Source organism: Xiphophorus hellerii, chromosome 13, assembly GCF_003331165.1.
Source record: "Xiphophorus hellerii strain 12219 chromosome 13, Xiphophorus_hellerii-4.1, whole genome shotgun sequence".
Lineage (NCBI taxonomy): Eukaryota > Metazoa > Chordata > Actinopteri > Cyprinodontiformes > Poeciliidae > Xiphophorus > Xiphophorus hellerii.
In genome coordinates this window covers 17279446-17415608 of record NC_045684.1, presented here as the reverse complement: position 1 = coordinate 17415608, position 136163 = coordinate 17279446, and the positions used below count along the sequence as shown (strand labels likewise).

At 39.9% G+C, this 136163-nt stretch overlaps 8 protein-coding genes across 16 annotated transcripts; 3 read left to right on the top strand and 5 right to left on the bottom strand.

The window, feature by feature from the left end:
* Nucleotides 1-5453: 5453 nt before the first annotated feature.
* Nucleotides 5454-34498, bottom strand: pum1 (pumilio RNA-binding family member 1). 2 transcript variants are annotated; one of them, XM_032580676.1, is made up of 23 exons: nucleotides 34368-34498; nucleotides 27840-28012; nucleotides 25425-25547; nucleotides 24437-24505; nucleotides 23705-23810; nucleotides 22068-22261; nucleotides 21797-21969; nucleotides 21444-21708; nucleotides 21272-21365; nucleotides 19697-19795; nucleotides 19423-19565; nucleotides 18951-19089; nucleotides 18645-18779; nucleotides 18028-18327; nucleotides 16183-16425; nucleotides 14978-15248; nucleotides 13566-13695; nucleotides 12363-12497; nucleotides 11670-11807; nucleotides 9755-9880; nucleotides 9455-9576; nucleotides 8493-8685; nucleotides 5454-7127 (listed from the first exon to the last, which is right to left on the bottom strand). In XM_032580676.1, the coding sequence occupies exons 2-23, from the start codon at nucleotides 27999-28001 to the stop codon at nucleotides 6996-6998; spliced, it is 3492 nt and encodes a 1163-aa protein (XP_032436567.1). In that variant the 5' UTR covers nucleotides 28002-28012; nucleotides 34368-34498; the 3' UTR covers nucleotides 5454-6995. The 2 variants fall into 2 exon arrangements, with proteins under 2 accessions (XP_032436567.1, XP_032436568.1); XM_032580677.1 differs by having other exon boundaries at nucleotides 21797-21963.
* A 7368-nt stretch (nucleotides 34499-41866) lies between these two features.
* On the bottom strand, nucleotides 41867-50849 carry nkain1 (sodium/potassium transporting ATPase interacting 1). Of its 2 annotated transcripts, XM_032581155.1 has the most exons (8): nucleotides 50751-50849; nucleotides 50031-50432; nucleotides 46982-47119; nucleotides 46802-46882; nucleotides 45440-45637; nucleotides 45258-45318; nucleotides 43971-44052; nucleotides 41867-43271 (listed from the first exon to the last, which is right to left on the bottom strand). In XM_032581155.1, exons 2-8 carry the CDS (start codon nucleotides 50082-50084, stop codon nucleotides 43262-43264), a joined length of 624 nt encoding a protein of 207 aa, XP_032437046.1. In that variant the 5' UTR covers nucleotides 50085-50432; nucleotides 50751-50849; the 3' UTR covers nucleotides 41867-43261. The 2 variants fall into 2 exon arrangements, with proteins under 2 accessions (XP_032437046.1, XP_032437047.1); XM_032581156.1 differs by lacking the exon at nucleotides 50751-50849 and having other exon boundaries at nucleotides 50031-50734.
* A 3647-nt stretch (nucleotides 50850-54496) lies between these two features.
* snrnp40 (small nuclear ribonucleoprotein 40 (U5)) lies at nucleotides 54497-59982 on the bottom strand. The gene is made up of 10 exons (XM_032581551.1): nucleotides 59736-59982; nucleotides 59014-59143; nucleotides 58812-58905; nucleotides 58498-58663; nucleotides 58242-58364; nucleotides 56308-56428; nucleotides 56152-56234; nucleotides 55860-55921; nucleotides 54948-55051; nucleotides 54497-54774 (listed from the first exon to the last, which is right to left on the bottom strand). The coding sequence occupies exons 1-10, from the start codon at nucleotides 59844-59846 to the stop codon at nucleotides 54725-54727; spliced, it is 1044 nt and encodes a 347-aa protein (XP_032437442.1). The 5' UTR covers nucleotides 59847-59982; the 3' UTR covers nucleotides 54497-54724.
* Nucleotides 59983-60018: 36 nt separating this feature from the next.
* On the top strand, nucleotides 60019-64777 carry zcchc17 (zinc finger, CCHC domain containing 17). 2 transcript variants are annotated; one of them, XM_032581552.1, is made up of 7 exons: nucleotides 60019-60108; nucleotides 61492-61671; nucleotides 62528-62628; nucleotides 62722-62813; nucleotides 62895-62995; nucleotides 63121-63260; nucleotides 63930-64777. In XM_032581552.1, the coding sequence occupies exons 2-7, from the start codon at nucleotides 61533-61535 to the stop codon at nucleotides 64089-64091; spliced, it is 735 nt and encodes a 244-aa protein (XP_032437443.1). In that variant the 5' UTR covers nucleotides 60019-60108; nucleotides 61492-61532; the 3' UTR covers nucleotides 64092-64777. The 2 variants fall into 2 exon arrangements, with proteins under 2 accessions (XP_032437443.1, XP_032437444.1); XM_032581553.1 differs by lacking the exon at nucleotides 60019-60108 and adding an exon at nucleotides 60177-60198.
* A 5764-nt stretch (nucleotides 64778-70541) lies between these two features.
* Nucleotides 70542-75028, bottom strand: fabp3 (fatty acid binding protein 3, muscle and heart). The gene is made up of 4 exons (XM_032581599.1): nucleotides 74849-75028; nucleotides 72621-72793; nucleotides 70937-71038; nucleotides 70542-70855 (listed from the first exon to the last, which is right to left on the bottom strand). Exons 1-4 carry the CDS (start codon nucleotides 74919-74921, stop codon nucleotides 70802-70804), a joined length of 402 nt encoding a protein of 133 aa, XP_032437490.1. The 5' UTR covers nucleotides 74922-75028; the 3' UTR covers nucleotides 70542-70801.
* Nucleotides 75029-86346: 11318 nt separating this feature from the next.
* dclk3 (doublecortin-like kinase 3) lies at nucleotides 86347-94901 on the top strand. The gene is made up of 7 exons (XM_032581489.1): nucleotides 86347-86401; nucleotides 87514-87716; nucleotides 89168-89299; nucleotides 89647-90855; nucleotides 91630-91762; nucleotides 91840-92007; nucleotides 92989-94901. The coding sequence occupies exons 1-7, from the start codon at nucleotides 86347-86349 to the stop codon at nucleotides 93546-93548; spliced, it is 2460 nt and encodes an 819-aa protein (XP_032437380.1). The 3' UTR covers nucleotides 93549-94901.
* Nucleotides 94902-97250: 2349 nt separating this feature from the next.
* Nucleotides 97251-110279, top strand: zftraf1 (zinc finger TRAF-type containing 1). 3 transcript variants are annotated; one of them, XM_032580692.1, is made up of 7 exons: nucleotides 97251-97732; nucleotides 97986-98281; nucleotides 99738-99832; nucleotides 101155-101298; nucleotides 104586-104797; nucleotides 104886-105064; nucleotides 108523-110279. In XM_032580692.1, the coding sequence occupies exons 2-7, from the start codon at nucleotides 97994-97996 to the stop codon at nucleotides 108733-108735; spliced, it is 1131 nt and encodes a 376-aa protein (XP_032436583.1). In that variant the 5' UTR covers nucleotides 97251-97732; nucleotides 97986-97993; the 3' UTR covers nucleotides 108736-110279. The 3 variants fall into 3 exon arrangements, with proteins under 3 accessions (XP_032436583.1, XP_032436582.1, XP_032436581.1); XM_032580691.1 differs by having other exon boundaries at nucleotides 97982-98281; XM_032580690.1 differs by having other exon boundaries at nucleotides 97251-98281.
* A 1780-nt stretch (nucleotides 110280-112059) lies between these two features.
* Nucleotides 112060-125559, bottom strand: arpp21 (cAMP-regulated phosphoprotein, 21). Of its 4 annotated transcripts, none has more exons than XM_032580688.1 (20): nucleotides 125399-125558; nucleotides 119919-120080; nucleotides 119659-119809; nucleotides 119503-119541; nucleotides 119337-119402; nucleotides 119137-119248; nucleotides 118873-119011; nucleotides 118446-118583; nucleotides 118261-118357; nucleotides 118072-118167; nucleotides 117907-117944; nucleotides 117761-117817; nucleotides 116189-116376; nucleotides 115566-115703; nucleotides 115381-115478; nucleotides 114364-114438; nucleotides 114136-114285; nucleotides 113958-114051; nucleotides 112665-112768; nucleotides 112060-112570 (listed from the first exon to the last, which is right to left on the bottom strand). In XM_032580688.1, the coding sequence occupies exons 3-20, from the start codon at nucleotides 119803-119805 to the stop codon at nucleotides 112427-112429; spliced, it is 1920 nt and encodes a 639-aa protein (XP_032436579.1). In that variant the 5' UTR covers nucleotides 119806-119809; nucleotides 119919-120080; nucleotides 125399-125558; the 3' UTR covers nucleotides 112060-112426. The 4 variants fall into 4 exon arrangements, with proteins under 4 accessions (XP_032436579.1, XP_032436578.1, XP_032436577.1 ...); XM_032580687.1 differs by having other exon boundaries at nucleotides 112665-112771; nucleotides 119659-119836; nucleotides 125399-125557; XM_032580686.1 differs by having other exon boundaries at nucleotides 112665-112771; nucleotides 125399-125556.
* Nucleotides 125560-136163: the final 10604 nt, after the last annotated feature.

Below are 136163 nucleotides of genomic sequence, written 5' to 3'. Positions count from 1 at the left end.
GATTGTTCGCCACTTTTATGTTTTGACCTTCTGGAAACCCTTCGGGAGATTTTTTTTCCTCTTTAGTTACCTTGAGGATACTTCTTCAGAAGTACTCCCTAAAGGCTACTGTGCGAAAGGTTGCAGCTTTTACAATGTCATCCTCAGAAAAGATTAAGGGAATGCCTCCTAAAGGTCTGAGAGTTGAAACCTGTTGTATTTTTCTCCGTAGGACCTCAAAGTGTGAAGCAGCTTTTACGAGGTAACGTTTAGAAAATCTTCTCGAAACTTTGCTGCAAGCCTTCACTTTGGGAACCTGGGAAGCATTGACTAACGGTACAATGTGTATTCAGGAAGGATTTTGGTGACTGTTCCTGAAAATCTTGAGCAACCTTCACACTGTGACATGAAGAGAACTGAAATGTTCCCAGCTGTGTCCCGAGAGACTCTGGGAAATGTTCCATGAAGGTACCTGGAGAAACCATAGCAACCTTCAAAATTTCCCTTGCACGCAACTTTGCTAAATGTTGACCAGTTGCACCTCGACAGCTCGTGGCGGCTTTCAATGTGTAACATGCATGAAACCTTAAGAAATTTTCTTTAAAATGTTTCCTAAAAATTTGTTGCAACCGTTTGCATCTACCAGACGGAAAACCTGGGAAATCCTGCCGATGTTTACCTTGAATACATATAGTGAACAATTGGTAGAATATTCTCTAAATGCAGCAAATGTCCCAATATGACATGTAACTAATCATAACCTGTTGTAACCTGCACAATGCGACATACAGGAAACGTTTGGAAAATATTTAATGACGGTTTCTCTAAAGGTTTGCAGTAGTATTCCCAATAAAACAGGCCGGAACCTTTTGACAGACCTTTGACTAAAAGTTTCCATAAAAATCAGGTGAAATAGTTATGCACTAATGGAAAGTTTTCAAAAAAAAAAGTTCCACCTACAGATTACAGCTTATAACCTTTAGAGATCCTTTGGGGAACATATCCAGAGGATTCACTGAAGATTAGAAAGTCTGTAGCTCCAGTAAAGTTATTATTTATTTACTTTTTTCTGAAGGTGCAACTTTTAGGGAAACGGTTTCCTGCTGGCTGGGGTTTGTCTGCCAGTCAGAGAAACGTTTAGCCGTATTTCCGATGAAATGCAATGAAAATGCAAATGTCACAAAGAAACAAAAGCAGACAGTTTCTCAGATTTTTTTGTAAGGGCTCGGGATAATAAATAACAAATGGCTGCTCAACATGATAATGTTTTGACATGTTTTATGACTGATGACTCGTTTAAACGTTCATTTTTAACAGTTTCTTCACGTGTTTCGAATATTCTTGTTAGGAAACTGTGTCACAAATTACTAAACCAAACTATTAAACCAGTGAGGTCAGCTTCTTAATTTTTGACAACTATGAACTAAGAGATCAACATTTAACTCTTAGTTTCAGACTCACAGCTCAGACGACAGCGTTATTAGAAAGGAACTGGGAGCATGTGACTGGCAGGTATTTGTTGATGCTCCAGGTGTGTCATTTTCCACCGATCGTTCAAACAATAAATCATCCTTAATGTCTACTCCCCGTAGCGTTGCGCCTGTTCATATTGCATTTATACTTGGATGTGTCATAAGGGGGGGGAAACAAGCAACTGAATGTCCTGAAGGAAAAAAAGAAACCACAGAACAGAGACACGAGAAAGAGAGATCCAGTGAGTAATCAGCAGGAAACAACAGAAACATTGTGAGAGCTTTAAAAAAAACCAACATCTGTTTGTGACATCTGCAGCAACCTCCAGAGGGCAGGGGGTGAAGATGTCACAATCTGCTGGGGCCACACCAGAAGAAGCACGCCACTAATTAGCAAGAGGAACATGAAGGCCAGAGTGTAATTATCCAAAACGTACAGAGGCGAGGCTCAGAAATGAGGTGGCAAAGTTTTATGGATGCGATGAACCTTTACTAAAGTCACGGAAAGCTTGGAGAAAAAACAAACTCAAACACAAAAGGGAGGAAGCATCATGGTTTGGGCTTGTGTTTCTGCTTCTGTAGTGTGTTCATTCATTTTAACCGATTGGCAGCAGCTGCGATAACAGAAAAACAACTTTGACACTTTCAAAAAAAAAAAAAAAAAAAAAAAGGATGCAACCAATACAGTCGGTGATGTGGAGTTAGAATTTTATCGCAGTATTTTGCAGTACTATTGTGCTACCAATAAGAGTGGTGATTAAAAACAATTTATTCTTTCCTTTTTAGGTAACTATATGGCTGTGAGGTGCATGGCGCGACATTCATAGCGTCACAAACACAAATAAAGTGTTCTTGAGAAACATTCCCATTTGAAATGGGCTTTTTCAGGGTGAAAATTGCTTCAGTGTGTGTTATTTATACCAGCACACTGCAAACAGAAGCTGTGTTGAAGTGATATTTTCAAATGTGCTGATATTCACAGATGCTCTTGGAACAAAAAGTGGAGGAAAAAAAGTAATAAAAATAAACTGTTTTCGATAATACTGATAATACTGTGGGTTTTGTTTAACATCGGCAATTGAAATTTGGCGAGACGATAAATTCAAATTATTATTAGGATAAGAAGTTTTTCACAATAAATAATAGAGGGAGATCCTTCATCATGCAGGAGGATACTAACTCAAAACACTCTGCAGACCTTATAGAGCATTTTATCTGCTGAGGAGGAGATTGAAGGGACTAACACTCCAAAACAACAAATAAACAAACTAACAACAAAATAAAATGGCAAGAAAAGGCCTAATTTAACAGTTTAAACCTAAACCAGCTGTTGGCTCTAATTTATTGCAGTTTAGTTGATCTTTTCAGGAAACTTAACTCATCCCTGACTGGAACAACAGAGTCATCCCCCAGCTTTACGTTCAGGATAACATCCGGATTGTTTCGGGAGCAGCGCTGCTCTCAACAAAAGCCAGACAGGTCGGAGCAGGTTTATGCCGAACGACCACAGGAGGGATGATGTGTTTAGACACATACCTTTAAAACGCCGCAGCCTAAATGTTTACTGTCACACTTCCTGCAGCCCATTAGTCAGATCCAAAGTCCAACCAGAGCCAGCATGAGTCATCTCAGCCCTCATGTCACCGTTATCCCTCCGGTTATGATCATTGAATTATCTGGACGATCTGCCACGGAGTAGAAATAATGGGCTCTGTTGGTGGTGCACCAGTTAAGTGATTGTTTAGTGGGGGGGGGACGCTCGCAGTAGGCGTTCAGATTGGCTGCCTGTCAGGGAGGGCCGGAGCAGGGCGCAGGGCTCATTAATCAGCTGGAGCAACGTGGTCGAGCAACCCTGGCCCTCCGGGTCACGATGCTGCAGGCAGGGCAGAGGGGGTCAGAAGTCTTCACACACACCCATCATGGTGGCACTTTATTTGAAGGGATGTGCGTAAGGCTGACATGACACTGTCATAAACATGACACTCGTGTCAGTCGGTAAATAATTAATGCAAAGTCGACTCTTTTAATTGACTTTTGATGTGAGTTTTAATGGAACTTTGCATTAAAACGTCGTTATTTACCAAATAATGCTAAGTTGACACTTTTAATAGACTCTTAATGCAACTTTTAATGCAAATTTGCATTAAAAGTGCCATTATTTACCGAAAGACACTTTGTGACAACCGTCATAAACATTCATGAAGACTCTTTCATGTTCATAACAGGCGCTATGTCATGTTTATGACAGTGTCCTGTCAGTCTTATGCACACCCCGTCAAATAAAGCGTTGCCCTCATCATCAGTATCATTCTCTTTTTTAAGAATTTATTTTAGGTGCTCTGTTTTATGATGGTTTTTAAGGGGTTTTAAAACAATAACTCAGCGCACAAGTTTCGTGTCATTGTGGATTTACTGATATCAATGAATGATGAAAACTATACATCTATACATTTATACACATGTACATATAGTAATAATTAAGGTGCATAGGAACCGCAAACTTTATTGTAGCCATGAACTAACTTCTTGTTTAGTTTTGACTGGAAATGGGACCAGTCTTCGCATCAAAAATGATAGTAAACTGTTTGGTTTTCTGGATTTTTTCTTCTTTTTTTTTCACATCGTAGAGATTTTCTACAGGGTTGAGATTGAGGATTTTCCACTAACTGAATTGAATTTTAGTGTGTTTAATGCTTTTACAACCAGCTCTGATGTGTTTTTGTTTGTAGTTAATTTAAATAAGAAATGAAAATATTGTTTTTATGCAGGTTAGCCACAAAGGTCCAATACTGATAAGTCATTTTCGTCATGGTTTATGTAAATGTAATGTCTTAAAAATTTACATTTTAATGTTTTTCTTTTATGAAATGTTTAATTATTACCATTATTGTTTAATGTCTTGTATTTTTTTAATATAGTTCTCCATCTGTGTTCCTTTATTTTCTTGTAAACAATGATTATTGCTCTTTCTGAATGTTGCATCCATATTTCAACCATCTATCTTCATGATTCCATCCGCTTTGTGCAATACACCAGCAGTGAAAGGAACCCACAGCATGAGGTTGCCACCACAATGCTTGAAAATATGTCACGGTTTCTCCAAACTAACTTTACGTGATTGTGGTCAAACACTTAATTCTTTGTCTCATTTTTCCAGAAGACTTTTCGGCTTTCCCACGGGGGCCGCTGCAGATTTCAGCTGCAGGTCTGGGAGCAGGAACCGTTTTCCTTGGTTGGCATTTATCTCAGCTGATAATAAACTTGCTTCACTCCTCCTTGTGAAGGAGGAGTGGGCGAGCTCCTTCACAATCACCTGAGTCAAAATGAGTAAGACTCAGGTATGGGGAGGAGTTTAAAGGGAAAGCAAAGTGTTTGAGACGCATTTTATCCCGTCATTAACAGCTGATGATGTGAAACGACACAGAAGTGACAAAGGTCCTGAAATTGTTAATAGTCTGTTGAGCCTGCAGAGTATAGCTCAACAATTAATCTACAGAATATCTGTAAACTCAATAAAGTAAATAAAACCTTATCAAATCATTTGCAAAGCAAAAGTAAAAGCAAAAACTTCTGCTCTACACTTATTTTTGTCTCTGCACCAAACCGATTTTGTAACATCAGTCACGTTTGAAGGAGACGTCCGTGGTTCTCGCCGGTGGATCGTCCAGGGTTCACCCTGCAGGACGGCGCCGCCACGCCTAACCCGGGCCCCAATTTTCCTGCTGAGGGACAAATGGTGCAAAACCACAGTTTCTGCAGCCTCTGTCTGATAGCAGATCTGAGCAAAAGTGGTTCTTTAATGTGATAACCAATTTCCTTCTCTCTAAGAGTCAGACGTTTGAAATTAGAACAGGGTGTACAAACAGATCCAAAATACAGTACACATTAAAACACACACACACATTTCCAACATTTCTACCAAATCACGACTTAATGTAAACCTCTTAAAATAGACGCACACAAACATTCGCAAGTATTTACAATGAAGCACACGTGAGACGGTTAAATTTTCAAAGTTTTTTTTGTTTTGTTTGGTTTCAAAATAAAGATCACACAATTGTTTAGAGACAATCTACAACAGGAGTTACAAAAAATAGTTGCCCAGGCAATAAGCATACACAGGTTCTGTTAACTATACACATATGGTTACAGGTGTGCTCGTAGTAAATATACACAAGGCTGCTCCAAATGTACACCGCCGCCGTGGCGGGCCGCCTCGCTCACCCAAAAGGACATGTATGATACAGCACTTACAGCACTAGAGAAAAGAAATGCCAAAAAACACAAGAATCTCCTCTGTACAATCCATGGATTTACCCCCAGAAACCGGTTGTGGTATCAACTCAGGAGCTGAGTGGGTTTCAATCGGTACAATTTCAAATCGCCACGCCAACCGGCTTACCTGTACACAAACGTTTCGTGGGGTAAAGCGCTCCTATAAAAAGATCTTTTTTTTTCCTTCTTTCGTTTAATAAAAAAAAAAAAAAAAAAGACAAAAAGAACCTTCAACGTAAGCCTGAAGACACCACTAAGTCAAACAGAACGTGTCCAATTGGGAGTCAGTGGGAGACCAATGTCTTTTTAAGTTAAGCAGTGACATGATAAAGATAAAACCAAGCGTGGCGAATCTTTGTACAAGTACTACGCTGTATAGAAAGGGCTTTTCAAAACAAAAATTTGATATTACAATTTACAATATACAACAAACTCATATGTCACAACCAATGAGGTGAGAATATACACTGAAATGCACAGATTCTTTTTTTTTTCTAGAGATTTTTTTCTTTTCTTCTCATACCAAAAAAGGGTGGTAAAGCACTTTTACATTACAAGGGTTTACAAATGTACAATTATACAGTCAGAAGTATGTGGTCACTACTAGGATACATTATAGATACAGATTCAACATCAAAAACCAGAAAAACTACAAAGTTTTATATATATATATTTATATATATATGCAAAGGTCTACATCAAGTATACACGTTATATTTATAGAAGCAAGACCAGAAAACGAATCTCCCATGCTAAATGATCTGTCTGCTGGTTAAGCCGATGGCGTGTGTGGATTTGTCTATGATTCGGTGACGTTGGACAAATTAAATACTCCGTCTCATAGTGGTAAATATCTTCACTGGGGCGAGGCGGAGGAGGACGGGGGAACTGGGATTGTGTGCAGCAGTAGCAAAAAAAAAGTTAAATGATTTCAGTTCATCAGAAACAACAAAAAAGTGAGGTTTAAAAGGAGAAAAAAAAAAGAAGAGTAGATCAGGTAACGCCTCTTTATCGCCACCCCTGTCTGTCTGCGCTGCGTCCTCCACTTCAGCAGGTTGGGACTCGATGGGGGAGGGGTGACAGAAAAAAAAAAGAATCCAAGGCCGCCTGCCGTCTTCAGAGGCTGGAGGTGGGGATGTTTTCTGAAGGATCTGACAAGGGGCAGCTGAGGTGGAGCGACAGCTGGATAAAGGTGAGCTGAGAGGCGGGGCAGGGAGGGGAGGGAGTGGACATGATTTCGGGTTTGGTGTGGAGGAAGGAAGGTGGCTCTCACATGATGCCGTTAGGAGGACCACAGATCGGGCCGAGGTCGACGCCGTTCTTCATGTAGTACTTCTCCAGCTTGGCGAGGATGTGTTTGCCGTACGTGTACTTCCTCAGGGTCTGGATGTGGGGCCGGATCTGGGCCGACAGGGAGAGACACGCCCGTTAGTCACACCGGGTTTCTGCCGCGAAACGATTCAATGTAGTAAGGAGGTCAGACTCAAACCAGGACCTGCCACAAAGAAACTGGCTTTTCTTTTTGTTCCTTTGTGTCGGACCAAAAAAGGGTGGTAAAAGTTTTATGAAAATAACACTGAGGATTCTCCAGCTGCTATTAAACCACCATTAGAACGAAACATCAGCCAGCTGAAGCCAATAACCCTTGCACATTGACAGAATCAATAACAGTGATCCCACCACTTGTCCAAATGTAACTTTCTAGATTTTTCTGGTGGTTTTTGAACAGCATTTTGAAAGTGTTGGTAAAAAATAAATAAATACATACATATACAGTATATATATATGTAACTGTGTTTTATTATCTGTAAATTCAGAGGGGAAAAAAATCACAAACTGTTGATGCTGAAATTAGTTCAGGGATGTTACCTGTTTTGGTGGAAGGCTTCAACTTCGACAAATAAAGATCAGAAAAATTTCCTATAATGCATTAAATTAAGATACTTTGCAGCACTTGTGACATCTGATCACAAATAAAAAATAAAGTGCCAATGTTTTCAAGGTTTTAAGCTTCATATGACACTCTTAAACTAAAAGGGTAAAAGAAGTATTGTGTTTTTATTATTATTTTTGAAAACAATGTGGATTAATCAATGTTTTCTGTCAGCAACTCAAAACCCAAACTAATCAGTAGGACAAAAATCAAAATTTGTATGTGGAAAGTTGATGACTAATTATCTAATAATAAGTAAATAAAAAAAATCATAAAACTTACAGTTTTCAAACAATCATTACTGATTGTTTCAGTAATGACAAAGTCTGGAAATTAAAATCTTTTCCCACAATCATTTCCTGCTTTTTTATATATATCTTGTCAGACTAAAAAATAAAAATTGAGAAAATAAAATTTTATTCCACACTGTATAGGAGATTTGGTTGGCTTACTACACCGTTACAAGTCCAAACCCTTTTAAAACAATTACCTAGTAGCACTTTGGGAATTTAGGAAAAAATTATAAAAATAGAGGGCAGAAAAGACAAAAATGCTTTCTACAAGATTATTTTGTAAGCGCCTTCAGACTAACTGTTGGCTCCTTGTGATGTAAGCCACTGAAAATAACTTAAGCTTTCTAGTTACATTTTTACCACATTTAAATGCAAAATGCATCATTTGCACACATTTAAAAATGCAAAATTTCAACACGAAATAGAGTGAGGAAAAGAGTAGAAATAAATGTTTTATACAGCCGTTGCAGGAAGGCTTTAGAGGAAATATATCATAAATACCTCAGACTAAATGACACACGCACACATCCTTTCACCAACCTTATGCATGACGATTTTGCGCTGTGTGGGTTCGGCCACGTCGATCATCTTCTGCACCACGTAGTTGGCATACTGGTCCTTCATCATGGTGTATAAGGCACTGTGGGGACCCTCAGTCAGGCTGCACACCTCGTCTATCAGCAGCGCACGTTCTGCCCGAGACGCGTGGGTCACACACTTCTCTACCACGTTGCTGAGGGAAACAGAGTGACAGGGCGACCCGTCAGGATGAGACTCACGACTTGAGAGAAGCGTTTGTCTTCAAATTGGCCAGTAGAAGAAAAAATGACAAGAATATACTGGGAATATTTGTTTATTTCGGTATTTTCACATGAACTCTTTTAGCAGAGAAGCACAAAGGAGTTGAATTCTTCAACAAACGTGTGCACTTATTTTTAAAACCACAGTTCCTCCTTCCATTTAACTTTCCATCACTATGTCTGGACATACTGTAGAATTCAATAAACTATTAAATGTTGAAAATCATACAAGAAGACATTGTGACTAATGACTAAAAAGCATTTCTCTATTAAAATCTCTTTAAAAATGTTCTTATTTATTATTCTAATACTCTGAAAGACTAGACTTAAGGTTTTCCTCTGTTGCAAGCCGTAATGATAAACTTACTTTTGTGTTTTAGTCTTCTAATTTAATATCCTGTACATGCATGCTGAGTTCATGCCAAAGGAAACATCCAGTCATGTGCAGACACACACTAAGACACTAAAAGCCACTGACTCAATGTGCTACTTGTGCTGCAGAGGATCTACTGCGTGTGGATGTTTGATTCAGAGTAACAGGCCCCAGCAGAGCAACATAACACCCTGCAGGCCAAATAAAAAAAAACACACTGGTGAAACGAGAACTCATTTTCAGGTGTGGCTGCCATTATAGAGAAAAGAAAGGAGAAAAAAAAACCTTCTGGAATAATGTGCAGAAAACGAGCTGGGAGTGGAATTTACCTTGCAAACTTGTGCTGGCTGAGTCCCAGGACGTTGCCTCTTATTTCAGCCACGATCTTGCTCTTATCCTCGGCCCGGCCGTGCTCCAGAACGTGCTGGATGACGTAGTTCCCATACTGGTCCTGAATCAAACCAAACCGCACATACTTTCAACCAAAATGCGAGGCGGACAGCTGGGGGATCCGACGTCACATCGGACGCTGCCAGATTCTGAAAATCCGGAGGCTCAGCGCGAGGAGAGGAGTCACCCTGAACAGCGTTTGTTGTTTGTATATGTGTGTGTGTGCGTGTGTGTTTTACCTGCACTAGCTGCTCTGTGTGCTGATGGAGCTCCTCCAGTATAGGCAGCGTCTGTTCGGGAAGGCAGTGTTCAAGAATACGCTGGATGACTCGGCAGCCATATGGGTGAGTAGAGAGGGCGAAGACCTGCGACGGGAGTAATTATTCACCGTTAGTCATTTCCCGTACACACACACACACACACCCCCACACACACACACACACACCCCCACGATAAAGCTGAGGTGAGTGAGCGCCGCACTAATGTTCCCTTTCTAAAAATATTTTCACGTGGTGCAGAAAGGAGCTGCAGCAACAGATTTATCTGAGTCTGTTCCCTCACATACCGAGCCTGGCCCTGCACAGGGCAAGGTGAAAGCAAATTCCTTCGCCGCTTCCAGCTACGTAAACAAATCTCAGCAACCAAGCAGAAAATATGCAGTTACACAACACACACATACAACAGACACCACACCCATCAGTGACATTTACTGTCATGACCGAAAGCTTTCATATAAACTCAGTCAGTTCCTGATCATCTTCTGCACCGTGTAGTTGACATACTGGTCCAAAAGTATTCACAGCCCTTAGATTTATGCACATTTTGACAGGTTATAGCTACAGATTGTTATACATATAATTGGGATCAAAAATGACACATGGTTAAGCCTGTCGCAATAGCCAATTAACCAATTAACCAATTAATTGCCTGATAAATTGATTTCCTTTATGATCATTAATATTCTTTAGGAGCAATTTTGTTTAAAGACTTCATAATGTTTTTTATTAATGGTTCCGGTTGTGCGAGTGTTTTTTTTTTCATGTTATTTATTGCTTTTGGTTATGTTTCTTTTTTTTGGTTATTTAAAATATCTCCCAGTTCCTGTATTAGGTGTTCTTCGCAAAATGTAAGTTTATTGATCTTTGAGAGGGAGAACTTGCATTATTATCCAATTATCAATATTTTTATGAAAATGGTCTCAAAACAACAACATTATATTTTATCGCAATAATTTCTGGAACAATTTAACGTATTGGAGAGCATCTGTAAGCAAAAGTCAAATTTTCAAGCCTTCCCACAATTACCTCGTATTCATCTTTTATCTTTGACTGCACCATTCTTAAACTTTCTAATTTTAGGGTAATTCAGGCGGTCCTGGTTGTGTTGTGTTAAGATGGTTCCAGTTTCCCTATGTCTGAATAAAAGCCTCCCCTACAACATGACACCGCCGCTACCGTGTTTCACCATGGGCAGGGTGTGTTCAGGGTCATGTCTAGTGTTGATTTTAAGCTGTAAACGTTCAGAGAACCTTCTTCCACACATTTGATGCGTTATCCTCTAGACGGTTTGTGGCAAACTGTAAATGAGATGTTTTATAATTTGACTATTTCTTCCTTACACTCCTCTGTAAACTTTAGATTTGAGGAGGGTCAAACTAACAGCTTCTCCCACCTGAGCTGCAGGTTCCTGTAAAACTAACAGTTGCTCTCGGCCTCTTCACTGCTTCTCTGATTAATTACATCCTTGCCTGTAAGTTTTGGTGGATGGAAACATCTTGGTAGATTGTATTTCAGGGTAATGTTCTGCAAGCTACTCTTACTTTCCCCCTGTTCTCTAATCTTCTTCAATAAACCTCAAATGAACAGAGCAGCTGCATCTACTCTGAGATTCAATCACATATCGGGGTTTTTATTTCCAAATTAAGCGACTTCTCAAATCAGTTTTATTTAAGGGTTGCAGGAAATCCAACAGTCTCTAATAAAACAACAATTAACGTCTTGAAATTTGTTTTGACAGACAATATAACAGCAACAACGAGCGAATGTGTGTGTATGTGTGTGTGTGTGTGTGTGTGCTTGGATGACAGCCAAACCCCGGCAGACTTTAGTGACTGAATGAGGAAGGACTTTGAGGTGGAGCGCAGCAGGAACCCACCTGTCCCTTAAAGGCTTCAATGATGAAGTGCAGCGCGTGAGGCTGGACGCATTCGATGCACTTCTGCACGACGTGGTTCCCGTTCTGGTCCTTCACGCACTTCAGCACGTGGCCGTCCAGCTCGCGCACCATGTCGCTCTGCAGGGGGCGGAGAGAAGAATGTGAGGGGAGGGACGTGTAATTGTTAGTAATCAAATATTTCCTGGAGGCATTTCGCAAACTCTTTCAGTGTGGCTCAGTGCCCAACAAATAACCCTGGACTTTTAACACATGCCCTACTGGGAAATCTATTGGGGTCCATTAAGGAAAGATTGATAGTTGCTTTCCCCCCCCCCCCTCCTCACACACACTTTTCTAAAAACACAAGATTTGAGCAAATGCCTGGACATCCTGTCTGGACTTATTTATCTTCCTACCTGCAGTTCTGCATTTGCATATAAACAGAGCCATTATTTGTGTGAATGCAGGGAGCCTGCTGTTCCACCAACAAGAACCCCACACTGAAGATGAAGCACGCTTTCAAAGCGAGAGACGCACCTCTTCATCGTTTTAACAGATCTACGAGGAACCCTCGCAACTTTATGGCAGCGTTGCGAAGCAGCGCGGGGATGATGGGTACTCTGGCGCACCAGGAAATTAATCATTACCCCCCGTTTCAGTGTAACACAGTGAGACGAGCGGGACTGTACTTACAATGACCTGCTGCTCCGAGGGGATGAACTCCAGGGCTTTCTGGATGACCCTGCAGCCGTACATCTGCAGGGCCAGAGACAGAACGTGACCCCGGATTCTTTCGGCCAGAGCCAGCTTCTGGTCCAGGCTCCCAAACTGAAACGAAAACAAACCCGTGACTTTTCTTTATCGTAAACAAGGTTCGTTCTCTTTTACCACAGCAAAAGAAGCATTTTCAAGGTACGTTTTCGAAAAGGGCTAAAACGATTAATCGGATGAATCGATTGTTGAAACAATTGTCAACTGATTTTGTATTTGATTAATTGTTAAGTCAAAAAAGTCAATTTCCTGCAGGAAAAACAACATTCTGCACAAAAATAGATACATTCTGCATTTGCAACTACCAAGAACTCCTCAAATGGTGACCGTTTCAAATTCTATAAAAACAAAATCTCTTTAGCGTCTTTACCTATCCAAATAATAATCAAAATACCAGCCCTGCGCTGTGTTGATGCTAAGCCCAGCAAAAACGACAGAGCTTTTCACATTTTGATGTAAGGATTTTTAAAAAAAAATGCAGATTCACTTTTGCTACAAATGAGATCAAGCATACACTAAAGGAAGACTATGGCATTGTATTTTAGGCAAGACAATGTTTATTTTCTTATTTTAAAAAGGAAATGATTTGTTTGCTTGAATCTTTTAATGCATATCTAGTAGTGAATAAAAGAGGCTTAAATGAAAAATATGCAGAATGTGCCAATTTTAAAAATCTGATTGTCAGAATAATCGATAGATTGCTAGTAAACTAAAATGTGACATTTTTTTGAAGTCTCACAAATTTAACACAAAAAAATCCCAATTTTAATAACCAACTTATAAAAAATAAAACCACTTTTATTTCAGTTACACAGAGCAAAAACTCACTGAGCAATTTGTGTTCATTTAAATGACCTTCCTGTTCAAATTAAATCCTTAAAGCGTTTAAATTATCACTTCACTTTCTGAAAAAAGTCTTTTCTCATAAAAGTCTATTACAACTTCATTACAAAGCTGTGCAAATGGAATATAAAGCACTTTCCAGGACTTTATACAGAAATCAAGTACTTTCCAGACCCTGGAAACACCTTATTGAAGCATTTTCAAACATTTCAAGCACCCTTACAAACCCCGAGTGAAGAACTGAAGGAGTCTGACTTTCACACCAACTCAATCTCTGCATACCTCAAAGAACTTCTGGATGACGTAGTTTCCAAACACGTCCACCATGAGCTGATAGGCCGCCTGCAGGATCTCGCTGAAGACGAGCTGGCGCTCGGCTGAACTGGCTCGCTCCAATTTTAACTGGATAAACCTTTAAAAGTGGGGGGGAAAAAAGAAGAAGGAAATGAACACAGATGTACTTGTTGTCTTCCTCAATATTTAATTCTCCATTTGCCTTCGGAAGATGGAAAAAGACAGATGTCTGAAAATCCACCCGGTGCATCGAGAGGATTTACAAAAGTTTGCTTGGCAGCGAAAACAAATAAACCGGCAGAGCAATAAAGTGAGACAGAAATGGCTCCTATATCTTTAACCTGAGGGAGCAGCCAGACAATATGAGATGAATTTCAGAGTGGAAAGAGCGCATAAAGAGAGAGATGAAGAAACTGAGCAGCAGGCTGGGAGGTGAAATGATGGATACCAGGCAAGGATGGAAAAACAGACAGCGATCCAGAGGAGAGAAAAGGTTCTGGAATGAGAGGCCTGGACGCTTTGGGTTATAAATAGTTCATCTCAGTAGAAAGCTCAGCCTCACTGGTTAAAATTGACCCTAAAACAAGGAGGGTGGTTTCCACGGCGACAAACTATAAACAACCCTCACATTGAACAGAGAGGACACCAGATAATTCAGCTGTTGATTGTATTATAGACTTTATGACGGCATAAACTGAATGCATCTGAAATATGTCCACCGGTGTTACAGTCTTATTCGTTTCTAATTAGTTGTAAACGAGTAGTTTAAAAGTACAAAGCGTTTTAGATTAGTTACATCTTCTTGGTTTAACCGGTTGGTCAGGAAATGAACGTTTTATACCAGATCAAAGCTCTCAGAGTTCATTTCTATCTGCTGTCCCTGACATATTAAACTCTCACTGCATTAGGAAAAACAGCAGCGTGTTTTTTCAAATATAGAGAAAAGGGAATATTTCATTAAGAAAGTTGATGCTAAAAACATCTATTTATAAAAACTTTAAATGTTAAAAGTATGCTGTTCGAATGCATTTGCTTGTTTTGAAACACAAACAATAAATGTCTTTCAGAATTTTTATTTATTTTAATTCTGTGTCAAACGATAAACGATTGCACAAGTTAGATTGTATATTCAGTTATAATTTCATTGCTTAAAATCTGTTTTCATTTTCACTGGATTCATTTAAAATTGATCACAGAATCAGCTTTTACTAACGTTTCGGGCGTCAATTTCAGTCTGTAAGACATGAAATAGCAGCTTCCTTTTGTCCAAGGAACAAACAGCGATTTAGTGGCTCATATAAATATTTGTAATAAGAATAAATTCAATGTTTTTTGTTATGGTGACTCACAGGGTCCAGTGATTACCTAAGATTAGGACTGAGGTGTTAAACGGTGAGTACCTGCTGCCGTGCTGGTCCTGGCTGAACTCCATGATGTGCCCGGCGATGTCTCGGAGCTGCAGGTTAGGGTAGCGGTTGTTCCTGAAGTCCTCCAGCAGGCGGCTCCTGCCCGAAGGCATCACGTCAGACATGCCGTAGCGTAGCCGTGACGACGGGAACAGCTGGCTGCTGGGCGAGAAGAGGGAAGAGCCGGAGCTGGCTGCGCTGCGGTACTTGGCCTCTGCTCCCGGAGCCGCCGAGATGAAGCGGCCGCTGCCGTTAGTCAGGCCTCCTGTGGGTCAGACGCAGTCAAGGTCGTCATGGTTTCAACAACAGGCTTCTTGCAAGCCGGGAAATTGTTATTTATATCTACAGGAACGTAAAATCTTCCATGAAAACAAGAAAAGGGCAAAGAAAGGGCTCTTAGAATGAACTTTCGACTTTATGCAGTAAGATTCGGATAAAATTAATTTCTTTAATCTAATTTTATTGCTGTGTTGGACGTTATACCATAAAAATTAAAACTGAGCTCTGCAGCACTGAAACAGGGCACTGGATGGCAGCACAACCTTAAACATGCCTTGACTGGGGAAGAAAAATCTTCATAAAAAGAGGATTTCCAGTGTTCTTATCTGCTTCAAAACCAAGGATATCATAACAAAACACACCAAAAGTCTCTCATACAGCCCTGCTGATTAAACCAGTTCATCTGTAGATTAACTGTACTCTCCCTTACTGTACAAACATTTATGTGACTACACTGGACTGTGTACACAAATCTACATCTACGTGTAAACATTCAGAAACATCTGCACCACATGTTTAAGGTGTGGTTCAAGCTTGGAAATGAGTAACACCCAAAACATAGGCCTATTTGTTTCCTGCAAAACATGACCTTTAATGATGCTAAATGGCTGCTACGCAGCAGCGGCGAACACTTGAGAAATGATGAAGTTAGGTAATCAATCAGGGTGATAATTAAACCATAATGAGGCTGTCAGTTCGGCTGGCATTTCACCAGAGTGTAGATGACTGAGTTCTGTTTTAATTTGTCAGACGTCAATCAGACCAAAACGAGTCTCAGTGGTGAGTAGCTCCTAACATCACAGAAGAAAAGACGGCCATGTTTTTATTAGTTGGTTTGGAAGAGATTGTTAACCGAGTCAAAGATCATTTAGAGGCTCGCTTTTAAATGCTTTAAGATAAATAAAATCAAAGGCACTTACCGAGATTGAGGTTGGATGAGGAGCTGTGATTGGACAGCGAGGGTGGGGGTGTGAGGGAGTGGGACGGCCCCTGGTTGGGGAGCGGCATGCCCACCGGGCCGGGGGATGGGCTGAAGCCCAGGGTGCCGTTGTAGAAGCCCCCGTGACCAATGGGAGTGAGACTGGATGGGGTGCGCTTGTACAGCTCGCTGTTGCCCGTCAGGGAGTCCCGCCTGGAGCCACTGCCACCACTAGAGTTGGCCACTAGAGGGAGACAATATCTATCGTTACCATCTGAGCTGGGATCATCAATCAGCTGTGTGGTTTGTTCACAGCTGCAAGGGAAGTAAGCCTGGCAGAGTTAATGCAATAACTCAAGTAATTACATTTACTTAAGTTACTTTTTTGAAAGAAAAAAAAAACTTTAAGGAGTATTTTTACTAGGCAGTACTTTTTACTTGAGTGATATTATTATAAAGTATTGCTACTCTTACTTGAGTAAAACTTCTGGATTTCCTACCCACTAAATGAAAAACCATTATGTTTTAAAATTCACCAGGCACAGACATGCAGTTTTTGTTTAAGTTTCATAAGCTTTTTTATTGAAAGAAACTGATTTTCAATTTTTTTTTTTTGCCTGATTTTGTTACTTGTATGAATTGTCATTTTCATCCTTAAAATACCCAAATTTCCACTTCAATTTATATTTTGTTCCATCTGATTATGTAATTTGTAAATATTAAATGGTACTTGCGTAGACTTTTTAACAAATACTTTTTTAATCTTACTTGATTAATTTCTTGGATGGCCACTTTTACTTGAGTAAAAACATGTTGAAGTAGTGACACTAACTTTAGTACAATTTTTGGGTACCTTTGAATCCTGGACACTCCTGTGTGACCTATGACACTTACTTCTTCTTAAAAACACAATAAAATATGTTCATTAGGAAAATTGGTCAAAACTTTTTTGATTTCTGATAGCTTTTTCTTCATTTCATATTGAGTAATTAAAATTTAAACAAAAACTGTTTTCTATTTCTAAAAATAACCCCATTCTGTTGCATAAGTGTGCACACCTCTTGAACTTTTCTGCATTTCGCGTTACAACCACTTTTGTTTTAAGTTTAAGATTTTATGTGATAGACCAACACAAAGCAATGCATAGTTTTAACATGGAGAAAAATTATACAGTTTTCATAATTTTTTATTCACATATAAAATGCTTAAAAGCGCGTTTTAAATTTAACTTTGACTGAGCCATCGTAACACATAAACGTCCTTCATTTCAAACCACTGCAGCTCTGACTGAATGTTTTGTTTTTCCTGCAGGAAGGTCAGTTTTTTGCACCATAAAAAAAGATTTTCTTCCAGGATTGTGTCCTTATCTAGTAAGGAAAAGCATTCCCACAGCACAGTGCTACCAACACCATGCTCAGAATTATATGAAATGTTAGCTTTATTGTGCAGATCAGAGTGCTTTCTTATGTTTGTTTGCTGAGTTTTCTACAGTTTTAAAGTTTAAACTGAATTTCTGATGGATACTATGCTGAGTTTAACTTAAAAGCAACATAACGTTATTTACTAATTAGATGACTTTCAAAAGCAATTGGTAGCCAGGAGGATTTTATTTAGGAACGTAAAGGTCATTAAATAAATGTTTGTCTCACTTTTCCCATTTTCCATGTGGAAAAAAACATGAAAACCAGGAATGTTTTCCCCTTAAACCCAAGTTAGTCACTACTTTGTGTTAGTTTTTTTTGCAGAAAAACTTAAAATACGATGACGTTTGTGGCAGAATGTGGAAAAAGGTTCAAAGTGCAGCAATACATGTGGAAGACTGTAAATGTGGACAATTTATCCTCACCTGCGGTGCCAAAACCTCCCAGCGTGGCTCCCAGAGTGGCGCCGAGCGAGGAAGAGGCCTGCTGGCTGAAGCCCAGCGAGGCCGACCCGGGTCCCGGCTGGCCTGAGCCTTGTGAGAACAGAGACGAGCTCTGGGAGGAGGAGCTGAGGGACGAGGAGCCGTAGAAGGAGCTTCCTCCCAGCGTGCCGCCAGGGCCGCCCTGCTGCTGAGGCTGCTGGGATGTCATGGCACGAAACGGACCGTTCGCTCCGCCGCCCAAACCACCGTTGGCACCTCCGGCTGAAGCTGCTGCAGCTGCGACTGGAAGAGAAGCGACACAGGGTAGATAAAGAATGGATTTAACGATAAATTAAAAGCTTATATGCGTACCCATGAGGTTCATTTGTGTAGCTGGTGCATCAAAACACAAACCAAATCACGTTGTGACTGAGCAGAACTGACTTATGGGGGAAAGAAAATCTACTAACGCAGCAGAAGATAAAATCTCATAATCCCTTAATTGCAACCTCAGGTTGAGTTTGACGTTCACAACGTGTTTATGATCACAAAGGGCGATCTGCTGTTTTGTGTTTGAGCTGAGCTCATTTTCATGCGCTTACAGTCAAACTCCGCGCTACCTGCTTGTGCTGCAGAGGGGGAGATGATGACAGAGGCAGGGGCCATGAGGCGGACAGGTCCGCTCCTGGCTCCGGTGTTGACCACCAGCGCCCCCGTCTGGTCGTAGTAGGCCGCAGGTGCCAGGACAGGGTATCCTGAGAAACGGAGAACAGACCCAGCATGGCTCCTTCGTTATATGAAGTGAAAAACTCCTCGTTTGAATATCCCTAATCACTGCATTTGCATAACAGTATTGTAAGGGCGAATACATTTGCAGAAACTCGCTTCCACAGCAATAAAAGCCATTTGAGAAATGTTGTACTAACCGGGGACGCCTGCTGCTAACCCCTGCCCGAAGGCAAGCGCTGAGTTTACCGCTGCCGCGGCAACCAGCTGATCATTCTGCTGACCCTGCTGACCCTGGCTGGGGGTCAACGGACGCTGGCTTCCTCCAGCTCGCATCACCTTCACAAAAATCACACACAAAATGTTACCAGAAAAAAAGCTAGATCTGGACTCAAGAAGTAAATAAAACACTAAAAGCTCAGAAAAGCTGCATGCTACTCTATAAAGATGCGTAAATGTCTATAAAATTGAAATATGTTGATAAGTATAAATCTGTAAGTTAAATAATTAAGGGAGAATGAAGCTGGAACTGAAAAAAATGTAAAATGTCTTTTAAATATTTAAATAAAAATACAAATTTTTCATCTCGTGAAGCATTTTAATCACTAAACAGGAGCTGTGAGAGAATCACTTGCAGCCGGGTGTATTTTCTCTGCCTGGTGGAAAACTGACCTGCTGCTGGTTCTGCTGACCCTGTCCTGCCGCCTGCTGATTGGCCGAACTGTTGGCTGCAGCAGCCTGCTGCTGGAAGAGGTTGGCAGGATAGACCCCCCACGGGGTCACACCGTAGTACTGTGGAGGCATCACTGCAGGACCTGCAGGAAACGCGAGAGCAGAGAGGTTAGCGGTGGCTCTGCTTATGAAGCTGGACAAACAGAAATTAAAACAAACATTTAGCACTAAAGGGATTCTTGGTTAAAGATCGGTGCAGCGAGCCGCATCTGACCGAGAGTAGCTGCTGCTGCCAGTCCCGCTGCGTAGGGGTCCGTCCCTGGAGGACCGGCGCTGATGATGTAAGGATTGGGTACAAATGCTGGGGCGAGACCTAAAACAGGAAAATGAAACGGTGAGTATGAAGCAGTTCGGACTTTAAAGAAATCGGCACCAGCCAGTAAAAGTCTTATTGGTAGCGTTTCCCTTGCATCCCTATATTGATTTGACTGTTGGTGCAAATATATTCATCACAATCCATGTTTTGCAACTCAAAGTGTTCAGCACAATGTTCAAGCTTCATGCATAGAGAGGTTATTAAGCTAACGCAAAGTAATAAAACACAGTTGGAAGCAAAGGCTGAAGAATTAAAATTAGTTTTACTAAATTTCTTAGGATAAAATAACATTCTCTCAGGAGGTGAAACTGATTGGTCACTTGAACTTTGTAGTTATTTTGAACATGCAACATCTGTACATTTATTATATTAATCTCCTGTAAGATATCCATACAGCTATATTCACCTTCACCAAAACCTTTTTTTATTCCATATGATCTATTACAAATAAACAAATTGGTTTCGCCTCGTCTTAGCTTTGCAAAAAAAGTAGAATATATGAATGATTTTAAGAATAACTGTAAAATAGTCCTTCAATTGTTTGTTTTTTTGTTCTTTTTTAAGAAAACTCCCAACCTTTTCACCAAGCATTATGCCATCAACATTTTATAACTAACTGTGCAGACGATGTTGGAACAGCTTCATCGAAGACGACCAGAACGAAGTGTAACGTTGCTGTGTATTTGTTGCTTGGTACTACACGTTGTCAAACCGGAAAAGCCAGATTATTTATTGTCAAACTGAATTCTGTCAGGCGAGGCGCTATCTAGATACTATCAGCATGTGTCTGGAAAAGTAAGAGTAGGCGATTATTATGAGAAACAGACATGAAACGTGGTGAGTCGAGCTGAAACACTATTGAATCAATATTTGAGTGGCAGAGGACTTCCTATTTCTCAAGCTTTCAGACAAAACCAGTCGCTAAAGAGTTCTGGAGGAATTGTTTTAAAAATTGTTTGTGTAACATTATTTTGGGAACTTGTTAGGAAAAACCCCCCCAAAAAACTAAAACAACCATCGGTGGAGTGACAGACAAGACACAAAGCAACGTGAGAGCAGCACAATTAGCTGCTAATGATGAGCAAGTTGCCGTCTGCTTCTGGGTGTATCGCCACTGTGTTAAAGGGACAGGTCACAGTTTCATTCAGCTGGGACCGCCGTTAGGCCTGTGTAGCTCAAAATCTCAATGACTTGGGAGATCAAGCTGAACAAAGATTTCTTTAAACACATTTTATATTAACTGAACATTCATCCTCCTTATACGCTTGATTGTTTCAGCGCTAGTAAAGTATTTTAAAAGGTAAAGCTGTATTTTATTAAAGAGAATCTCCATTGATTTAAGTGCCTTTTAAAAAAAATCGGAGGTCTTGGATAAACTGCATTTATTTCTTTTATATAAACACCAAAATAAACAGTAAAAAACAGTGGTAAAATCGGTGCAGCTTCAGTGTGAACAGGTGAAATGAGACTTACCAATGTGAGGCTGCTGTGCAGCTGCCAGCGCGTACTGTTGCTGCTGAGCGGCCGTTAACTGCTGCACAGCCAGAGCGTTGTTTCTCTGAAAAAGCTGAGAACATCATCGCAGTTTAACGTCAACTGAGGCGCCTGGAGAAGCCATCGTGCTCTCTCTGCCCGCAGCCATTACCTGCTGCTGGTTAGTGTAGTCAAACAGGCCCACAGTGGGCGCAGAGTCCATGGGCATCTGAGAGTTGTAGTCGAACTGAAGCGGCTCCATCACCGACTCCATGGGGTCCATGGTTACGCCTCCTTGGTCCACCCCGGAGAAGTCGTCAGGGGGTTTGGGGCCTCCACCACCCCCTAGCGGTGTCAAGCCTTCGGGCCCGACCCCTCCCGGACCCCCCAGCAGGTCGCCCTCGGGGCCAGGAGGAGGCATGTTGCCAGGGGGACGACTGCGGGGACAAGAGAACGCCGTTGGGTCAGTTTTCCCGTCTGACTAGCGAGCGCTGCTCCAACAAGACCGATCGCCGCGTCTCTCACCCGAACTCCTTCACGTCGACGTCCAGGCCGTTCTGTACGGGCAGCCCGTTCGGGTTGATGACGTCGTTGATCACGTCGCTTTCACTTTCCGTTAACTCTTTCAGCTTCTCTGCCTCGAACGTCGTCTTCGGCTTCTCCCTCTTCTCTTCCTCCACCTCTCCGTCTCTCTGTCCCTGCGTCATGGAACGCGGACGAGAAAATAATAAACACAATATAGAATATCCAAGCAAGATTTGTGAGAGTGTTTACGTAATTAAGCTGAAGGGCTCACATATGGTCCTTTCCTGAGGCAGGGGTCCAGCTTATCAGCCGGTGAGGACGACAGGACGTACTCCACCATGCTCACCCCCAGGCCACCACTTTCAGAACGCGGGGACATCACCGATCCCACCCCAACTTCACCCCCGCCGTGGAAGCCCTGCCCCGGCCGACGGGACACCATGATGGGCTGAGACACAGAGTGATCTGCCGTAAAAGGGACAGAGACGCAGGATTAATGCAAGGCTGTCTCGATAACTTCTGCTGGATGATAAATTGTCCCAGAAATTATTGCGATAAATGATAATATTGCTTCAAACCATTTTCAATTAATATGACAATAACGACATATTGATGGAAGTACACTCTCAAAGATAAAAAAAAAAAGACTTTAACTTCTAAAGAACATTTAACAGTGGAACTGGAAAACATTTGAAATATCCAAAATAAACAAATGACCAAAACAGGAATAATTAAAATGGATTATGACATTACTGTATCCAAAATGGGCTGCACAGTGGCGCAGTTGGTGACACTGTTGCCTTGCAGCAAGAAGGTCCTGGGTTTGATTCCCAGCCTGGGGTCTTTCTGCACGGAGTTTGCGTGTTCTGTGCATGCGTGGGTTCTCTCCGGGTAGTCCGGCTTCCTCCCACAGTCCAAAAACATGATTGTTAGGTAAATTGGTCTCTCCAAATTCTCCCTAGATATGAGTGTGTGTGCATGGTTGTTTGTCTTGTCTGTCTCTGTGCTGCCCTGCGACAGACTGGCAACCTGGACAGGTTCCGTTCTCGCCCGGAACGTTAGCCGGAGATAGGCCCCAGCACCCCTGCTGACCCCACTAGGAACAAGGGTGTACAGAAAATGGATGGATGGATGGCTGTATCCAAAATTGCATTTCAAAAAATAACTGTTCAGCTTAGACAGGGAAAACAGGCAAAAGTGACAGGAAGTGCAAACTAACTACTTCATACTGAGTACCAAATGTTTGAAGGGTTTCTTCAAACGGCGGCTTTTCAATGCTATTAAAGGGGAGCATCTCTTTAACAACCCTTGTCCATCTCTTTATTGCACTCATTGTAATCGATCGTAAAATTAATTGATTTGCTTATTGTGACAACGGGATGCAGAAGGAAACGAGCCTCCATAGCACTCCAACTGCTTCCCAAGGATTCCAAAGACAGACAGCGCAACTCAGAGAAGCACTTTTAATCATGCGCTTTTATTAGGACATAGAATCATTTTAATAGAAATTAATATATGCATGATTTTTTTTTCCTTTCTGTTTTCAAAACATGAACATCCTGTAAAATATCTTCAGAGGACTTTCAAAAATGTGCCCAGCCTCATGTTAAAACCTGCAGAAACATCTACAGTGAGGATGTTTTCTGGTGTGGCGCCACAGAGCTTCAAAGAAAGCAGAAAAATCTTTAGTCATGTCTACAGAAATAACTACGCTGAGCTGAAGTGAGGCAGCAGGATTTAGCTTGATTTTTACTTTGATGTCATCTTTTGATTCAGACAGGGATCTAAAAATAAAACCCTGTCAGAGGTGGTTTCTGGATGTCTTTAAAGACAGTTCCTCTGCTTTAATTTCGATGGTTTTGTTCTTCACTGTATCAAAAAAAACAAAACAACCAGACCGCTTAATACCTGAGGCACCCCACGCACTATCCCTCCACTGGTCCAAGAAGATCCCTTTTGGTCCATCCTTCCCAGAATCATCCACTTCCCAAAATTTCTTCCCAGTTAGGAGCTGCTGTAGAGACACAAGGAAAAAAGCGTTACGCAGAGTCAAAAATAAAGGAACATTTGAGCAGAAAGGTAAAAGAAAAAGCCCATGATATTACAATTTTTATTGTAAAAAGAGGGTAAAGTCTGCCTGAAAGGCTGTAAGAGTCAAAGAAATCCAGGTTGATCTTCCTGGATTTTCCATATTATGGGAAAAATGACTTTTTTTTTTTTTAAAAACCAGTATTTTGGTTTTGGCATCTTACCAGCAGCCTAGATATATTCTAAGTTATTAAATCTTTGCTACATTTCAGTTACACGAGAAAAAACTTTTTGACAAACTCTGTGACCTGTATATGTGAAACATGTTCTGTTTAAAGGAGAACAAATGTTGTTTGTAGACAATAAAAGTGCTTTTTTACAGTTTGCAACATTTTAAACAACAAATGATATAAAAATTCATCCTGATAGAAACACTTCAAATTTATGAATGATTTTTATTTTATTGACTTTTACTTGTAAGATTTTCAGTTTGACTGGGTGTGTAAATCACATGAGCCACAATTCTGTTTAGAGAATCTTTCCGAAATCAAAAGGTGCACAGACAGTTTTCGATTGCCTGAAGACAGGTACAGAAACCTGGATCTAACTCACCTCTCCCATCGCTCGTCCTTCTAAAGCCAGAGCCTGAAAGTCCTGATTCAGCTCGTACATGGACCGCACCTGAACATCAAAACAATAAATAAATTTTAAAAATACAGAGTCATAAAAACAACGGAAATGTGTACTTCCCAATGAGCCTCTTAAAAAGTTACTCTCTGCCTAAAGCATGAAATCATATGAAAAGTTCCCGGTTTGCAGCTCTCTTCTGCCACACTGAACGTTGATTTTGTTTTGTCTGGAGAATCATGAAGTGCTTCTGATAGAAGAGACCATTTAGGACACAGGTGTCAAACTCCAGTCCTCGAGGGCCGCTGTCCTGCAGTTTTTAGATGTGCCACTGGTACAAAGCACTGGAATGAAATGGCTTAATTACCTCCTCCTTGTGTAGATCAGTTCTCCAGAGCCTTGCTAATGACCTAATTATTCTGTTCAGGTGTGGTGCAGCAGAGGCACATCTAAAAGTTGCAGGACTGCGGCCCTCGAGGACTGGAGTTTGACACCCCTGATTTAGGAGATAAATTGCATTCCTAAAAACAACTTTCTTTTTTTTTTTTTTTTTTATATATTATATGTTTTTGGCTGGCTATGGTGACCTTTTCCCATTTTTCTGGCAGTAGGTAGACAGGAAGGGAGCAGAAAGAAGAGGAGGAAGACAACCATGACTAAGACCCACTGAGTCAAGCGTTGCTCCAAAAAAGCAACTTTCTTCTGATGCAATTATCCAGGCAAGCTACAGATGCCACATAAACACTTTTTGGTCAGAAAACTAGTATTTTCTTCATAATGTTCCTCAAGTCATTTTGTTGTGAAACCAGAGAAGTGATTGGTTTATTTTCTGGCTGTTTGAAGCACACATTAAAACACTGCTTGCTCCTCCACCGACTGTTGCTGTGCACTGCTGGTCAGCTAGACACAAAAAAGCCTCTTTTTTTTTTCTTGGTTACAAAAAAAAGACAAATTCAATCAAATATGTACACACCTGACTGTCATGGATGTTGTCTCCAGTGGGCCAGCGATGTTTGCCGGGCTGCTCGCCATGCTGCCGCTGGAAGAAATAATCTACCATGGCATCGTCCTGGGAACGTCCAGCGCCCGCCACACCCTTCGGTTAAAACACAGACAGAGATTATTACCGCCATATTGTGATAAAATCGGCAGAAATCGGCACTTCTGTGAGCGCAAACATGTGGAATATGTCTCCAGAGAAAATAAATTTAGTAAAATTCAAATCCTACATGCATTATATTTATTTATTTAAAAATTCTCTATAACTATGGGACAAAGCGGACAAAAAATATTTACCGGTCAATAACCAGTTCAGGTTTTCATCAATTACAAAACACACATTTCGTGGTGTAAACTTTGTGCTCATTGAACAATTGAGTGCAACAAATGTCGACCATAGATGGTTCCTCGACCTAGGCAGAAATTTTGAAAACGACACAAAGGAGGAATTAAAGGTTTATTTCCACTTATGCATCAAAACATATGACCTTAACCTTCCTCTGATTTACTGAAGCTAAAATAAAGAACAGAAAAGGGTTTCATTGTGTTCTCCAGGCCTACAAATTGAGACTGTTTGGTTTTGATGCTTTTATTGAACAACCTGTCCCCCAGATTTCTCATTACTTGACTTGCGATCATCAGTCAGGGTCAACAGAGGAAAAAATCATCCACAGACTGACATTTTCTGGGCTTGCATCATCTAAACCCGCAATGATCCGACCAGGGCTGCATGTTGATGCGCAAGAGTTAGATACATACTAACAGAAAGGAGTACTTTTCCAAATAACAGGAAAGATGACTTCTCCGCTTACTCATTCTGAGTGTAAACACTGAATTCCCCTGAAAAACATGTCTGCCACCACAAGTGGTCAACCAGCTCTGAAAACAGATGGACTTAATCATCCTCTTACACACAAGGAATGCTATCCAAATTTGACTTACGGTGACAGCTGTTTAATATTATTATTTTTAAAAAAAGAAAGTAGGTTCCTTCTTATGAGATATCCTAAAAGTATTAAACCAGATAATATGGCATTTAGCACAGGACTGACGCAACAAGAATCAGATCTGGTAACCACTTCTGCTTACACAGCAGCACCTCAACCAACCTGGGAAAAACAACTAAATGTTTATAATCTATGAATTACTTTCTCCATTTGTGAAGTAATACTAACAGTTTCTACGGGTCATTATATAGACAGTGGAGAATATTAATTACACTTTTGGTACTTTTTCTACAAACTGACTGTGAAAAAGTCTCTAAAAGATGTTTTTATTTAATTGCTGATTGCACTACAGAAGATGCAAGTGGTTTGTAAAGATAAGACGCATCTTAAAATGACAGACACACAGAACGGATTAGGTTTACAAAAAAAAAAAGAAGAAGTGAAGCACATTTGTTGCAATATAATTTTTCAGTTCCATTAGAGAAAACCTTAATGTATTTGGCTTTTAATCAAGTGGCATAGTGTGGTATAATTCATTTTCAGGTTTAGTAATCATAAAAACCTGCATTTATTGCTACATCTTACTGCTTGATGAAGGATCTGTAATGCTGTGGGACTGTTTTCTCTCTCAAGGTCCAAGAAACCTTGCGTGAGCATTCGGCTTCACGAACATTTGAAGAACACAATTACTTGCATGATAAATTAAAAGGATCTCGATAATTTCCATTCTGATGATTAATAATTTGTTTTATTTATGGTTAAATTTTTTATTCTTCCATGTGGGTCTCAACTGCTACGAAAAACAGCCCAAGTATTACAAAAACCCCAAAAAAACAAAAAAAAAAACCCACTTTGTCTAGATAATGAGCTATTTTAAAAACTTGACTAAATGTTGAGTCAAATTGATGCGCAGTACGCTGTTACCTAGCAACCCCAGCAGAGCTCCAGCACTTTTGGCTGCTGGAAAAGACGAATTGTCTGGATGTTGTCTTAACCATTCAGAAACCACTTGCTGAGTCCTTGTTGGTTGTGCAGGAGGCCCTACTAATGCTTTTCAAAGATGTACAGTTGTATAATTGTACATCTGTTTTCAGCCATTTTCACCTGCGAGTGTAAACGTTGAGTTGGTGGACGTGGCCGGCAGCAGCTTATTTGGGTTTAAAGTGACAAGAGGTCCAAAAACAGCTCATTCTAATAGCTCATTTTAGATGATTTTATGCAAAACATGTAAAGAGAATGTTTTGTTTAGCCCATAGACCTATCCTAACCTGTTCAGGGAAGCATAATAGGTCACCTTTAAGTCCTAAACTGGACTCTGAATAAATATGTAAATGCATAGGGAAGTAAATAAGCTCAACTTTCCCGCTTTCTTTTTAATCAGATGCATCCATTGATTTATGAATGAGCCAGAAGCAGAGAGGAATCAGAGTGGTAGGCATTACCTGCTGACTGGGGGGTGTGGCCTGAGGGGTCTGTCCAGTTGGGAGGGCATGTCCTCCGCTACTCAGCACCACAGGCATGCTGGGAGATGTACTTCTATGGTGGGGGCTGAATGAATCCTGCCAGAGCACTGCTTTCCTCTTCAACACACACACACTGCTCATTCCACCACAGCCTGTTCAGAGAGAGACACACACACAGACACACACGTGTTAGAAGACGACTATTGCAGACTGGTTCAATAGGCTGTAGAAAAGACACATTTGATTTGTCCAGAGAAGTTTAAGATGATTCCTGCTGATTTATAGGCTGCTACAAAGGAGAAACCGGAAATTCAGAGAAGCTGAACAAATAACAGTTGTAGTATTTCAACCCAAAGTGAAACTATTAAAATTTTATTTAGCAATTCTGTGTTTCATTAGAGAAACTGAGATTAAAGGCAGTTTATCAATATCAGTCTATATATTTTCAATCAATATCACTTTAAAACAAATGTCTTAGTATACAAATACTGGCAAAGCCCTTTACAACGCAGACTGGCATTTCCGACCTCAGATCAATATTCATAAACAGACTATAAATGGGAATTAGGGATGCCGGTGCACAGGAGTCGACTAATTTTGTACCTGGATTTGAAAGCTGCATTCATAAATTCAGGGAAAAGCAGTTTTCTGTGCTTTACTGGACAAAAATAGCCGCATGGCAGGTTGCATTAAAACAAACAGCACAGAGGAAAGAAGCTCATTATGTTACAGTGTTAAAACTGCATTTTTTTTATCTTCAATTAGTCAGACTAAAATTGAAAATCACACAGATTTGCAACATGATGCTGGCAACATTTTTATTTGTCGTTGGTCAATATGAGTCTGCCTCCAGCTCTAAATGAGGCTTAATCGCTGCTTCAGGGCTGGAGCCAGACCTGGAACTGCAGCGATGAAAAATAAATAAATAAAGTGTGGGGTGCTTTCAGCTCCACAAATTTTAGCTATGGCTTGAAAGCGCTGTTTGAAAGATACAGTAGTCAGCTGGAAAGACATATCAGCAATTTCACAAGTTTAGTTATATAAAAGGGTGTAGAGCAGACCCCCAACTATTAGTAGTTCGGTATTATTTCTGTGGACCGTAACTCCAAATTAATTGTATATTATTAGTTATTTGTGAAAATTCAGACTTTTCAGTTACAGGGTGACGTGTACAAAGCAGCCAGTCAAAAGCAATATACATCTCAATAGACACATGATCAATATCAATAGGTAATACATCCGACAGAATATTTAATAATTTCACTGAACTCTGATCCAGAATCGCACAGCATTCTGGGGGATGTAGGCAGAGGAAAAGGCTTTAGCTTCTCAACTTCTCGCGGTGGCATCAACTAATTCGCTCACTCTTTGGTTACCTCGCAACAACCTGAAGAGTAACTTGTGGTTACCTAGCAACTACCTGTTGAGTAAGTTGTGTAGCAGCAGCTTAAGGTTTCACCACCGTGCCTCATAACTGCTTAAGAATAAAAACAGCAGCACAGAGTGGAAACTGTGATTAAAACAGGAAAGGTTACGTCACTAGTTTGGAGGTATTCAAGTATCTCCAGGTTTCCCCCGGTGTATTATTAAGCCTGGCAGGCCACCATGCTTTACTTGGGCCCCCGCCAGGCTAAGCACTGTTTATTTATTTTGCTGGGGTTTTTTAATGTCTGCATTTTCTATAAAATTTATATTTGAAGTTTGTCATCATTTGTTTTTAGTTTAGTTTTGATATTGCTGAAATTGTTTGTGAGGTAATGTATTTTGCTATGTTTTTCATAATGTTTGTGAGATGCTATAACTGTTGAAGCGGTTGATTTGAATTTTGTGTTTAATTTAATTTTGTTTTGTCTTTGTGCGATGTCTGTAAGCAATGATTTAATTGTAATGTTTGGTGTGGACCCCAGGAAGAATTGAGGATCCTTAAATAAACAAATATCGGTATTGGTAATAAAATAGTGGATCGGTGCATCCCTACAAATCAACAGTGATGTTTCTCCATCCAGTGCAGGCTTTACCAGATGGACATTTTCATGGATGTGGTCACTTATAGTTTGCACTCATTAAACAATGTGCTAGTGCTGGACAATAAAACTATTTAAATAATTTATCGATAAAATAGGTAAATCCCGGTGGATTGAGAATAAAAGTCTTGTTTACCATTGTCACATATGAATGCATCACAAATCTCAAAGTGTTTGTTAAAGACTCTCTCTGCGTGTAACGTAATTCACAATCCGGATTGGTCAGGCCGAGTTATTTTGATTAGAAGGTGGAGAGGATTAAATACGGTTGAGGTGACTTAAAACAGTCAAACTCTTGTTTGGTTTAGTTTAGATTAGAAGCTACAAATCAGATAAAAACTGATGATGTACATCAGGACTGGAACATGAACAACAGAAATAATGGGATGAATATTACAGCTCGACAACACCATAAATACAAGATGCCCTGGGGGTTTTAGTTGGAAAAAAGACCACACAGAGAAATAAAGGAATAAATTAACGTTTAAAGAGACCAATGGGTTTTTTAAGCCACTTTATACCATCTACAAGTGGGGAAGGAAAAAAGTAATGTTTTCCATATAAGATTCATTCTTTGAAATGTGCCCCAATGAGAGCAAATGAAAGAATAATATGATAATGAAAAGGTTAGACACATAAAACTGAGAACTTTACTATCATAATCACTGTGTGACCAACATTTTTCCAGACCAGAGGAAGATCTGGGCAAATGTGAACCAGATTAGCCAACCCCTATAAAAGCCATTATTTTTAGAGGTTTTCATTTAAGTGTCAAATTTGCTCTTAATTCATGATTTAGGATTTGTCCACGTGTGATGAAAAAAAATTATACTGAGGGGGAACCAAAATTAAGAAATAACTAATTTTATTGGGCTCCAGATGCACAGTCGATTTAAAAGGTGTTTGCATAAAAGCATAGCCAAAAATAATTTTACTCGTACATCTGCACAATAATGAAAGACAGAGGAGGCCCACCCTGGACATGGACTCTACCACTAACACAAACATCGGTTATGGCAGTTATGCAGGTCTTTAGGAACCCAGATGCAACAATAATCATTTAGCATCTGGGTTAGAAAAAGAGCAGATGTAGAATGTAAAGTCTCTATATAAAAAGGAAACTGTCCCCAAAACCAAACTGGCAGGAACAACTGCCACCAGGCATGGAAGTGAGAGTCCGCAGTCCGACTCTTCTTTACAGAACGGTTTTAATCCATCCACAATGAGGGTTTTAGAGAATAAGCAGTCTTGTTTAATGTCCTGTAACAGCATCTTAGATGGATTTTAGGTCCAAACTTTGACTAGGCCACTCCAAAACCTTCCTTTTTGAGCCGTTAAGAGGTGAACTTGTGTGGATTGGATCGTTCCCCTGCTGCATGAATAAAGTGCGTTTGAGTTAGATAATGAACCAAAAGCCAAAATTCTCGTTTATGCTTTAGAGATGATGGTTTAATTAATAAAGGCCAAATCATCGAGGTCCCAGACCATAACACTGCCACCACCATTTTTCACTGTGAGTATGCTGCTCCTTTTCTGGCATTCTAGTTTTATTCCAGAAAAACTAACACCAAAACTAACACATTCTTGTCTCAGCAGCTGACAGAAAATTCTCCCAAAAGTTCTTGAAGGCCTCAAGATGCTTATAGAAATATGTTTTTCTTTGGCCTTTGAATGTTTTGACATATTTTGTCTACACTTTGATCAATAATGTACTTTCAAAACAAATAAAAGTCAAAGGTTTCTCAAAGAAGTCCAGTTAATATCAAAGTTAGCTTAACGTTAGCGTCACAGGATGATAAATCAAATGATTAAAGGGATCGACCTGCTATTGAAGATTAATTTTAGCCAAAAGATGACAAAAACTCATTTAAAAAGGTCACAGTAGGTACATAATCCCTTAACTACATCGAATCTAAAACTCTTGACTTAAGACAACAGATTGAGTCTACAGTTATACAATTATTTACATATTACAGCAATTATTTGCTTCATGCACAATATGCCCCAAGTCACTCATTAGTTTTCTTTTTTCTGGTCCTCATAGTGCTGTCAGCTGAAAAGCTTTAGCTATGAAACTAATCCGAAGAACAGTTTGTGGTGAGAAATAGCTGGAGATCAATATTAGCAACCATTTCAGATATTTTGTTTTTTAGTGCCATCACAAGAGTAATCACATGTCAGATTACAACACTTCTTTTGTTGTTTGTTTAAAAAACAATTTTTCCGTCTTTGGTTTTTCTGTTTACTTCTTTCTGCACGGGAATAACAGGAAAAACAAAGGTCAGTGCCTCCAAAGTACAACGAACAGCTCTCTCAAGCAGAATAACTGTTAAATCTGTTCACCTTATCTATTTGTACCAAATAAAACTCGCCACTCAGCATATTGCGCAAATGAAACTATTTGGGAAAAAAATAACGCTATCTAAGAATGTGTGCACACAAGAGGGAGACTACTCGCTTTATTTGCAAGATATGGAGCCAAACTGGTGGCTGTCATTTTGAAAAGGTCAGAGGTGGCCTGGTTACTTAATCAGGGGAAAGAGTGAAGGCCGTGTGGTGATTAAAAGCAGTTTTAAACCTGAAGAAACACGTGTGGGATATGGCTGCAGGTACAGTGACGTGCACCGTTTTTGTACGTCTAGAACCCTTTTCGGATTTTGTTACATTATATCCACAAAATGTAATGGATTTTAGTTGAATTTTTATGTGACTGACCAACACAAAGTAGAAGGTAACTGAAGTAGAAGGAAAAATTACACCTGATTTCCACGAACTTAAAACATAGAGCCGGAGTTACAACGTAGTGGCTTTGATCAAACCCACACTCATATCCAATTAAAAATTTATGGTGAGATTGGAAAATTCGTCTTCACAGAGACTCTCCACTCTGACTGAGCTGGAGGTATTTTTGAGTGGGATAGTGGTCAAACATTTTTAAGCTGGTCAAAACAAACCCCAGAAAACTGCTTTGACACAGTATGGCTACACAACTTACACAACTGTAAATAATATTTTGTTATCGCAAGTGAAGAACTGCCAGAACCACAGTAAATGTTCGCTAATTGTTTAAGTGCCAAGCGTCCAGGCTGTCTGTGATTGCAATGGTGACATTTATTATGTGTTTATTCTAAGTGATGTCATTATTGCATATTGCTTGTTTCCCTAATATCGTTTAGCCCCTACTGTACAAGCAAGATACATCATTCACAATTTTTAAGTGCATGTTTTAAGTCAACTTCACAGTTATGCACTACTTTGAGTCGGTCTAACATATAAAATCCCAATAAAATATTATAAAGTTGAGATTTGAACTGTAACAAAATGTGAAAAAGATAAAGCAGTATGGCTACTCTTGCAAGGTGCTGTACAGGTCATGACAGCATTAGCGGTGTCCAGCAGTAGGAGAATAATTTGTGTTTTACAACCTCTCCCTATCCAACAGGCTCTAATCTCACATTAGTGTCCCTACAGGCCAAGAAGAAGTGACAAGCAGTCCTTTTTACACTCATCCATATATAGTAATTACCTTTGTGTGAGGATGTCTGACTCTTTGGGTCCTCTAAACACACACAGCCTGGACAACTATAACCACCCTCAAACATATAGCCACAAACCAGCCGGCTAAACACCTCCAGCAGCTAAAAACAAACCAGCCTGCCAACTGGTCATTCACAAACCGAGTGCAGCCTTTGTTTTCCTGTTGCACTCTTCCATTCAGTAACAAGGAAATGCTAGCTCTTCATCAGAGTTCTCTAAACACCCGGAAATCCAGCGCACACTGCTCGGTGTGCTCTCAGTTCAACCTCGGCACCCGGAAACGGGCAGAGGCTCCCAGTCCAGCGGGGTTAATCATTCGATAACCGGGCTCAATCCACCGCATTCCGGGCACAGACAGGGGTGTGACAATCCCAACCTGCGGCTAACAACAGATACTGTTTGGTGCCTCCACACACAGGCCACCCCGGCACACACACCGACCAAACAGAAACCATAGATGCAGGCTGAAAAAGCTTCACGCTTTCCAGGGTTTCTTTTCACGCACTGGCCTTCGCTCTCGTCGGTTATCCGCGAGTTACGGAGGGTTCACTGCCCGTGCCTACCGACAATAACACGGCCTCCCGTTACAAGCTCCAACCGGTTGCAAACACGGGCTTCTAGCAATGATTTTAACAGCCTCGGTAGCTTCACGGCTTCATAATTCGGTTATAGATAAACACCCGAGGGGTTTTACGTGTCTGGCGACCCAGTTGTCTGGGTAGATAAAGCTGACGCGGATGCTAACAAAGGCCCGAAAACTGTCTGGAGCGGAAGACCGACACAAGGGGAGGAAGGAGCCAGGCAGCAGAAAGGTGCACTGCCGCTCCAGCTTCACAAAATCTTCTTATTTCACCACTTCCTGGCCCACTAAAGCTGCAATATCTGCATCGGGGCGTCGATAACTAAAGTCTGGAGAAACAGTGGAGAGAGTCAAGGAGATACCTACCGGCGGAGAGGGTGGATGGTCGCGGATTTCGGCCCCAGTTTCTCTGTGACACCCCGGGCTTTCACTCCGACAACATGGCGGCTCGACGGAGGAGCAGGCAGCAGCGCCGCATGACGGGAAGGGATGAGAGGGAGCGTACGGCTCATTGCGCCTGTATGGCAAGCCGTAGCAATATCTAATCAAACCAAACTTCTAAAATTGTACTTTAGATATAAATGATAATTTATATTAATAATACTGTTGTGGGTTAAAGTAATATCCTCAACAAATGGAGAGAAAAAAAATAAACTTTAGCATTTTGTATACATTTCAGCAACAGGGAATAATAAAAAAATAACACATTAAACTATCATTCAAATTGTGTTCTGGATTAAAAAGGTGTATTTTTGTACAGCACAAAAATGCTGAAAGGACAGAAGTTGTCTTTTTTAGTTTAAAAGGGATAAGTGCAAGTTGAAGAAAAATATAATTTCAAAAATAAATTCCAAAATACATCGCCTGCTCAAATGTTTTGGCACTTAAGTGCAAATAGTTTTACAAGCAAACAGGGACAAAACGATCACAAATGGTTCATGGACTCAGAAAAGCACATTCTGACACATGGAATCAAGTGAATCAAGTTAAAAATATGAACTTGCAGACTATTAAATTGTTAAAGTTTTTATTCTGTTATAAATTTTGAGTCTTGCCTGAGCAATAGACTTCATTAAACTCTGGAAATCCTGTTACGACTTTTGGGTTTGACTGCGACTCAATGGTTATTAGTGGCTTAAATTGCACATTCTCACATCTGCAATTTGGCGATACAAATCAACCTAACCTACTGTATATGTTCTATGTGGCAATTAACCTCATGCACACATTATATCATGGTACCGAGAAGTAAAATGTTTTTAGTTTCTAAACTGAGCAATCAAATACAGTAGTGTCCTGAAGTTGGAATTGGCATTAGCAAAGTCTGTGACCTCAATTTCTGCTTCAAAAGAGCTGGCACATATTACATTTTGTGAGAGTTTGATATATATATATATATATATATATATATATATATATATACATATATATATATATACATATATATACACATACAGTACAGACCAAAAGTTTGGACACACCTTTCTAATTCAATGGGTTTCTTTATTTTCATGACTATTTATAAGGCAAGAAATCCCACTTATTAACCTGACAGGGCACACCTATGACGTGAAAACTATTTCAGGTGACTACCTCTTGAAGCTCATCAAGAAAATGCAGAGTGTGTGCAAAGCAGTAATCACAGCAAAAGGTTGCTACTTTGAAGAAACTAGAATATAAGGGGTATTTTCAGTTGTTTTACACTTTTTTGTTTAGTGCATATTTCCACATGTGTTATTCATAGTTTGATGCCTTCAGTGTGAATCTACAGTGTCAATAGTCATGAAAATAAAGGAAACTCATTGAATTAAAGGTGTGTCCAAACTTTTGGTCTGTACTGTATATATATAAAAAAATTCCCTTCTCACCCACCGCGGGTGGTTCTTATCCTCTGAGCTCGGGTCCTCTACCAGAGGCCTGGGAGCTTGAGGGTTCTGCGCAGTATCTTGGCTGTGCCAAGGATTGCACATTTCTGGACTGAGATGTCTGAGATCTGGGATCTGTTGTAGCCATTGGTCCAGTTTGGGGGTGACTGCCCCGAGGGCCCCGATGACCACAGGCACCACTGTGGTCTTCACCTTCCAGGCCCTCTCCAGTTCCTCCCTGAGGCCCTGGTATTTCTCTAGTTTCTCGTGCTCCTTTTTCCTGATGTTGTAGTCGCTTGGTATTGCTACATCTATCACAACGGCTTTCCTCTGTTGTTTATCCACTACGACAATGTGCTGGACTGTCTCAGGGGCCTCCTTGCACAACCTACACCTTGGGTCTTGTCTGGTGTGGTATATCTGGGCCTCTATTGCTCTGGTGTTTAGGGCCTGTTCCTGGGCGGCCAGGATGAGGGCCTCTGTGCTGTCCTTGAGTCCAGCTTTTTCCAGCCATTGGTAGGATTTACTGATATCAGCCACTTGGGTTATTTGCTGGTGGTACATCCCATGTAGGGGCTTGTCCTGCCATGATGGTATCTCTGGCACCTCAACCTCCGTTCCCTGTTGTCTGAGATATTCACTGAGCACATTGTCTGTTGGGGCTTTGTCCCTGATGTATTTATGGATCTTGTTTCGTCCTGGACTGTGGTTCTCACACTCACTAGTCCTCTGCCTCCTTCCTTGCGGCTCGTGTACAGTCTCAGGGTGCTGGATTTGGGATGGAATCCTCCATGCATTGTTAGTAGTTTTCTAGTCTTAATATCAGTGGCTTTTATCTCCTCCTTTGGCCAGCTAATTATTCCAGCAGGGTATCTGATTACTGGCAGGGCATAGCTGTTTATTGCGCGGATTTTGTTCTTGCCATTGAGCTGGCTTCTCAGGACTTGCCTTATTCGTTGGAGGTATTTTGCTGTGGCTCCTTTCCTTGTGACCTCATCGAGGTTGCCATTTGCTTGTGGTATACCTAGGTACTTGTAACTGTCCTCTATGTCTGCTATTGTTCCTTCTGGGAGTGAGACCCCTTCTGTGCGGATGACCTTCCCCCTCTTTGTGATCAGCCGACCACTAGTCCGTCTCTAGTCCGTCATCTACTAGTCTCTAGTCCGAATGACATCCCAATGTCCGTGCTGTAGATCCTGGTGGTGTGGATCAGTGAGTCGATGTCTCGCTCACTCTTGGCATACAGCTTGATGTCATCCATGTAGAGAAGGTGGCTGATGTTGGCCCCATTTTTGGGTCGGTATCCGTAGCCAGTCTTGTTGATAATTTGGCTGAGGGGGACAGAGCATCTCCTTGTCAGTGTCCACATTTGATGGACACTTGTGCAAGTGGTTTGCAGTTGGCTTCAAGGGTGGTTTTCCACAGCTTCATCGAGTTTGCAATGAAGGCTCTCAGAGTCCTGTTGATGTTATACATCTCTAAGCATTCAATGATCCAAGTATGCGGCATTGAGTCATAGGCTTTCTTGTAATCAATCCAAGCCATGCACAGGTTGGTGTGTCGGGTTTTGCAGTCTCGGGCTGCTCTTTTTGCCGTAGCATTTGTGTTGTATCTCGTCAATCTCAAGTTGTGATGTTGGAACACTGAGCTACTAGTTGTTTAGCGCTTAGTGTTGACTGGGGATGTCGAAGTAACCATTCCTTCACCAGTCTTTGCATGTAACCTCTCTGATTAGGGTTACTTGAGTAGTAGCATTCCAACAGATCCACATTTTCATCTCTCGCCCATTTCCGTCTTGTTCCAGTAGCCCATTTGTCATCAAGGTGCTCTGGTTCCCCAACACCTGACGCAGACCTTGTTTGGCCGGGCGACGTCTGAGCCGGCATGTTATGCATTTTTGTGTCTCTCATGGTATGAGGTAGGCAGTAGCTTGAAGGGTCTTGCCTAAGGACCCAGACTGGATTCGAACCCTGCCCTCTCGGGTGATATACTGATGCCTTATCTATTGAGCTATAGATAAGGCTCAATAGCCTTATCTATATATATATATATAGATATATAGATATAGATATAGATATATATATATATATATATATATATATATATATATATATATATATATATATATATATATATATAAAGCTATTTACAATCCATAATATCACTGTAGATATTTCTAAATATTGTTTTTCTTCCTATTATGGTATCTGATGTCAGACATTTTTATTTAACCTGTTATAAATGTATGCTGGATAGTAACAATCAAATGTTTGGTTATTCAAAGTTGAAGTATAGACATTTCAAACAAAACTACTGTTGAATAATTATATTATATAACTCATTTGTTTGGTTTATTACCCCACACAAAGCTGTCAAGCAGATTGGTAAAGCATAATGTCATTTTTTTTCCTCTGTGATATGGCTGAAAAAGCGTGAGGACAACAGAAAGCTGTTTCTTATGTCACTATTAATAAGTATGATGAACCTCTAAAAGCCTCACAGGCTTTTAGACATTTGTTTGCCTAATTTGGCAAACAAATTAAACGCATTACTGCTCCTTGTGGAAATATTCATAGCTTCAAATTACAGCAAAGTTTGTCGAGTCAAACAAAAGTTACAGCAGGAACGTGTTATCTGTGCAGCTTAAACACTAAATACAAGTTGATTGTAATTTCTCATTTTATAATCGGGAAAAACGATTACCTTTCGATATGGTATTAAATGATCAAGTGTGTTAGTAGTTATCTAATTGTTAATCTATTATTGTTAAGTTTTGAACATTTAAAATAATCTTAACAATGTCTGGATTGTTCTTCATTTTGCATACAATAAATACAAAAATACAGTTTATCCAGTTACCATGGCAGATGTATGGCAAATATCTAAAATGTTTCTTCTTACTTCAATTCTGCTTCAGCTATCCATGCTTTCCAGACAGACATATCGCTTTTATGTCGTTTTTTTTTACTAAGTAATTGCTATTTGATTAGGGTGAAAAAGTGCTTTCTTATACCGTAAGCATTCCGATTATAGAACAGTCCCACAATCAATAATTTAAGTTTATCAAAAGGAAATATAATTTCAGAAGGAACTCTTTAGTCTATCATTATTATCTATTTCATTCTAAGTTTTAAAACAAGAATCCACAAAGTCTTTGTGGTGGATTCCTCAACCTGGTGCATTACTGCCCCCTTTTGGTAGAGTTTATAGCACCACGTCACTGCTATGCATTGGGAGAAAATCAAATATTACCTGTGAAAACAATAATTAAAAGGGAGATTTGATTTATTTAAATTTTTGCACATTGATTAAAAAAAAAATCAAAATTAATGTAAATTCCTTAATAAACTCTTTAGTCATGTTACACATAAAAACTTAAGTAAACGGAATATTAAATGTGTTTCATTTAGATATATGTATAAAAAAAACAATGCGACTGAGTAATGAAGAGGGGTTAATTAAAATCAAAAATGTAAATTTCTCCTGCTGATGATTCGGTTTTAGATATCCGAAATAACAATGATGTACTTCACAGAACGTGTTGGCATTACACAGAATGGAAAAAGTTAAATCAATTGTCCTATGACAAACATGTAAATTATCTCCAATGTAAAATTTTCCTGAATGCCTGAAATCTTTATTTTGTCCAGGAAAAGATTAATATTGTCAAAATAAGGTCTTTCCATTTATATGATGAATTAGCTTGCCATAGCCTCCAACAGAGTTAAGAGGGAGGGTTCACATCGCACCGGTCCCTTTGTTAAGCCCCAGTGTCTTGTCTGCTGGTATTGTTCGCCGTATTTGTTAAGGCTTTGTTTTTAACCCCATTCACAAAGCTGGTCGCGCTAAAGATCTGCTGTACTTGCTGCTGTTTCAGTAAAATAAACATCCCAGAAAATTAAATAAACACTAATTAATTAGATAAAATACCGTAGCAAATAATGACTAAGATTTGGCATTGATATCAGGGAATTACCCATTAGAATGATGTAAAGAATGTTGGTATTATTCCTCTGTTTGTTGGGTGGTGATAGAAAGATGTCTCGTTGTGGTGGATACACAAAGCAACCGGGTCTCCACGGTAACGGGTGCGTGCAGCCATGGCAGCGGCGCGCTGCACCGCACGGCCATCCAGAGCGTGGCTTTCAGGACGCTCCGCTACATCCCAGGAATGTGAAGGGACGGCGTGGAAAAGAGAGGGGGGTGTTACTCCGAGAATAAATAAATAATTAAATAAAGAGACCCCCAGCGGGCATTTGGGAATGTGCCAGTGTCCACCCAGAGACACACACACACACACACACACACACACACGCACGCACACACACACACACACACAGAGGGAGAGAGAGTGCTGACAGTGTGTGGATGATGTAATGCGGATGCAAAACATTCCCGTTAATTGGGTTACCTTTAGAGAAATATGGACACTTTTGGGACATTGACAGGCTGCTTGTTTGCTTTACGTCATGGATAAACATAGTCAAAACGGGAGTAATGAGTCATATAAATAGCGTGCAAACAGAAGATTACACATAATTTATTATACCCTGGTGGGCGATAAATAACTAAACAGTTCAGGCTAACTCGTGGTGGAAAGAACTGCATGCCAGATTACATTTATGTAATTACAGGGTAAAATGTAAGGCCAGATTTATTATTTATGAGCTTTATGTTTAAGGAGGATATAAGCATAAAAAAAGGAGTGGGCAAGAGGGGCAGGCAGAGACCACCTTCCATAATTTATGGAGATGAGATTAAAGATTTTTTTGATTCATGATTATTTTTCTTTTGTTTCTCTTTGCAATGCATACATTTGTAGTGTCACAACCTCCCAGAAACACCCACCTAGCTATTTAATTTTTCTTTTTTAATATATGAATTAATTTATTTTCCTTTATTTTATCAGAAAAACAAAACTAAAACAAATTAAAACATTTTTGAGAGGGAGGTCTGGCGGAGAGCCACGTTGAGACAGACATAAAACAAAGTAGTTAAAACAGGAGGTGGTTTACACGCAGGCACAATAATCACAGGAAGGGTTTGATAAAAGGACATGTAGAGGTTTCAGTTAGAAAACTGAATAAATTGAATATAAAGAGATTTAATTGGTCATAATTGGAAGAAAATTAAAGTTATGCATTGGTCTGATCAGAGTTCAGAACTGAAATCAGGATGAAATGTGTAGATTCATCTAAAAAGACATTTAAAGCTTTTGCAAGGTAGACCTTACTTATTTTTTATTTTATTTTATTACAATTATGTGCCACTGGAGTAATCCATCAGACAAGATATTTTAGGATTTTTTTTAATGTTTATATAGTTTTTCTGTGAGGTCAGTGAAGCAGAAACACAACTGCTGTGCAGCAGGATGACTTAGGGGTTTGAGGTCAGCCAGGACCCTTCTGCATGCTGTCTGCATGTTTGTATATGTCAGTACTCGGACACATACAAACCAAGTCCAAAAACATGGATATGGAACCACAATTCCATAAAATCCACCTTTCACGGTTGTAAAATTGTAAAAAAAAAAAAAGGGGGAAAAAATGCTCCTGTTCCCATTTCTTATGCTTATTTTTGGGGGGTTTATGCTGATATTTATTAAACTACACAAAACAATTGTGTCTGTGATGGTAAAAAAAAATAAAAAATCATGAAAAAAGTATTTTCTAATTTGTAGTGCTTATTAATATTAAAGTAATACCAATTTTAACATACTGGGACACCAGAAAGGATTGCGCCGTTAATGTTGTTAAGTGAAAAAAAATTTAAATTCTTGAGTAGCCTATATTTGCAGGAACGGCTCCCGTATTTTCCTGTGCACCGTCTCTTTAAGAGCCATTTCTCTGTACGCTGAAGACTTTCAAGGCTGACGGCTAACAAACGACTGAAGTGAAACGGGATGCAGAGAAACAAAACCAGTCGTGACAGCACTCAGTTTATTCAACCTTAGTTTACTCAGTGAGACAAACGTGTCTGCAGATGACGACAGAAGTCACATTTGAAGTAGAAAGTGTACTTTTATTATTTCAAACTTTACTTTACACCCGTTGAGGTCTGCACCTCATACCTGTCTCCTTTATTCTCACTTTCTGTCACATTTATTATTGAAAGAAAAAAAAAGTCTCTAAAGTCTCCTTCGCCCCCCCTGTTCTGACGAGAGTCAATGAACGAGCTGCTCGGACTCAATGTCTTCCTGATACAACAAGGAGGAATACTGCAAACTGGCTAAAACAAGGCAACATGATATATACAAAAAGAGAGAAGAAGAGAAACAGGTACAAAGCAAAAACAAATTTGCTGTAATCCCTCCCACTCCCTCCATAATGTGACCCTCTTTCTTTTCTTCTTCTTCTTCTGTAAATAGAACCAACAAAACAATCATCGGCTGGTTATTTACATGCACAGTACTACTTCCCACCCCAACAAATAAAAATAAAAATACAAACTAATGCCTCATCCCAAAGCCATCTGATCTGAACACATGCCCCACAGACACTCCTGGAAACAAAACGGAAATCGGCACCTTTTATTATCAGGACATCGCATGGAGGGATTACTGTCCAACAGCTGCATTACGGTCCAAAATAACACCAGTCACATGGAGTGTGTGTGAGATTATTGCACGACAGACTCTGATTGCTTGTTTGTTTAGTTCTTCTGTACCAGAACAAACACTGATTTATGCGAGGTTGATCCTTTAAGGAGTCGTGGTTTCGATGCCCTCTCCTACGGGCCTGAGGTGTGCAGTTGCAGCAGCACGGGAGGAAAGAAAGACGGCTTTGGGAGGAGGAAACTGCAGGACTGCTCTAGCTTTAACGTCACACTCTAAAACGACAACAGGTACGAGCTGTGCCTTGGTCTATCACGCGGCTCCGCCCCTCCAAAAACATCCATACACACACAGGGACATTCACCCCAGCAAAGAAATCAAACAAACACAGAGGCGCAAAGTGGTCGTAGAGTCCAGAGTACAACCACGAAGCACCAGCTCGGAGCTGCGCAGTCGTATCACACACACACGCCCACGCCCACACACGCACTCACACACACACACGTCGACTCGGGAGGAAGCGCTCAGAGCTGGCAGTTTAGAGTGAATCTTCTCTGAATTCCCTCCAGCTCCTCTCCCACCGGGAACTGCTGGTTCGTCCCTGAGCTCTGCAACGTTCGTTTTAGGGCTGATTTCAGTTTTCCTTCCTCGGACACAAAACACACACGCAAACATGCTCACACCGTCTCTCCTGTCTGGGGTCAAAGGTCCGCTCCTCGGGTAAACTGCGACACAAACGAGTGAGTGTAATCGGGGGTGGGGTGGTGGGCAACCTGCCTCTTCTTTCTTTCCATCCACAGTGACAACTTCAGGCTTGGGCCTCAAGGGGGCGCTACCGACACTTAACCAGCCCTGGGAGGAGGAGAGGATTAGATCATAGTCAGAATTAGAGATAATTCCCTATGATATAAGAAATACAGTGTATTTTATTATGATTTCATGTGTTCAAATTAAACATATTAGTGCATAACTTATTTCTGGAGGGGAAGTTATACATTGTTTTTTAATTTATTTGATAGAACCCACTAAACTCTGACCTTTATTTGTATTTTGCCTGTCAATAGGTTGGAGAGCAACCTTTTGCTGCAGTTACGGCCGGACTTTGATTAGACCACTCTAATAAATGAATATGATAAAATGCTCTGACTATATGTTTAAGTTTGTCCCACTGATGGATTAAAAAGCGCAGAGAGTTTTTCCAAAGTTTGGTTCTGAAACTTCTCCACATCTTTATTCCCACGATGCTCTTCAATGTTCGCTATTACATCACTGATGCCTTCTCAGTACAACTGGATTTATACTGAGATTGCACATCTCTGTTAATTAATTAAGTGACTTCCGAAAGAAATTGATTGAACCGAGCTCTTATTCAGGGAGAACAGAACAAAACTGACGTAATAATACAAATACATTCTTATCTTTCCTTCTGTTTCACAATTATGGACTCCATTATGATGGTTAGTTATAAATAAATCCCAATAAAATTCATTGATGGTTGTATTGTGACAAAACATGGAGTAGTTCAACGTGTGTGAATACTTTGTGACTCACGTGTAAAGAGGCTGCAGCTGCAGATGAGAGGACTTCTGGGGAGGCTGGTAGCCGTACGAGTCGAATCCACCAATAAAATCAACTTGAAAAGGCAAAAAAAAAAGAAGAGAAATATAACATCAATATCACCAAGTGTTCTAGTTTAATCCGAATCTATAAAAATAAGAGAGTTTATGAATTCATCTGACTGTATCTTGGATTTACAGCAACATCTTCTGTTGTGCACAGAGGCCTTTAAATGGATGGTTGCTGATTTTGTGACCAGAAAATGCTTCTTTTTTTTTTTTTCTACAGCTGAGCAGTTTTTCACCTCTCTTACCACCCTGCTCTCCAGCCCTGATGGCAGGATGACGTTTGGTCCACCACCAGCCTGGCTTGCCAAAGATCCAGAGGTTTCAAAACATTTCAGTTGACCCTCTGACTATAGATACCGGCCTCACCTTACCGGAATGTTCTATTTGCTTTTTCCATTTTTAAGAGTGTCTCAGACAAATGGACCTCTATGTCCCCGGAGAAACTATATGAAATAGCTCAGTAGCCAGTTTATTCTAATAACTTATCAAAATGGGAAAGATGAGAGAACATTCCACTCAAGCTAGGCGATTAGATTAGCAGGTCGTCGCACATCTGCTTCCCTTGAAAGGTGTGTTCTCTATTCTCTACTTTTTTCAAGAGTAGCTAATAGACTTAGGTCTGTTCCCCTTTTAAGTGATTTACCAGAGGAACAATTAAACCTGACTAAAGAGACTATATAATATTTTTCATTGCACTGCAACTCATAAATGAGTCACAATTACTCATGAGGATGATGAGGTCATTTACTAACATCCATATAAAATGTAATATTGAGGACGACACATGCTGATGGGCATTATTTCCATTATGCACATGAGAGCAAAACTTTTCAGACTTCAGAGAAAGAACATCAATCATACGACGTCCTACACCAGTTTTTGTGTCTGATAGGGTGAGAATTAAACTCTGATGAGAAAGGCCCTCCAGACCCACAGATGGCCGGCCTAACAGACAGCCTCTGTGGCGGTGGGAGTACTCCAGCCCACATAATGCTGCCCACAGACGGGGAGCTCAGATCACCCGGAGGGAATCCTGCGCGCTGAGATCTCTAAGCATGACTCACGCAAGAGAAGACAATGAGATGGCATCTCTCACACCCAAAACCTATTGAGCGCTACCGCGACCTCTCTCGAAAAAGAACATCCTCGGCAGCAGGATGAGTCGACCCGATATCGTTGTCACGACACTAGCAGACCCTCGGAGAGCACTCACAGCTGTCCTCGTCATCCTGGAAGACTTTGCTCACGTAGCAGGCGTACACGAAGCCGAAGAGCTGTTGAGAAGTTCGAAATAGTCCAGTCAGATTGCACGTTTTGGTTTAGCAGCCTTCAAAAAATAACAACGACGGGTGCTGATGCAAGCTTTAATAGGAAGTCTTGTGTCAAGACACTTACAGCCAAAAGGATCTGGATGGCCGAGCTCAACACCTCGATGTACTGGTAGTCGAGGAGACATCCTGACACCGTGATGACGTGATGGTCGTCGGGGGCCATCCTAGAGTCCAGCACTGGCGTCACGAGGCAGCCGGGGCCGTGCTCCATCCACCACGAACGATGGAGAGACGTGTTGAAAGTCATGAGAAAGTCCCTGTCCTGGAAAGTGTCTGATTGGTCAGCGATGTTTCTCCGCACAACATGAAGGGACTTTCAGAGCATCAATGAGTCTTCAGATGTTACAGACTTTTAAACACCGGAAGGAGAGGTCTGATACCTTTAAACATGCTCTAATTCTTCTTTACTTAGGTGCAATTTCTATGCAAGAAGGGAATCCTAAAGCTACACAGCAAACCATCGTTTACAAAAGAGAGACTACGTGCTTTATTAAATTAGAAAGTGTTAAAGCAGAGCAACTCTGAAATTTTAAGTTAAACTTTGACCATTCAAAACCTGAAATTGCCAAATTTCAAAAGTGGATATACAACATCACCATTAGGATTGTTTGACCTGAATGAAATAAATGCAATTATCAATTTTATACTGTTTAGGCAAGTATCATGTTGCTGCTAAACACATATGTGTATCACATAATTCACTATCTACTGCCCAAGATTAAATCTCGTTGACTATTTTTTTCTAACTCATTCAGATTTTCGAAACAACTAAAATTCTTTTTTACTATATTTTTGTCTCATGTCATTAGTTGACAGAAATTTCTATCCTGGTTTTAGTCATTCAGGATGAGTTTTCATCAAGTTTTAAGCAGAAAAAAGAAGTTGGGTTTGGAATGAAGGATGACATTTTATTATTACCAAAATTAACACTCTATGAAAAGGGTGAAAAGCGTGAATCTATAGGTTCATGCAGACTAATTAAATTTATCCTGGTAGAATTGTAAATATTTCTAGAGGAGATAAAAGATAAAAAAAATATTGAATTTTGAGACAACCGATTAATGTATTTATGGAAATCACAACAGTGATGCTGGAGGCTGGCCCAACTCATCCATTATGGACCGAAGCATTACTGATACTGATTATTTTCTGGTGTCATGACAGCGATGCTGAATGGTGAAAGAGTTGTAACACAAGCTCTGCTCTGCATTTTTTCTATCCTAATCATCTCACTTTCGCAAAGAAATTTCGGTTTCTTGATATAGCACATAATGTGAACCCTATATGATTCTTTTGACCTGAAAAACTGATTTGAAACAAGTGACGTAAATCAAAATTTTTTTCTTAAAATAGATTACATAAAAAGTAATAAAATAGGTTTTCATTAGGGTAACACATGGACACTCACAGAACTGAGTATGTTTACCTGTGACAGGTTTCCCACTTCCAGGTAGAAACAAATAATGAAGGAGTTCCATCCAACCCACAGGACCAGCCATACTGCATACTGCCAGAAAGATCCAATCAAAAGTGCTTTTAGGAAATTATGTCAGTTCAGTGACAGGAATGTGGAATGCTGGTAGGGGCGGGGGTACGTGGGACTCACAAAAATGAGGTATCTGAAGCGAAACTGCACAGTGCCAAACATGCCCAGGATGACGGCCATAATGTGCAGGAAGTTGGCCAGGATGGGAGCCCACTGGTAGCCCAGAAAGTCAAACACCTGCCTCTGGAGGGCCGCCACCTACGGAGGTTCAGATGCACACACAAGGGCCCGTCAGAGGAGGCATAATCAAAAGCACGCAGGGATATAAAGCGTCCTCACTTAATCAAGGTATCACACACGCACAGAGTGACAGGGACACACATACACGAGGCTGCCGCAGCTGTTACCATGGAAACTGCCTGGAGCACCAGCCAGTCCAGTGACTGTAAAAAGGACCACCCCTTACAAAAAAAAAAAAAATAGCTGGGCCAAACTAATGAGAATCTGTGGGCCAAATCCCTCTGCTGCACAAAAACTCATCAGCACAGCAAACAATGGCCACAATGAGCAGCTCTAACGAGGCTGCTAGGCACACTCACACCATGCCGTACTTATTAAACAATATAAAAGGAATGTCTTAACATTTTACTACCTGAATTACATAAAACCTAAACAACGCTTTTGCTGTCACACAGATTCTAAATTCATCAAAAGTTTTTGCAGCGTGTAAATTAGCTATATTAGGTAGAATTTATCACAACTTCAACCACTAGATGGCATCAAAGTGCTTCTAATGTGATGCAAGGTATGTGTTGATTATGCATCAACAGGCGTCGGTGGCGTATATATGTCACTGTGACTGTAAGCCAGTTTAGTGTGACCATTGTTCATATAGACAAGCTGCGCTGCTGCCCCAGGCCAGTAGGAGGCGCTGAAGATATCTGAGCTCTGACAACCTGAAATATGTACAATGTTTATCAATGAGGCTAATTTCTAAACAAGCTTTAAATATTAATGATATGTCAAGTAATTCAGTTTTCCATTTATACATGTACCTGTTTCCATAAATGACAGTTTTCTATTACAGCCAATTAAAATGGCAACGTCTTGCCAAATTGAATATATAATTGCCAAACAAGTAGGCCTGTTGCGATAACAAATTTTGACAACCGATAAATTGTCCCAGAACAATAAAATATAATATTGTTGTTTTGAGACAATTTCCAACTAATATGACAGTAACAATGGAAGAATAATGCAACACTTTCTCAAACATCAATAAACTTTGAATTTTGACGAACATTTAAACACTGGAACTGGAAAACATTTTAAATATCCAAAATAAATAAACAAAACCAAACAACAGAAACAACAACTAAAATGAATTCTGAAGTCTCTGTAGACAAAATTGTCTTTCAAAAAAGAGATAATTGATACCAAAGCACCAGACTGAAAACCAGTTTTGGTAAAAGGAGAGAGAAAAGAGAAAAACGATGAATCAAGCAAATGAAAATGATTGAGTTTGGTTTAGTTTATCATGCGATTAATTAATTTATTGTTTATTGTGACAGGCCTACAAACAAGTTATAGAAACAACCTTTTCTACAATATTCTTAGCCTGCTATTTATTAATTATCATTCTACCACTGTATCAACACCACCAGTTTTGTTGTTGGTGTACTAAGGAAATATAAAACTAGTGTTAAAATTGACAACACTGGAAAAAATTAGATCTTGGACACTTTTTATGGCATATTAATGGTGCTGTGGTGTCTGGTGACCTTAACAGGAAGTAGGCCCCTAATTATATTCCGTTTAAGACCCCGTACATTCATGGGCGAGTTCTTCTAAAGATTCACATGGTTTTGCCTACACCAACATGCAGAGGCTACCCTGTTCCCTCTCCTTCAGGGAACCACAGCCTCGCCTGTAATGTGGGACGGCGCCCCAGCAGCTGCAGCTCAAAGCTGTGCGTGTGTGTGGAGGGGGGGGGGGTGTGTGTGAATGTGTGAGTGTGACTGTACAGGGAGGCTGGACAAAAATGTCTGATTACAATGTGTGTGTCTGTAGCACGCCGCTCTAATTATATCTTGGTGGTTAGAGAGGCAGTCTCAGCTGTGGACACACAAACACAAACATGTATTAAAACAGAGCCGACCCAAGGCAAAAAGTGAACTAAGCAGCTGCTTAGGGCTCCCAAATGAGGGTGATTTATCAGTGCTAATCATGCAAAACAAAACTTCTGGTCCTTGATGTAAAATATTACATGTAAATCTGTGTAGTTACGTTGTAACAAGCTTTAAAATACATGTGGAACAGATTAATGTAGTAAAGGTAAACCAGCTGGTTTCACTCTACATTTTCTACCTTTAAAAGAGGAAAACTAATTAAATCTATGACGACAGTAAAAAATATTAATACAAACGCCTATCATGCTAAATGTATCAGTTTGGATGGATGAATTTCTGAGGCCTCTGCGTCTTTAAAAAAAAAAAGTAATTTTCCTCAAAAACCTGCCGCATCAAATGATATACTTGTTTCATGCCCTCTAGTGGAGGATTTAATTACAACTGCAGCCAAGTCCCAGTGTTATCCAAAATTCAAAGATGGCAGTGTGAACTTTCAATACACAGTTTCCTTGTGAAATGCAAACTCTTAATGTTGGAATGATTACAGAACATGAAATGTTTTTAAAATTATATGTCCTTTAAAAAAAAACAGTCTAACAGAGTCATACAGTAAATAATGTAAATATGAAATGCTTTATAGCGATACTTCAAGTACAAAATTATATTATGGGTCAGTATGTATGTTTTATACCTGATTTAACTTCAAATAGCAAAAGCAAAAACTTCAACTCTATATTGTTGAACGCTTTATGTAAAAATATAAAATGTAATATTAATGTAACAATATCAATGTTTAGATATTTTGTCAAAGCATCTAAAAAACATCGTTTTTAAAGTATAAGATTTTTCTACTATTTTTTTTTATGAGAGTTTAAAGAGTCAATACATCTGGTGTAAATTAAATGTAATTTGGAGAACTGCAGGGATTTAAACTTGAGTGATAGTAAAGGAACATTAGTAGAGATTTATGTTGGTTATAATATGTGCCTAGGGCCCCATTGAGCCTTGGACCGGCTCTGTATCAAAGCATGCTCACTTACCAGCTGCAGTGAACAGATCACCAACAGCGTGCATCTGCCGTCACACTTCCCCATTTTGGAGGGCTCGGGTCGCGGCTTCGAGCCGCGGAGGCTCCGGGGAAACGACGAGTCCCCGGTCAGATCCAGACTGCCTTCCCGTCTCAGCTCACACCATTCCCGGGATGAACAGACCTGCACAAGGCCGCCGCCACCGCAGCCGCTTCCTCCGGCGCTTCCACTCACAGTGGCTGATCCATCTCTAGCCTCCGCTTTTGTCTACACAATTCCAGTCGCGGGGATGTTTTCAGGCGGAGGGAAAGGGAGAGGTGATGAGAAGGAAGGAGGTGCTGGAGGAGTCCGCTTCACACCGGCCTGCTGCTGCTGCTGCGAGGTCCGACCGACTCCGAATCACCTCGGCCACACCTTCCGGAGAGGGGGGACACACACACAAAGGCACAAAGAGAGACGGAAAGCTGTCACAATCTGCCCCTGGCTGCAGACTGAAATGAACATCATATGATACCGGATCACACGGAGGTGGGGGGGAGGTAGCGGGGAGGAGGGGACCGACCCCGCATTAACACTACGGCTAACGGTCGGCTCCTCCGCCGCGGACACAAAGCAGCCCGCCCGGACTCCTCCCTCCACGGCGGGTTTCCATCCCATTCTCCCCGCTGGGATCCCACTCTGCCAGGAGAAGCTAAGAAATAACGAATCAAGTTAACGGGGAGACCCGCTCACCAGCACCGGCTCTGGCCTCCTTCGTCTCCGTCTCGCAGCGTCTTTTGTCAACAATCGGTGCCGGGGCGAGTGCAGGAGGAGCCGGGGGGGGGGGGGGGGGGGGGGGGGAGAGAGAGAGAGAGGGAGCGGGGTGAGGGGGTGGGGGCCCACAGTCACAGCGAGCCCCCCCCCTCCCCATGAGGAGCCGTGAGGTTTCTGCAGGGGCGTTCAAAAGAACTACAGACACCCGGGAGAGTGGGGGGTACTGGGCACACCTTTCACCTATCACGCTCCTAGAAAGTTTCTTATGTATATTTGGTTATTGTGAATTTAAGAGCGGACAGGCCGATCTTCAGTTAGTAACAGTAAACTTTTTCGCATTAAATATACTTTTGTTTATCCTGTTGCGATTTGACAGCAGCGGACAACCAATTTCTACATATAAGATATCAACACAGTCTAGTCCAGAAATTAATGTGTAACACATGACAATCCTAAGTGGCATTAATTATTAGCAAAAAAATTCTGTTTAGTGGACGACAACTTCAAGATGTTTCCTATGCGGAGGAGCTGATCGCATGTATTGGTCGGGTGTGATTTTGACCTTTTAGTCCACATAAACTCTCCTCAAGTTCTGAAGGTTCTGTTGCCTCCTCCATGCTCTTTAGTCAGTTCTTTACATAGATTTGCATTTGTGTTCCAGTCCGTTGACTGACCGGCTCAGCCTGATAGGTTTCTTTTTGCTCCCTGAAACCAGCTCGGAGTTTCCATGCCTCAGTGTTTAGCGTCAATCTCTTGCTGAAAAATCCAATTCGGTTCCATCTTCAGATTATTATTAAGAATGTCGCTGTACTTTTAATCCATTAATCCTTCCCTTAGTTACCTGACTGTGGACTGTCATAATTAGGATTGAATTTGTGTGCATTTGTCACCAATTTTGAATCTGTATTTATTTCTGGACGTAATCTGGATCTGTTTGCTCTGTGCTGCTCCTGGAGTCCTTGTTGCTAGCTGTAAACTGATTTGAATAAAAATATCAACACTTCCGTTGTTGAAAAGTAACCAAGCGTTTGTAGGATGATACGCTTTACCTTTCCACCTCAAAACATTGAGGATGAAGTCCACCCATCCGTCCATCGTCTATATCCGAATATCCTTGCAGGGTCATATGGTGGCTGGTGCCTGTCTCAAAAAAATCAACTCCATTTCCAACATTCCCCCTTCATTGCACCATCCCAACAATGCTTCTCCAAGATGTCCATTGATGCTGTTTACAACCACTTTTAGGGGCATTGTAGTTTGTATGATAAGCTAAGCAGATGCAGAGTTCCACCAGGAGTTTGCTAATTGCCGCTGCCGCTAGTCTGGTGGAGCTCGGCTGGAGACGGAAGCTGAAAGGCGGAGCTTAGGGTAAATAGGTGGTGCATTGTATGACCAGCCGTTAAGGCGTCAGATTCAAGGATTTCTCAAACATGCATGAATGAGTCAAAGCAATACTCCAGGTAGGTGTTTAATGAGGCAGCGACATTATAACATGATATAGAGCTCAGAAAAGTAAAATTTATGTGATACTCCCCAATTTAAGAGATCCCGAAATGGTTAAAGAGGTTCAGCCAAATGCGGAGAATGAGTCAGTGTGTTATCATCAACACCAGTGTGGACTCCGGCCAAGGAGAGTCCAGTTTGTGATTATTGTTCAGAGGGGAAATAAAAGGCACGCTTTTACAGCCGTGGTTCATTTCTGCCAGACCTCAAGCCATGCCTCCTTCCAATAAAGTGGGCTAAGTCAGCAAACACTGGCGGTAGATAATGACCGCTTTATGAGCATGGAAAACAGCACCCACCATGTAATAGAGTTATTACATTCAGTTTGTACATGTTAGTTCATAAAGTGAACAAACAGCGGACATAATCATTAAGAACACTGGCCTCTGGTATTATAATGCACGCATGATGTAGCTGAGCCTCAAGCACATTAAATAGGTTGTTTTTCTGTCTCAGCTTTTTTCCTCCCTTATTAAAATTGTTTGTGGAAGAAATTATGGAATGATATACGGAGGTTTATGTCTTGTCAACTTGACCTGAAATATAAGAAGCTTGCTCCAAGTCATACGCTCCTACTTTGAATGCGGTTTTGACCAAAAGTTCTCAAATCTCTTCGAAATTTTCACCAAAACTTTTGTTAAAATTTTGAATCCGACCTTGGCACCAACCAATTCAATTTTGTGGCACCCATGTGAATTTTCTTCACACTAGATGAATAATTGGACTAGGCCCACAGCATGTTCCTTTTATTCTACTTCATTATTATGATTAAATGCTTAACAACCAATATTGGAAAACCAATTAAGCAGTTAAGTCTTAAATAGGTATTTACAATATAAACTCAAACATTTCTAAAGATATTGGTCTAAGATACCTGTTAAAGCCATCACACATTTAACCTACATTGCTACCATAGAGCCATGTAGCCTATCTTAACTCCGTTTGGGTCCTATATGTATGTTTCAGGCTAGGAAAAAAGGTGAACAAGCAATTTACATACTAGAGCAATTCAACCGAAAACACTTATGTGTCTTAACAAGGTTTATACGCAACAAATTTCTGTCATTTCAGCATAAGAGCCGCAGATTTTCAGGCAGGTCAAAGTCTGGTCTACTCCAGAAGTCTGTCCTGTTGAAACATCCAACTGTGTCCCAGTTTCCATCTAGCTCTCGATTTGAGGTTAAGTCCCTCTTTGTGTACTGCACCAGTAACCATGGTAGCAAGCCATCAAACTAACATGGTCAACAGCTGGTTTAGATTTCTATCCTTGAAGGAACAGATTTTGGAGCAGAGCCTCGTTTCTTGGTCAGCACATTCAGTTCTTGGTGATATAAAACTGGATTTGTTTGGTCACAGAACACTGAGAATCACAGCGAGAGATTCTCAGAGACCAAAAGTTCACAGGGAATCTCTGGTGTTGGATCATTTCTCATTGAGCTCTAAACCAATCCAATGTACCCTGAAGGTCACGGTAGGAATACAGCAACCGAGTGACATCATCTGCAAAAAGAGACCCTGGGTTTCTTTAACCCGACACTCTTCATTATGCCTTTAAAACCTCTCCATGCTCACCACAAACAGAACTGGAGACAAGGCGCAGTTCTGGCAGAGTCCAACCCACACTAGCAACAAGATCAACTTTGTGTTAAGAATGTTGTTTTGGTGATGTATAGACTGGAAATCCCTTAAAAGTGTCCAAACACTCCAACAGGAACCCAAACAAAATCCCTAGAGGAACCTAGTAGGAAGCCTTCTTCAGATATATATTAAAGTTTTTCTTCCAAACCATGAACAAAAAATGTTCTCTAAAACAAAATACGCTCCAAACAACAGCGCATTGTGAGAACTGGTAATCACATAATCACTGAAGGATTGTAAAATATTTATAGAAAAGCTGTAACTATTGGGAAAAGCTGCAGGATCATTTCTAGAGCCAAAATATGTGAACCAGAAAACGGTTTACTATGTGCATGGAGACAGACTCCAAAAACTCCCAAGCCTCAAAATGTTTACAACAACATGCTATAATTACTTCTACTTTTCCTTGTTTGAAAATTATTTCAATGTTCAAGAAGTAAAGAAAAAATGTAGCAAAACCATAGTAGCTCTTTTATCCCTTCATAAAAAACAGCTGGGTCTGTTTTAGATGCCAACAAGGACAAATGTAAATCTTCTCCCCCGCATAATAGTAAAACACCAGTGACAAAATGATACGACAAGAGTTGCTTTTACTGAATACCAAGTTTATTTTAAAAAAAGAAATAAATCAAAGTTTTTTAAAAAAAGGGCCATTTTTGAGGCAGACTGATGGTAATAAAAGTTCATCCTGAGGTTGTTCTGAGGCGAGACGAAGCATGTAAAATAAACTCCATCAGTGCTCATAAAACACTTCCAAGGCAGGCCGCTCATAAACACACACACAGTCACACATCCACTCACACCCACACACTCTACTGAATTTCTCCCATGTACAGACGTTTATCACTGGAGCCAGACAGCACTGCAGAGAGAAAACAGATGAACAGCCCAATAAAATTAACAGATTTTATGCATTTAGAAACTACATCAAGACTGCATTTGAGGTTAGTTTGTGACCTAAAGAGGAAGATAAGCACTTCTTTGATGCTTCAAAGGTTTCTGCTCTAAGCTACAGCAGCTGAGTGACTGACTCACCGACAGGCTCCTCTGGGTGGAAGACCACCTCATTGACAGAGCCAGCGTGACCCGGCAGCTTGTACAGGATCCGTCTGGACGTGGTGTCCCAGATGTACACAAATCTGGGAGGGCAGACAGAGCAGCAGAAAGAATCACGTTACAGAATCTGTCCTTTTGTTTTCAGTCTGTCCGACATCTTTGAAAGGAACCAAAGGGACAGAAATAAATTCGAAATGGTCTCTCATCTAACTCGCTTTTTTATGATTTAGTAGCTTTTTCATAATGTCTCTGTGCAGACATATCAAGAAAACCTTTGAGTTCATCTGTAGTGGAAAAAGAGATGTCTGCATAATCTAACAGATCTGGAAAAGTAAAGCAAGGCAGAGAAAGTAAATATTACCAAGTCAAGATGTAGCTACCACAAAAGAATGAGTGCTGACTCTGAACTGCTTCAATCAGGTATCACTTTAAGGGTTTGCCCACATTCATGCAGCTTTTGCTATTCTTCTGTTTTTGTATTAAAAAGTTGTTTTTTAGTTCAGTTAGACAGAATACACTTAACACATAATGTCATAAGGGCTCATCACAGACACCCAGCATTTTGACTTTAATAAATTGTGCTTATGTTTAATTCTGAACAATTAAAGTTAAAACAAGACTGGATAAACCGAATAAACAAGAGGAGCAGGAATTTTAATAAGACTTGTTTTTGTTTGTTTATGTTCTTTCTTTCGGAAGAAAGAACACAATTGAGAGATTTCAAACATTTTGCTCCTACTTGCATGCAAGTTAATTTTGAATTCTGCAAATTTTATCTAATGCTCTGAAAAAGCCTTCATGTTGACTCTACAGTTCTACTTTACTCTGTAATTCAAGGACGTTGCTAGTACAGAAAACATTTACGGTGTTGTCTGGTGGTTTGTTTGTTACCTGTCAGCTGAACCTGCTGCGATCTTACTGCCGTCAGTGGACCAGGAGCACCTCAGCAAGTTCTGAACAAACAGCAAAACACGCAACAGGCTGCATTAGCAATGAGATGTGATCTGCTTGTCATTCAGAGCAGCAATTAGTTCAAGCAAATAAAAAGGCATTTAGTGACTGAATGATGAGTTTCCATTACAAAACAGTTGAATGAAGCCAAACAGTATGAAAAAACTCCTAAAAGATTTTAGCTTTAGTGTCTAATCTAACTCTGTTTTTCCTACTAACAAATCAGGATTACCTTCTCGAAGTTGTGGACGTTACCCTGGAAAATCTTCACGCATCTCTCCTTGGGTGCGAACGGTCGCACGTCCCAGATCCGCACTGTGTGAAAGACACACAGTTCTAAAACAACAGAACTCATCCACATTATGAGCCACATGAAACCCAACGCCACCTGTGTTGTCCATGGAGTTCGACAGGAGGTACGATCCCTCGGAGCTCAGGCTGAGTCCGGTCACAGAGTCACCGTGGCCGTGCATGTTGTAGATCAGCTTGTTCTGCCGCAGGTCCCACACCTGCACAACGAGTGGGTTGAGAAACAGTTTTCACAAAGAACACACAGGGAGCTTTAAATAGGCCATCTGATGCAGATGGTGCCGTTTCTGAGGGGCCAGAGAGCTTGCCATGAGTTCTGAGTCATGGTGGTAAAAACCAATGGTTGTAAGGGGCATCAGCAGGAGTCGAAGAAAACAGTGGGATTGTAAAACTTTTTTTTTTTCCTATAAATACCCGCAGTGTTTCTGGAGTCTCTCAAAAGTTGAACTGTTTTTGTTCTGTTTAGTTCAGGGCAGTTCCACTGTACTCAACAGGGCCAACTGCATACTGGAAAAATTATATTTTCTTTTCAATAGAATTGAACTAATTGAAATTCAGACAGACCTGAATGAAGAATTTTAAAGAGTTAAAATTCTACCGGTTGTTCTGTTTGTATTTCCTCAGAGGATTACAGTGTGTATTGACTCAAAGTGCTGCTTTGTCACTTTTTCCAGGAATGATGGGTAGCCTAGGAAAACATGCAATTAGAGGATAAAAGATCAGAGAGCACAACATGCAACCAACCACTTCTTAGTCTTATTTTACCCTTCAGTATAGTTATATTTGGACCAAAAATATTTCAACTCGCACAAATTTATGTTTACATTTCTTTGAAGAAATAACACGTTTGGCCTTTTTTTTAATGTAATAGTACACAATGCCATAATAGCTACATTCAAAAACTATTAAAATTCTCAGTTATTTATATCCTCCACCTTAAAGTTTGTTTAATGAAACCAGAACAAGTTCCAGAGTCACTAGAGGGTAGGAGTAGGATTCACCCTGTGGCTGTTTGGAGCATAGAGTAACATAGTTTAATCTCTTTCTCATCTGCCGGTCAGCTGGCTGAAACATGGCTACCACACTTTTACCTCACAAGACAAAATAAGCTAGAAATATTCCCAGTTACAAAAACTGAAAAATCAAGGTATAGACGTAGCAGAGAGACAACAACAACAACAACAAGTAGGTCATGACTTTATTTCTCTAATTAGCACATCAACGAGGTCATAACAGAGTTTTAATAACCTGACTTCACTTTGGACACATAAACTCGTTTTTATTGAGGCCTAACTGCAAAAACAGATGGTTTCCTTCATATGTTTTAATGCTGCTGTCATCAAAACACAAAATGGGTCTGAAAGCTCGACCAAAAGTGCGTCCATTAAGGTAATTTTTCTAATTGCATCTAGATTTAGAGCACTATGAGGTTTGTGTCCCTCGTTAAAAATACCAAAACCTTCAGTCACGTAAACGAAAGGCAACATCTGCGCAGTAATTATGGCTATTTATCTGCCAGATGGTCCAAGAGAAAGGTCAGAAGAATCTGCTCCTGTTTTCTGTTTTAAATAATGTAAACAAATCAAGTTTTACATTTTTTTATCCATTTACTACAGGCTGCCCTGAGGCTACCATACCAGCCCATGCCTTAAGAGGACGATATCAGTATACAAAAGCTCACATTTTTCTTTCTTTTTCTCATCCATAATTGCTATTCTTCTAAAAGTGTCTGTGACATTTAAGGTTTTACACCTCATCATCTGAGTCAGGTGTGGGCATCTATTTAAGTGAGACTCCATCTGACTAAACCTAACATGACATTTGCAATTTAGTATCGAGCAAATACTGCATTTGTTGTGCAGCCTTACTATAACACAATTCACATTAAAATTCAATTTGAAAAAAAATATATAATTTTTTTTTTTTAATGTATCACTTACTATCGTTAATACTGAATGTTTAATTGTCAGTACTACCATGTTTAGGATTGTTTAGTATCTTTGATGTTAGTACCTTGATGTCATTGTCGATGCCTCCAGATAGAATCTGATCACTGGTGTCATTAAACGTCACGGCCAGCACCTGGTAGGTGTTCTGAAAAGTGTGGATGGCCCCTTTTTTGCGGATGTCCCAAAGCTGTAACGCGACAAAAAGCACTCACACTTAATTTATGACCAACTTTAAAGTGCAAAAATGTGGTCGGGTATGCATTTCATTTCAACAATAAGCCACTGAGCCGTTTTATGGATTATTTTAACACATAACCCACCTTCACTGTCCCATCATCACTGCCAGTGCACACCAGCTGGGGCCCCCGACGAGCTGGATAGCAGGTGTTAACAAAAGAGGTGTGGCCCTTCAGACGCTTGATCCTCTCACCGGTCTCGCTGTCCCACACGCCCACAGTCTTGTCTGTGCTCGCCGAGAACAACAAGCTGAAATATACAAAAACATATCACCGCCAAACGAAGAATTTATAGATGTTTACAGCAAACATATCTCTAAAATAAAACAACAAATAAGGGAAAGAGCAATTTTGTTTTCTTTCAGAATGGGATAATCATCTCTGACAGCTGCCCACACCTGCCATCTGTGTTGTAATGCAGCTCCATCACTGCTCCACTGTGGCCCTTCAGGGTGGCGAAGTTTTCACAGTCTCCATAGACGTTCCACATCACTGCAGCAACGTCACAAAGCAAACAATATGTTATTTACTGGAACAGTGGTCCATCGGCTGCGCTCTGGTCTAATGGTAGATGGAGTCTAACTTTTGGCAACGACTCACATATGAGCCTGTCAAATCCTGAGGAGGTCAGCGTGGCGCCGTTGGGGTGAAACTTGCAGCAGTAGACCTCGCCCTCGTGGCCCGACATCAACATGATCGGGGCCTGCAGGCTGGAGGTCCGTGGAGGGCCCTACGGGAGCACAAACATTTATAGTTTCTGCATCACACCCGTCTAATTCATTATGATGCAAACCCAAAAAGGATGTACTGGCATTTTGCTGTACTTTTGATTAAAAAACATAATTTCCAAGAAGGAAAACTGACAATGTTTCAGTGAAGATAAAAGCAAATTATCTCATTAATTAAGCAATCATAAGCTGACTTAGTGGAGCCACAGAACAGTTTTAAAGTTGGATCAATTTTAAAACTCTATAAGACTTGAATTATGTAAAGACACTCCACATCTAACAGATTATTACTGCTTAGGATGATAATCAACATCCAGGTGATCATGATTAATGCCTAAATGTATTGAACTGATCGCATGTGTGACATTTAAGGCATACAACTAAACAGTTTGATGCATACAATACATCAAACACATCGATGTATTTTCCTTTTAGATATTTTCCTGCTTAACTAACAAGTCATCTTCTATAAAATGTATTTTAAAACAATCTCCTTATTCAGTTATTACTTTTAAATCACCCAATAACAAGCTAATGTAAGGATTATGTATGTAAAAGAAGCAGATATGAAGACACAGCAGCTATGGTTCGTACCGCGGACACGAGCTGCTGGGACTGAGCCGCCGCCACCAGCTCCATCCGGGGCCGTTTCATGGCGGAGGGAACCACCGCCATGTCGCCGGCTCTCTTCAAAGGCTCAATCATCCCGGAACAGCCGAAAAAATAGCAGAAAATCCCTTAAAACAAGGTTACAGGTTATCCAAGAAAATGAATGGACTTTGTTGAACTAAAAAGAATGTCGACGGAAGCAGCAACAACGGAAAAGACGGAGCACGGAAATACTTCCGCTGGATAGAAGGCTTGTCATTGGTCAAAGTTTGAGCCGAATGCGATGATTGGCTATTCAGCTTCTTGCGTAGAGATTGACACCGGATGTAAAACATCCACCGTACAATTATCACGAAAGGTACAGCATTGACTTATATTTTCTTAGGCTTATTGTCCAAGTTATCACAGTTCTTTCTTTAATAATCATAAATCTGCATGAAATATTAGCGTGAGTAGACTGAATATATGAATGTGGGGGGTTTTAAGCATTTATGTGATACCTCCCGTCTCTGTGTTACTTGACAAAACGTAAACAGTGTGTTCCATCGGTTAGTGTTTTGTTTTCCCTGTATGATTCATACACCTTGCGTCCAGCAGCATTTAAAATTTACTCCGTTTTGAATCATACATTTCGACGTATTTTATTTGGGTTTTATATGCTTGACCAACAGAAAGTAGCGCATTACTGTGACGTGTATAATACGTTGTTTTTAAAGGGTCTTACTGGTTGTAAAGTCCTTTTCTGTATTCTGTGACCATTTTTGGACATTATTCTTTGCAAAATAACAGAAGCACAGTCAGTTTGGATAAAGAGCGTTTGTAAACATAATTTTCTAGTCTATCCACAGTTGCTCAATTGGATTTAGAGCTGGGCTTTAACGGCATGTGTTTTTATCTATTCCCTTTCATTGTAATATGTTTAAGTTCAGTACTCTTTCTGAAGGTGAACCTGGAAGAACAAATTTTCTTCCAGGATTCACCTTTATGTAGCTCTGTCAATATTCCTATCATCTCAGGACAGCTTTTTATGTCCCTGCTGAAGAAAAGCACCTCCACAGCATGATGTTGCCACTACCATGTTTTCACATGAGATGATGCGTCTAGACTCTAGACTTAGGAGCTTTGGATATTTTTCTTAACCTTCCTTAACGTCCTGCTCAAACTGTGTGTTTACAAGACAAAATCTGGTCCTCTTCCAGCCTTGTCTGTCACCGTTCAAATTAATGTAAACATTTTTAATTATCTGTAATTTTAAGCAATAAGTTTATTTTTCTTTATCTTATTAAGATCAACATACCTTATCCATACTAGAATGGTATGTTCTCGGTTCTTTTCCATTTTGAAACATGCTTCTGTTTCGGGTCTTATTTGTACCCCAGGAAAACAGGAAGTCATGATTGCAAATGAAAAGTTTTCACTGATCAACGTAAAAAAATATTGCACAAGCAATAATAATGCTTTAGTTATTGCATATTTCTTAACATGGATTTTGATTACTGACCAAGTAAATGTTCCTAAATTTTTGATTTGAGATTATGCTGCTGGAATAAAAAAAAACAACAAACAAACAAACTTATTTTAATACTTTATGCCGTTCTTTACTGGTGTAAATGTGTTATTTTATTTCAAAACAGAGAAAACGTAGACCTTTCAATGTGCCTTTTGTTACTTTATATATTTTCTTCCGTCACTTTTAATGATGTTGCAAATCCTAATATCTGTTTAATTATCCGTCAACCAGATCTACCATAAGACAGTTGTGACCCACCCATAGTTGGGATAATGTCTGATCGAGGTGGACATGGTCGTGAGCCGGCCGGATTGGATGGTCTGCCGCCGCTGCACAGTGTTGCCAAAGGAGAGGTGGTCTCTGTGCAAAACTATGGAGCCTTTGTCCGACTGCCAGGTTACAAAAAAGAAGGTTGGTAAAAAGGGCTTGCAAAGGGACTTTAAAGTAAAGAATCATAACAGGGGAAAAAAAATGTTACAGACAAAGACAGGTTTAAGGTTTTAGGTTAGTTTTAGTGAGGAGGTGAATCACTATTATAGCTACAAAAATAAACCAGAGTGCTCTCAAATGATGGGCAAAATATTCTTCAAAATCTTGTGATCCACGTCTGCTTAGGGAGAGACGTCTGTGGGAAAATGTTGCTTTATGTTAACACAATCCGATTTCATTCTTATTATGCACACCCTTTGCTCCCCTTTCAAGAAAAAATATGTTCCACAAATCTATGCTTATATGCTAATGATACATGTTTACCAAAGACACACACACATAATGGGCTATGGAAAGCATACGGAGGGATACAATATAAGCATACTCAAGAAATATGAGAGTTGTATGAAGCAGGTCATCTGAAATCTATATTTAGCCTATGAGTTATGTATTTGATGATGCCTTATCACTGGCCACTTTGGAAAATTGCTAATGCTTTTCACCGCTAGAGGGCACACTCGGCAAAAGTTTGGTTTCGGAGAAAAGTTAAGTAAAGCCTAAGAGGGATAAAAATAGAACATACAATTAATTTACTTGCAATTTAATCACATGAAATAGCATCACTTGTTCACATTTACACATAGGAGCTTGACTTTAAAGTAGAAGGACTCCTCGTGTCCGGGTATCTGGCTGAATGGAATAAGAGCCTAAAATTAATATGACATTCTTGGCTATGATGTGTGGCTATAAACATGTTAGAATGGTATGTTTTGATCCTGTAAGTTATTTTTGTGTGACATCTTTATAAAAAGAAACCCTGTAACTCCACTATAAACAGGTTTGGTTCATGTCAGTGAGATGTCTGCCTCCAGAGTTGAAAATGCCTCTGAGATTGTGGATGTTGGCGAACATGTGTGGATCAAAGTCATTGGGCGCGAGGTAACGACATACAAAAAAAGCAAGAGCACACACAGGTGTGGAATGTAAATCCAGCGTCACCGCAGTACGACCATTCCTCTGCCTGTCTGTCAGATTCAAGGTGACAAGGTGAAGCTGTCCTTCTCCATGAAGGCTGTAAATCAGGGAACAGGACAAGACTTGGACCCCAACAATGTTATGGCAGAGTAAGTGCTTACAGTTTTATGTGTGTGTGTGTGTGTGTTTCTGCAAAGGAGAGTGTTATCCTCCTCTGTTTGTGTTTACAGTCAGGATGCGAGGCGCAGGAAGCAGTTCAGAGATCACACGAGTAACAGGATCACTCTGGAGGCTGTACTCAACACGACGTGTTCAAAGTGTGGCTGCAAAGGTGACCCAGCATGACTAGAACTGGAAAAGAAAGAATCAAATTATGAAAAAAATAATTTTGAGACAGCAGCTGCCTCATGTCGAAGTTGTTCAAAGTCAGTTTCAGTAACTCGAGACTCCTTTCAGGTCACTTTACAAAGGACTGTTTCTCAGCTCCGGGCTTGCAGTACGCTCTTGTGCCTGAAGAGGACGATGAAGAGGCACAGCAGCAGCAGGCAGCCACTAACAGGCCACCGCAGGACTCAGACAAAAAGAAGAAAAAGAAGGTGAAAATGTTAAATTAAAGAAAACCTGCCCTGCTTTCCCTTCCTGTTTATTCCTCCGATGTTTCTCACCTCGGTTGCCTGACAGCTCATGTGATCCGACATGGCAGTAGCATCATGAGAACTCCTGTTTTATGCTGATTTGACAGAAAAGCTGTGACCCAGTTTTGAGGTAATGAAACTGCTGTCAGTGTCCTGTATGTATCTGCAGCCTCAACGTTCAGGTTCCTTTCACAGTGCCTTGAGGAACTCCTCGACTCCTTGGACTTTGTCACTTTTTGATAAATTACAACCATAAGCCGTGATGGGTTTTGTTGTGATTTTGAGTGTTTCCTAAATGTGAAGTAACAGGAAAAAAAAAAATCGCTGCAGGCATTTGTGTCCAGCTCCACTCCAGTAATACTTGAAGAACTACATTTCCAGTTACAGCTGCATGTCATTTTATGGTATGCCTGCTTTGCACATTTAGCGATGACAATCTGCAACACTTTTCACATATTGTTTTGTTAAAAATGACAAACCCTGTCGTTTTTTCCCCCTTTACTTCAAAATTGAGAGCTAATATGAGCTTATTTATCACTTTAATAAAGCAAATTCTGTAATGTGGTTGTACCAAGGATATAAATACTTTTAGGAGGCACTTACAAATTTATACTTATATGTGTTCTTCAGGAAAAGAAAATGAAGAAGAAGAAGAAGAGGGAGAGAAAGGAGTCAGACAGCGACAGCAGCAGTGAGTGTAAAACGAAGAGGAGGCGTCATAGCAACAGTCTCGACAGGCAGGAGAAGAAAAAGAAGAAGCACAAGAAACAGAAATCACACAAGCACAGCTGAGGCAGCCGGAAAGCTACACACACACACACACACACACCCACCCACACACACACACACACACACGCACATGCCTCCAGTCTGTCACGCCACCACTATCACACATGCACATGTTGACAAAACAAAGCGATAGGCTTGCGGTCTCTTATCTCATCATTATTCCTTATAAACCATAAGCTAACTATGGAAAATACAGTCGTAATTTAGCAGTGTTTTTTTTGTTTTTATTGGTAATATATTTCCTGTGAAAGCTCAAAGGAAAATACTGTTTTGAACAAAAGGTCATGTGACCATCCCCGTCTGGCCTGGAGTAACCTCTGACGCCCACAGCGATTCGAGTCTTCGCCTCTTGTGTAATCAAATATGTGTAAATTATATGGCAGCGGGAGACATCCACCTTTTTTTGAAATGCAGATATTATTTACAGCTATCTGGTTTCAGGTGGAAATCAATTAACGAGACATTGGGGGGGTAAAGTTGACAGACACACACACGCACTCACAAACACTAACAGGAAATGTAATACCGCATGAGTGAACACAACAGAACCCTCATATTATGGTGACATTCAGATTTACGTTTATGTTTTCATGTTGTTGTAGATGCATGTGTTTATGTGTGTATTCCCACAACCCGCTTCCTGACCTGCTGACTCCATTAAATCTGTTTTCACCTGTAAAGACGACAAAGAGCCTCCTGACTCCTCTTTGTTCAAAGATCTTGAAGTCATAGTGTTGCTGTTAAAATCTGCCCTACGGCCCAGAGTACATACCAGCACAAGGTCACATCCAGTTAATGTTTTCAAGCAAGGTGGTTAGTCAAATAGAGCTGGTCATACTGTGCCTAGGAAAAGTATTCACACCCCATTTTTCATATTTTGACATTAAAAATAGCACTGGATGTAATTAAATGGATTTTTTTTTTTTCAGATAGATGTGAAGGAGAATGAAAATGATTCGTGTTTTTATTGTATTCAGTCACATTTACTCTGAAGCTCATCACCAAATCCAATATAGCAAACTGCTTTCAGAAGTCTCATAATCATTAAATAGAATCAATACCAATAACCTCCAGAAGTCCACCTGTTTATAACGTAATGTTATTTCAGTAAAAGAGGTTTGTTAGGGAGCTCTAATGAGGCTAAATTCAAAATACTGTGTGGCAGAAAACTAGCAGTGCACATTATACTAGACATACTGCTCATGGTGGAAAGTGGTAAGAAGAGCATTAATCAGAAAAACACTTTCTTTAGAAGGTAAAGGTACGCTGAATTTTGATGGGAAGATGGATGTAGCTAAATACAGACCAATTAAGAAAAAAAATACAAAATTAGAAACTGGAAAAGATTTGAGACTGGAGCGGAGGACAACAACCATACAGCTACAGAAGAATGATAAAGATCAACGTGTATTCATGTGTTCACTGCCAAGTCCCGAACTGAATCCAGTGAGAAATCTGATACTTACAGATGTTCTCCATTTAATCTGACCCAAAATGAGCTCAAAGAAGAATGGCCAGAAATATTGTTCCCTAGATGTGTAAAGCATGTGTAGCTAAATGCTCCAAAGAATTGCAGCTGTAATTGCAACAAAAGCTGATTCCACAAAGCACAGACTCAGAGCGGGTCTGACTGAATACGGATCGTCTCCACATATTTTAGGTAATTTGCAAAAAAACTTGAAAACTGCAGAATTTTCTTTCCGCTTCAGAATTATGCACAGCTTGGTATTGGTACCTCACATAACATTTAAGTAAAAAAACAAACAAAGCAAACAGAAAAATTAAACTCAAATATGCAATGTGGGCTTTGATGTTTGTAACTAAACTTAAGCTTGACGTCTTTAAAAGTCTTCCAGACTCGTAACCTGCTGAAGTGAGAGAATGACATTTAAACAAACAAAACAATTACATTTGTACCCTATTTCTGATTTTCTGCTGTAATATAAGGTTTGTGGGAACCATTTGACCAATATAAGAATCCCACAAACACATCTTGTGTGTTTGTGGGAAACTTACCAAAAAATGTTTTGCAGCGCTGCACTGACCCAGATTCAACTTTCTGCTTGTGAGATTTGACAGATTATTTCCAGATGCAGTGGTCTGAAACGGTTCCAGCACAGCCCACTGGCAATACATTTAATCTCAAGAATCCTCTTCATTTCTTCTTCTCTTGTTTACTCCATGTGGATCTAGTAGACAGTCCCAAACTTTCAGAGCCAGAGTTGTAACCTTGTTGTGGTCAGTCGTTTTGTATTTTACTTTGTTTCTTTGGAAATGATTAATAACGGTTATGGCTTTCCTAAACATGAAATCGCTGTACTTAAACATAAACAATGAAACTCAAATTTTAGAGGGAAACTGAAATATTTGTTTTTCTGCTAATAAAAGAAAGATAGTGGTACTTTTTGAAAATAAAATCAGAGCATGTTATTTACCAGAGTTACTGGGCTAGAGTCTCCAGCTCTGCTGATCTAAAAAGTGATCAAATGATGCTGACTGACATATATTGCAGTAAAATGACTTAAAACTCAAGATTAGATCTCATCACAAGCTTCACATTTTCCGTACGCTTTCCTCTTTATCTCAACATCTTTAGAGAAAAAATAGACTCTTTATTAGTATAAATTGAACAGTTTGGCAGTAATAGCTAGTTCCATTTTATTTTGTCACCATACTTTATGATTATGTGGAATAGAAATGGTAACTGGGGAAAACACCGTAAGATCCACAATACTGCAATTATGAACCACATTGTAATCATTTATAGTTTCAACTTTGGTTTAAATGAACCACAGAATTAACCAATTTCTATTAAAAGTGTTTTTTTGTCTCTTGTGTTCATTATTTTTTTTCCAATTCAAAAATGTCACAGGCTTTTTTCTTTAAATCGTAAATCATTATTTAGTGCTGCTGGAGGCGGCACACAAGCCACGTCAGTCAGAATGAACATTAAATGCTCTGGATTTTGGTTCTTTATTAGCTGTAAGCCACAATTATCAACATCAATAAAAATAAATATCTGAAACATAGCACTCTCTGTGTGTAGATAATAGCTTTTTGAATCGGATTGCTGAAATAAATTCACCTTTTGACGTGTTCACTGAGAGCTACCTGTTCAAGAACAGGTGCAACCTGCTGAGAAGCAGTTCAACGTGGTGCGGATCAATTCATGAGTCACCGGGCCGAGACGTGCTGCGTCTGCTGCGTTCCAACAGCTGCGGGATGCCTACTGGGAGTTTAAAGTAAAACTTCTCGTCTGAACAGAATCAGAGAAAGAAGCCACACCTCCCAAGCTCTTAAGCGTGACTAGAGTTTGCAGTAAAACAAATAACAAACACTCAAAACACCTTGAGTCATGTATACAAATGGATAATGTTCAACTGAAAGAGCACAGGAGCTTCTTTGTCTTGGTTGCAAGTTATTTGTCTGGTTTACAAGGGGAACTGGGGAATTACTCAATATAGAGAGATTGATACAAAATGTCTTTCATCATTCTTTATTTTTCCCTCAAACCACCAACCGACAAGCTGCAACTTGGCCAAAAAGTCCTGAGTTGACAAGAAGACGATGATCAAAAACAGACACTAAAACCGGCTGGGAAAGATATGAAATACAAACGAAAAGCTTTTCTGTTTTCAAAAATCCTTGGTTCATGCAGCCTTGAATCTGTCAGTTTGACTGCATGAAACTTTATGCAAAGGATATCAGGTCAGTCCGAAGACTTCCTTAAGCAACTAATCCAAGGGACATTTAAATAAATATTCATATTTTGTTGATTTTTTTCTCAACTTTTAACATTTCACCTCGCAAATCTTTGCATTGTTTACATTTTGATTCAGGCTTACTGTTCCATACCCCTTTGTCTTTAAGCACAAACAACACCAAGGAAAAACCAAAGTGCTTTTCAACAAAAGGGTAGACAATGGCAAAGCATTCAATAGGTTTGGAGCTGCAACACCACAATCTTCATCACCTCTGAATCTGATGGGACAAGTGAAACCATCTGGTCAACCGACTGGAGGGAACTAGATATTAAATATGAGTGCAGCAGCTCAGACAGAAAAAATGGAACTTAATTTTTAAGAGACTTTAAAAAAATGCAAGGACCAAGAAAATTAATTCAGAAATGAACTTTAAACAAGTGGGGGTAGCAAAAAAGAAAGAAAAAAAGAGAAGTGTGTGGTTGTTTGCTTGTAAGCAGAAAGTGCAAGAAAGACAATTCCCAAGAAAGGTTTCAAAATTTCTTTTTGACAGGATAGAGTTGATTTCAACTAGAAAAAGCTGAATTTTACCAATGAATGTTCCTCATATTGATGGATCCTCCATCACAGCAAAATTTGTAACATTGGCTTTCTTATAGACTGGTGGAGATAGACACCAGTCAGCCCACAACCCTGCAAAGGCAAGAAAACAATGGATGGTTTTCTGAGGGAGGAAAGGTCACCATAGTAGGACCTGGTGGGTATAAATAGTATAACTTCAGTCTTGTTCTCATTAAAAGTCAGAAAATTTGGTGCCATCTATCTCTTAGTGTCAACCAGAAAGTCAAGAAGATGCTGAACATAGCTGTCAGCAATGAGATTTTACTTAAAAATGGGGGAAAAAAATTAATGTTTTAAAAAAATAACATCAAATGCAATAGAAAAAAGAAAAGAGAAAAGCAGAGATCAAAGAGTTGAGCCTTGTGAATCTCCTCAGCAAAGGTCAGCAAAGGTGCAGGTAAACTCGCTAATGGTGTCACAAAAACATCTGACCAAGAGGAAAAAACCTAAGTTGGACAGCTGAACCTCAGCTGGACGCCCACTGTTCACAGCCGGGAATGTTTGGTGACATGGATGCTGAACTTTTTAACATGCAGGCCACACGGAAATCGGAGTGAGTGGCATCATGTGTCAGGAGCTATCACCAACTGGCTCACTCCAACAGTGTGTCTTTTCCCATCAGCTAAACACAAGAAACCTGTAGAAATACTCCTGAAACAATCCTCCATCTTACAGATTATGCTGTTCTATGTTTGACTTTCATAATATCTCCCATTCAGTTGCTCCACCTCTAATTAATGACACACGTGTTGGTGGACTAGTAATTACGCTGGTACACTGGTAGAAGAGAAGTATACGTTTGACTTGAATGTCACTGAAATTTTCAAAAAGTGCCAAAAACGTAATTCCTCTGTTTATTTACTTAGTGAGTAAATAAACAGCATACAGAGCGTCTTTGTCAAAAAGTTGCTACTACTAACAAAGGTGAGGAAGATCAGGTGAGTAAATATCACGCTTATAATTGTTATATATGTAATATATTACACCCACCACTGTGAGATTGTTTCCATCAACTTCCCTGACCAAACTGGTCTCCTTACCAACCCTTTTTTGTCTACATGTAATAAATTAGCCCAGGCTACTTGCAGAAAAATGCAGCGGATATAAGATTTCCTTTGTTCTGAGAGCAATAAATGCATCAAATAAATTAAAGCAATACCCTAGAATATTAAGTGGCATTAAATGATTTTCTCTTAACTAGTATCCCACTGGAATTTGTTTATTCGACACCCTTTCTACCTGGTTAAACTTGGTCAAGGTTTTTGCGAGATCTAGTTTTGTCTTTTGTCTACGTCAAATCTAGACCCAACTGTAAAAATGGAACTATGAAATAAACAAAATCAAAGTCCAATGAAACATTTATGTTTATGATTAATTTTCATTAACTTCCAACAGCTTCCTCCACAAACTGAAGACATTCCTCCAACAGTTGTGGTCCATGGCAGACAGGAGATGAACTATCTCCTTCCCTGCCCTTTTACCCCTTAACCCTGCATCCAGTTGGCTCTGAGTTATTACCACATGATCTGAGAGGGAGGGATACAAATTTAGATCTCACACCTAATACACAAATAGAGGACATAACGTTTCCCTCATCCTGGGCAAACACTCTGATCAAACCTCCCCACGCCAAGGGAAAATATACACTCTCACATAGACACACAGGTTTTTTTTAGTTTTTTTTTTTTAGGAGCTATAATTAACTTCAACTCGAGTACTGCCAATTGTTATGGAAACAGTGGTTGCACGCAATACTTGGCTGTCAACTTTGAGGTCCAAGTTAGTATAGTTCACACTAGAGCCTTGTTCAGCAGGTTCAACAAGCATTACATTTATTTAATTAAGGAAGTTATGACCTTGGGAGGAGGTACTTTATTAAAAATTAATCCGTCCAACAGCAACAGAAAAAAAGTGAATAACCTCTGCTTGCCCTTTAAACAATGAATTAAAAAGCAGCCTGTATATTAAAGAATAGAAAAAACTGGTTTACCTGTTTGTCATTGTTGACTTTTATTTTGAATGTTTGAGATCATAACATTTTCAAATTCCAGAAATGTGCAAGGTTTTTTTAAGAACCATGCAAAAATACAGTATTTTTAATATGTATATCTATAAAAAAAAAACCCCCAACAACAATCAGCAGTTTTATTGAAAACAACAACAAATTATTGGAATTCATTCAGTGTTTTAGTAGAGGGACAAACAAAAAAAAAGAAAAGAAAAAAGGAGAAGTTTACGAAACAGGCAAAGTCAAGGTCAACAGTAACAGTAATACTGAAGGTACAATAACAGGGGACTAGCAGCCATACATGGCGTTTTCTTGGCCTCCTTACTACAGAGTCGTACGGAGTTTTGGGACTTCAGCTGATGCAGTACACTCCATGGCGGGTTTTACTCTGCTTTCTCGTAGCGACGTGTGCAAACCACATCTCCAATTTTAAGTGTCTATGGCAAAGAAATGAGGAGATTAAAATCTGAAAAAACACAACACATATAAATGTTAAATATGCATTATATGATACCTACCAATGTGAGCTTGTTTCCGTCAACTTCCCTGACCAAACTGGTCTCTTTACCGTCCCACTTCTGTACGTGTACCAACTTGCCATCCTCTACTGTCACTAGGGACTTTAGAGAAAAAAAAGAGACATTTAATACATGGAAATATGGAAACACAAATAAAGCAACATGTAAAGCAACATGAAGTCACAAATCTGTTTAGCACTTAATGAACTAAACAGATTTGAGTGCCATTTTAGTCTAAGCAAAATAATTGTAACAAATTTATCATGCAATAATCACTAATATAAATTAAGGTAAATTTTTCAAACATTAGCTATGTTTCCATCTCCCAATGAACCATTCATTGCTTTAAAATGAACAAGTTATCATTAAAAAGACTCGCCAGTTAAAAAAATTACATAAGCTTGGCAAGATAAATTACTTTTAGTCTGACTAAAATTTAAAATTTTAGATTTAAAGTCTCTACATTAGTTGTGCTAAGCTAAAAGGATAGGAATATGTATATATACAGTACAGACCAAAAGTTTGGACACACCTTTTAATTCATTGAGTTTCCTTTATTTTCATGACTATTGACATTGTAGATTCACACTGAAGGCATCAAAACTATGAATAACACATGTGGAAATATGCACTAAACAAAAAAGTGTAAAACAACTGAAAATACCTCTTATATTCTAGTTTCTTCAAAGTAGCAACCTTTTGCTGTGATTACTGCTTTGCACACACTCTGCATTTTCTTGATGAGCTTCAAGAGGTAGTCACCTGAAATGGTTTTCACTTCATAGGTGTGCCCGGTCAGGTTAATAAGTGGGATTTATTGCCTTATAAATAGTCATGAAAATAAAGAAAACCCATTGAATTAGAGGATGTGTACAAACTTTTGGTCTGTACTGTATCTTTTTTTTCTATTTATGTTAATAAATAGAAAAAAATTATATTTATGCTAATATTACAAATTAACTTTTACTTGAACTTTTCTTCTGTCCTGAAGGAAAAACTATACTTATGAAATACCTTAAATGTAAATCTTTTAAAGAATACTATCTGCTAAAAAGAAAAACAATGTTAGTTAAACATTACCCATGCTAAAAATTAAGCTCAAACACATTTTAATTAATTGACCTTAACGTCTTATCTTCAAATCTTTATGGCTAACTTCCATCGTCATAGGAAAGACCACACACCGTGGGCAGAAAGTGTTTTGTTCCCCTATCCATCTTATTTTACAACAGCACTTATAAAAAGGCGCTGCAGGTGAGCGGATAGACTGAGGTCATCTATTAAATTGACTGAAGAAGAACCAAAATTAGAACCAAGAATAGACTATTTTTTGTATTTGTGAGCCTGCCTCTTTATTATTGAATTATTAAATTTGTATAACTTTTCTTCAGGTAAACTTAGAAAGTGAACTATTATAGTTACAGGTTAATTTTCTAAACTACAGAAAAGTTATTGCTAGGGAAGCTCAACTGTGAAAAATTGGACTGATGTAAGTATGCAATAGTAATACTGCTGTCATGTTAGATTTAAAAATGTTTTATCTTTTTTTTTTATCCGATAACTCAATTAATCGTAAGAATAATCACTAGATTACTCGATTACTAAAATATTTATTTACAACAGCCCTTCCTCTGAGTGTTATATTCTAGTCGATTATAGAACTAAAAAGCCTTTGACCTCTTACCTTGACCTTCCTGTCATCTGCGGTGGTCTCGTCAAAGTCCTCTCCAATCTTAAAGGAAAGCTCCGTGTTCTTAATACTGCTCTGAGTCTTCACGGTCACCGTGTCGCCTTCCACAGAGATAATTGTGGTGGGTTTAGTCATGTTGCCTATCTTGCGTGTTGCAAAGCCCACACCTAAACAAAAACAAACAAATGCAACTCATCAGGGAAAGTAAAAAAAAAAAAAGAGAAAACATTTCAATTGCCCAGATACAGTTAGATTTAGTAATGCCAAGGCTGAAGGATTCTCCAGCCTACAGCCTGAATACCACTCTGCAAAGCTCATGTCAACAGTTTCCTGAAAACAATGATTTTTCACAGGGATTTTCAGAGGAATTAATGTGCACTTTTATGTTTTTGCGTATTTTACATAATTTATTAGCAGACCCGTTACACTACGCCATCCCACAGGGTTCTATACCGGGCCCCCTTCTGTTCTTTTAGCATAGGGTGCCTCTGAAGTCAATCTTTAAACAGCAGAATATTTCTTTTCATGACAACATACAAATTAAGCTTCTCCTAAAAGTAAAAAAGAAAAGTCTTAAAAGCATTTAATCATGGATGGATATAAACATCTGGTGTTTCAATTAAAAAATTATATTTGGTAAATTAGATATTCAGTGTAAAGTTGATAGGGCTAACTTTGTGCAGCTGAGTTTGTACTGAGTGACTTGTTTTAGGATGTACTTAATTTTCCCTCTTTGTCTTTGTCAAATTAATAAAGATGGGAGAAGATATATTTTGATATTTTAAAACCTAGGTAAAATGACTGCATGCTAAAACAAAATAATTATGGGTGACTATTTAACAGCTAAATTGGCTTCAAAATTACACTTGGACAGCTGAAGCTCGTTCTGATGAAAAAGTCCAAAGTTAGGATTGGAACATATAAAAATCCAAAAGGCAGAGAGGAAAATGTGCAAAACAAAAGTAAAGAGTATGAAGCAATAGCCGTATCGGTTGTTGAAACATGTTCTCCCGAAACCAATTCTTTTTCATTTACAGATGATTTAGAGAAAGTCAGTGGGATCTGTTGATACAAGGTTAAGGCAGAAGCTGTGGATTTGGCCCCCGGGTGCCTTCAAATGGCACAATCTGTAATCTTTATTTGACTACTATCAGGCCTGGAGCATGTTCTTTAAACACAGTGGGGTCCCATTGACCAGAGTTCCTGTCTGGACATGCGAGCGAGCAAATGATCGCCGACTTGGCTCTCAGAACAAGGGTGTGTGAGCATTAGGGATAAAAGGAGTTTATGTGATTGGGTAATATTGACTCACTCCCTTTTCTGCCATAGTAGAAAACCTGCTCTCAATAAGGCTTACAAACAGAACAACGTGTTTGTGGATGAACTTGACATAGCAAGATGCGTCATTGAGCCAACAACTGGGGTCAAAGGGTTGAAGAGTCCAATGGTTTCTGAGCTGAAACAGAGCGGGCAGGTCAATGGTGGCAATCCTGCGAGGTCAAGGACCATCAATCTTCTTGACAAAGTCAAATAGTTCGTCACGGTTGTAAAATTCACCGCACCTGTTCCAGCATTGGATGCTAAAACCAGCACATATGTGGAAGACTTTGCCGCCATCTTAATATTCTGCAAACTCCATGATGTCCGAGTCATTTTGATATGCAACTCTTATCATGGTGGCAAACAATGAGAAGCTGTTAGCTAGGGTCACACATTATGCACAATTGTGCGTGTGTGTGCGCATGTGCGAAAGAATGAAAGAGAGACAGTTGCAGACCATTCATCGCCTTCACAGTTGGGGTTTTCTTTTCTGCACCAAAGGAGAACCCCTCCCTTACTCGCAGCCCTCTGGCCATGCGGTCCACCATTCTTCCTCCCTTTTTCTGGCTTCCGTCTTCTACCGTGTTTTTTTTTTTTTTTTCCTCCACACACCCACTCTTAAATCCCATTTCCACCCTCCCCTAATTATGCAATTAGGTTCCTCCCTCGTTTGCGGTACCACAATTATTTAATTTTACCCACGCTATCCATCCACCAGCCGCCTCTCGGAGCGTTTAAAACCTAAACGCAGATCTTTATCTTTCCGCAGCCTTTTCTTTTTTTGCCGCATGTGTTCGCGTGCAGCCCTGGCAGCGCCGCATCTTCTCCTGTTTCGCACGCATGCGCACACGCTTCGCACTCAATAAACGTGCACCGGACGAAAACAGAGAAATCCTCCTTACCCAGCTCTTTCATGTAATCGTCAAATTTATCGCTCTCCTTCAGGTTCCACGTGCCCACGAAAGCCTCGACCATGTTTGCAGCTGCGCGGTGAAATGAGGACGCGGGGCCTGTAAGAGGGTTAGCAGTCGGCGGCGAGGCAGAGGAGCGGCGGAATGAGAGAGGAGGGAGACAGAAAGAGGAGAGTTTATTCAGCAGCTCAGGCTCTCTCTCTGCAATCTGATTGGTCGGTTTCAAACCGGCTGTTCGTGATGTCAGCCGCCCGTGTAGAGCAGAGCAGGAAAGGAGGTGGAGACAACATTACGCTGCTTGATACTGCATGTTCATGAGGTTATTTCTTTCGATTTTTTTTTCTTTTTTTTTTACCCCGTTATTTATGCATTTAATTTATAAAGTCACTCAACTCTGAGGCAATGGTTTATTTAATCAAACTGCTGCGTTAATGTTGGAAGTATGAAAGAGAGGATCACAAAGAGCCATAAAGAAACCCAAGCTGGTGGAATAAAGGGACTAAAGGAGATGGGGGCAAGAGGGTCGACCATGAATAAGGCTTCACTGTTAGAGACAAACGAGGGAAGAAAAAAAAAAAAAAACAGATGGAGATTGAGATTGAGTGGAGGATGGGCAGAGGTTGATTCCCCCCCAACCCACTAGGAAAGTGTCATGGCTGTCTTCTCAGATTCATTCTCGATCATTCCTTACACGACAAATGTGTTTAATTCACATTTTGTTGAATTGCATCAACAGATATCAATGCGTTTTGTTGGATTGTATAGACACCAACACGAAGTAGTGCATGGGTGGAAGGAAAAGAACACTGCTATTCAACATTTTTTAAAGTAAAATCATTGAGAGTGGCACACATTTGTATCCACCCCTCTTTACTCTGATCCCCCTAAAGAAAATCCTTAAGGTGTCAGTCGATGAGTAAACTGAGTCTAATTTATCCTCAGTATAAAAGCAAGTGTTCTGTCAAGGTTTCAGAGGTTTACATGCAGAATATTAATGAGTAAACAGGATGCAAAGAGAAAACTGGTCAGAGTTTATATACAGAACATGTTAAGTAAGGTCTATAAAAAAATTGAGACAAGAAGGAAGCTTCAACTTCCAGCAGGGTAATGGTCCTCTACATACAGACATTGCTCTAATCATGAAATGAGTTGGATCAAAGTATTTCTATGTGTCAAAATCCTGATCCAAATAAAAGAAAGCTTTATTTTTCTCAGCTTCACCTTGTCTAGTCTGACTGAGCTTGATCAATTTCTCAAAGAAGAATAGTCGACAATTTCAGACTCAAGATGTGTAAAGCTGACATACTCCAAATATCTACCAGCAGTAACTGCAGCAAACTGTGGATCTGATTGGCTCAGGCGAGCCGAACACAACAGTATGCTACACTTTTTGGATTTTTCTTTGGTACGTTTCTTTATATATTGCAACTATGCCCTGCTGTGTTTGGTCTATCACAAAAAGGCCACAGAGAGTTTTGGATCTAATGTCACAAAGTGGGAGAAGGTGGCAGTATGAATACTTTTCTACTTGTAAGGGCATGACCAAAAGTGTTAATGTGTGTTTGTGTATAGACTTGGAAAACACAGGAGTGCAGTGGCCCATGGTGGTGAGGAGAGCTGTCATAAATATGAAGATAGGGGCTCTGGAAGATTGGTGTGCTATAGAGCTTGTTTTGCACTCACAACGTGTTTCTACTCTTGCCTTGTGGAAGCAAGAATGTTCTACAGATGTAATCATCTGTTACGAAAAAAACCCCCTGGAAGAAACAGATCCAAACATTGAAGAAGTGGTCATCAAATCAATTTGTACAATCTATACTAAGCTTTACAAAAACACATGAGTCTCTGCATTTTGCCAGCTGACCTTTTCACAAAATACTTTCAAGCCGGAAAGGACCTTCGTTCTCTCTTTGGAGGCCTTCTTGCTGTCCAAGAAGATATCAGAGCGGAGGCGTTGGACAGACCAGTTCACAAACCAGTGTGTACTATGTTCTGGTGATATGGTCCTCCCTGCAGTTGTCCTGGGTTTCATTCCTGGTATGGGGCCATTTGCTGCATGTCCCTCTCTCTCTCCGCCCTGTTTCCTGTCAATATTTTTGTTCAATAAAGGCCTTGTGCCAAAAAATATTTTTAAAAAGATGTTATGAGAGCACAGAAGCTGCTGTTAGGTCTTGAACCAAAATCATCATTTGTATGTGTCTCATGTCTGTCCTCTTAAACCACTTGAGGGAAGTAGCCATTCATCAGAGGCATGGCCCTCTAACGTCTCGCTGTCTTGCTCAGGCTGAGGTTTTGCACCAAAATGAAGATTCACATCAATTTACAGGCTTCCATTATTTATTGTATCCTAAATTAAGTGAATTGTGGCGTCTATTACCTGGATCTAAATGTTAGTATTAGTTTAAAGTTCATTGGATTGAACTGAATGAAGTTGGATTGAGTTAGATTCTGTATGAAGTGGACTTGTTTGTTTGGTAAAGGGCCTTGGTGTGACTTTTAGTGAGAATTTATATTATTAAAATTCAACTTAACTGAACCCTGAAAATAGATGTTTAAGGTTTTAGTGTGTTTGTAATTGTTCTAGCTCTTACTAATACTAACTTCATCTTTGCTTTTCTTAAATTTGTGTCTCCCTTTTTAACCTAAACCAAATTAAAACCCTAAAATCCCGTTCCACCCTTCAATCTGAATCTCTTTCTGATTAAATTTTACTATCCGCAGACTCATGGCCAGATGATCTCTAGAGGTTGCGTAACAATGACATTAACTCCAATACCGCAGAGAGACGCACCAAAACGGAATGGGGGTAAAAAAAAAAAAAAAAAGTCAATAGTGAAAATTGTTACATCATCACATTATGTTATTCACTCTGTCCACTGCCTTTGCTGTCTTGTGGACTTGTTTTATTGCTGCAAGTGTGCCTAAAATGACACGTGTGTGTTTGACACAATGTGGCGTGAAGCAGCTTGATGGTTAATAAACAGGTGTGAGAGAGACGCATGGAAAAATCTGAGGAAGAGCGAGAGGAGGTGAAAGGTTGACATTATTGAGATCTGGGTTCTCAACTTACAGCCGTCCTTTTAGGTTTTAAAAGTTCTACAACTTTGAGTACAAAAACCTCCACATAAAGTGTGTTCTGTTCAGAATGAGTAGGCAACTATTTTTTTCTCACTGTTTTGACATTAAAATATTTTCTGATTTAGGTCATTTGTGATATGCTAAATAAAAGACTGAACTGTTAGGATGCTCTACTCTGCCTTTAAACATGTTTGCAAAAGCCCAGGTGATAATAGCTTAAATTTGTAAGCTTAAACTGATTTAAATGGGAAAGGAACTCGTTAAAAATGCTGCTTCCTTGCAGACTCCACATGAAAAGTCCAAAGAAAAGCATCAAGAAGAGAACTGTGAACTTCAAAAAGGAAAACGTTGCTGCATGCACTTGTTTAAATAATTAAATGGATGTATAACCAGAATAATAATTTCTCTCCATCGCATTTTTCAGGATAAAGATGAGCTGTGTGACTCAGAGCTTACAATAATTTGGTGCTAAATATGTGTAGCTACCCGAGAAAACATAATCAAGGTGAATACAAACTAGCCTGGTCACCTACAGTGAAATATGTCCTGTACTGACATTGTCTGAAACGCCACTCGGTGAGGAAGAAGCCATGACTCCAAAAGCAACATAAAAAGTCATATGGACTCAGAGTCAAGGGCCTCCATTTCTGAAGACATATCCTGTGTTATGATGAAACTAAAACGTAAGTGTTGCGCCATGCTGACCATTGCTACAATTAAAAAAACCCAAAAAACTCTGGGAACATGTACAAACCTGACAGCATCTGGTTGCGTCAGTGTTTTTCCACACCATCCGTTTTGTTGCATCCACAAAAAAGATGACATAGTAAGGGATGAAGATTATGTGGAAACAGCAGAAGTTAAACACAAATGGTGGATAATGACCACCGATGACAGCCAAATTAATTACAAAGTCACTGTCATGGAGTGGTCAACCAAAAAGGCCTGATGTTCGTCCCACTGAAAATTCGACCTAAAAAGGTTTGTGGGAGCAATAGAGCCTTCAAATCTGACCCAGTTACACCAACTCTGCCAGGAGTTTGACCCAAGTCCCAGAGCCTAAAGGTTAATTCTATCAAATACTAAGGAAATGTATTCAAACATTTGTTTTGAACATTACGTTATTCATTGTTCTTTTATTTAGCAGATAGAGATCAATTTGCTATATCTGAATTGACCAAAAAGAGGAAGAAATTTAGTTTAATTTCAATTCTGACAGTGAAAAAAAACTGAAGGCGTTCATTTATGCAGTGTATGTAAATATGTGTTTTCTCTCTAAGTGTGTGTTACTGATGAATATAAATACATTTTCTCCTTTCATTTGACTTTAAATGCGAAAAAAGTGGGTGGAATAAATATCCACGCTGTCCTAGTTAAAGGGAGCACGTTCTCAGGCTGTCAGTAGCTTCACAGATGTGTTTCAACATGTGTGTGGGTGTGTGTTTGATCTTTTTTCAATCGCATGACGAAGTGCTTTGAGGTTACAGGTTGGCCTTAACTCAAACTGAAATGGATTTTCTCCTGATGCCTTTGCATATCCTCTTTGTGAAAGGTTACTCATGTGCATTCTGTGAACTTGGGCAATCTCACATAAAACATGGAACTTTATTGCTTTATGAGCGCTATCCAGTACGCGGAAAAACACAGATAACGGGCTAAGATTTTACATTAGCTAATGTAACGTGCCAAGCTATTTGTGACCACTGCAACCCCAGCATATCAGTTTTTTATTGTTTATGTACTTGAGCTGAGAGTACATGATAAGATATGCTTTCTTCTGCAGATTCCTGGTGAAACTGTTGGTTGTTGATGTGATTGTAGCCGCCGTGTATGCAGTAATCTTGCAATAAATGAAGATATAAACATAACCTTAATTGTTTCACTGAGATTTTATGAATTAGCCCATCATAATGTACGGCTGAATTGTGAAGGGGGAGGAAAACGTTGTCAAAATCTTTTGCAGAGATACATCTAAAATGTGTTCTATGCATATGTATTTAAATTATTTTTAATATGATACTCAATGAAATTTAATAAAATAAAATAAAAATACAGTGCAGTTGCTATTTTTTTTTCTCTTTAACCATTCCGAAGTCTGACAGTGGCAGTCCAAAAAACTGACTTTTCCAATGAGAACCACAGTTCGGTGGGAGGATCTCTTAAATTTGGCCTTCATGTTAAGGATCAGGAATAAATCCATTGTTTAAAGACATCTACATACAGGGCAATGCTGGAAAAAAGCCTCGTAAAAGTCTGTATGAAAGAAAAAAGACTGAATGAAGAGATCTGTGAAAAGCAGCAATTTTACAGTTGGACTTTGACTGGGCCTTCTAAAATACGGACAGGCTTGACTGTATGTTTCAGGACGTTGCCCTGCTGAAAGATGAACCTCCAGCAATGTCTCTGAGCTTGAGCTATTTTGCAAAGAAGAGTGGGCAACATGTTAGTGCCTTTATGTACAGAACTGAAAGAGACAAACTCCTAGAGACCTGCATCTGCAATGGCAGCAAAAGGAGTTTGTGCAAAAATATTTACCCAGAAAGGCTTAATGCAAATCAGTGTCACACCTCTCGGATTTTTATTTGTAAAGAAAATTTACTCATCTCTCATTTTGCTTTTATGCAGTACTTGGAATTACTCTATTAGAGGAAAAACCCTAAACAAAATACAATTAAGTTTGTTGCTGTAATGTGAAGAAGTCAACGGAGTACAGCACTGTAGCAATTATAATCCTGCAGAAACTCACATAGCATGTTTTGCCTTGAGCACAGTAGGACTTTATCAAAGTAGCCTTTCAGCAGACACAGGCATAAACCCAGGAAGGCCTTTGTTGCAGAAGGTTGCTGAATCCCTCAAGAGCCAAAGGAAGAGCATGGAGGTCATAACACCAGGAATGTTAATATTTCTTCCAGACATCTTACAATTTTCCTGCGCATCTTTGTAGGACTGTGTAACATATGAGCAAGTTAACTCCGTTCCTCCCTTTTCTAACACAAACTAATTTATTTTCATGCTCTTTTTGTTTTTTAACCAAACATCTGTCGTCACTCTTCCTCCATGTGTCCATCTGGAGGTAAAGCAATAAAGAAAGTTAATTACATCAGTGAGGTTCAAAGAGATGAACATCGTCATGTTTCTACATGGATTGGATTGCATAATGAAAGTTTTAAACACATGTTTATCCAAAGTGACTCAGTAGACCGCACCCTGACGTAATCTTTCATTTATTGAGAAGTTTCATTTCTCATGTGAACTGCTTCCTCAGAACAAAAACAAGCTAAGAGTCGGGCAGTACGAGGCTTACTGTAAAGCCACTCAATTGCTTAAAAGTTTGTTTTATTACAGTGCCTTGCAAACGTATTCATATTTCTCAACGTTTTTGTAAATATGTTTTTCATGCTGCAAGCACATTCTTGAAGCTACAGATTTTTCTTTAGAGGCCTGTAGCTGATTGCTGTGAAGTGGTAGGACGATGATTTCAAAACTGTTTACAAATACAAATTTGAACACTGTAGGATGTATTTATATTTTTAGATTTTTGTATGTGAAATATTCCACTGTAACTCTGGCTTCATGATTAAGTTCCTACTACTCTTGGAATTAGGTTTTGGCCTGGACCGGACCATTCAGGGAAACGATGCACTGATCTAAACTATTTTCTATTTTCGCTGGCTGTTTTTTAGGATTGTTCTCCTGCTGGAAAATTGACCTATACCCCAATCATTGGTATTTTACACCCTCAATCAGATTTTCTTGCAGGATTTCCCTTGCTTTTGTCTTCATCCAACTTCCCAATGCTTCTTTGTGACACTGTTTCTTATCTAATATTCTCTTACAAACCACTTAAAAACCATTTAAATAGAGGTGATGTTGACTACAAAGAGAAGCGAGTGTATGTATTCACTGAACATCGGTTTTGTTCACACTACTTTGTGTACCCTTGTGAAAGAGAACATGCATAAACTGCTGCTTTGGGCATTTTAGTAAATGTCAAAAGTTAAATCTAAAGAGCCCTAGTACCAGCGTGTCCTAACAGTATTCAAATCTTCCGTTTGGCAGTGTGGGTTGATGGAATATGCTATCTCTTCATGGTAGCCCATGTTGGCTCTGTTAGGCTTAGCTCACTGTTTGTGTATTTGTGCTTTGTGTCACCTCAGAGAGGTTTAAGATTGCATTCCTTGATTTGCTTTGCAAATCCTCCAGGGAACCTGCCTTTTATCTTGTAACCAGGTTGCTATGTATTGCAAATTTTTTGCCCAGGTCCCTCTTGAAAATGAGATCTAGATCTCAACGGGGTTTACCTGATTAAATAAAGGATTAATAAATAATAAATAAAAAATGAATCTGAGATGGGGAAACAAAGAAAGAGGACAGTCACTCAAGATTTTCTTAAGACTTGTTTTTTTTATTATTATTATTTTTATTACACACACCATTTTTAGACTCGAACCTGCATAATACGTCTGCATACAAAAACTTTTAGTGCTTCCTAGCATGACAAACAAATGGCTGATTAAAAGCTGCTCTGCCAGCTCAGTGACCTTCATTGATAACCTCTGGATCTATTGGCAGCGCTTTCACCTTTTTGGAAGAAGCAGACGCAATCTTAATAAACATGGGATAAAGCTGCTCACTGCAAATCTTTTTCACTTTATCAACAAGGACAGCAACGTGATCATCGCTTCAGAAGAACAGGCTCAAGGATTTCTGACTAGGAAGAAACCGCCGGCTTATCAGGAACAAACAGTTTCAAAAACAGCTGATATAACATCGACTGGAGACGGAGCGACTGGTTATAAAACCCTACAGGAAATTATAAGTCAACTAAGCTCCAGTTCCTGCTGTCTGGATGTTTTACCCACACATTTCTTTAAGAAAGTCCTGCCTGTTATTGCTGCTGATCTGATCCAAATAGTAAACTCATCGCTCTCGTCAGGCGTTTTCCCCCAGGCTCTGAAAACAGCAGTAATCAAACCACTTATAAAAAAGAACAATCTGGACAAATCACTAATGCAGAATTACAGGCCGATCTCCAACCTCTCATTCATCAGCAAAGTTATTGAAAAAGCTGTGTGTAAACAATTAACTAGCTTCCTAACCATAACCAACCTCTTTGACTCCTTCCAGTCTGGCTTTTGTGCTCACCACAGCACAGAGACCGCCCTCGTAAAAGTGTTCAATGACATCCATATAAATACGGACTGTGGCAGAACCACAGTGCTGGTTCTGTTGGACCTCAGTGCAGCTTTTGACACTGTTGACCATGACATATTACTGAATCGACTGGAGAGTTGGGTCGGACTCTCCGGTCCAGTGCTTAACTGGTTTGAATCCTACATAAAGAACAGGGATTTCTTTGTTTCAATTGAAAACTTTTCATCAAAGAGGTCAAAGGTCACATGTGGGGTACCCCAAGGTTCAATCCTAGGGCCCCTTTTATTCAATATTTATATGCTCCCACTAGCTCAGGTTATAACAGGAAATAATATTAGCTACCATAACTATGCAGATGACACACAGCTCTACAATACGATGTCACCAGGTGACTCAGAGCCCATCCAATCACTGAACAGATGCTTAGAACAGATAAATGTGTGGATGTGCCAAAACTTTCTCCAGCTGAACAGAAACAAAACTGAAGTTATTATTTTTGGACCTAAAGAGGAACGATCTAGAGTCAATGCACAGCTTCAGTTATTACAACTGAAAACCAGCGATCAGGCCCGAAACCTGGGAGTAGTGATGGACTCTGACCTGAACCTCCAGAGCCACATAAAGACAGTTACAAAGTCGGCCTTCTATCACCTGAAGAACATTTCCAGGATTAAAGGACTAATGTCTCAGCAAGATCTAGAGAAACTCATCCATGCGTTCATCTTCAGTCGTATTGATTATTGCAACAGCGTCTTCACAGGTCTGTCCAACAAATCAATCAAACAGCTGCAGCTGATCCAGAATGCTGCTGCTCGCGTTCTCACTAAAACCAGGAAGATAGAGCACATAACACCAGTTTTAAAGTCCCTCCACTGGCTCCCTGTAGCTCAAAGAATAGACTTTAAAATACTGTTGTTAGTTTATAAATCACTGAACGGCTTAGCACCACAATACATTAAAGATATGCTTTTATTGTTTCAACCTTCCAGACCTCTCAGGTCTTCCGGTTCTGGTCTGCTCTGCATCCCCAGAACCAGAACCAAACGAGGAGAAGCAGCTTTCAGCATCTATGCACCACAAATTTGGAACAAACTTCCAGAAAACTGTAAAACAGCTGAAACACTAACTTCTTTTAAATCTCAACTGAAAACCCACCTATTTAGAATTGTATTTGAAATGTAATCAATTACAAATTTAACCTGACTTAATGCTGTGTTTTGATTGTTGATTCTATGTTGCATTGTGTTTCTGTGTTTGTAATGATGTAAAGCACTTTGAAATGCCTTGCTGCTGAAATGTGCTATACAAATAAAATTTGATTGATTGATTGATTCATTCATTTTTATTGACAGCGAGTCAAACTCAAACTCCCAGATACACCAGGCCCACTTACCCCCTCTGCTGGTCGTTAGCTGGTAGTACAGTTGGTGTTTGACCGATCCTTTAAACTTCATCAACATCAGCTGCTGCAAAACGAGAATCACCAAACAGAATAAAACACATACATGCATAAAAATGAATGTTTAATTAAAGAAAAGGTTCTTCCTTATTTGCAATAAAATGTTAAACTCTTTAATAATGTTCAAAATAACAGTTTTGAACGTTACATTTCAGTAGTATGAATATGTGAAGCAGGAACCGGAGTTAAAGCTTCCTGATCCAGCATCTGCAGTAGAGACGAAGGCCCCAGGGGGGAAGGGTTCTGAAAGATCAACTGGACTCACACCCAGCAATGCTTGTGTTTCAGTGTGAGTGTGTGTGGGCGTGTGTGTGTGGGGGGGGGGGGTGTGTGTGTGCGTGCCAGACTATTAGATTCCATCAGTGAAACCATGGTAACTCACCCTGAAGCTGCCTCCAGCCCTTTTTGCCCACTGTCAGAGTGATTTTTCATTCTTTCTATAAGACCCAGAGGTTTTTTTTCCAGCATAGACCTTGCAACAGGTGTTACTGAGACAGCAGCATTGTAGTGTTTCAGTGAATTATTGAAATTCACGGAGGTAAAAAACAAAAACAAACATGCAACACAGTATGCTGTGTGGGTTTAAACCAAAAAAAAAAAAAAAAGAATAAACGTTCATAGTTCTAAAACATCACTGACTTCACTCAGATTTTTCATTAATTTAGTTGTGACTTAAAAAAGAATTAAATAAAATAAAGCTCGAATATGCATTGGCCAGTGTGGGATTTAACAGCAAAAAACAAACAAAAAGAAAACACTGTTTCAGTGTATTAAATTGTAAATTCATTCTTGCATCTAAAAATATTTCCAAATATTTAACTTTCTTATAGGCAAAACAATGGTGTCAGACATCTTGCAGCCAAAGTTTTAAAACTCTGATGTAATCTTAATTTAAATGAGTGCCATGTCTAATGTGTTATAAGAGTTCTGAACTTAAATTCAAATAAGAACAATGGCGTTAATAATTAGGATAGTCTCTATTCACTAAGTAAACCATTATTCTAACAGAAAAAAAGAAGAAAAAAAATGAAAGTTAAAAAGTATCATCTAAGTATAAAACATGTTTTATTTTATTTCTTTTTTTTACTGTTATCATTCCTGAAATAAGAAAGGAGAAAAAACATTTGAAATATTTTTCAGAATCCTAAATTCATTGAAATGTCTCATAATTCCTAAATATCATCGACATCTTTGTTTTTCTCCCTCCCCATTTAAATACTAAACCGCAAAGTTGCGTTCCCTATTATATGTCCGTCTAAATAAATCAAACACGGTGCAATTTTTGACTTGTATCCAAGTTGAGACTATGCGAAAGTAAAGGCAAATTATACAGGGTAAACGTAGGAGCGCTTTTCTTCTTGTTAGTGTTAAGTTGAGGAAATACAGAGAAAAACTTCCGATTTTGATACCAAAATAGTTTTGATATTTGAACCTGCAGATAATATAATCCACAATATCTCTTTTTGAAACAATTCAGACGTATAAAATAGTACATTTGAGTGACAAGAGTCTGATATTTCTTTAATATTAGTAAAGAAATATTCTCGGGAGAGCGTCGAATGATTCAGTTATTTTATGTTGACAGTCAACTACTAAACTTCCGGTCTTCTCTGCACTGTCAGTGGACGTATTTCCATGGCAACCACTATAGCTACATGGTCCTCTCACATCCTGTTACTTTCCCTGAAAGCTAGCAGGGGAGAGAAACCCAGCAACAACTCATGATTATACTGGGATAAAGTAAAATTAATTACATTAATTTTTTTTCCCACTATTACTTTAAATAAATGACGTCGGTATGAAGGCCAGGAATGGAGGCGAAGTGGCACGAAACACTAAATGGGGAGTGGCAGGTGAGTTTTTTAAACGATTTTTGCTCAAAATAGAAATACATAAAACTTTGGAGTATCATAATATCAACTGGCTAAATTGATTCTTGAAATTTATTGCAGAAAGTTTTTTTGTTTTTTGTTTTCAAATTATTTTGTGTCTTTGTATGTTTACGGAGCCCATAATAATAATAATAATAATAATAATAATAATAATAATAATAATAATAATAATAATAATAATAAAAACACATCGTGGCCACATCTTGTTTAATTCGTGGGCACAACTTAATAATAGCAACGTTAATTATTATCGTTTATTATGATAACAATGGACTAATTCGACCTCTTTTCGTTTAATTTAAATCTGGAAATTAATTATATCTATCTTCTGAGGCTTGCTGTTAAGCATGGAGTAATTTTTAGTAAGAGACACTTAATTCAGCTGCTTCAAAAGTAGGGGCTTCAAAGTAAACAATACGCTGACTTCGGGGAACTTGTACACTTTATCAGCTGGAAGAAAGATTTCATTTCACCAGAAGGGCTACTTGCTTTTCTGTATGTACTGAGAAACCTTTATTTTGTAAATGTGTATAAAACTATTATAAAATTGATGCTCAGCTAGCAAAAAAACTGTATTGTTCCATCTTACTCTTGAGTTTCTGTCTGTCTGGAGACAACAAAAACCCCTTAGACCAGACAGATAATATCTATCCATCAATGCCAGAAGATAAAATATCAAAGATGATGGGAGTCTATAATGCTCTACTAATCATGCAGATGTAGCTGAGCCCTAACCAGGTCAAGCAAGCTTTTGTTTGTAGGTGTGTGTGTATGTACTGAGTGTGTGTGTGTGTGTAGGGTTTTATTGACTTAAGGAAGCCTGAATAATTCAACCAGTGCGGCATGCTGATTGAAGAATCTCAAATGGCCCCTGCACTCCATGTGATGGAAAACGCTCAAATCTGATCAGTCGGATTTGCTTTCACACACAGTCGCACAGGATAAGGAGCCGGTGTTGTGTTACTTATGAGTTTTTCTATGTTTACAAGTCTCGGGGAAAAAAAACCACAACACTGTCGCTCAACAAACTTTCACTAGTCTAAAATGAGTTTCCTTCTTATTGTTTGTTTCAGGGCCGCCTGTCCCCTTATTGAAGCGTGCTGGTTGGGCACCTCAGCCTTGGCCCCTACGCCCACACCAACTGGAGCGGGTATACAGGCCCCACATCCCTCCTCCTCACCCACCGCTCTTCCACACAAGGCATGCGGAGGAAAGCGCCGAGCGGCCTCATCTGGTCACTATTGTCCGCCCATGTAGTCAAAATGGACTGCGGAAGGTAAAAACTATATTTAATATTTTTATAGGAGGCATCTCTCCTGAAGGGCTCAGAAAATTTTAATCTGTGACTTTTACTAATATTTCAATTGATTATAGAGGTTATTTTGTGTCCACAAAGTACTTAGTTCATATAATAAATTCAGTAAATTAATAAGCATGTTCTCTTCTCAGCACATTTCAAAGAGTTCACTAGAAGTTTTAATGATTAACTCAAAAGTCAAACAAATAAAGCATGTGTATTACAGAAGATGACAACAAAAATAAATATTAAATGAAGTCCGTGACTAATGCTTAAGGCAGAAGACCTAAGATTGCACTTGGTGTTGAGCATTAAGATATTCAAATAAGCTTGTTCATAAATATTTCTGGAGAATTATAATCTCAACAATTATGTTTTTTACATGACAAACATAAACTCTTGAAGTTTTAAGGCTAATATTGGTTCTTTATGTAGAATAGTCACATACTTGTGATCACAGGCATGGTTTAGGCTGTTTGCTCCTAAGCATCCGTCTTAATTTGGACCAGTCATCTAAAATAAGCACTAAACACTTTGAGCTGCCTTCTTGCTGAAAAAGTGCTATATAAATAAAACTTCTTGTTCTTCTACAATGGCTCTCAAAAGTGTACACTCGCCTGTTAAAATTTCAGATTTTTGACACTGACATCATAATAAATGATTTCCAAACTTTTTACATTTCTAATATGATATATATCTTATTTAACTGAACTGAAATACAAAGAAATAATCCTTGGGGAAACATAAAAAATAAAAAAGGGGCAATAACCTTAGCCGCATAAGTAATCCCACACTTTACTAATGGTCAAAAAACGTCATTTGATTTCATTTATGCATTCAGTCTTCTCTGGTGGGATTTTGTCAATGTTACTCTTCATGACTTGGTCATCTTTGCTAAATCATTTTGTAAATGCTTTAAATATCTATAAGAATGCAAGGACATTGTCAGGTCTCTAAAAAAACATTTTTTTATCCACTAAACCATTTTTTAGTTACCTCAAATCTACATTATGGTGAAAAATTAAATCCCCTTTAATCCAGTGTTTTTAAAATAAACACATAAGAGATCTTGGTTCGAAACTGACTGGGTTTTTGGAAAAGCCCATAATAGCTCATAATTTCAAAATTACCACCTGAAATAACTGCAAAGCATGATGCTGACACCACCAAGTTTCACTGTGTCTATGGTGCCGTTTTGGTAAAACATTTTAAAACTTTGATCAAAAATTTGAGCTTGATTCCTGTAGACCAGAAGTCTTCAAACAAAATTGTTATAATTACCTAATAATTATATTCATTATTTAAATGACAAATATTTAACACCAAATGGCTAAGTATTTGTTGTCTTTGTGTTTTTCAGTTCATGGACAAGTGTTTTTAGTTTACAGAGAAAACAATACGATTTTGTTTTATTTCTTGCTGTTTGTAAGGTGACGGTGCTGCTGAACCGCAGGGCTGTGGTGTCGTTTGAGCAGCTGCTCCTGGATCTCTCAGAAGCGTTGGGGTTTCCTCGCTGGCACAGAGGAAGAGTCACTCGTCTGTACACGACACATGCTCGAGAGGTGAGGCAAACTTTAACTGATTTAACATAAAGTGGGAGGATCTAGGGAAAAAATGCAAATAGGCCTCTTCATACTCCCTATTCTTCTCATGAGCACTGGACCCAAGACAAGTTAAATTTTAGTGTTTCAAACCAGTCTTATTTATCTTTATATGTCATTTTTTGTGATTCAGATCACCTTTTTTGAAATAGGACGTGTTTAAATGCTTCATCTGTCAAAAAACGTTTTCAATTAAATCTAGCTTTTCCAAATTTACTTAAAAGGAAACCTTTCAGCAGATGTCCGGTTTCAGATTTGTCTCCCAACTCGTTATTTCTAGGTAACTTGTTTTTCGCTTTTTATTCTAGGTAAAGGGTGTGTGTGATTTCTTCTGTGGTGAAGTGGCCTTCTTGGCTCTCGGAAAGGCCCGCCCCGTGCTGAACAGTGTGCAGGATGCTCTGGAGGAACTTTTTCCAGAACATTCCCATTACCGCGCCGATGCCCTGCAGGTCTGGGAGAAGAAACTCCGGCCAGCGCCAGATAAAGCTGCTAAAGCTGACAGTGGCTACAGCGAGGAGACGGAAAACACTGGGAAAATACAAGAGACGCAACGAGACGCACATACGCATGTCAAGAATCACACCAAAGCTCACACGTCTCAACATGCAGACAAAAACCAGGAAGGACAGTATATTCCTGACTCCCAGAAGTCAGATAAGAAGAATTCTTGCAAAAAACCTGCTCACCTTCCAAACAACCTCCAGAAGTTGCGTGTTAGGGGAGAAGTGAAAGAGAGACATCCATCTCCTATTGGTCCATTCAAGCATAATGAGGTTCTCAGAGACACAAATATCCCCTCTCCTATTCTGTGTGAAAACTGCTTGGCAACAAGGTCAAGACCTCTGGCTCCAGGACTGGTCAGTACTCTATCAGGAAGGGTCCCACTCCCTCCCGTGTCAAAGAAGCAGAAAGGAAGCCATCACACAGGCCAAGAGGTGAAACAGTCAGATGTTTCTATCAGCCCCTCGTCTCCTCAAGTCAGCAGAGACAAGGAGAAGAGCTCTGCACCATCACAGCTTCTACGTCCAGCTCCACATGTGGCCTCAGCTCACACAGAAACACAGCTCACAGAGAGCTGCGTCCTCCCCTGCGAGGGCACAGACCTCACGCTGGCTGACATCGAGCGCTGCTATGAAATCGGCCGTTTGATCGGAGATGGGAACTTTGCCGTGGTGCGGGAGTGCCGTCGGCGTGACAACGGCCAACCCGTCGCTGTGAAGATCGTGGAGCGCTCCAAGCTGGTTGGTCGAGAACACATGATGCAGAACGAGCTGAGCCTCCTCGGTAGTCTGAGTCACCCCCGTATCGTGCGGCTGCTGGCCCACCACCACACCCATACCCACTCCTACCTGGTGATGGAGCTGGTGAGCGGAGGGGATCTGTTCGAGGCCATCAATGACAAGGGAAAGTTTCTAGAGCCTGAGGCTGGACGGATGGTTTCGGATATGAGCGAAGCACTGAACTACATCCACTGCAGGAGCATCGTCCACAGAGACCTAAAACCTGAGAATTTACTGGTTAGTATCAGGGCAGATTGAAGTGTTTGAGATTTCAATGGGATTGTTTGTCTCATAACAAACCCAATGAAGTCCATACTTTTAAAGTCTAAGCAAAAATATAGTTTTTGATTTTTTTTTACAAATAAAAATCTTAAAGGGGCAGTTTTCTGCGTTTTCCAGTCACATAGTGCCATTTTATAGCACACTCATATGTTACCTTCAATTATTATGAAAATGATGTATATATCAAATATGACTCAAAAGAAATTTGACTTCAATATAAAACACTTTGAAATTGGACCTCGGTCTCTTTAAAAACTTCTGCTATTTCTGAGTCTTTGCCTACAGGAAGTCATCACAACATCGCTCCCCTGTTAATCCTCTAACGTTTTTTTTTTTTCTACCAGCATTTCATTGAGAAGTAGCTCATAACGAGCTCAGCAGATGTGCAACTCCAGCAGGTGTTTGCTAATTGCTGCTGGCTAGTCTGAAGGAGCTGAGTGAGGGAGCAGGGCTGCTCTGTGAGTAGGAAGCTAGGAAACCAAGAAACTGCAGCTGCTGTTTACTGTAACCATTCAGTAAAAAGCTGAATGGTTGCCACAGGAGAGTAAAAGACTTCCTGTCGTGGTAGATTTGCATCACATGTAGATATGCTTGACTCTGCTTTAAGCTTAAAGAAAAAGTATGGTGCTGGATTATCCTGTCTTCAGACAGAAAAATTGTAATCCTAACTTTTATTAGTTAATCCCAGTCTGGTCATGCTGTCTATTTCACATTCTCGTTCTCTCTCAGATAGAGAAAGTATCCGCTGGCATCGGTCGGCTGAAGTTGGGGGACTTCGGCCTGGCTATGGTGGTAACAGAACCGGTTTTCACCATATGTGGCACACCAACATATGTAGCCCCAGAGATCCTCCGCGAAACAGGTGAGGTACTTTGGAGACACTTTTGTGATTGAATGTGAGTCAGATTATTTTAATAATCTTAGTCTGGTTATCTGCAGGGTACGGTGTACCAGTGGATGTTTGGGCTCTGGGGGTGATTCTTTACATCCTGCTGTGTGGCTTCGCCCCGTTCCGCAGCCGGGATCGGGATCAGGAGGAGCTCTTCAAGCTAATAAAACACGCAGAACTTCATTTCCCTTCGCCCTACTGGGACTCAATCTCAGAAGGTAAACCTCACTAAAATATTTTCATGGTAAAAATAAAGTTATCTACCATTAAATTTTAGAGTTTCATACTTTTTCTCTGTTTTGGATTCATCTTTGTCGAATGACATGGTGGAAGCTTTGAGTGTGCTTTTTGCCTTTGAGTGTAGAGCATATCATTTATATAATACAAGGTGTATTTCTGTTTACAATAACTATTATCTAGACAGGTTGCAATATTATAAATAGTGCTGTAGTAAAATCTTTAGTCATGCCTCATTTCTTTATATTTTCCTTATTAATAGAAAACATTTGTGTGAAACTGTATTTCTCACAACTTCTTCTGGCTTTATGAAGATTTTACAGTTCGTTTTTAGACTTCAGCTACTTCTTCAGTCTTTTTCCTATTACATCAGTTTATCTTCCACTTAAAATATATACCACAAAAATTGTTTGAGAGAGAGATGATCATATTTTAGCACAAACAAGACTATCCTAGATTTTTACTTTCCATTGGAGTGATAGAAGCTGTTTATGGTCTTTATCAGTGGACATGCAACTAAATTTTGGATATAATGTTTGGTATTAGTGTTGACATTAGATATTAAAGTCACTACATTAGATGAACATATGTAAGGATTTTGACGATTTGTTTCTGTAAGTTTCTCTCTCAGAAGGTCATTGCTAATAACGTTGCTTCTCTCATGCCCTTTGCTGTTTTTGTTTCTAATATTTGAAAATAATATTGTAAATTACAATTGCTATGTGCATACTTTTTTGAACTGGTACCATTGTCCTCCATATTTAAGCAAATTGCATGAAACTGCTTTGGGCAGGCAATTTGTATAAAGCAGCAAAAGTCCAAACTCAGAGAGACCATAAGAAAGAGTGATACACTATTGATCTAGACTACGTTGATCTAGCTATTTTTAACACATTTAAAATAGCTTTAAAGCTTTTGCAGTTTTCAGAATCTAATTCTTTATTTTCTTTGTGGACAAACAGAAGCTAAAGGTCTTGTCAGATCTCTGCTTAAACCAGACCCCACAGTGAGGCTGACAGCAGAGCAGATCCTCCAGCACCATTGGGTGAAGGCTATGGCTTCAGTCTGCAGCCAGAGGGCGCTCTCTGACAAAACTAAGAGGGACTCGGCAGATAGTAAAACAGAACTGCACAGAGCAGCTGCAACAAAAGCAGCAGAATCACTGGCGAATCAAATAGCAGGACACTCTGGCACCAAGAAGGAAATATCTCCCAGGAGACATGATGCATTCACAACAAGAGGACAAGACCAGAACAAAACTCCACTGGTCCAATCAGAAGACATGAGCACCATCGACATTGTGGCTTCCCAGAAGAAGAAGCAAACACCTCTATATGAAACAGCTTGTCAAGAAAAACCAGAAACTATCTCTGCAGAGCAGCACAGCAGGGAAAACATTCAGGATTCAGGTCAAAAGCTCTCAAATGTGGACCTTTTTAATCAAAGTGACTCCTCCATAACTCAAACTGAGCCTTCATCCCAGAATAAACTGCAGTCCAAGCATAACAGGGAACAGCAGTGACCAGTGGATCCGACAGCTCTAACCAAACACCAACAATAGCAAATTGCTGAGAACAGCGTAATTCATCCCAGACCAGCAGCTGATTCTTCAGCTCTGTCCTTCGGCACTAAAGCTCACACACTTCTACCCTGCAGCCGCCCTCCACAAATAGACTGAAGACCATACCAAGGCAAATGGTCACAACACATTCAAGCCCCAACTTGTCTGGGATTTTTCTCTGTTTGATTGTGTAATTAGATCAGGGTCATCATTTTTCTTGTTGCAAACAATAGCCCTGATTTTTTTTTTTTTTTTGTAATTGAAGCTTTGGGTGACAGGCAGATGATGGGTTTTTACTTTCGTAGACTGAATAGAGTCTGATTGATGAGATTTGATGCATCTGATATACGTGCATACGCCATTTGTCCTGCATTTTGGAACTAATCATGGGATTTTGTGTTATGACTAAGCCTCTGCCCAAACCCTGTGAATGAAGCTTGTAAACAGGAAGCGTTTTATAAGTTGTTTGATTATGTTATTAGTACAGTTCTTACGTATTTTTGTTTATGTTTCTCTGCAAATCATTTGTATCTTTTGTAAATGAGATCTCTACGGCTAGTAGCTATTTTTAATTACATAAAAGTATGAGTCTGTACACTTATAGTTGGATAATTTGTCTTTTTACGATTATATGAATTTCCGATTTAAAATGAGTAAATTTCACTTTATCACCCTTTACAGTTGGTTTATTGCATATTTTTTTATAGTAAACCACTGCTGGTATGACTTTACCGTAATGACATTCATAATGTCTAAATGAATGTGTAGTAAGGGGTTGTAAACAATGTGGAGGGTTGGAACACACTGAGGACAGTGTGTGACCACATTCAGCTACTGGATAAACTTTCTGTGCATACCTATGAGGGGTACTGGTCCCTTGCCATTCCACACACACCAAATAAAGCCTATCTCTCTGTCCAATGAGGGCTGGTTAATCCTGTCCCTCCCGATTGCAGACAGCTGACACTCAGACATCCTGCCCCACCCAACCCAAAGGACGTCCACAACCCCGCAACCCCCTTACCCAGGCCAGTCCACATCCGCAACCTTTGTGGCTTCTAAGCTGTATATCTGGGGGCACTGATGGACGGATAGCGCTAATAAATGCCTATGGTCAAGTGTCAGTGCTGTGGGCCATGGGTAATTAAAGCCTCTCTCAAAGATCCTGCTGCTCTGGCTAAATTATTCATGCTTACCCAAAACACACATTCACAGAATTCATTCAAATTAGCTGAATTTTATAGACTACAGCAAAACACCTTTAATGGTGCAGTCCAGACACCAAAACACAAATGATGTGATTTGGTTGTCACATGTTAGTAGCTTATTGTTTAAAGCAGGGGTGTCAAACTCCAGTCCTCAAGGGCCGCTGTCCTGCAGTTTTTAGATGTGCCACAGGTACAAAACGCTGGAATGAAATGGCTTAATTACCTCCTCCTTGTGTAGATCAGTTCTCCAGAGCCTTGCTAACGACCTAATTATTCTATTCAGGTGTGGTGCAGCAGAGGCACATCTAAAAGTTGCAGGACACCGGCCCTCGAGGACTGGAGTTTGACACCTGTGGTTTAAAGGAACAATCCTTGTTAACAATATAATAGAATTAGGAGAAATGCTTTCAACTTTTTCACAAGGTGGAAGACAAATGGAAGTGATGAATGTGTTTGTTGGCGAAAAGGTTCTGCTTGTGACTAAAACGTTTTTTTCCATCTAATGAGAAATATAAGATCATTTTTTGCTTTCTGAAAACAGTATTTTGTTGAAATAATTGAGCATATTAGGAATTAGTCTGCTGAAAATTGTTGCATTGAATTGTTTTACTTATATCTGTGAGACGTAGCCTAGAATGCATATAAACAATAACTAACTTTGAAGCAAAATAATACAGATTTTAAATCGAATGTGTCAAAATGAAAGGCTGTTGTGTATTTTATTTTCTAGCAAGCTATGTATTTTTATGAGATGTTTAATAGCATAAATAAGACCTAGACATGTTGTATTAAAATCCTTATTTGTTTGAAGCAAACTACATATTACAGAAACTTCACTACATGACACAATAAAGTAGCAATGACATCAAAGTTTGACCAGAGCTTCAGAACAAGAGTGAAATGTCAAATTCTATTACTGCGAGGCATTTTATCCTCCGGGGGACAAGCCTAGGTTTGTAGCATATCAGGTTTTGATCACCTTTTGACTGCGGACCAGACGATGCTCAATGCCCCAAGTCATCTAGCACAACAAAATAGCACTCTGTCAGCCAATTCACAGCTGTAAGTAAAATACCTTTTCTTTTAAACACCAAAATAATTTAAAAACTAACAGAACTGCTTTAAAAATGTTATGCCAGAATGTGTATGTTTGACCTCTTGATTTGTACTAATAGAAATATAATTACATCGCTATTCATTTTATGTAAAAACAGTATTTTACCAGCAATCAATAGCTCCTTTGTTGTAAAATACTGTTGCTAAGCTAATTGCAGAAACTTTCAGCCCTTGACTTGTAGTCGCTCGTAAACGTATATTCAAATCTTTTTTTGTTTGTCTGTTTTACATGAAAGCAGTAATTCACTGTAACTTGCAGACTAGTCAAGAACTGCAATAAATGATCATTGCTTTTGCTCTGCATGCATTCATTTTTTTGTAAATAGCATTTTACTGTTAGCAGCAGTTACATTGTTGTTGTTAAGGTTGTTATTAAATAAGAACAAGATATCCTTTGTGCTACATGTATAACAATATAGTTATTTGCTTAATGTAAAAGCTGTATTTCCCTGTAGTCAACTTTTAGACTTAGCAAATATTACATTATCATATTTTGCACTTATTGAAAAACCTTTTGCTGTATTAATAAGCACATTATCAAATTCTTTTTGCTGACAATATTTCCCACTAAATGGAAAATTTCACTTGTAAAATTCATAAGACATAGCAAAGCAAAGGAGGCGTTAAAAACAAAAGAAGAAAAAAATGTAGGAGTTTGTTCTGGGCTTCAGCACAAGAGTAAAACTCACCAGAAAAATTGGATTACTGTGAAATACTTCATCCTCTGGAGGACAAACCTAAGTGTGTTACGTATCTGGTTTTGGTGACCTTTTAACTGCTGACCTAATAACCCAAGTCATCTGCCACAAAAAAATATTCCTCTTTCAGCAGTAGCACCCAAAATTAGCGCGTGTCTATCAAAAATATGTGAATATTATTATTTGCTTTACTTAAAGACATGATTTAGGCTGTATTTGTAAAGGACTGCCACTTTTCATTAATAACCCATCTTCTGACAAATTTCCCCACAAAATCTTAGCCTAAGCTCTGGGTATTTGTACAAGCATAGAGATTTTAAACTTAGTTTGTTGAGATTAGGGCTTATGATTGAAATATTTCATAATCACTTAAGTAAACCAGGTAATGTGATTTCAGATTTTCCAAAAAAAAAAAACTCGTGAAATTTCACTAAAACAGTCTTGAGACAAAGTAAGTGAGGAAACAATATTGTGTTCTAAGTTTCAGCAAGAAAGTCAAAAGATCCAGAAAATAACCGTGAAGTATTTCATCCTCTGGGGGAGAAGCCTCACTTTGTCGCATATCAGGTTTTGGTTACCTTCACAGCGCTGGCAAAAGATGCTCAGTGCGCATGCGTGTCTCAAGCTCTTTAAATACCCCAAGTCATCTGCCACAACAAAACATTCCTCCGTCAGCCAATTTACGACTGTAGCGTAAAGGCCCCTGCATATGCGGGCGCTATACATTTACTTTTAAATTTTAGGCATGGAGCCCAGTGTTACAATTTAGAAACTTCCCGAAATAGAAAAAGTAGAACACGGTCAAGTCAGGGAACGGACAGGAGGGGGAAAAAACACAAAAACAAAACAAAACAAAGATGGCTGTGTAGCCAGAGAGACAAGTCCCAACAGAACTCTCTCTCCAGCTGTAGAGCTGTGCGTGGTCGTGGTCCAGTGGACAGACAGGCAAATCGAGAGCCAGCCGGTACCGGAGCAGCGGGCAGGGACGCGGGGGAGAGCAGCCGAACAGGGCCGCTGGCAGGGCACGTCGTTACCTGCTGTCGTTGCGAATAACGGACAGCTGAGTGAGGCCGAGTTGTTTTTGTTCTGCCTGGGCTCAGGAAAAAGGACTGCTAGCCTCGCTGTAAGTCATCTAAACTAGTCAAAATTTGATTTCCTTAATAGCTACTATGAAATTTGGCTCATGTTCTCGTTATTTCTTAAGAATTGGCTTGTTAAAATCAACCTTCCTGTGTGCAGAGCTGTGTTCACAGTGAGCTTGCTTCTGACGTGTTAGCCTAGCTCACGTTAGCTCGACAGGTTGTTAGCTAACGTCCTAATATTTTTCGGGCTCAGCCTGGTTCGGGCAGGTACATAACAGGCATTTTTCCAGGCAGCCATCGCAATGTCTTCGCTGGAAGAAAGAGACGTGGGCGTTGCGGTCGCTCCTAGCTCCTCCTCGGCCGGCCTGGGGGTCGGGGCCGTGGGGGCAGCGGTGGAGGCTGTCGCCGGGATCGCGGCCATGCAGGAGGATGTCGGTATACGGCGAGAGGGGCCCGAGCCTGACCAGGACGAGCCACCCAAAAAGAGGTTGAAAATACCCGAAGGAGAGTCAGGGAAGCTGGAGGAGAGACTGTACTCAGTGCTGTGCTGCACCGTGTGCCTAGACTTGCCCAAGGCGTCTGTGTATCAGGTAAAGGTGGTGCCAATCACAACCAAAGCCCTAATACTCCTTAATTAACTCGCTGTCAAGCATAAATAAATCTGCTGGAAAAATCACAATAGAAGCTCCCCTCTGTGTCCCAAACCTAACAGTCAACCTGTTGAATGTGTGGGCCCATTTCTGTTATTTTTGCTGATACCTGATCTAACAACAGTCTGAAAAAGTGTCTGTACAGCAAAGTTCAGCCATGTGGAGGACAGACACGCCTGTGGTCAACTCCAGTTTATAATGTAGGATGAATTTTTCTCTGTTCATCCTCAGGAAATACAACAGCCCCATCCCACTTATTACATCTTGGCCTCATTAACTTTCTTCTTCTTCTTGGATTTATTGGCAGTTGGCAACAAACCATTAACTTTCTATCTCCCTTTTAGTCCATTAATAACCTCCAACCTTTGTTGAGACCAAACTTCAGACACTTCTGATTTTAGTCAACCTTACAACTGCAAAATCACAGTGTAGTACAGCCTTTCTTGTTTAATTTGCACATGAGTCATTAACACTGTAAAACATCCATATTTTATATTAAATACTATGCATGATTTCTTAGTTTTTGTTAAATCATCCCACAAAAATGTCCATCTTGACAAATCCTCACCTTTGTTTAATGTCTTTTAAATTGTAGTCTTAAACTGCAACTTTCTAAAAGTATGCAATGACATTAGTGCAGATTCCGATAAAGTTTTAAATATTCAAAAATAACCTGGATTAAGATGTGATTTTACCCCTGTGTCTAGTATGCACTGACAGGGTTTCTTATAGCCAGTAATGATTCTTGTGTTCTCTTTATTAGCAGTTTAAAATCATTTCTGCACTTTTTCTTAATAAAAATGATATACATGTAGTTGTACTTGTTGCTTATTGTTTTAAACTAGCATACAGTCATAATATGAATGCTTATAGCTCTTGATCTGAGTTTTTGAAAATGTAGCCTTGTATTTATATCTGACAGTAAAATGCTGCAAGTACCTGACCTGCATGTTTCTAGTGATGCAAGATATTCCAGCAAAATGTTAAAAGATCCAAAATAATAGCCTGTATAAAATAGGTTTGTGTCCTCTTACCCAAACATGTAATGTATTTTCATATCTAAATATGTATTGATGTTTATTTACAAAGGCCATACTTCTATAATTATAATTAATTTTATTTATAATGTACTTTTTAAAACCTCAAAGTGCCAAACAATGGGAACAACAAAAACATAAGAACAACTATATATATATATATCTGTTTCCTCATCCCTAAAATATATAATATAAAATAGATCATTTAAAATTAAACCAGACTATAACAAACTACTTTAACTATTGCAAAAAATGTCCCGCCTGAGTCTTAGATGTTTATTTTTTTATTTTTTGGCATCCACTCTGTATACCTGGCAGTGTCTTTTAATCTTTATTAACCCGTCCTGTCTTTTTGTCAGTGTACCAATGGACACCTGATGTGTGCTGGCTGTTTTATTCACCTCTTGGCCGATTCTCGTCTCAAGGAGGAACAGGCCACGTGTCCCAACTGCAGGTAAACCCGCTTCACTGTTTTCACACCAGGTTTCACAGAAATGCCAGGAGAAAAACATCAAAGCTTCAAAGTCCGTAGATTTTCATTTGATTCTTGTCATAAAACAATGCAGGCCAATTTAACTAAAATACCAGCTGACTCTTTCTTAGGGTATTTTTTGCTAAATGAGTACTTTTAGTAAAAAGTTCACATAAATAAACATATGCAGGAAACAGATAGTGATCTGTTTAGTCTGTTCATACAGCAGGTATAGATTTGCTTTACGTTCCCTCATAGTTTTCACATCTTACTCAAAAGTCCCTCCTTACATTTTGTTTTTCTGTGACTGATTCAGTTCATCATCTGACCTTTTTGCCATTTTCAGCCTTCAGAGTTTTTGTCGTTTTGTACCTGACGTTTTTGAGTCTAAGAAGCAGGAAATTTTATCCTGATATCAATGCATACCTTTTCTTTAGATGTTGTGTACCTGCTTTAACAGCCAACGATTTTAAAGGATTTTTTTTATTAATTAACCCATCATCTACTGTAAAAGAAAAAGTAGTTATATGATTCTTTCACATCTACCAGCAGGTGGTCAATATTAGGGATTTGTGGTTTATTCCTGGTTATAATTTTATGAGTCAGCTGCCCCACTTTAGGATTAGAACCATATTTAGTAATGCATGGTTTTCAGAAAATGACATACAATGAAAAATTATAACATTTGTGCATTTTTATGATTATTTTTCTTCTTAACATGCCAAAACACTTCAGCACCAAGAGAAAGCAGTAATAAGCAACAGTTGATTACATGGCTTGTAGGTTGGGATAAGATTGTAAGAAGAATTTGGTATAAACTGAAAGTGTGAATTAACTCAGAGCCTCTGCAGTCCAGTGTTAAAAAAGAAATACATTTGACAAACTTCATTAAATTGCATATGCGGCTTTACGATCCAGTTTATATGCAAGTGTTAATAAACATCTGGATAATTTTGCCAAACATACTAAAGACAAAAGGTTTTATTTTTTGGGAAAATCTTAGGGGGGAAAAAAAAAAGATCTGAAGCTTATCAATAGCCAAGAAACCATTTTCTTGATCATCACCAGCATATTTTTCGTAGACATTTCTGACTTACCGTGTGCACAGAAGTGAAGATAACTTGATTCTGTGCTGTGCTGTACGTCTTGAAGTAAGAATCTGCCTTAGCAGATCTTTTCCTATTCCCAGTGAGCTACCGCCTCTGCAATGTCCACAAACTTGTATTACCATATTGCCGATTCCACAAATATTATTTATGCCTCTGCGCTGACGTATGAATCATTGTTTTTCTGTGTCCATGTAGGTGTGAGATAAGCAAGAACCTGTGCTGTAGGAACCTGGCGGTGGAGAAGGCTGTCAGCGAGCTGCCGACAGAATGTACCTTTTGCCTAAAGCAGTTTCCCCGCTCCAGCCTGGAGAGACACCAGAAGGAGGAGTGCCAAGACAGGTTCACAGCTCCATTCAATTAGACATTAAAAATAACACATGGGAAAAATTAATAACTTTTGTCACAATTAGTTTTTTCTACAAATTATCCTAATTTATGAGCAGCCAGAAATGTTAAATGCTCTTAATCTTCCAGAGGATAATGGGATTGCCTGTATTAATGTGCTGAATAACAGGATGTTGAGAAATATTAACAGTTACACTTTATTAATATGGTCATTAACGCTTTGCTTTAACTTTTATTTGCTCAAGAGAAGTTGAGGCTGTGTAGTTATCTGTTATGATAAATATGTCTGATGTCAAGTGGAAGTTTGAAGAGTAGTTATTTCAGCTGATAACAAAATGAAAAAAACAAGCAGAAGCAGAGCTGACTCTGGGTTTTTCTGGTTCGCAGTAGTGTGTGAAACTCTCTCACAGGCTAGTTTTTCCCCAGTTTGTTTCTTATATTGAGTCACGAATCTCAGCTGAGTGCCTTAGTTCAGTTTTTGGTCCAATGGGCCTTACCAAGCTCCGCCCACAACCGACCCACGTCTTACAAGCAAAGCCTCGCGGCGCGTTGTTTCTATGTAAACATGACTCGATTAGTGCATCATTTCTACCGGATTTTCACAATATATCAGCTACTACAATGGACAGAGGAACTAACAAGTTCATGTCATCATCTGGGAGGAGGTTACTGGTTTCTTAGTCACAAGCTGGTTGCAAACCTGAGGCCAGCAGGTGTCAGTCAGTTATGGTAGATCTGAAACTTGGTTTGATGACGTCAATATGAGAAGCTACAGACTGATAGGAGGAACCAAAGAGCTCTGTAAAGGTAAAGGCAAATCTTCTAAAGTTGGGATATAATTAATTTAATTTCACATAATTACCGCGGTAGAAGCCATTTGTTTGTTAAAATTTTATGAAATATATTTGTTCTATTTGATGTTTGTTGTGAATGATATAAACTCACAAACGAAAGAGGTAATTAGTCCAACGTTTAGAAACAGCGGCTGTAATGCGCCACAGCAAAGGTAAACAAAGGTAAAATAACCCGAACAGGTGATCAACTCAAAACCACTCTTACCTTTTTACTCTCTCTCTCTCTTTGTAGTTTAAGCACACCTGTTACCGTGGCAACCGCCTGCGCCCCGCAAGACCAGCAAAGATTACGTTAAAAACATAACATTCAGTCCGTTACGATATCAAGTTTCCAGGCTTGATATTTATTTCTCGATTATTAATCAGCGCTTCCCTGAACACAGCGATGGTTGATTGACTAGCTGTACTTGGTGCTAACGTGGCTAACACGAGTAACAGTTTAGTCCAAAGCCTTTTCTGCTAAAATAAAATCTTTAGTGTATGTCAGATACAGTACACATTGCATATTGATCTGTTTAGCTAACGTAAGACTGTGTAGCAAACAGGCTTCAAGGTGTAGAAGTTGTATCAGTGCTGCCATTATGCTGTACTTAGCTAACGGGAAGCTAAGTGTGTTTGTGAGACGGCCACGCACGTTGTAGCAGCTCTACTACGTAGAATGGGCATCAGCCAATGAAAAGCGGCCCCAGTGGTCCATGTAAATCGTTTTGTTGTGCATATGTAAAAGCTCATTGGAACTCTGGTGTGGCCCAAAGAAACAAACTCGGTCGGACCTGTGAACATGGGTACAAGCAAATCAAACAGAGGAAGTGATTCATCTTCTATATATGATTTATGGGCTTTTATGGGATCTGAAAATGTCTCATTTGGTGTCTCTGTAACCACAGCAGCACGTCTTGTTCTCTCCCCCTTCATTGCCCAATTGAACCGAGACCTGTAGACTATTCTGGTGTGAAAACACCCCTATTTGATTGTCTTGGGATAGTTTATTTACACCATAAAAACATAATTCAGTAATTAATTATGAAACAACTAACAATAAAAACAGCATTTTATCAAAATCTTCAAACATATTGATCAATACCCAGCTATTGTGAATCAAAGGCAACTCTAAACATGTGGAGTTTTAGCTTTGATTTAAAGGAACTCAGTGTTTCGGCTGTTTTGCTGTTTTCTGGAAGTTTGTTCCAGATTAGTGGAGTATAGAAACTGAGTGCTGCTTGTCTGATGTGAACATTAGTTTCAAAAGAAAGCAATATAGAAGCAAATTGTAAGGAGACAAATTGTGTTTCATGGCCTCCAATGCTGACTGTCTGTTTCCTTCAAAAAAAATCCTTTGGGCCTCATATATAATTCACTTTTTTTAATGAGTCGATATTTATTTCTCTTCCTGTTAAATCACTGTGCTCTGTGATAAAAGTGGCGATAAAAATGTCTGAATTTGTGCTGCAACTTTGATGTAAAAATGAAGCTCTTATAATTCCCTCCATTACATACGATAATAAGACAACACGCATAACCAATTTAGACAGGATTATATGAAGAAAAAGTCAGTTCTTTCAAAGATACAAAAACATAAGTGATCATTTCTTACTGCAAAGTACGATTGTGTATTTGTGCTGACAGCCAGTGAATCGCAGCATCTCTGAGTTAAGATGGAAAGAGATGGCGGAGACTCCAAGGAGATGAACTGCTGAAGTGATTACAGAGCACGCATTAGTCACAGGTGATTCTCAGGCTCGTCTGAAATCCTGCGAGGTTGTTTCCATGGCGAAAGATGACCCTGCCTTGACGAGGGCTGCGTCTGCGGGCGTTGTTATGACAGCAGCCGCGGCAGACTCCAGGTGGTTTCCAGTCGGGTCAGACAGAAAATGTGGCCGGCCTCCTGCCAGGATGCAGCGCTCAGGATGTTATTGTCAGAAATACAGTCGACAGGTTTTTTGGACCCTCAGCTCCATATTTAAGTTGCTGTAATTATAACCACAGATTGCACGTATTTTTCTCCTGGCTCCGGTTGGATTGCGTAAGACAAAAGTTTTCCGTGAAAGCCGAGAATTATACAAGGGTGACTTCAATTAGCTCTGCCTCACTGCAGAGTCTAAGTAGCACCTTTCAAATTATTAATACCTCTTTTTAGCTTTCGAGAGGAACAGGTATTTATTAAAATTCACCTTTTATCCATGGCGTAATTGATATGAATCTATGGCTTTTTCCCTCGGAGGTTGTGCTCTTATCCCAGCACTGCATTCATTTGTTGCAGTTCACTTCCTGGGTTAATTAGTACCTTTCATACCATTAACTTCCAATCAGTGCAAGCGACCCATAGTCATCACACAGCAAACGATCTAATTTATATGAAGCAGCATCTGTGTTTTATTTTTATTTATTTTTTGCTACATTAACTGCTTCTGCATGTCATGTTTCCAGGGTGACACAGTGCAAGTACAAGAGAATCGGTTGCCCCTGGCAAGGCCCGTTTCACGAGCTGCCGGCGCACGAGAGCGAGTGCTCTCACCCGACCAAGACTGGTACAGAGTTGATGGGAATACTGGGGGAGATGGACCAGAACCACCGCCGAGACATGCAGCTCTACAACAGCATCTTCAGCCTGCTGTGTTACGAGAAGATCGGCTTTACAGGTACAGAATGCTGGTCGCCATTTTGGATCTGGTCGCTCTACACCTTCCAGCTCCTTCGCCTCGTTCTGATTCGTCCTCGTCGTTTCAGAGGTGCAGTTCAGACCGTATCGCACTGACGACTTCATCACTCGCCTGTACTACGAAACTCCACGTTTCACTGTCCTCAACCAGACGTGGGTGCTGAAGGCCCGAGTCAACGACTCTGAGCGCAATCCCAATCTGTCCTGCAAGCGTACGCTCTCCTTCCAGCTCATCCTCAAGAGCAAGGTACGCCCTCTTCTCTCTGTGTCTGCTTTTTCCTTCTACATGACTTCACTGCAGAGGTTTGAGGGATCAATTCAATTAGTCAAAATATTTTAACCAGAAGGAAACGTACTCAACAATAAGTGCTCTGGTCAATGATGGAAATCTGCTACTGAAATCTGAGTTTTTCTCTCAATAAATGCATCGAGACAGAAAACCTCCATCAATGCATTTTCTGTGATGCATTTTGTTTAGCATTGGTAAAAAAAAATCAGATAAAAGATTGAAGAGCAAATGCTTTGACGTATAAATCTTAGAGTTTCTGTCAAATTGAAAACTGTTGCCCTCTGTGAACTACAATCCTTAAAAAGATAATTTGAGATCAACCAAAGTGGGAATGAGCAGCCAGTAAGCAACTCTAGCATATTGTTTGGGCTTCAAAATTTACTCAAATCAAAGTTTCTACAGTCTGGAAAAGTCTAGAGTTTGATTTCGGTATTTTCCAGGCCTGCATAAGAAAGGAAAGAAGTCTGAAAGTTGTTTATCTTCCCATTGTGTCCCAGCTCATTGTCCAGACCGACAGATGAAAAATAGCCATTCTGACACATTTACAGAAATATTAATCCATATGCATTGTCCCTGACAAATAAGCTAAGTTTCAAAGTTTCAATTCCTCTCTTCCTTTCTTTCCTTCCCTATTTTAAACTGAAGGCAAAGTAGTGAAAGCTTTGCAAAGTTTAGTGTGGCAAAAGAAAGTGTGGAGGAGATGTACAGTATGCATCAATATGTGCAATATCCAGCTGTGCAAGACTGATTGGATGCAGCATGTAGTGAGCTATTTATATTGTAAGTGCCATGAATTCAGACTCTGCATACCGGTGACATATTTGGCTATTTGTGTGGACGTTCCCTGCTCTCCATGCCCACACTGCTTAAAGATTTTAGCGCTGAATTGCATGAAGAGTGGTGAGCACAATGATGAAAAGTTAAAATCAACATCTGGTCAACTGCAACAGTTGTTGTGCTGCAATGTTCATCAATAATATTGCTTTTGTTTTCCTGATCACGTCCTGTAGGACAAACAAAATTTTAACGTCCTACAACCAAAGTTTATTCATTTATTTGTTCAATTAATTTCACTCTGGGGCGAATAAAGTATTTTTGGGAAATAAAATAGAAATCAGTGTGATGGACCGTTGTTTTGCATTGTAACAGTTGGTAGCCAGTTTTACACAAGCTGGGATGTGAACTTCATGTTTTTAGAAAAAAACAGGAAAATGCTGAAAAACAGAAACGACAAACTTGGGGGAAGGGCGGGAAAGGAGGAGGTGAGTCGGTTTATTCATCTAATTTAAGAAGCGGTGGAATCTCCCCGGAGATCGCGCTCACTTGCTTCACACTCCTCGCCGTGTCGGCCACCCGAGACCTGGAGACAAGTACCGGCTCGCTCCCTCGCTGCCTCTTCCAGCAGGGAAACGCGGAGAGATTCATTCTCAGAGCTGCTTAGTGTGGGTGTGTCCCCACAGCCGTCTTTCTCCTTCATTAGACACACAAGGCACTGAGAAATGGCCTCAGCTTCCCCACGAGCCTTGAAATGGCTCCGCTCCTGAGGGAGGGAATCATAACGATGCTTCCCGAGCGAGAGCAACGCTTCCTGGTTTGGTGTTCAAAGAAAAAAGTTCAAAAAGTTAAGACTCGTTAATGATTTTCAGAATTACCCCTGGCTTTCTGAGGAAATCTGCTCTTTAGATCAAGTGTTGTGTTATTTTCCCCTTTTCCAGAGAAACAAAATATTTGAAACTTGGATTTAACCAGAAAGCTTCATGACAGCAGCGCATTAATCATCTGCAGTATGTGGCTGACTAATTAAGCTGGACATCCCCAGATTAAGCAGCTGACCTAACTCACAGATATTAGCCAAATGAGTTTAGCAGCAGTAAACAATGCAGCTCATCAGTTTAGATGCTAGTCACAGATTTCAGTTTGCTCATGTTAACGGAGCGCCTCAGGATAAGTTTTATACTTTAATTAATTTGCTAATTAGTAAGCAAATAATTGTGCAACATATGGTCATGAAATTAGTCAATTTCTAATGTCTGTAGGGTTTCAGTCAAAACTTTGTCTTTAAAATGGCTGAGGTGAAAGAAATACACACCATGAACATGGGATGCAGAGGATTTATATATATATATATATATATATATATATATATATATATATATATATATATATATATATATATATATATATAAATATAGATAGATAGATATGTAAAAATGTAATACATCTTCAGCTTCTTTCCTCGAACGAGGCGTACTGTTTCAGACCGCCCAGTTTTTAAGACTTTACTACAAAATTCACTCTTTATAAACATTACATACTCTATTAAGTCAATAAAATTTCTAAAAAACATAAATATAATTTACATATTTACATTTAACTTGAACAACTCCAGTTCAAAACCAAGCAGAAAACTAAAACCCAGTCCAGTCCGTCTCCCTCCAGTCAGACTGATTGAATGCACCAGTTCCTTGTTGGCGCCGCCATGGCAACGCATGACCAGGTGACCTCAAAGAGTGATTAGAAATCCATCTTCACGAATGTATTTTCACCCCTTGGACTTTTTCACAAACTTCTATGACATGATACATGATAGATGAAAACACATTAGCACATTTTTGTGACGTTTTTTTTTTTTTTTTTTAAATATGTTTTTAAACAGTTTACATATAGAGGTTAGCTTGACTTCAGTCACCTAGGAGTCAATAACTTGGTGACATTTGGCTACAATTGAAGCTGCATATAAAGCACAATATCCCTAATTTATTGTTATTGCAAATAGAGCTGTAACGATTAATCGATTATTAAAATAATCGTTAAGAGTTTCTAGACTCAAAAAAGACCATTTGGTTTTTAAAGCAACAAATTCAGAGCTACAATTAAGCCAAAACTGTACAATTTTTCTATTTTTTTTCCCCCATTTAAGATAAAAACACATTTGTCTGTAAATATGTTTAGCCAAAACCCAGGTAGTGTAGTTTTAGCTTCATCTGGTTCAGATTTACTAAAGGAATATTATAGTGTTGCATTTTACGCAATAAAATGTTTACTTATTTAAAAATAAAAAAAGTCAAGTTATTTGTTTACTTGCATCTTTTAGTGTATTTCCAAGGCTTAAGTGATTAAATAAAAAACTGTAGAATGTGTCAGAATAAATGGTTGATTAATTTATTACTAAAATAATCATTAGTTTCAGCCCTAATTGCAGTATAAATGAACACAGTAAGTCAAAAATATGCTTGTACTGCAGTGAATATGATATAATTGTAGAGCAACCCAACATTCAGATTCTTTATTGCAATTAAAATATTTGCTGATGTTAAAAACGGAAGAAAATATTTTAGGAGAGCATTTTGATGTTTTGGTTAACTCATTAGTGCTATAAATTTTAGATTTCACTTTTTTTTTTTTTGTGCATTCAGGTGAACTCTGCCCTGGAGTGCTCCTTCCTGCTGCTGAAAGGGCCGTACGACGACGTGCGGATCAAGCCGGTCATCTACCACCACTCCTTCAGCAACGACACCAACGAGACCGAATACGTCCCTCTGCCCATCTCCGACTCGGTGGAGTGCAACAAACTGCTGGCCGCCAAAAACATCAACCTGCGCCTGTTCATTTTCCAAGTCCAAAAATAAAGGCCTCTAGAGGGGGAAGGCGAGGAGGAGGAGTGATGGAACGGATGGAGGAGGAGGGCGTTGATTGAAGGCCAGCGTCAAAGAGAAGACGTGATGATTAAAGAGAGACACCACTGAACCATTGATACCTCTTAACACACACACACATGCGCTAATCACAACACGCATAATAATGCTGTTTTTACAAGATAGTGAGCTGGCTTTCTCCAGAAAGCTGCGAGTTGCTGTGAAGACGAGACTGGAGGGATAAAACCTGGGGAATTGGAGGATAGAAGCGGCGGTGGTGGGTGTGTGGTACCTGTGGTACGTGACCGACGATTCGCTTTGGACGCCCACAGAGGAAGGCGTGCACGTGCGTGCGTGCGTGTGTGTGCGCGCCTTGTTGAATGTTTGCGAACAAAAAGAAAAGAAAAAAGAAACAACCAAGATGAAGCGACGATCCACAGCGTGCGTCCAGATATCTCTGCTGGCATGTGGACGCGTCCTAAAGACGGGCGATGATGTGAAAATAGAGTGACTGACTCTGCTCAGCTGTTATTTGGAGGTGTGAATGAGGGCAGAATGGGGCAGATGTGTGTTTTATCTCCCCGCCTCCCTCTGCGCACCAGGTTTTTTTTCTCCCTTTCAACACCTTCCCTGTCGTTTTTGCATCCGCTAAGCGACTCCAGCGCTCCACCGCCACCACCCCTTCCTTCCACCCTTCAAGGGGAGAGACGGCCGCGCAGCATTTTAGTTCCTTCTTATTCCTCCTGCGGTTGGTTACACTAACAGCCTCTTCTGTTCTCTTAACCCTGAATATTTAAGTATCTGTGATTTTTTTTTTTTTCCTTTTTCTTTTTGGTTGAATGTTGAGTTTGTGAATGGATGAATGAGTGTGTGTGTGTGTCAACAGATCACAGCTGTGACATTGCGCAGGACGGAACCAGTCAGGCTGGACCACAACCAAAACATTCAGGGGCTTCACTGTGTCACTTGCTTTCTGGTAACTAAACAGGCTGTGTGTTTATATTTATTTCGGCTGTTTTACATGAAGCATTTTCCTTTTTCTTTTTTTAAAACTTTTTTTTAAAATGCTTTCTTAGCAGTTACTTTTTTAAAAGCTGTTTTTCCATTTGGTTTTTAACACCTTTGAGGAAATCAAAGCTAGTTTAATCGCTCCTTAGATAACAAATTTTTATCTAATTATGTTAATCTTGCATTTTTGTGATGTGTGGTTTTTTTCCTCCTAAATTTAATATGGTTTTTACCACAAAGTAACTGAACCACAGAAGAAGAGTTTGGATGAAGCAGTGTGTATGGGTGCGGTGGGATGGTTCCAGAGGCGTTTGACCTGACTACAGACACATCTTGGTGTTAGACAGACTTGAACGAAGCGAGATGATGTTACTCATGTAGATTCTACTGTAAAAGCGGGCAGATCTCTCTCCTCCCGACCTCTGCTTCCTGTATTTCTGTGTTTTTGATGCTTCGTCTCTATGCCGGTGGACTCACTCATCTCACTTTGGCTGTACATGTGCCTTTTATTAAAGATGATGGAACCTGCACGGATGTCTCCGCCTGTGTGTGTGTGTGTGTGTGTGTGCGTGAGTCGGCTCGAATGTTGGACAAAAATAGGCTCGACTCTCGCAAAACCCACCGGCCTGTATAAATTATGCATTCTCTGCTGCAGTTATGAAATCTAAATTTAATTTTGAAGGGCTCGTGTGGGTGATGGATATGTTTCATTGGATTTGAAGGGAAGATTATGAATCACGCAGAGAGCAAAATGAATTACGCAGCGTTTGAAACAATAGCGCATCAGCAGCCATCGCTCGGCTGACGGAGAGCGCCGGGTTTATTGCGGCAGAGCAAAACGAAGATTGCCTGAAGACTTAACAGCGACTGTTTTGGCGTAATGACACAGTCCTGCATGTCTGTGAAAGAGCTAATTGGATTTTGGAAGAACTTTGCCGGGTTCTGATCAGCTCGGGTGGATGTTCAGCTGGAAAACAAACGCCAGTGTAAATAAAGTTAGTGATGGTTGAATTTCATTTAGCCGCCTCGGCTGCAGGTTGGTGCCTGCTGGCTTTTTTTTCACTGTCACGATTTAGTAGAGAAACTTGAATACAGCCGAGTTGCCACTAATGTTGTTAGTCGCACCTGCGCTTTCTCCTTGAAGAGGAAAATAGTTTGAGATAGAGACGGTGTTTGGTAGTAACAAAAAAACAACTAACAACTTGACATGTTTGGTTTTTGCTTGTTTTGATTTCCAACCTTTTATCCAAAAAGACTTCTCCTCAAGTTCCCCCCCCCCCCCCCCCCCCAGCACTGAAAGGCTTTTGTGTAATTCTCGCATATTTTATAAGTTTCAGGAATCAAGAGATGTTTTAGAAAGTTGAGGCTTTCACATCTGGAAATTTTCCAGAAGGAATAATGTCCTTGATTTTGATTAACACACACTCAATTTTTCCTAAGCTTTAGCGACTCACCTCCTAATGATTGTAATGTGATGTGGACATTAAGGGAAGGGAAAGCTAAATCGGTTACTGATATGCAGAGCATGAATGCCTGACACATTAGATATATTGCACAACTGCAGTTTGAAGTCTTTGTTAATGGATGCCAGTGAAAGTGCTGCAATAACCAAAGTTTTCTCAATTTTTCCATCAGTGGGGAAACAAATTTAGATATTTTAAAATATTCCCAGTAGTGAAAAATGCAGCCATTAATCAGAAACTGGACGCCAACCAGCTGCATATGTTAGGTTATCTTCTTCTATAAAATGTATTAAAATCATGTAACTACTGATTATAGCAAGTATTTTTTAAGTCAAAACCCAAAAAGACATAAAATTATCCTTTTAATCACTGTAGAAAGTTGTTTTGTGCATTTTTACTGTGACAGTATGCCAACCTGACTGTGAGAGTTCTGCAGTCAAAAAGTTAATCAAAGCAATGCTCACTACTGAACACCAGGGGGTGCTGAAGTCCTGCAGAAGACCAGTTAATGGAGACTTTCTTCCTGTCTGCTGTCACTTTTAAGTGTAAAAGCATCATTAGTTTTTGTCGGTTCTCTTGCTCTGCCTCATAATAAGCCCATTATTCGTTTGGCTGAGTACCCAGGATTACACAAGTATTTTGCTTGTCAGACAATGATGAATTGATTTCCTACAAACAGTCCCGATTCTTTAATCTTCAGATTGCCGTTTGCTACTTCGCCACAGAAAAGGTTCTGCTGTAGCGGAGGGCATCTTCCCGTAATATTTCCTCTCTTCACAGCTCTCTGTACTGTCAATGACATCAGCGTCGAGTTCAGAGGAAACAAAGAGGCTGGGTGATGCAGACATGTGACCTCATCAGTCAAACCATGGCACTTTATTCTCTAAACACAGTGCATTTCCTTAAAACACAATATATATATATGTATATATATAATTTAATAACAATATAAAACTCCATTTGTGTATATAAATTATGCATTCAGTACAGCAGCTCTTATATTTTCTACTAAGCTTTGGTACAGTGGAACATTTATCTCTGTGAGCGAGGTTATGTTTGAGTGTGGGAACAGCGAACCCACATCGTCAGGAGGAAAGAGGGTGACGGTCAGGGAGTGCGAAAAAATGCATCTGCATTGAAAAAAAAAGGGGGGGTTGGGGGGGGACGTGTGCGAGCGTGTGACTTAAAACAGGAAACAAGGTATTGTCACACCATCAATACTGCATGTTCCAAGCAGGTGCTCTGAGGTTGGTGCAGCTACTGTGATGAGGAGGTGGGGGAACCACGCAGTAATATCCTGCATCTCCAACTCCCCCAGGCCCAGCTTTGCTTTGAGGAAAGGGCACCGAAGCTCCTCCCTGCAGGGGGCAAGACACGCAACGTTAGGGCAGATCGTTTTACATGTTGTGTTGGAACAAATGGATGAGTCAGTGGAGTGAGACAGGAAGTTACCTGAACCATGCTACACTGGTGGGAGGCAACTGGTGCGTATGTGCCCAGCACAGGCTGAGGCTGGGTGTGGGAAGACTGCTGCACCCTCACAGCAGGGGGGTAACCTGCTGCACACAGACGTACCACTGGGATTATTAGGAGCTGATTTCATCACAGAGATTAAAAAAAAAAACTGTGGACAACACAAATGTTTTGAAATTTTTCTTAACATATTGTGAGTTGACATATCACTGAGTCTTTTATGATTATTACATATAAATGTTTGAATGTATAAAAAGTTTAGCAGAAATTACTGCCTTTCATGCTGAAATAAAAAAAAAAAACATACTGATTATTAGACACATTATTTGGTGGCAGGTTTCAATTACTCATGAAGAGTATTTTTGCTGCATTCCTCTTTATAAAGTGACAAGCATTGTCTATTTATATTGCTATTTAGACATCATTGCATATTTAAATTTACTTGATTGCATTCTGTCTGCGTAATTACTTTTACCTTTTCACTGTTTTCACTCAATATGTTTTGTCTTTTTTGTGACTTTACTGTCCAAAAATAATGGACTTTTTTTTCTAATAAGTTAATATTAAACAACTAATTTTATCCTGTAGTCGGCTACTTAAAGTATAGCATTACCTTAAAAATAGTGATAGTTTTTTTTTTTTGCTTTTAGTTTATTTGTGTAGCACATTTCAGCAACAAGGCAGTTCAAAGTGCTTTACACCATTAAAAACATTATACAGTAAGTAATTATGCAAAAAGCTATAAACATTACACTTAGTCAAATGCCATCATCAAAATGATCAAATATACTGATCAATGTTCCAGTTATTATGCATCAAAAGCAACTCCAAGCATGTTTGTTTTAAGCCTTGATTTAAAGGAACTCTGTGTTTCAGCATCTTTGCTGTTTTCTGGAATCAGAGACAAAACTGGTCACTCTCATAGTTTCTTTAGCATTTCATTATAAGGACTGTGACGCTTTAAAATGTAAGACATTTTTATAAGATCTCCACCTTCGTAACTTCATAAGATCTTCTTTACATTTTCTTCAAACACCAAATTAACACTGAATTAAAACAAAAAATGCTGGTAAAATATTTAACCAGCAGGGATCAGGAGGTTGAATCATGTCCTCTCTGACGAAAGGAAACAGCAGGAAAAGAGACCGGTTCACTGTGAGACCCTCAGACTACATCTCTGACAGTGTAACGGCCCCCTCCTCTACTGCTGCAGTTTGCTCTTCCATCAAAACAAAATTTAAAAAAATCAGACAAGAAAGAAAGAGGAAGTACCTGCTGGTTGTGCTGCTGAGCTGCGGACATGTTGGGAGGGCGAAGCGGGCCTGAATCCAGGCTGGGCTGAGGTAGGGTAAACGTACACAGGCACCTATTGGACGACATCATTGCTGCTGAATATACATTTCCAAGTCTAAAGTGAAATACACAAGGCAGAAAAAGTGTTTGCCTTTACCTGTGGTGAGGGCTGGCAGTAGTTGGGCAGGTTAGGAGGGGCAGGAGCTGCATAGATGTAACCCTGACTGGGAGGGTAGATGGGAGCGGCGTCTCCTGTCGACGGGCAGCTCACTGTCACATGAGCAAACTGTGAGGAGAGATCTTCAACCTGTCAAGTCCAGAGAAAGGAGGTCAGTACACACAGACACACACAGATGCGTACAGCGGGTCACTCAGTAATACATACTGTTGAGTATGGCTGTGAGGGAGTGACAGGTAACATCTGGGGAGCTGAGTAAGAGACAGACGAGTACTGAACCACCTGAGAGACGGATGGAGACACAGGTAAACATGAGCGTGTCAGTGTGATCGTGTCTGGCATGTGCGACTTCAGTGTTTTCCACGTACGACAAAAAAATAGTTGCGGAACATTTCTCTACCCCATTTCCCATCCTAATGTCTAGGTTCCATTTACGAAACCAGCCTATAGGAATCTTTTTAATAAATTCATGGAAAACCTCAGTTTTTAACATTTTAAACTGAAGGTCAGGGTCAAAGAACTTCGGAAGGTTGAGATTGGGGGAAAAAAGTGTGTTTGTGTGCACTGCAAAAACACAATCCGAGTATTTTTGGTTTAGTTTCTAGTGCAAAAATAAATTACAACACAATGCAGAAGCTTTTAAGTAAATACTGTCTTAATATTGATGAAAAGGTATGAATTGTAAATTAAATAATCAGCCAGTGGAACAAGACACTTTTCAAATTTTATAACTTGTAATATGGGAGAAATGTCTTTCTGACACAGCTGGGTTTTCCAATAAAAACCCATAATGTCTTATTTTTCTCATAACAAAACATTATGAGAAAAATGTCTTGTTCCACTGGCAGATTATTTAATATATAACTAGTCCTTCTGCATCAATATTAAAGAATTACTGACCTAAAAAAACCCCTCACATATCGTGCTGAAACATTACTTGTAGTTTATTTTTGTCTTATTTGAGATGTACTAAGATATTTGCAGTAGAAACTAGACCAATAATACTTGTAAGAGTTTATGATTTTGCAGTGTGTCATGTATGATGTCAGTGTTTTCCAGATGTATGAGTCAGAAAAATAGGTGCAAAACATTTCTAGGCCATATTTCCTATCCTAATATTCAGTTTCCGTTTATAAAGTCAGCCTGCTCTAGAAATCTCTTTAATAAATTCATGGAGAACTTTAGTATTATCATAGGTTGGGTCTGGAAAAAAGTGTGTGTCACCTGCTGCTGAGGCGGAAAAGTCTGGCTACTGATTGGTTGCTGACTGTCTGGAGGGTTGTACACAGCAGGGCTTCCATCAGGGTTCAGGAAAGGTTGTCCTTTGGGGTTAAAGGTTGAATATGATGAACGTGAACTTGCCGTTGACAGAACGGTGCGATGTGTGTGTGTGTGTGTGTGTCACGTACCAGTAAGAGGGTTCACTAGTATGCTCCCTGGTGGAATGCCGTTCTCCGTGACGTAGCTGTGAACCGGCTCCTCGGTGATGGGAGGAGGCGGAGACGGATGAGCACAAGAGGGTGGCAGTCTGTAAAGTGAGATGGAGCCTGACGGAGACGAAGAGAGGCATGCAGGAGGATGTAAGATGAACAGAAGATTTCTCACAATTATTTAAAAAAAAAAAAAACAACAGAGAAGAAGTTGTGCTAAAAACAACCTCTTCCGCAGTAATGACGTTTTTCTTCCCTCTCCTGAATATGTGAGGAAGACTGGAGGTGTTGCGTGAAAATTTACAGCTCTGGTGTGAAGATTTGTAGATTGGAGTTTAATTTTCACACCAGAACTTCGACTTTTTGTTAATTAGACGCTGCTGAATAAAAGCTGATAATTTATAAACAGCGAGCCCCACTCGGGCACACATGACGGTGATGAAGCCTGCGCCTCTCTTTCCGTCTGCACAGGTGTGGAGGAGTGAAGCCCCTCACCTCTGATGACTGAGTTTACACCTCCGTGAGATGAGCGATAAGTGCTGAAAAGTTACTAAGTGATTTGATTTTTTTTTTCTTCTCTGAAGCTTGAAATAAAAACGCACCTGATCGTGTGTCCCAGCTCTGACCCGAAGGCTGGTGGGCTTTCACCGCTGGACTCGTCCACTGAAAGGACGAGTCTGAATCTGTGCTGCTCCAAGGTGGGGGGTCGTTGCTATAGCAATAGTCGGTCTCGATGCTGCTCTGCTTGCTGCTGCCCGTCCAGCTGGAGCTCGAGTTGGCACGGCTTTTCCTGTCAGGCAGTCATGAGACATTCTCATCAAAACCGATCAGATCTCGGATTATTTGGACTTCTCGGTAGTAATGGAGGTATTGTTAACATTAAAAAATGTTATTTATATTAGGAGTTGAGGCAAAGTTACAATGTGAGAGAGCAGCTACAGTAAAACAAATTGTAAGATTTTAAAAGAAAATATGTTTATGGAGACATTTGAGCCTCTTTTATGTATGTATTTCTAAAACAGCAGTCGAGAGATTTACAAAAACGTTCCAATCCAGGATACTCCATAACAAAGTAAAAACATGAGCAAATATTTTGTTTTCTAATTAGCCTTCCTGTTATCAGCGGAAAATCTTGCTCTCTTTCTCAAACCCCCATAGGCATATCTGGACATGTAGTAAACACAGTTTCTTTTTAGATGGTTTATTAAATTTCTATAAATCCTCTGGCTTCATGTTGAAGCACCTCACTGATCCTGAAAATTGCTAACCTTGGTCCGTTCATGTGATCTGAAATGAGCATGACGAGAACATATTCGCTGAAGACAGTTTTCAGACCACCTTCAGAGGAGTTTGAAGAAAATCGTTCTCAATGCGACACTCGTATCTGCACAATCTGTCCAACGGCACATTTAAGAATCACCTGCTGACATATTACTCCTCAGGGCAGCATTGCAGCAATGTCTCCTAGTAAAAATCGTCCGTGAGCAATTTCTGTTTTTAACAGAAACAATCTTCAAAAGAGAAAAAGAAGTAGCAATCTTGGAGAAATAATGACCACCTTTTATTAACATTTCATTTTAAAAATGACTTTCCAATCATCAATGGAAAATTTATTGACATTACAGTAGTCAAACTTCAAACTTTCCAATGGTGTTTGGACAGGTTACAGTAGCTTTGGTAATTAGCTCCAAGTCTAATCTTTAGCTGATCTGTCAGGTGGGAATTTTGACCGTTAGACTTGTCTACTCCTGATCAACTGGAACCAATATCAATACCAGGTCTAAACTGGGACCTTAGAGCCTCTTTTACGCAGTAAGAACTTCTCCTGTAAGGAATCTCACTTGCTGATTGGAAAAAGATTTGATTTTTGCGTTTCCAGCCAGCCAGTAACCGTTCAGGGCTAATCGAGCTGTAAATGGTCCGATTCCAGTCAGCGGCCCGTTTCTCTGTGAATCTCTGCCTACATGCAGCATGTAATAAAGGGATCAGGCCATCATCCATTAACTCACCAACGTTTTAAAGACTTTATGTACTTCCAGGAATCTTCGACACTGACACACACAAAGGAATAAAATAAGATCTAGCTCTTGCTGCAGATTCTGAAAAGCCCTGCGCCAGCCAGGCTGACCAGATTAAGATGATAAATGGCTGCATGTTTGCAGCGAGCGCTTTACCTGAAGAGCTGTCTTTTCCTCTGGGTCTCCACGTATGAATTATACTCCTCCACGTCCCTGCACGCACACAGGCGTATATTAATGTCCTCATCTAAATATAATATGCTGAAAGTTACATGGAAAATATACACCTCAGGCAAGGTTACCTGCTTTCTGCATGGCCGCCCTCCTGAGTGCAGAGTGGCTGCAGTGATAAAAAAAAAAAAAAAGAGGCGCAGAGGAGATATTAACTCCAGTCCATTCCAGGGTTTTTTCTTTTCTTTTTTTTTTTGTCGTGTCCTGTTTAGTTCGTCTTGGTCTCTTTCTCTCACCTCTTTGTTGAAGATTCGTTCTCGTGCCCTTTGGTACTCTTCTTCTCTCTCCTCCATTGACTTACTTTGCCTCTCCCGTGAAGGGTGATGGCGGCCCTGTTAGGGAGAGGGGGGAGGAGGAGAAAGAGGTCAAGGATAGACTGCGATCAATGTCGGCTTTGAAGATAATTTCCAAGAGCAAAGTTAGACCTGGTCGTCCGAATTGTCCCTCTTTAATAGTATTTTCAGAGGGAGGGTATCTTCGGTCTTGTCCTTGTGAACCATGTCTGAGAAGCGCTGCTCCGGTCTAAAGCAGACAAATATTCAAATATATCACTTCACACTGATACGAAAGTGGCCACAAGGAAACACACAGATGGATTATTAGGGCTTACATGCGTGTGTTGCTTGTCCTGTTGATTATGACCGACTTGCCTGTGTGGTCCACGTTGTGCTCCATGCCAAAGTAGGCCGCCACCCGATGGACCAGCATGCGGTGGTAGGATGACATTTGAGGGAACTTCTTAAAGGAGCTGAGCGAAAGAGGAGCATGGAGATGAACTACAACTACCAGAAGTGGTCCTGGTGGTGGATGGATTATAGATTTTAGGCCAAAATGTCACCACAATACCCCCAAAAAATGATCTATAAGTTGTTTGCTTTTTACTAAATTGCATGTCTAGTCAGTGATAATATGGGTTGTTTACAATTTGGTGCTGGATTAAAGGAGAATCGTAGTTTTATTTAAAGATTTGTAGAACCTCTCTACCTGTGCATTAAACAGAGACATAGAAACACACACGCTGCTTCACATGGACTCACCTATTGCTGAAGATGAAATCAGTCATGTCCTGCTCCAGTTTCAGCAGTGTCAGACGGTCTCTGGGGTTGCTGTTGAGGGTGTCCTCAATAAACTGGTCCAGATCTGTGCCGGTTGAGTCGGTGTACTCCACGCTGGACTCTGAGAGACAACACAAACTCTTATGTCACAATAATAAATGCCCGCATTTATTATCACATTTAATTACTTTTACAAATGTATTTGCTTCCACTTGTCTCTTTGTGAGGCATCTGTCTCACACACACCTTTAGACAGCGGTGGTTTCTTTGGATCGGGGCTGTTCTCCTGCTCCTCGTCCCTACTGGAAGTCCTCTCGTTGTCATGGCAGCTGGATGGGACGTTTGTGTCTGGAGTTGCCTGAAACGGAAGAAAATAAAGAGTAATTTGAGCACCGCAATGAGGCTGCAGAGGGGGCGGAAGATTATGAAATGTGTACGTCTCCTACCTTGGTTTCTTCAAACGGGGAGGACTCCTCGCTGAACGCCATGCTGCGCACCAACTTTCCTTTGGGCTGAAACACATACACAAGCATTATTACAAATTCATAGGGCCCACTGCAATCGATATCCCAGTAAAAATGAATAATGAGAGGAGGCGTAACTTTAGCTTACCTTGAATTTTTTCTTTGGTATCACCTGGTTACAGTGTTCCTGCGGGCGAGGGAAATATTTATTACCAGTACCTCGTAAAATGAGTGGTGTTAGGGAGAAAGATGAATCATATCGGTGTTGTTAATTAGCAGAATGTGTATGTTAAATGTCACTCACCTGCTGCTGGAGCTTCTTAATGTCAGCATGACACTCCCCACCCCCCTTCTGACTGCAGAGGGGTAGACATGGCGACAGGGAGGGGTGGCTTTTTGTGTCACAGGGTTTTGCAAGGACATCTGCACTCTCTATGACCGCCTCCGTCATCCTTCTGAAAAAACACACAAAACCACACGCCCTGTTTAGCCAAATAACGACGTGTTTGTGCATTTTATTTCCATTTAGAGATATTTTTGGCTGGATTCTTACTCCGTCCCTACCTGTGTGGAGTTGTTTACTGGAGAGCCTTACGAGTGAATGATGGGGTCATATATCCCATGTTCCCACAGGGCAGCAAGAAATGCAATTATCGCGTCCGCCTCTGCTCGGCTTCGCTAGCGTTCCTCTCTGCAGGCCCCCTTCAGTGGTCAATGGAAAACAGCCTGAAGAAATCAGAAAACATAAGAGAGAGCGGGGGAAAAACTGTCAGCAGTTATTGTATGACAGAAACGCCGCCGCACGCTTGTTTCAAACGGTAGCCGGAGCATAAAAGCCTGCCTGCAATCTTGTGCTCGTTTGTGTGTAAACCTCTGTCGGCACTGCCAGAAAGCTCTCCTGGCTAATTGCAGTCTTCCAGTGGTAATTGTTTTACTCTGTGTCTTCAACACACGCGTACGAGCCTTTGTGCTCGGAAGTGAAACCTGCCTCACTCATGCATGGTATGTTGGTGCGCTTGTGCGTTTTAAAGCACGTCCTTGAGCTTTTCTTAGAAACAGCAGCTGTGGAGGAAAGAGAGAGAGAGAGCATCATCTGATCTGGCGACGCTGATATTCCCAGAATGCCGAGCCGAATCCCTGATCCCTGTGGCGAGACGATCGGAGGGGACCAGAGAAAGACGCACAAGCCACACACAAAGGAGGCGGCATTCCGGTATCTTTTCTAAAGCGGGTGCAGTCTGCTGTAACACGCCGCTCCGGGGGACGCTTCGGCCTGCAACACCTGAGAGGGAATAACGAGCTGAGAGGATGCTGAGTCCCACAACATGACTATTTAACAGCTGAATGCAGTTTACTTCCCATTGGCATCTCAGTGCGGCATAAATAAAAAATATCATTGACATTGAAATCTCGGCATGTGGTGGTCTAAAAATTTACATTAGAAAAGGGATTGGCTGTAGGACTGTTGTGTAAACATACATTATGTATAATCCAACCTTTTACAATCGAGAAGAAATTCATCGCAGTTGCACCAACTAATCGGCCACACACAGGAATCAAATTATTTTTCAGATGGTGATCAGTGGGTCAAACATTGAAAACTGGTGCTTTTCCCACCTGTTCAATAAATATATTAAAACTAAGAATTGCCACCATTATTGGTTTATAAAGACATGCAAAACATTAGATAATGATTTTTGACATATAGATTGTTAAATAAATGGGGTTATCTACTCGGATTCAAAACTACCTTCTTGATCAAAGAACCTGCACCACATTTTTCCTCTCTTATTTATTAAGGTCCTGAATTGGATAAAAACCAAATAGATCAAACAAAACCTGAACCTGTTATTGGCTAGATACAATAACTGTATTAAATACAGCCGTATTTAATAAACTAGACTATGAACCCCTATGAAGATCATTTGTTACACTGAAAGTATCTTTTGAAAATAATAGCCTTAAACATACTTTTCATTACGTCCACATTTCTGTACTAATGTTTTTATTGGTCTGATGTAATATTCTGCTCTAGGAAATTAAATGTCACATTTTTTTCAGCTGTAAGCAAAAAATTATAATTAACAGAAATAAAGGCTTGAAAACTCACTCTGTATATAATTTGAATAATACTTAGTGAATCAAGTTACTAAAATAAACCAAGTTTTCTATAACGTTGTACTATACTGAAGATAGGTTATTTATGACCAGCTAACGCAGATGTTTTGTAAGGATAATAAAACATTTAATAAAAAAAAAAGATTAATCAGTATTTCACCAGCCATTCAGTTGGAAACTGATTGGTTGTGATCTCTGTGCATCTTTATTATAAACCAGAAATCAAAGCAAAGACCACTAAGATCCCCGTGTTTCTGCACCTGAAATTTCTCAGTGAACAAGATGCTAACAAAGATTCACACAGAGACAGAATAATCAGGATTTAACTGGACAAGAGTGTCCAGCTAATCCCGATTCTGACTAATTCTATTGCTCTTTTTCTACATAAAATAGAAAAGATGGGGTATAGGTTCGCTGACAAATACTTTTGAATCCAGCAGAAAATTAACAACATACATCTCAAATTTTATTTTTGTTGTATTTTTGTTGACTAATGGATTTGTAGACCAAACACTGTGGGAGTTCTTAGTATTGATGAGTTGAATAAACAGTGAAAATCAGATTTTTTTTTTTTTCCTGAATTTGACCTGATCAGATCAGATTAATCAAAGCGATAACCAATGGGAGCTCCTGTACGCCCCTCTAGCTGGTGGAGTTTCACAGTTAACAAAAGACTAATAAAGATCCAAATCTGACTTTGTGTGGCGGTCTACTGCAGCCTGTGTAAAGAGGAAATGGTTGAGAGTTGTATAAACACTCCAGAAGGACATAATAAGGTTGGCGAGCTCCCTAATGTGCTGCTGGCGAGTTCTTGTTGAGCTGTCCATCAGCCAAACACACACCAGCTCCATGAACGCTGCTGCCCTGTGGTCAACCCTGACCCCAGACCTCACAAAGCGAGAGGAGTGGGGGGGGATGGAGAATCAACACATCTCCTTTAATTATGACGATCAAAGAGAACCTGGATGTAAAGCAGGAGGAGGCATGCTGGGGCTGGATTATGCCTGTGAATTTACACCAATAAGAGATGACATGAAGAAAGACATGAGGAGGAAGGGTATGGAGCAGATGAATTAGATGGGAAAAGATGAAGAGGGCGTTTTGCAGGGGCTTTAAAGGTGAAAGAGGAATGAAAAGAGGAGATGGAGGAAGGAGGAAAAAAGTGAGGAATTGGTGATGGAGAGGCTCGCAGCAACACTCCTGCTTCCAGGCTTTTCAGCCGACGGCAGTGAAGAGGGGATTAGAGCGCAGCCACCGGTTTTTGAGCTGAGCGCTGCAGAAGTGGCCGGCCGCCCGGGGAGAAGGTGTGACACGATCATTAGCGTGTGACGGATGGCGGCGGGAGGCAGGGAGCACCAGTTCCCGCTACATCATCATCCATCTGCTGCTCTCTCCGAAGCTCTGAAGCCTCGGAGTCACTCGCCCACCGGGAAACCTTTTTTCTCCGGCCAAAAGCTTTCCGGCTCATCTACACTGACATGCAGGCAGGACGGGGAAACAAATCCAAGAGCTGCTTTAAGCTCCTAAACCTGCTGCAATCCTTTTTGTAATTAAAACCCCTAAAAAACAAAAAAAAACAAAAGGCCACCTATCAATAGCATATTGCTTCTATTGTTTACCACTGTAGCTTGGCTGCTCAGATTTGTCACCCTGAACTCTTGTACTTGCAAATATTTATATCCATATTTGCCAACTGCATGTTCCTTTATCATCATCCCACTCCATCTCATGAAACGAATAAAACAAGAAATCCTTACTGCCTCGAGTCAAAGAGGCTGCTGTTAGTGTTTTCTCTCCAAGGGCCTGGCTGAATCTAAAACGAGATTTTATTTTATTTTTCTCCTCAGCCAGGGAGCTCATTAGGAAACGCTGATTCCCAAACAGTAATGGTGAATTCCGAGGCTAACTCTGAACCATAACGTTTATGGGCTTTCTTCTAATTGGGGGAACGACACAATACATTTTGTGTCATCATTTCAATTTCGGTTTTGCCGCTGTGTGTGTGCGTGTGTGTGTGCACCTTTTGAATTTTCTCCGCACGAGTTTCATTTTCATTTCCTCTTTGCTGCAAACCCACAGCAGGGTAACGAATTATCTCACACCGCACTTTAAAGAGCAAGCAGAAAGTAGGTTGCACATGCGAGATTTAGGTTATACTGTCCTGTCATCAGCACCTGGCCAGCCGCACCAGTCTTATCACGAAGGTGAAGGTGACTTGTGGTTTCCACAGCTGCGCTGCTCTGCAGCTGAACTCAAACCCCAGATAGGGAAAAAACGCAGACTATATACGTAAGCGCAGCTCAGCAGGGTGGCAAGAGCTGCTGCTTCTGTTGCTTAGAAGGGAAGTTCGCAAAAACACCTGAGCTCTAAAACATAAATTCAGAAATAGACGGCAGTGTCATAATGTGCAGCATTATTATTGCAAGGTTTGTTCATTTGCATGTCGATAACATAATCAGACTGTTGCTGCAGTAGGTGGTCACACCTGACAGATGATGGTTAAAATGGTCACAGATGAAAAAGGAATGAGTGAAGAAGAAATAGATTTAATGACCACTGCAGTTTCATCACCAAAGGGCAGTGGCAAAATATTATTATATGCAATTTTCTTATATTAATCATTAATAATTCAACAGAAAGGAGATTAAGCATCAATTAGTTGAATATAATATGTATTTATTCACACAGCAGTTGTTTCCACAGCACCACACTTTCTACTATCTGCTCCCTCCAAACCAATGTCATAATAAAACTCTCACTATGTGGCCACAGCTTTCAAATCGTCCCCTGCCTCACTGTTTTCGCATTGTTTCGCCAAACTCAACAGTAATGATGTCACTTGGATCATTTTCTAACGTTGTGCAGCTCTGTTCTGCTAGCCACAATCACAGATCACAATCTCTCTGCTCAGACATACAAAACTAAACAGCAGCAAAAACAAAAAACAAACGATAGTTTCATGTTCTTTTTATGTCAATAGTCCAGCAGATTTTGTGCATCCTTCTGTAGAGTTGAACTATTTTAGTGTGCTTCTAACTGAAGTTTTTTTTTTTTTTAAGTCAGTTTTGTCAGCCAATATAGCTTATCTTGATCTTTTCATATTTAACTTTAGCAAGTAAAGGGTTTTTGTGTCTTTTTAGCTTTTGAGATCTCTCTCTCAGACACACACGATGTTTCTGAATTGCAAGTGTCTGCGCCCCTGGGCCTGTGTCAGTAACCCATGCGCGGCTCATTTACTAGGAGGATGCAGGGGGTCGGCTAACACGAACAGGTGGCACCTCTGCGGCTTCCTGTTGACCCGCATAACCAGACGGACAAGCGCTCGGTGGTCTACTTTCGGGAAACGATCTCTCTTGACTCTGTTTGGGTACGGGTGTGACCAAGACTGAGCTGAGCTGAGCTGACACACCGAGCTATTTTTACACCGGTCTAGGAGGGAGCGGACCTCCTGCTCCGGGACTTCACGGCGCTGTTCGGGCGGGTGAAGGATGTACAGCTGCGAGGGGCTCATTGATGGAAACACTCATTGATGCAATCAAGCTTTATGTACTCTCACTTCAGCTGGAATAATATTTTTTTTTTTTCTTAAAAAACGCAGAGGAATCGGAGTAGGGCACGTCTTTTTCAGGGTATATAACACTTAAACCATTCAGCGGAGCCGCTAACGATACAGCGAGCTGCGGCTGAGCTCCGCTAGCTGGAGTCAGACCTCCAGATTTCCCCCCGCTGTCACTTCATAGTTTCAGCTAAAAAAAAAAAAAAAAAATGTAGCATTACCTCTCCAATTAAAACAACTGGAGAGAAAATAAGCAAAGGATCGAAAAGGAAGCGAGCAGCGTCGATGTCATCGCCCCTCTCCCCCCCCTCCCCCCGGCGGAGCGACCGTTAGTCAGCCTCGTCGCGGTGACGATCGACCGTTAGCTTACCGTGAGGTGACGCTCCTCCGCCGGGTTCCTGCCGGTGCAGCCGGTGCCGACAGCCCGCTTCTGTACACACCGCGTCTGTTGACTGAAGGGCTCTGTCGCTCCTCCCCAGCCTTTTGCTCGTCTCCGTGGAGGCAGGCAGGCAGGAGGAGCAGGGGGAGGAGAAGCAGCAGCAGCAGCAGGAGGAGGAGGAGGAGGAGGAGGAGGAAGAGGACGGGCGACAGCTCTGAACCCCGAGCCACGCGCCCACACACATACACGCACACACGTTAGGAATGCACGAGCTCCCGTCTCTCCACGCGCCCTGAAACCAGCTCCTCTCTGCGCATCTATCCACCTGCATCCACCGCTTTATTTAACCCCTCAGACCTTTAGTTCACTGCTAATACTCACACACTTACCATTTATCAGCTTTTTTTTTTTCTTCTTTCAAAAAACTTGTATTATTTTGTTACTTTTCGAACAGAAAAAGTGACTTTATAATTGAATCTAGCAACATAATGTCGCGTGACTGTTAGGAATAAATGGTTTCTCAATTAAAAAAAAAAAAATTATAGGTACTGTACGTTTTTATTCAGTCCCATATTAATCAATTAACAGTTAATTAATTTTACCTTTGTTTCTGGAGTTGCTTGTGGCCAATCAATTAATGAAGTACAAGCAGTAAACTAGATAACTCCCTTTTTTTTACATCTAGGTTTTCGTCCTCAATATTCTACAGAGGCTCCTTACTTCTTATTGAGCAGTTCAAATAATCACTGTAGCTAAAACAGTTAATATGTTTAACTGCTCAGTGTATTTTAAAAAAAATATACATTTGATTTTTTCAACCATGATGTTCTAATGCTGAAAATATCAAACATGAACTTTTCAAAGAACAGCTTAGAGTGGTTTAGATCATATTTTATAAACCTTGGTCAAATTCAATCTTATCAGTAGTGAGAAATGGTAATTTTGAAAACGAATAAATGTGTGCTCCAATTAAGGCTTGGTTCTTGGTAAACTTTGTTGTAGGTTATGAATTATCAGCAGTATTCCTGTGCTAATGCAGGTTACCAGATTTGTACTGGTGACGTCGTTTTATTTATAGCTGGTGAGGACATTGAAATTGCAGTGAATATTGTTATTCGATATATCATGCATCTCAATCTTAAACCATGCCTTTGTAGCTCTGGCTTTTAATTCACCATCCCAGAACCACAACACCTGTTTTAATCCTGTAGGGGGTTTTTTTTGTTGCATTTTTCCTCTGTCCCTGCTAAATCAAAACAGCCCTACAGAGTTTGCATAGGTCAAACACATGAAAGTTGAAGTTTGTAATGTGATGTGACGTTTGAAAAAGTTGAAGGGTTGTGGTTACTTACTGCACGTGCAAGCAAGAGAGTGAGAGAGATGTAATGGTTTTCCTAGATGACAGTTATTAATTTAGTTGTATGCAAATCATAGAGGCGCAAAATGAATATTCATTCATTCAGTCATTCTTGGTAAAAATAAATAAATAAATAAATAAATAAATAAAAATATTTTAGATTGCACCAGGTTATAAAATAATTGAACTCTAAACTCGAGTCTTGAGAAACACACAGCAGACAGAGAAATGTTAAGTACACCTTGTCAGTAGACATTCTGAGAGAATGAGTTTATCAGTCTCTCACATCACTGTGAACAAATTCGGCCCACTCTTATTTCCAACACTTAAAGCATGAGTAAAGGTGAAATTAGTCTGTCAGCTTCCCATTTTTATACACAACAATATTATTCCAAGCCATTTCTTTTGCAGATATCGGAAATAAATCAACCTTGGGGCCAATCCGGCACCTACTGTAGTCACATAGCTTAAAATCTGTCTGTAAAATCTCTGGATCTAATCTATCTGCCACTTTAAATAAAAACCAGCCTCACATTTTAACTTCTACTATGATAGAGGCGGCGGTTTATTTATTCTGTGTTATGCTTATGGATTAAGTGAGTAATTGAAAATCTACTGCAGCTCAGTGTTGCCGCAACAAAAGCTGCATTTAATTACAAGAGCAACACACACATACAGCCTATTGTATGACAATAATTACACAGCCTATTATGTCACAGTTTGGTTGTTTTACCTTGATGAATCGCAGACACATGGCTGCCTGCTTGTTTCAGTTCATTCAGAGGCAGGGAACTGAGAACTGGAGAATCACCATGTCTATTTGCCCTGATACTGTTGGTTCAATTTACAGTTTTATTGTCTCTTTGTTTTTATGTAACGTTTTGTTTTTACTATCGCTGTTATTATAGTTTCCTTGTTTTCCTTGTTTTTAGTGTAATTCTCATATCTCTTTTCCTTTACCTTCCTATGAAGCTTTTTAAATCACCCTGTGTACAATTAGCATGTGGCTACACAAATAAACTTAACTTGTCCTTGATGGCTCTTAGGGCATTTATTGCATTAGTTTTTCTAAAGCAAGATATTGTTTTTCATGCAAAGAGTTAGTTGGATAATTTGGCTCAAAGGATAATCAATCAAACCTTTTGAACAATGTTTTGCTGTCAAGCTTTAGCCAGTCATGCTCCAGCATTGAAACTGTCCTTCTTAGTGGGTTTCTGGGCACCCTGCTGGTACAGAACTCCATCCTGGTTAAAATCAGGAGTTTTTCTGCTCACTTTGAGAGATTGTTCGTTTTTAGTGCTCCTATCAGTTCTGAGGTTCCTCAGGGAGTCTGCTTAGGTCCATTATTATTTAAACTACGTTTTGGTAAAATTATTGTTCTTGGCATTGCATGCCATCTGGTACATTCCTGTAGCTCTATGCCTTTCAAGATTTGTCTCTTTTTGATGTCCCCAAAAAGACTCGACTATCTAAATGCTTCATATCTTGCTGTGGATCAGCCATCTCCTGCATCATATGAATACGTCCCCTTTACTCTGACACTTCTAAATAAACTCTATTCTTGATAGAAACCCAAATGATATCACATTTGCTAAAAGGAGGATCTCTGGTTAGATTAGACCTAAGCAGAAATTTTTGATCTGCACAACAAATAAGCTACCATCATCCTGAATGCACTGTCCCCACTGTAGATCACGGTGGTGGCAGCATTATGATCTGGGGATGTCTATCTGCAGCAGGAACAGGAAAGCAAGACAGAGTTGATAGTAAGTGGAGCTTATTATAGGGAAATACAGAAAGACATGAGGAAAAAAACACTTTCCTGGCCGTCAACAAGACTTACCGGCAGTACTGTAAGTCCAGACCTAAATCTGACTGTGAACTTCTGACAAGATTTGAAAGTTAATGTAGAAACAAACAATCTGACTATTTTGCAAAAACAAAAATAGAAAAATGGAGAGGAGAATGGAAGAAATCAGTCTGTAGATGCATAAAGCTGGTAAAATTGGAGAAAATTGCTTCTACAAAATTTTGACTTTGAAAGGCTGAACATGCTCCCATGTTTTTTTAATTGTCAAAAATGTTGATATCCACGTATATTTATCCTTTAACTTGACAAGTATGCATCAGTTTGTATTGAACTGTCACATAAAATCTCAGTAAAACACATTAAAGGTTTGTGGTTGCAACATGAGAAAATGCTGAGATGTTTATTGATTGTGAATGCCTTTGCAGGGCACTGTATGGAATATTAGTAGAAAAAAGATATTTCCCCAGTGCACAAACTAAGTTACAAACGTCATTGCACCATAGTGGCAGGAGTCTGGTGTCCTCTTTCAATCTGCCATGTGCACTTACAGCAGAGCCGTCCTGAATCCAAACCATCTAGTCTACTCTTCGTATGGTTTCACCACATCAGACACAAATAATAAGGTATCCTGTTACCCGGCTGACGTCTTATCAAGCCTCATATCTGTACCGCGGCCAGGTCTCTTTTAGAGAAACTATCATGTGTCCGAATGGATGTTTGCTGCTGCAGCCATCCGTCACAGACGTTCAAACTCAAAGGGGGCACGGCAGCACCTGCTGGGGTCTCTGGATAAAAATGAGCTAGCAGATCTCTTGTTTGTCTCACTTTCTTTCTCATGAAGTCTCCGTCCTAGATTTACACTTCAGGATTGATTATTAGCTTTTAAAAAGGACTTTAAAAAAGAGAGCACGTAAATTGCCACAGGGCCAAATCTGGGAGATCTTCAAATTCGATTTAGACACAAAGAATCCCTTGGTAATTAAGCTCGTTTCTGAAGCTTTTTGGTCCTATGGGATGTTTGATGAATTATAGAGAAGTCAAACGCAGTCCACATCTGGACTGTTTCCTTTTTCTGCTGATTTAGCACAAGACACGATGACCTTCTCCACGTGCAAAAACCCCGCAGCAAATCAGGAAATCAAAAACAGCAAAATCCCCATTTTAAGAGGGGATTTATCTGCTGATTCTGACACAGGTCCTGTTGGGAAAGCAATTAGGACCCAAATGGGACATCAACTGAAACACACGCAACTGCGAGTAGATAGGAGCGTGGAGCCCGGAGACGGCAGACTCATTCACATTTCATTAATTCTACTCTCATGCAGTTCAAAGTCATTCACAGACCCCATTATTCACAGGGAAAAACGCACGCAGGAGAAGCCCAGTGATGAATGTAGTTTGGAGGAGATGAAGCGACGTCGCAGCTTCACCCTTTGTCCCAGAATAGAAGATCACTGAACACTTTCTGAAGTTGTTAATATCTACATTGAGTCAGACGCTATGGAAGATTTTAGGAACTGATTATAGCACAAGAGCGGACAAGTCAACAAATTCTCTCATCCTTCATAAGGATGCTGATCACCACTGAGAGTTAGTTGAGCGGAAACCTCTCTGGGTGAATTAACCAACATTTCTCCTGTATGCCTTGATAAAAAAAATATATAGTTAAGTCCAGTGAAATAGCTGCTATATTAGCTTTATTTGAGCAGACTGTTACTTAAACTGTGCTGGTGTAGCAGAGGGAATGTTGGATTCATTCAAGAAGAAACGTCCAGATTTGTAATCCTCCTCAGAGTAGCAACTCGGTTTCGCAAAATCTGTTGTGCTGCTGCTATTAAATCCCCCAAAAACATTTTCTTCACTATATTTCAGCCACTCTGGTTGATTTTCTCTTCAGACTGCTGGGTTGTTAAAAGATTCACTTATTCTTCATCATCACAGATGGTCTCTCAATGTCTTGTATCCTACTGTTTGGATCTGATGCAGATCTGATAGTAGGAAAAGTGACTGCAAACTGCTCAGTCCCTGAAGCCGCAAAACAACTCAGAATCAAACCATTTTCACATATTCTTCTCCTGAAATGCTCGGGTCAAGACTAAAGACATCTGTACAGTGGAAAGACAACATGGGCTTGTATGAGATTCTCACATTATGATGCGCTTGCGTAAATATACCAACGTTTTACCAAAGATATTTACACATAAAAGTAGTTAGCATTGGGTCTAAGTAGTTTTGTTCTAATCAGAAGAGCACACGTTTTACCAGTTGCTGCTAAAATAATGTAAGATATTCATCATCGCAATCATAATTTTGTTATCTGAAACATTGATTTATTGTTAATTTGATTGTGTATTGAGTAAACATTTTAGTAGTGACTCAATATGGTTGAGCTGTGGTAGATTTTGAATTATTCACTTAATTCATACCTTTTGTGAAGATTGTTGTACCTTTTTGCCAACCTTCTCAATATAGAGCCACTCAAAAATATTAATATTAGATAATGTTAGTCAAGCTATCTGTAGGCGTAGCTAACCTGTGGTCGGCTGCTTAACAAACATAACACTCACAGATAGCCAACTGTGTTTCAAAACAGTATTACAGCAGTAATAGATGGTTCCCCTTTAGTTTCAACACGTCTGCTTTTTGCATTCTTAAATACTTCAAAAGTAGCTGAGTTTATCTTCCCTGTGTAGGACACTTCTTTCAGCCAGTTGCCAAGCAGTGCACAGCTGGGTAGGAGTTGGTACAGGGTTTGCAAACGCTTCATCCAGCCCCTTTTTTTTTTGCTATTAAAAGGACTTTAAACTGCAGGCACATTGCAACAGAGCAACTTAGCAGTTGCGAAACTATAACTTTTTAATATTTTGATATAGCTTTGTATTGGTAATCAGCACATGACTACTCTGTTTTATCTATATTTATTCACAATGTAATGTATTTGGGTTACCAAAGTCATATCCTTAAATGGTTAACCTCACACTGCAGGCCAAATCTAAAAAAAATCTCTTTTATGGTTCAAGTCTGCCCCAGCAAACACCCAACAGAATAGAGTATGAAGTCACCTCCATAAAGGCGGATGTTAGCTGTAAACCAATGCTCTGTAGGATTTGTTGGAGCCCAGATCTGGGAATGACATCACACCTGAGTTCAGAGCATTCTAGTAGAAAGTCTATAAACCAGAAGGATTTGTTTGGCATCACATACTTGTGATGCCAAACAAATATTAGCATTTCAAGCCAATAAGAATGCATGTTTCTCTATGTTATGCTTTCAAATATCAAAGGAACGTTTTCACCAGTAGAAGAAAGCCCTTGGTTTTTTGAGGTACAAACTATTAGAAGTGCTAATAAATTATTTTTACCTTTATCTTTCACAACCCTGTGATCATATCAGGCCCTGAACCTGGGGTTGTTCAACAGTCTTTGATTTTCACAATTGAAATTTCTACTTTAGGGGAAGTTTATATAGCTTATCTAACTGAAAACAAAAAAAACGTCTGACTTCCAAAGACAATGCTTTAATATTATTTTAAATCTGATTAACGAAAATGGAAAATAAAGGAGGACTAATGATTAAGCCTTGGAGGACTCCTCTAAGAATCTTCAAATAGCCAGACGTACAGTTTACCTAGCTGCAAAAACACATTGTGTTCTTGTGGATTGCATATTTATCAGAGTATCTTTGCTTATTCGATGCCTTTATGTAACTTTGTTATTTAGTGAGAGCAGAATGGGTTTATGCCATAAAAACAATGTATGAGTTATGTGTTGAGAAGCTAAAACTAACTGAAACAGCAGTGTTATACATTTATTATGAGCATGGGTATTTCTTAAGAGGTCTCAGTGACCTCAATTAACAGAATATATAGTTTAAGGTTATTTACTTACTAGTGCATTTCAGCAATTATTTTGCAGATGCTTAATAGCAGTTTTGAGTTTAGTTTTATAGTAATTGTGAAATGAAAGTGCAACACATGATCTAGACTTAAAGTTGCAACCACAAGTTTCAGAAGTGACTGAGCGAGAGCCTCAGGATGTGCGTCATTTGTAGCAGACATTTCAGTGTGTCTGCATCACCGGTCTCACTCCTACCCCAAAACTACATCCACTCACACACATCTACAGGTCGGCGATCGCACTTCACTGATCATTTTACGTCAACACTCAACACATGGGGCAATTTTTTTTTTTTTTTTATGCGTGCGCTCAGACAATTTGTCTGCAGACAGCTGGTGTGAATAAAACTTTAAATTTGTTCCGAGAATTGGCACGACAGCAACACACACAGGGAGGGCACACACAGCTGCTGTTTGAGGCTTCTCTCAGCACGGCTGGGATTGTGTGTGTGTGTGTGTGGGTGTGTGTGTGTGTGTGTGTGTGTGAACACGGGGTCAAGACTCAGCGGCGCTTGAATACGCGTGCACAGAAATATCGCTGTTGTGGCTTGTTAGGTAACACACTCATCAGAGAGAGGACAGCTGAGTGCATGTGTGTGTGTGTGTGTGTGTGTGTGCGTGTGTGTGTGTGTGTGATACAGTTACATCAGTTCCAGCTCTTCAGCGAGGTGTAGAAATGTCTGTTTAAAGGCCTGACTGGAACAGGGATCAGAGCCGCTATGTCCTTTAGGGACCCAGCAGTTGGTAAACTTACCATCACTCTGCCTTTAGATCCAAGCAGTATATATTTTGGGTGTCAGGTTTTTGTCCAAAAAAAGCTATTTTGCAGTCTTTTTTAGTAGGGGATGCATTATTAACTACAAAGGCTTTTAAAACGGTTTAATTTCCCCTGGTATAGTTATTGGATAATTTCCTCTCTGGCTGTGCTGAGTCTCAGGTTGGCAGAAAATCTGAAAACAGCAGGAAACATCTATCCTGGCTCCGTCCAAAGGTCACAGAATCAACGTACCAGGGATGGGGTTTTTTTTGTTTTTTGTTTTTTTTAATCAACACATGCCACATGAATTGTTAAATCAATAAGAAAGAACAGCTTGACAATAACAAGCAATTATCAGGCTTGGGGTGACTCTTTCCTTAGCCTTTCTGAGTCTCTGGTGCCTGCCTCGATTCTTAGCACGTGTGTTGACATGGTTTATTTTAAGAAGTCTGAGGTAGTGGGCATCTGATGCAGCTTTTTGAACCAAACCATAACACTGAGTTCAGGGGCGGTTTGCGCTTAAATGGCGCCCTCGGTAAACCCCTTCTGCTGCCCTCCAACGAAATTAAAAGAGATTCTGAGGACGGACAATATGCACAAGGCTCTTACAAGGCTTTTAGCCACATCTTATACTTCTCAGGAACGAGCGGGGAACTCCCTATTTACTGCAGATGCATAGAGGCAGTAAAATGTTTTAATGGCACAATTGCAGCCACATAAGAAATATCACAGACTGAACTTTAAAAGCTGTTTTCCCAAATTTAAAATGTCTTACTTTACCCATATTCCAGACTTAAGCAGCTTGTTTGTTGTTATTTACTGTTGCAACCCAGCACCGGAGTATCTGACCACAGTTTGTTATAATTTTAACCATGCAGACACAGATATGTGCTTTGATCACTGTGGTGTGTACAAGAGATCAAGTGACAGCTCAGAAAGTGTGGTTTATAAATATTAATAGAGCCCTCATGAATATTCAGAGTGCGGACTGATGAATATTTAAACCATGATGGAGCGAGTGGCCGAGTGACTAGACAGTCACAGACAAGGAACAGATAAATAGACCTTCCTCCTCTTCCTCTGCTTCTTATCGTCAGCAACAGCACAGCCCCCTTCTTTAAAACTACATTAATACAAATTAGGTATACATAATGTCACCATTTTGTTTTCATGTGGAGAAGTTGTGAAATTAATGTTTGCAATGCACGCTAAGTCTCCATTTTTGATCAACCGAGCAAAATCTTCTGGATAGATTACAGCCACTGACCACCAGCACATACAAGGATCAATGTTTATATTGCAACCACAAATAGTTAGCAGGGTGGAAGGAGAAGGTAAAAGTCTCCGCAGCTTAATGTTAGAGCGGTGCAGCAAAGAGTGGCAACTTGGGTGAATAACTCTACCTACGTGCCAATGGATTATTTAAGAAGGGTAAGAAAAAAACAGCCTTTTTCTGTCCTACTATCACAAATGTAAACCTCTGGAGTTTGCATTTTACCGCAACGGCTTTGCTTTGATGAAACTTGACCGTTTCAGTCTGGTGCAAAATAAAAGGACAAACACGTGAAACAGAACTCATGCTGATTTTTAAGCATGATGGAGGATCTGTTATGCTGTGGACTTCTTTCTCAGGTTCGTCATGCAGGGCTTGGGAAGTCTTTTAAAACCTCAAAACACTTTAAATAAAAAGTGAAAATGGGTTGAATATCACATTAGCAACAACATTTCTATCCCTTAAACGCAGAAACAACAGAAAATCCACCTTCTCCCAAGGGGGTCACAATCTCTGGAGCTCCTACAGAAAGCAATGGAGTTGAGCCAGGATGTTATGGTCAATGCTTTGCAAAGATCAGTGGTCTCTCTAGGCAACAACCTCGTGTAATGTCATGGTGTCAAAGGACTCTCCTAATGGCGATGGGGGATCAGTGAGTCCAAAAACATGACTGTGAAAGTAAATGTTGTCACCAAATTGTCCTCAGGCGTGAGAGTCTGTCTCTGCGATGGACTTTAGGACTCTGCAACGGCCATAGGAGAAAATGGTTGGGTTGATGGATATATTTAGTCAAAATAAAGTCTAAGTACACTGTATTTGTTTGTAGATTTTTAATACATCTTTAATAGAGGTTACAGTATTTATGAGTGATGGTTTGATTTTCAGCTTGACTGTATCTACAGATGTAATGTAGCCTAAAGTTTTCAGTTAAGTTTTGAGCTTGGATGTCTTTAGAAAGTCCTTGGTTCAAAGTCAGAGCATTGGAGACGCTAGAACGTATTGCAATAGTGACAATAAGTTATTGAATGATTTCTTATTTCAGAGAATTTTGCAGGCAGAACACTGGAACAGTTTCCACTTTCTATTAAATATTTGTAGATTTCTCAGGAAGCAGAAAAGCGTGTAACATCCACTCTTCATGCTAACTCACACGTCTTTGTTGCATTACAACCGAAGGGGGGGAAAAACGTAGAAACAACTGAACAATTAGTATTTGATTATTTGATTCGGGAGCATTTAAGCAGAAACAAATCTAAAAGCTGCTTCCCACTGACCCCCAGGATTGGACTAGCTCTGAAGAAAAGGAATATTAGGAAGAGAAATACAGCTGCCTCTACGGTTATTTAGATCCATTGTAAAGATGTGGTCAAAAACCACTAACTAAACGGTTGCAGTGGAGACCTGAAGATTCAGAGATGCCATTCATTGCACAAGTTCTCAAACAGTGAGCTTTGCTGATTACTTTTACGTTTTTCTTCCTCACTGTAATCGGTGGCACAATAAAATCCAGCCTTTTTAACAAAGTGATACAATTTCTTCTTCAACTTTAAAAATTCTGCGCTGACTGCAGATATTGGTAAGTTTTGTTTGGTATATATTTTCTTGTAAATATTTATTGATTTATAGAGATGAACACACATCTGACTCATTTGCACGGTCTGAAC

Bases quoted from the DNA above. Each gene is read 5' to 3' on its own strand.
- fabp3 (XM_032581599.1), bottom strand. From the start codon at position 74,921: ATGGTCGAGGCTTTCGTGGGCACGTGGAACCTGAAGGAGAGCGATAAA. The intron at 72,794-74,848 runs GTAAGGAGGATT...GTTTTTGTTTAG, and splicing joins CGATTACATGAAAGAGCTGG to GTGTGGGCTTTGCAACACGC. The intron at 70,856-70,936 runs GTAGGTATCATA...TCTTTGCCATAG, and splicing joins ACGGAAACAAGCTCACATTG to ACACTTAAAATTGGAGATGT.
- arpp21 (XM_032580687.1), bottom strand. From the start codon at position 119,805: ATGACGGAGGCGGTCATAGAGAGTGCAGATGTCCTTGCAAAACCCTGT. The intron at 119,542-119,658 runs GTGAGTGACATT...CCTCGCCCGCAG, and splicing joins TTAAGAAGCTCCAGCAGCAG to GAACACTGTAACCAGGTGAT. The intron at 116,377-117,760 runs GTAAAGCGCTCG...ACTGCCTGACAG, and splicing joins AGGAAAAGACAGCTCTTCAG to GAAAAGCCGTGCCAACTCGA.
- zcchc17 (XM_032581552.1), top strand. From the start codon at position 61,533: ATGTCTGATCGAGGTGGACATGGTCGTGAGCCGGCCGGATTGGATGGT. The intron at 61,672-62,527 runs GTTGGTAAAAAG...CACTATAAACAG, and splicing joins GCCAGGTTACAAAAAAGAAG to GTTTGGTTCATGTCAGTGAG. The intron at 62,996-63,120 runs GTGACCCAGCAT...GACTCCTTTCAG, and splicing joins TTCAAAGTGTGGCTGCAAAG to GTCACTTTACAAAGGACTGT.
- nkain1 (XM_032581155.1), bottom strand. From the start codon at position 50,084: ATGGGGAAGTGTGACGGCAGATGCACGCTGTTGGTGATCTGTTCACTG. The intron at 45,638-46,801 runs GTAAACATACTC...GACACTTTCCAG, and splicing joins AAGTGGGAAACCTGTCACAG to GACAGGGACTTTCTCATGAC. The intron at 45,319-45,439 runs GTAAGTGTCTTG...ACTTCTCAACAG, and splicing joins CCATCCAGATCCTTTTGGCT to CTCTTCGGCTTCGTGTACGC.
- zftraf1 (XM_032580692.1), top strand. From the start codon at position 97,994: ATGTCTTCGCTGGAAGAAAGAGACGTGGGCGTTGCGGTCGCTCCTAGC. The intron at 101,299-104,585 runs GTTCACAGCTCC...TCATGTTTCCAG, and splicing joins AAGGAGGAGTGCCAAGACAG to GGTGACACAGTGCAAGTACA. The intron at 105,065-108,522 runs GTACGCCCTCTT...TTGTGCATTCAG, and splicing joins AGCTCATCCTCAAGAGCAAG to GTGAACTCTGCCCTGGAGTG.
- pum1 (XM_032580676.1), bottom strand. From the start codon at position 28,001: ATGAGCAGTGTGTGTGTGTTGAAGAGGAAAGCAGTGCTCTGGCAGGAT. The intron at 19,090-19,422 runs GTCAGTTTTCCA...ATTTTTGTGAAG, and splicing joins GTCAGCAGAACCAGCAGCAG to GTGATGCGAGCTGGAGGAAG. The intron at 18,780-18,950 runs GTTAGTACAACA...TCCGTTTCTCAG, and splicing joins GTTAGCAGCAGGCGTCCCCG to GATACCCTGTCCTGGCACCT.
- dclk3 (XM_032581489.1), top strand. From the start codon at position 86,347: ATGAAGGCCAGGAATGGAGGCGAAGTGGCACGAAACACTAAATGGGGA. The intron at 86,402-87,513 runs GTGAGTTTTTTA...TGTTTGTTTCAG, and splicing joins CACTAAATGGGGAGTGGCAG to GGCCGCCTGTCCCCTTATTG. The intron at 89,300-89,646 runs GTGAGGCAAACT...TTTTTATTCTAG, and splicing joins ACACGACACATGCTCGAGAG to GTAAAGGGTGTGTGTGATTT.
- snrnp40 (XM_032581551.1), bottom strand. From the start codon at position 59,846: ATGATTGAGCCTTTGAAGAGAGCCGGCGACATGGCGGTGGTTCCCTCC. The intron at 58,664-58,811 runs GTGTGGGCAGCT...TGTATATTTCAG, and splicing joins CATTACAACACAGATGGCAG to CTTGTTGTTCTCGGCGAGCA. The intron at 55,922-56,151 runs GTAATCCTGATT...CTGTTTGTTCAG, and splicing joins ACGTCCACAACTTCGAGAAG to AACTTGCTGAGGTGCTCCTG.